This window comes from Homo sapiens, chromosome 5 (genome assembly GCF_000001405.40).
Source record: "Homo sapiens chromosome 5, GRCh38.p14 Primary Assembly".
Lineage (NCBI taxonomy): Eukaryota > Metazoa > Chordata > Mammalia > Primates > Hominidae > Homo > Homo sapiens.
The window spans coordinates 120,254,436-120,398,614 of NC_000005.10; the positions used below are offsets into that span (position 1 = coordinate 120,254,436).

The window sequence follows — 144,179 nt, forward strand, 5'->3', positions numbered from 1 at the left end:
TATAGTCAACTGCCTGCTGAAAAGAACTACAGCATATGGTACTTTAACATAGCCCAAAGTTAGGCTGAACGTGTCAATAACAAGCCAAGAAAGTAAAAAGAGACTGAGAAAAAACTCAAACATGACTCCATCACTCTGGAATGTACTCTATAATATAACACAATGTAGGCCTATTCAGGTACCTAACAGACACAGACTAAGAAAGGTTATATAAAGTGTGCAAAATTTCTTCTGTTAGGTTTAGCCCTCTCTTTAATCTTGTCTAGGATTCAGAGATTTCCCATTTCTGAGTAAGCAACAAGATGGTGAAAATTAAGGTAGTAAATATTTCCCAAGGATATACATTAATTTTTTTGTAAGGCAATAGCTTTAGGATGGTTCTCTTGGTGTTTCTATTTATCTAAGCCAGTAGGTAGACCTGAGGTTTTTCTTCAAGAAAATTATGTAGCTTATTTTATTTCTATCAAGGACATTTTTGCTTAATGAACTTCTTATCATGCATTTCTCAAGGCTTTCTATCAAGAATAGAAACTGTTTTTTCCCAATATTCAAGCAAGGTGGTCTCTAAGTGGGGTATGGGTACATATCAAGGCCCTGAAACACCAGGCTTTATTTTTTTATCATATCCCTTTTTAATATCTATTTTGGTTTATATGTTTTATAATGCACATCTTACAGAAAAAAATCAATACTGATTAGCACATAAGATATATATACCTGTGGTAAATGAAATATATTTTAAATAGTGGAGAGAAACATTATCAAGTATGTACCAAAATTGAATATGACAACAAATAAATCAAAATATACACTGTTGCATGTTGCTATCCCTGCGTATGTGCAGTGCATTTTTTCTGCACAGTGTATATTTTTAAAATTTGTTTTCTTTTCTTAGAATATATTGTTACAGAGTTAGAAAAGACCACATCCTTTCTTCACTTTTAGTGTTGAACTACTATTAATGTAATGGCTGCTCAGTGACTCAGAGGAGGCACTGAATAGCTGTGCAAGTTAGGTTCTTAGTAAGAGAAATTACAAACCTCCAAATAACATCTCTGTTTTGAATGTGGTACCAATCTAGTAATGTATGTTTAAAGCTTTGCATGCTGGGCTTGATTATTCCATTTCAATAATGAATAAGAGTATTTAGATGATATCGTGTTCCATGACTGATCTACAGTTTTATTCAGGTGAAGACAGGGCATGACTCAGAGAAATATTAACATGCTCTTATGTACCCAATGTAAACTATTAAGTCAATCCTCTTCATATGATTATAACAATCACCTCCCACCAGTATCAAAGTAAATTCTTTTAAGAATTAAACAAATGTAGGTTTAGATTAGCAATTGAATAGCTCCTTAGTCTCACATAAACATACATAAAACACAATTGGTGCTTATTTTTGCATTTGTTTAGTCACTTCAATAAGATTTCTCTTGAAGAGCTTCAATCATCATCGGCTTTGCCTAGAATTCTGGGGTTTGTGGCTTTTCCATACTCAGTTAAGCTGCATACCACTTGTTTACAGGACAGACAGCTATAGCAGACTATCTCTAAATTCCCATAGCCAGAGCTATTAAGACAGTATGCCCTATCATTCTTCTTTTGTAGGCTCTATGTAACCTAACAGAAATGACCAATGATTTTATATTAATTGACCTGCTCAAGTTTTCAATTTCTGGGGATTTTTAATTTTGACAATTTAAATTTTTATAAGGAATTATTCATTTACTTAAAGTTTTTAAATGTATTGCTATAGGGTTACAAATATTACTTTAATTTCACCTTTTCTGTGCCTACATTTCCTTTCTCTTAATTTTGTATCTCTCCCTCTCTTTTCTCTTGTTGGAATAATACAACGTTTAGCTATTTTATTTGTCATTACAGAAAAACAGCTTTTCAATTATTTCTTTCTACTAATTTTGGCTATTTACTTTCTGCTTCATTAATTTCAGCTGTTACCTTAATCATTTTTATCAAAAGTATTTCAATTTTGTTAATTTTTTCTTATGTATAATTTTCTTCATTTTTAGTCTTTTTAGTAGTAAAAGAACTAAATACTACACAATTTTTAAGCAGTTTTTACTGTGTCTCATAAGTTGTCAGTTTGAAGTATTCTCTTTTCAATAACTGTAAGGTATTGTGCAATTTTCTATTGATTTTCTTTTAGATCCATGGATTTTGTAGAGGCCTATTTCTTAATTTCTAATGAACTAAGAAGTTTGGTCACGTTTTGCTATTTATACTTGATTTTATTGGATTTAGATCAGAGGACTTAGCATGTAATTTTCCACTTTCAAATTTGTGTAGTTTCTATGTGGCCAAGAAAATAAATATTTTTTGTAAGTGTTTCATAGACATAAGACAAAAATTATACTCCATTTGAGAGATCTAAGGTTTTATACCTGTGCACATGTGTGTGTCCAAAGTTGTTAATTTTTAAAAATTCAATTTTTATATACTGTTACTGATTTTTGGCTACTAGATATGCCCAAGATAGGAAGAGAGATATTTTAGTCTCCTACTCTAATTCTAATCAATTTCTTCTTACATTTGTAATAGTTTTTGCATCACATATTTCATTTGATACACAGTTTTATGAGTGTTTTATCTTTTTTATAGATTGTGATTTTTATTATTATTCTTCAGTTTCACATTCCTCTATTCTTTGAACCTTAAATTCCACCTTGTCTGATGCTACTTTATTTCTATTTGCATTTTCTCTCTATCCCTTTGTTTTAAGTATTTTTTTAAACATCAAATAACTGTGTGGATGGGTGGATGTGTCTGTGTGTGTGGTTAAATATAATCTAATTATGTTTCTATTTTAATTGAAGAATTCAGACCTTTCAAATTTAGGATAATGCCTAATATGACTTATTATATTTTTTATTCCTTACTTTGAGTTTAATATTTATTTTGAATTGTAGTTTTTCGTTCACTTTTATCATTTTAGATTTGATTGATTGTTACATATTCAATTTTTTTCTCTTGTTGATTTTGAAGTTCTCCATAATTTTCCACACAATATTGATTCTCCTCCAGCTTCCACATCTGTTATTGTTTACAAGTTAGATCTCCTGGATTGATTCTTTCATCTGCTTATCTTTTCTCATTTTCTATATCTGAATAGTTTTCTCTTTGTTGTAAAATGATATTTTTTCATGTCATAGTCCAGATTGTCCTTCAAGTGATTATGCTGTTCTTTATTGAATTATTTGGGAACTCATGTTTTTACTTAAGATCCAGAAAGACTCTGTTTCCTGTGTGATAATGGTATACTTGATTTTGTTTAAATGCCTCTTCTCCCTTTTAAATTAAACACATTGCCTGGATTGTCCAAAAGCTATATTTTATACCATATGTTTTCTGACTGATATTCCTCTATCAAGCTGCTCAGCACCCATAGATGTACTGCTATTTTTCTTTGTTGGTTCCCTGAGGCTCAGATTCAATTGCTGGAATACTCTAAGAGGTAGCATCCTAACCAGCGACGGAAGATGAGTTTGGCATTGCAGACTGCAGTCATAGAAGCAGGCAGATTTCTAGACATTTGCTGAGGCACTTGGAAGCTTTCCTGCTATCTCGATTCATGTTCTTCCTGTACAGAGAGAAGTCAAGTCATTTTTTTCTTGGCATCTTGTGAACAATGGGAGATCAGGAACACTGGAGAGAAAGAAGAGACAGTGTTGCCTTTCCTTAAAGGATAAAACAGATCTCTGAAGAACACTGCTTTCTACTTCTTTAAGGGCTCCTCCGAGTTGATCTGACACCCAACCACTGGAATCAAGAAATGCTGTTGGGCAGGACTTTCTAAAAACTGAACTTTAAACTTCCTCTTTTGAACCTTGAGCTATGACGCAATGGGAGGAAGGTTATGTTCTCTTCCTTTCACCCCATGGAAAATTATCAGACCTACTGAATGAAATGAATTGTGCAATATTCCAAGGAAACACATTTCTGTTTCATTTTAGGCAGTATCTGTACTGTGAGCGATTTGATTTTTCCCATTGGCCTCGTGATTGCCCAGTTTTAAAGCAAGAATTCCTCCATGTTTAGCTTTATAAATAATGCTTGAATATTTCACAAGCCAATTTTAATTGTATCAGTCACTTTGGAGCAAAATCTCTACCAGTTATATCTTCATTAAATTTGATCATTTAACTTTAAAGGGAAGGTAGAATAAATTTATCCTTATGAGTTGCAAAGACCATCTAAAGTTTAGATCTAATTAGCAAGCTGAAGTTATATTTCGTAGTGTTTTATAAAGAATTGAATTCCCTTATTAGCATTCATGATTTATAATAAATAAGAGTAGAGAAGTGACTGCATAAAAATTTAATCTCTATCAGCTGAATGGTTGGACTTTTAATTATGAAGCTTTTTGCTTTATGTTGAAGAAAATGTCCTCTTTCACATTGCTAACTTGTTAATTATTACTATTAGATGCTCTTCACTTATTTCTCTTTATTTTTCTTATCAAAATTTATTATGAGAATATTCTTTGGAATATTTATGGTAATAACATTAAAATATCATTCAATAAGTTCAGATCTTTTAATAACAAGAAAGGTTAGCCATACCATTGAGAAAAAAAGTTCACTGAGGAAAAATTCAAAAACATTAATAATTATTTTCAGTAGCATGACGTATTTGTTTTCGACAGACAACTGAAAAAAATAAAATCCAATACACCAAAATCACAGAAGAAACTGCTCCTTTCATTCTTTTAAATCATTTTAAAAATCTGTTTCTTTAATAAAATGTAATTACTTTTACCCTCTCCTAGAAAATTCCTAGTTTCTCAGAAAGCGACCTCCTTTCTTCAAATCTTCATCTGATTTTTTGTGTGAGATTTCTAAATTACCTTCCACATGAAAATGATACTTTCATCAACTTCTTTGTAAAACTTTTCTACCAACCTTCAACTCACAGTAGTTTTTCAAAGTCATATAAAGATATAAAAGCATGCTTTAGGAGGATCTTAGAGTTTGTGGAAGGCCATGTCTGCATGTAGACCATGCTATATCATTCCTGAGATGTGTGCCATAATGGGAAGAGAAATGATTCCCACATTTATCTGTGCGGTATCAACTGAGGCTTTCCAACATGTCTGTAGGTAGAGTCTGTCTATGGTCAAGTTGTGAAGGAGGCAAAGTGCTTGTCCACTTGATCTTTAAGCCTATGTTTCTCTCCTTCTTCATCCATGTCTCAATGGCACCCAAAGCCTTCATGCTGTCACCTCTCTGCTTTAGGTCCTGTTGTACTGATTATGTTGTAGTGCTTCAATTCTTATAGCAGACTGCTAATCAATAACCAGCCTGTTCTCTCTAAATTTCATATCCCAGCCTCTCTTGAAGTTGGTATGAACAGGCTACTGAGTTCCAGGCAATGTAATGTGAGCAAAGTAAATTTCTTCACTTCCTGGGTGAGCTCTTACGAACCTCTCAAAGGTGGATCCTCCATGTCTCCATATTTCCTCCCACCCTTTGGTAACCTTGGTAGCTATAAGTTGAAGACAGAGAAACTGACATATGAAAGGTGCCTGAGTCCCTAATTCATCATTTATAGAAAGCTGCTTGCCAGGAAAACCCATTTGGACTATTCATAGTGATAAATAGTCTTTCGTCATAAAATATTGTATACCTAGATATTTAAGATGAATTAGAATAAATATCAGAGTTTCACAGGTGATGTTTATATTCTCCCACTGATCCTCAACTTCTGTTTTTTCCTAACAAAATTTGCCAGTTCCTAATTCTATTTTGTCCCCTGATAAACAATAGTGTCCCTGTATGACTACCTCCTACTTCTACTACCTAACACAATAAATCCTTCATCATTGCTTTTGAAGTTCTTTTGGGCCTAATTATTCCCACGCTCCAGGAAAATTATTTTAATTAAAAAAATGAAAAATTCAGGAAAACTGTCCCTTGGAGACAATTAAGTCAGTTTTCTTGGGAGAGCTCTGGAGCTCTTTGTTCTTATGGCCTGCCTCTCTTACTAGGCATAATCTCTGTCCTGCTGCTCCAAAGCTGGAGGCAGGAACAGTGGTCTGCTTCTCTTGGACTGAGGCAGTGCACTGGCGGGTAATCATTGGCCTTCCTGGCTTCCTTTCCCCAACAGGGGAACTTCTTCTGTGAGCCAGCTGGGGTAAGGGTGATCTGGTTCCTAGTATTCTTGGCTTGCCTTGCCTAGAATGGAGCCTCCATCCTATGAGTGGAGGCTGGTAGAGGAAGAAAGCCTCCAACCTCACAAGTGTACTCTCCTGGAATTTAGTCTCTTCAGTACAAAGGTGAAGGGAGGGTATGAGTATGAGACATGCTGGTGGTCTTCCTCTTCTGAGGATATATGTTGGCCCTTGACTGGGAACTGGGAGGAGGGAGAACCCTATTTTCTCAGCCACACCCATCAGAGTGGAACTTCTGTTATGAGGAGATAGAGAGAGGGGTGAAAATGCTGCTGCTCAAGTGATGCAAAATCTCCCTATTCTTAGAGAGATTAAATAGAGTTTTTGAAACACTGTTTCTTAAATTTCTGTATGCCTTAGGACAGTTACCTGGGGCTGCAAATGATTGCTTGTTTTTAAAAGTAATTTTCATCACTTGCGTTTGGGGAGAGAGTGTGCAGAGCTCCTCACTGTGGCACTCAGAAACTGTCTTATTATACTTTAATAATTTTTAGAATTGTCTTGAGTTCTATATAATTTTTATTCACTTTAATAATTTATATTCGTGTTTCTTATTGTGTTTTAAGCAATATTTATTTTCTTTTTATTCATTTAAGTTTGCCTTGTTTATATGAGTTTTGTTTTCTTCTACTTCTTGTTGGGCTTTATCAGCTCATCTTTTATTTTCTCTGTTGATTTCTCATCTCTATATGTAGAAGACTAATGCAAAATTTTCTTTAAAAAAATCATGATGAAACATGATCTCTTTATCTGTTTCCTGACTGGTTTTCTCATCAGTGTATTCTGCCACTTTTGTTGTTGTTTCTTTCCTATAATTTTTGTGTACTACAATTGTATAGATCTTATGATGGTATACTTTTTATTTCTCATTTGTGATGCAGCAAAGTTTTTTCTAAATAAATTATTTACACGTGTTCTATGTGAAGGAGAAATCAAGGTCAACGACTAGTCTAAAGGAAATTCTCCTTATAACCTAGTTTTGTGTCAGTTCATTTAGCTTTTGCTGTCTCATCAATAATATCAGAGAGCTGCAGAATTTTAAACAATGCAAAGCTTCTCTTTCTCACTATTCTGCCTCTGAATTTTTCCTGTAAGTAGCTTTTCTTGGTGATTCTCATATCCTTTGCTTCTTAGAACAAAACCTATTCTAGAGAATCTCTTATTGCTAATCTGTGTGTGCTTTTACTGCAAAAAGGATTTAAGTTTTACTCCCCAGGATATGCTTCTCACTTTTAAGAAGTATATTTTCTGTGTTTTGCTGTGATTTGGAACCATGGCTTTCTTTCTCTGCTTTCATATACCCTACTCTAATCAATCTTTACTTTTTTAGTAGCCATTATACCCATTTTCCTCTCTGTAATGTTTAGCTTTATCCTACTTTTATAAAAATGGAGAATAATTTTATATTTTTAATTATCCTCTTTGCCTTTGTATGACTTTTTAGAATAGGAGGAAAATGCTAGCATCTTCAAACATAAACTTAATAAGGGTTATTACAAAGTGATGCTTATAATGAGATTTCATAAATGTCAATCACATATGATTATATAGATATTGGAGATCACTCTTTCTACGCAAGATACCATTTTTATCTACAGAAAAAGTCAGACTGCACCAGTGACAGCTTGTTTTCAACTTCTGCCCCCAGCTTTATCTTTAGCACATAGTGCTCATATATGTAGTAATAGATAGCAATGCAGTTGAAATAATTTTTCTGCTACAACTAATCAGTAGGATTTTAATTAAAGATATAAACATGTGATCACACTGTAATACGTGGGAATATTTTCATTCATGTACTAACATGAGAACAAACAAATTTTTCACACTAGTGAGAGTTGGAGGTGGTCCATGTTTGAGTTATGCAGCTCGGCTTGATTTTAATATTTATTAAGTTCTCTCTCTCCCTCTCTATGTATTTGTGTGTGTGTGTGTGTGTGTGTGTGTGTGTGTGTGTGTATAGATATATATCCATACTTCCTTCCTTCCTTCTCCTTTAAAGATTCACCAGGGTAGCCTACTAGTTTAGAATAACGCCTGTCAAGCTATTAAATACTGTTTTAGATGGTATAACTCCTTATGGGCCACCTAATTGAGTCAGCATTAGTGAAGAATATAAATATCATCTGTGCAAATACAAAAAAATATTAGATATATAGATAGAAAAAAACAAAACTTATAAGCAAACAAACCCAGTCTGTGGAGCCTACATATCATAGGATTCAAATGATATGGCATTCTGAAACAATCAAAAGACTAGATATATTAAAATGATGAGTAATTACCAGAGATTTGGGGAGAGGGTTGAATGAGTGAAGCTTAGGCAAGTTTTTTCAGTATATGAAACTGTTTTGTATGATATTATAATAATAGATACATGATACTGTGCATTTGTTAAAACTCCTAAAACTTTACAACATAACCATAATATATGCAATTTTAAAAAATCATTTAGGAGATTGAGTGATCTTGGGAAAGAACACAGATTATGACAAGAGAACGTAACTGTGTTACAAGTATATAAAACAATCTCAATGAGGAAGATGGGGAAAAAGATGGTGACCTAAGTAACTTTGGAAATGAATGGAGCCTGTAAGATCAATGGCAAAAGAAACCATGAGTAAGCACTGTACCCTAGTTGAAAACGTTTTCCTACGGAGGTATGGTTTAATAATTCTCATACCATTATATGTGTATACTGGAATTGAACAATTAAGTAAATATTTGAGGAAAGATGGAGCCAGATTTCTTGTGTTTCTTCTTATTGGGGTGGAAAGTTACAGACAAGGGGAGGAAGTTAGAATGATCTATGTAGAAATGCATTAGAATGGAGACATTGGTATGAAGTCATGTTCAGCTTATTATAAATAAAAGTGGTCACACAGAGAGATATTAATAGATATGTGTATGTTGTATGTACATGGGTTATTACATGCACACACACACACACACACACACACACACACACACACACACACACACACACACACATATATATTCTTGCTTTGTCATCCAAAATCAGCACAAGTAAAGCCCAGATTTGGGTTTCTACCACCTTTCTCTAATACCATTTATCAGAATCCTTGAAGAAATTGCTTATTCTAAGACTAGAGAAGGAAATATACAAGATTAGTTTAGGGCATTTTATAGTGCCAGAAAGTAAGGAAATGTATAAAACCAAAGCTTTGTAAAATGTGGGAGGAATTCCATAATCATGTCTGTCAAGGACATATTTTCATTCTCAGAAGAAAAACATTATACAATCACTTAACATACACCTGTGCTCTCCTATTCCATGGCATCCCTCTTTAAAATTTTGGAAACTTATATCTCTGGGTGAAAAAAAAAATTACAGAACCCTACAATGGTTTAATATGTTGGGAATTTTTAAATTAAGACATTTTGATGTATATCTGCATTTCATTAACACTTTTCTAATTCATGTAATTTTCTTTTCAACATTTCCTCTATCTCCCTGTGGAACCATTAAAAGTATAATAGGCTCTGTTTTTTTCTTCCTGGCTACTTAGACTCAGTTACTCTGGAAAGAAGAGCTCTCTTTTACACTCATGCTGTCTAAACCAAGAAACTATAAGCTTTGGGTTTTCACTATTTTGTACTTAGTACTTAGAAGTATTTTTGGAATTTGGTATAATTGGTACACAACACATTTTTGAGAAGAGGGAAGGCAGGCAGAGAATAGGTTCGCTGTGCAGCTAACGGACTGTGTGTGCACAGCTTGGAAGACAGTGTGTTCCTGGGGGATGGGAGGAAAGTGTTTACTTCTTGACAAAATTAGAATTTTATTTAATAAGATTTACTGGTAGAGTAGCATGCCAAATTATAGAAAGAATAGGACAAAATAGTGAAGATTGTATTGTAGGATTGTAGGATCATGGTATTATATTGTGAAAGGAAAGAATAATAGGAGGTGCCAATGGAGTCATAAACCTTGACTACAGCATGGAGGAAATTTGCCTCACGGGTATTTTCCCACTCATTTATTCTATTTATTTGGTTGTGCTTCAAGGCAGGATTGTTTGTATCAGAAATACGAACTAGAAGTAATCTCAGGTGGAAATTCTGCTTTTAATTTTAAATATTCTGAAGTCTTAAAATTACATATACCCAGAGAGTATCAGCAGGATGTAGGGAAGTCAGCATAAATTAATTCTTTTACAGGAGAACTCATGGGTCAATTTAGCATTTTGTGTCCCCCACCACGACCCTGGTAAGTCAAGGAAGATGAGAGTAAATTATGCCAATACCTGCTCCAACTCCTCTAACTTTTACTGTCTTGCTGCACTCCAACCTGTCTCCAGCTGCCAGTGCCTGAATTTTTACATGAAAGATTCTCTAAGCCAGGAGCTCACAGGCACAGCCAGCCTGAAATGCCAGGGAATTACTGCTCTCCCCTCACCCCCACATCCTGAAATGATGACTGACTGGAGTCAGTATATAAGTGCCTTAGTTCCCTCGCTTCTTCAGTGGAATAAGTCTAATTTTTTTTCCAGATTTCTCCAAAAATATTAAGATCCAGTTATCCACAGGGATAACTCATTTAATAACACACACTTTGTTGATTGCATTCCCTTTCATCCTTTCCCTGTCTCGTTTTTCCTGGGGCTATGGGAGGGAAGTAAAGTGCAGCACTCCTACTGGTGTTTCCTAGACAATCATTTCTCCATCAAATCACTCCCACTCCTTCTGGAGGAAGCCGACTAAGTACAGATACATTTGACATAATTTTATGCAGAAACATAATTAATTATTTTTTATTTATAGATGTCATGGCTTTCTTAATTCTCCTGTCAGGTTATTGCTTATTCTCTCTAGAGTGTTGTGGGAGGTCAGACTATATATGTCTCAGTGTCAACCCTCCTTCTCCAATTCTCATATTTCTTTAATCCTTGGAATTTCTGAAAATGACATGATGCAAAAAGAATATTTTATAACACATCATTTTATATACAAAATTTCCCTCGGTGTCTTGTTCATAATCTAAACTCTTCGTTATTAATATCAATATGTAGGCTCTTGCTAGCCCTAAACAGCAATAGGGGAAAAAATGGTTATTTACTATTTGTTTTTAGAGACTTCTAGATTAAATTCCTCTCTAAATTTTAAAATATGTACAAGACCTATATTACTTTTTAATTTACTGTATGACATGAGTTAAGCATAGGTAATAAGATATTCCATGTGCATTTGCTTCATGTAAATTTTACACATTCTTAGTGATAGCCTGATGAAATAGAAAATATAGTTTAACAAATTCTTACAAAATGGTATTTACTCACTTGTCTGCAAAGAATTACAAGAAAAGAAAAAATGGGATCCTCTAAAAATATCTGCATTTGCATCTTTAATTAATGCAGAATATTTTCCTTATAATTCTCTTCTTAAGGAGCATGAATGTCATATTGTCTTGTATAAGGTAAAGGAGAATCTAGGATTTAAAATCTTATTCTAGAAACAACTGTATCTACTATTTATAAAAACTGGAATTTTTGGAGCAGAGTGGGTGGTAGGAGGCATACAATTTAAAAAAATTAGAGCATTCTGCAACATAACAAATATTCTGCCTATGTCTGCAGCTGGGCTGTTCTAGTCTTACCAGTCAGAAATGATAACTCTTTTAGCCAGTCTTTACATGACATTTGTGGAAATAATAAGCTTTCATTTTGTTGCTAATGATATAAACTCAATCCAAACTAGCTAAAGCAATAGAGAGGGATTACTGGTTCACACAAAGTGGAGATCCAGAAGTAGAACTGCCTCTAATAGTGTCTGAATACAGTGTTTCAAATGATGATACACAGATTATGCCTTTCAGTCTCTCAATTCTGCTTTCCCTTTTGTTGGCTTTTTACCCATTTCTGGCACTATATGTGGTTGCCAAAATAGTCAGCAACTGCCCCAGGTTTACACTGTCTTTAAAGTTTTTATGTTGGAATCCATGCCAGTCCTTTCAAAGGACTCTGTGGCTTTGATTGAGTTCCAGGTCAATCCACTGTGCCAATCTCATTGTGTCATTATGATTGCCCAAATTCAGTATCCATAAAATATTCTTAAAGAATAAAATTTCACATTTTGGGATGGGGGTACAGACACCAATATATAAACAAAATGAATCAGCAAGGTATTTTCAGATACTGAGAAGTACTGTGAAGAAAATGAATTTGGATTCTATGATGGAGAGTGACTAGAATGTCAAGTTCAGGGTGAGCAATAATGGGCCTACTGAGGATAAATATTTGGGCAAATGTATAAATGACAAGAGTTTACATTTCAGGCCAAGAACACTGCATTGCCTGGGCATGTTTGAAGAGCAAAAAGAAGGACAGTATTACCAGAGAATAGTGATTCAAGAGCCGTAATGGTAAGAGTAAGATCATGGGCATAGAAGACCACATTAAGGGGTTTACACTTTTACTAAGGTGAATGCGCAACCATTGGTTGGTGTTCAACAAGGAAAGAATAGGATATAATTCATAAGTTTTTGGAAGAAAAATATTTTGGATGTGGGTTTGTAGGAAAGTCTATAGAGAAGTAAGAAAGAAAACTGGGAGCACAGTTGAGAATCATGGTGGCATCACTGTGGCCCGTACAAGTTATTTGGGCTGAGTGGTAGAAGGAAGATGAGTAAAGTAGACTTATTTATATATTTTAAATAAAGAGATTCCTGATAAAACAGATGTGAGGAATGCAGGAGAGATGACAATCATGAATGACTCCACATGATAGAATTAAATCTTCACAGCAATCCTGTAAGGTAAGGACATTATCTGTGTTGTACAATGAAGCTTCTGAGGCTTCAAGAGGTGAGTAAATTTCCCATAGCAGTGGGGGGCAAAGTAGGACTTTAATCTCAGTTTTTATTGCTGTTGGTCTTGTTCAATCTAAAGACTTTCTACTACAGTTGTCCCTCTCTATCTGAGGAGAATTAGTTCCAGGACCCCAGGAGATACCAAAATCTGAACATATTTAAGGCTCACAGTGGATGATATGGAACCTGCAAATAGGAAAAGTTGGTCCTCCATATATGCAGAATGGCAATACTATATTTTGGTCTGTGTCTGGATGCAGATGCAGAACCTGCTGATCCGAAGGACCAACTGCATTTATTTTAAAATCTTCTTGTAAGTGAACCTATGCAGTTCCAACTTGTGTTTTTTATGGGTCAACTGTATATGGGTTGGGGTCATAACCTAAAAACCACAATCTCGAGTACTATAATCCCAAATGTTCAAATCTTGAAAGATCAGGATCCCAAAAATATATTTCTGGAAAAAATAATTTTAAAAATTCTTTAAAAGATATCTATTTACATTTTTAAAAGGGGATTTGAGATTAATAGTAATAGAGATTATACAATAAAATAGACAATAGCATACATATTTTACAAGCATAAACATTTAGGTATACTAACTAACAACAGTCATGCAGATATGACAGTTCTGAGCAGACAAAACATATTCACAAAGAAAGAGATTAAAGAGCAAAATGTATAAAGACATATTGCTACGGATGATAATTGTATACACCCAGCTTTATGACTCTGGTCACGTGAAACACCGTGATGAAAAACCTAAGTCTTTCAATGAGATTGATTACAAACCATGATGGCTCATCACCACATATGCAGTTGCCTAAGGAGTCAAAGTATCAAGAAATATTATCTTTCACAAATGTAGATGTACAAAAAAGACTTCCTTCCTTCCTTCCTTCCTGTCTTTCTTTCTTTCCCTTTTTTTTTGAGATGGAGTCTCGCTCTGTCTCCCAGGCTGGAGTGCAGCGACGTGATCTCGGCTCACTGCAAACTCCACCTCCCGGATTCAAGGGATTCCCCCACCTCAGCCTCCTGAGTAGCTGGGATTACAGATGTGCGCCCACCATGCCAAGCTAACTCTTGTATTTTTAGTAAAAACAGGGTTTCACCATGTTGGCCAGGCTGGTCTGGAACTCCTGACCTCAAGTGATCCACCCACCTCGGCCTCCCAAAGTGCTGGGATTACAGACTTGAGCCCTCAGGCCCGGCCGACATCGTTCATTTATTGAGAAAGTTTCAACATTTTCATGTACATGCACAATACTTCACAGGCAAAATCAACTTTATGATCATGCATTTTGTGAAGTAAAATTCGCAAAAAAAAAAAAAAAAGCATAAAATGAGTTAGAATTCCCTAAAGGTCTTTACACAATTTATATCTCTGGGTACTGGAAATGATATGAAGATGAAATACATAGTGTAGCAAATTGGTGCTATGTGTGGAGGGGCAGAAGTCTTATGATAGAATAATTTCCTAGAGGAGATTTCTTGTATTTTTTACCTGTGTGCTCACCCTTTCTATGATCTTCAAAACATTCCCTGCAATTGTATTTGGACAGTGGTTGTGGCCTACAAATTTTGTAAGTATATATATATATAATAATCAGACTATATATTTGACAGTGTGATTATTGCTCTGCTGTTGCAACTAAATGATTTTTTGCTTTTGCAGCACCAACAGTAATTAACTTTTAAAACTTTTATCTTTTGCCGTTAAGTAGCCTCTTACTCTTATAATAGCCTTTTTTGCCAGGGAACAATTTCACAGACCTCTTTCATTGTGTTGTAAGGAATACAGTAAAAAGGAATGATATTTGGCTTCCCCAATACCAAATCTGTGTTGATCAGGATTCTCCAGAGAACCAATAGTTTAGATGTATATGTATATGTGTGTGTGTGTGTGTATATATATATATATGTGTGTGTGTGTGTGTGTGTGTGTGTGTGTGTGTGTATGTATATCTATCTATCTATATCTCTGTCTATCTATCTATCTATCTATCTATCTATCTATCTATCTATCTATCTCTATCTATGAGGAGATTAGGGGAACTAATTTATGCAATGATGGTGGTTAGGAAGTCCTAAAAGAGGCCATCTGTGAGCTGGAGACCCTGTGAGGCCAGTAGTGTGGCTCAGTCTAAGTCCAAAGGCTGGCGAGTCTGGAGTTCTGAGGTCCAAGGCAGCAAAAGAAAAATCTGTCACAGCTATCAGAGAAAGACCAATTCACCTTCTGCATTTGTTCTCTCTGGGCCCCCCTTCTATTAGATGGTGGCTGCCCCAACACCGACAGCAGGTATTCCACACCTAGTCTACTCTGACTCACATTAATCTTCTCTGGAAACACCTTCACAGGTATACTCAAAATAGTGCTTCAGTGGGTTTCAAAGTATTCCTTAATCCAGCCAAAGTGACACCTAAAATTAAGTCCCACAAGTCCACTCCTTGGTAACTTGGCACCCATAAACACATCTCTTTAACTCGTACTTAATTTCCAAATAAAGAAAATAATAAGGTATTAGTTCCACCTAACATGAAACCACTAACATGATGCAACTCTTATACGCAACTAAAAATGCATGAATCTCTTTTCTAGAATTTGGCTTCCAGGATTTCAGCATTTGGGATTTTAATCTTTTAAGATTATAATTTTCAGCATTTTAGACATTGGAGATTTGAAACTTTAAAAATTTTGATTTTTGAAGATATTGATTTTTAGGGATTTCAACATCTGGAGTAATGGCATTCAGGATTGTGTCTTTCAGGACTATAATCAGCACCACTGCCATATCGCACTACTAACAAGAAAAATACATTTTATTAAATTCACAAAGGAAGGATAAGAACTTGACAGCAGCTTAGAACTAGCTGAAGGAAGCTTCCTTTGCTACTGAAGTCCTTGTGACTTACTTTCTCTATAATACATTAAATATCTATGATATGGAGATTTTAAGACTAATGATAAACTCTTCTTATTTATCTTCTCAATAAATATGATCCACTTATGGAATTCAAAAATCTGGTTATGTCTGTTATAGATATAAAATAAATTCCTAAAGAAAGTTTAAGCATGATGCATTTTAAGAACAAAATGGTGAGGAGATAATTACTAAATATGAGTGTTTGATTGAGGAAAATTACAAAGAAATGGTCTTTTCCACTAAAAGAAATGGAATTTAAGCCACCACTGTGTGGGACTAGGGAAATTGCTAAGCATGAAGCACAGATGAGTGACAGAACCAAAAAGACCTGTCACGAGCTATTATCCTGTGAGGAGTAACTAGAGGCAGGAATGTAGAAGAGTGTACTGAAGATTGCTTACCAAGAGGACTTGCATTATAAGAGTTTTAGAAACTGGTCTTTCAACACCTTTTAATTGCAAGGAAGATCTTTCCAGTTTTACCAGATTCAAGACTAACCGATATATTCTTATTTACATTTATTTCAGGCATAATTTTGGGGGGGATACTAATTTTTTTGAGTCCCAGCTATTTGCTCTTTTTTTTTTTTTTAAAGAACACTGGTATAACTTGACAATGGGTATTGTTAATATGGATATGAATGGTCTTTATAGATTCATTAGAAAATCCTCACATAATTAATAGTTAAGATCTCTTAAACATGTCAGTCTGTCCTAAAATTCTCTTTTAATGATCCTTGAATAATTAATTTATATGGAAGTGATTATTGCTGACAAATTTTTGGTAAAGAGTGAGTAGACATGCTATTGCAACAAACAAAATCAGAGGCCTAAGCAGCTTTCATCGTTCTCAAAGGCATAATCTCTTCTACATCTTTCTTATGTCACTGGCTTCTTACAGTATATCCCCAAGTAACAGCACATATAATCTTTATATAGTCTGTGCATTACAGCTTCCGCCTGAGGTTATTACATTTGTTTTCTGACTTTGTCTAAGTTTCTCAATAAATTCTAGTTAAATCCTCCCTTAATGCAACATTAAATTCCTTAATAAATCCTGATTAAATGCTAGAGCTGCGCTGGGATTCTTGACTTTGTTCTAATCAAAAGCTTCAGAAATAAAAATATTTCTGTCACAAGAAGAGAAAGTAAAAGCATGGAATGCAAATTTATTTAAGTTCTTCAATTTTGTGATAAAAAATAAGCTTCAATCTTGAGGAAATAGAGGTGAAAGTATCTGAATATAACACACTGACAATGCAGTCAGTTTGATGAATACATTCATGGAATTAGTCTAATTCACTTTTAACTAGTTATCTAACTTGACAACACCCTAATCATACTGTACAACCTTAATGCCCAAATTAATGCTAGACTGATATAACAGATATTGAGCTTTTGTATTTAATGAGATTAGATATGCTATGAAGGAAAAGGGCTATAACAGGTTATGCCCAAGACCTCCTGTCAGTTTCCATATTAATTTAGTCTGTGCTTCAGGTTTCAGATATGTAACACCAATTACATTCTTCACTCATTAAAAGTTATTATTTATTACAGCATGTGTATCCCAAGACTTCTTGGTTTGTGTGTAATGTTAACACTTTCCAAAAAAGCTTTATATCCTTATTATGAGTACTGACTGAATTTGAATTTTATATCATGCTATTGTCTAAGCATTAAATAATCTAAAATATATAACTACGTTCTTCTTTTACATTATTAGAAAACCACAGAGATTACTCTGTTTTTGTCACTGATTAGTATTTTTTCACAGGACCACTTTGACTTACTAGTTTTTTGGGGTTTTTACCTAATGAGATGGAAAAAAAGATTATAGTTACAATAAATATATGCAGCCATTTAATTTATTTGTATGGGTTTTAAGTAGGCCTAGTATACTTTTTGTTCAGGGTATGGATAATTATAGTACTTTTCCAGAAAACTAAGCAATATCAACATGATATGGTAGAGTTGCAATAAAATTCACAATCTTTTAAAAAGTCAGAATATTAGGGATGCTGGTTTATCACTCCAAAGGAGATAGATCCCCCGAATAAGGCTTAAGTTTGATTTTATAGGTAAAGAGAGAGAGAAAGGGATAAAGAAAGGGAAAGGAAGAAAAGAAAGAAGGAAGAAAGGGAGGGAAGAAGGAAGGAAAGGAAGGAGGAAGGCAGGGAGGGAGGGAAGGAGACATAAATCAAGAAGATAGGCTAGGGGGAATGGCATATTGTAAAGTAGACAATTTTTTTTTGGTTTATGCTATTTTATTAACTTAGAGCTGTCCAAAAATGACACAACTTTGTAATTTCTACACTGTAAATGGAAATTATCTTTTAATACTGAGACTTTTTTAAGCGAATTCATGCCTTAAAATATTTCAACACGACTGCCTAGTTCTGGATTCTGTCAGTTTCCCCATAGGTCTTCCAATTGCTTGATGTTCTTTTATTTTTTTAAATTATACTTTAAGTTCTGGATTACAGGTGCACAACATGCAGGTTTGTTACATAGGTATACATGTGCCATGGTATTTTGCAGCACCCATCAACCTGTCACCTGCATTAGGTATTTCTCCTAATGCTATCCCTCCCCTATCCCCCATGCCCCGACAGGCCCCAGTGTGTGACGATTCCATCCCTGTGTCCATGTGTTCTCATTGTTCACCTCCTACTTGTGAGTGAGAACATGTGGTGTTTGGTTTTCTGTTCCTGTGTTAGTTTGCTGAGAATGATGGTTCCCAGCTACATCCATGTCCCTGCAAAGGACATGAACTCATCCTTTTTGATGACTGCAGAGTATTCCAAGGTGTATGTGTGTCACATTTTCTTTATCCAGTCTATCATTGGTGAACATTTGGGTTGGTTCCAAGTCTTTGTTATTGTGAATAGTGCTGCAGTAAACATATGTGTGCATGTGTCTTTATAGTAGAATGATTTATAATCCTTTGGATATATACCCAGTAATGGGATTGCTGGGTCAAATGGCATTTCTAGTTCTAGATCCTTGAGAAATCGCCACACCGTCTTCCACAATGGTTGAACTAATTTACATTCCCACCAACAGTGTAAAAGCATTCCTATTTCTCCACATCCTCTCCAGCATCTGTTGTTTCCTGACTTTTTAATAAAGTTAGCTATCCTAAATATATCTGCACCCAATACAGGAGTACCCAGATTCATAAAGCAAGTTCTTAAAGAGACATAGACTCCTACACAATAATAGTGGGAGATTTTACCACCCCACTGTCAATATTAGACAGATCAATGAGAGAGAAAATTAACAAGGATATTCAGGACTTGAACTCAGCTCTGGACAAAGCAGACCTAATAGACATCTATAGAACTCTCCACCCCAAGTCAACAGAATATAACAGAATATACATTCTTCTTAGCACCACATCACACTATTTCTAAAATTGACCACATAATTGGAAGTAAAATACTCGTCAGCAAATATAAAAAACGGAAATCATAACAGTCTCTCAGACCACAGTGCAATCAAATTAGAACTCAGGATTAAGAAACTCACTCAAAACCACACAACTACATGGAAACGGAACAACCTGCTCCTGATTGACTACTGGGTAAATAATGAAATTAAGGCAGAAATAAATAAGTTCTTTGAAACCAATGAGAACAAAGACACAACATACCAGAATCTCTGGGACATAGCTAAAGCAGTCTATAGAGGGAAATTTATAGCACTAAATGCTCACAAGAGAAAGTGGGAAAGATCTAAAATTGACACCCTGACATTACAGTTAAAAGAACTAGAGAAGCAACAGCAAACAAATTCAAAATCTAGCAGAAGACAAAAAATAACTAAGATCAGAGCTGAACTGAAGGAAACAGAGGCACAAAAACCATTCAAAAAATTAATGAATCCAGGAGCTGATTTTTTGAAAACAATAACAAAATAGACCACTAGCCAGACTAATAAAGAAGAAAAGAGAGAACCATATAGACACAATAAAAAGTGATAAGGGGGATATCTCCACTTATCTCACAGAAATACAAACTACCATCAGAGAATGCTATAAACACCGCTATGCAAATAAACTAGAAAATCTAGAAAAAATGGATAAATTCCTGGACACATACACCCTCCCGAGACTAAACCAGGAAGAATTCAAATCCCTGAATAGACCAATAACAAATTCTGAAATTGAGGGAGTAATTAATAGCCTAACAACAACAACAACAACAACAATAAAAAGCCCAGGATCAGATGGATTCACAGCCAAATTCTACCAGAGGTTCAACGAGGAACTGGTACCATTCCTTCTGAAACTATTCCAAACACTAGAAAAAGAGGGACTTCTGCCTAACTGATTTTATAAGGCCAGCATCGTCCTGATACCAACACCTGGCAGAGACACAACAAAAAAAGAAAATTTCAGGCCAATATCCCTGATGAACATTGATGAGAAAATTCTCAATAAAATACTGGCAAACTGAATCTAGCAGCAATCAAAAAGCTTATCCACCATGATCAAGTCAGCTTCATCCCAGGGATGCAAGCCTGGTTCAACATATGAAAATCAATAAACATAATCCATCACATAAACAGAACCAATGACAAAAACCATGATTATCTCAATACATGCAGAAAGGACATTCAATACAATTCAACACTGCTTTATGCTAAAATCTCTCAATAAACTAGATATTGATGGAATGTATCTCAAAATAATAAGAGCTATTTATTATAGACCCACAGCCAATATCATACTGAATGGGCAAAAGCTGGAAGCATTCCCTTTGAAAAATGGTGCAAGAAAAGGATGACTTCTCTCAGCACTCCTGTTCAACATATTGTTGGATGTTCTGGCCGGGACAATCAGGCCAGAGAAAGAAATAAAGGGTATTCAAATAGGAAGAGAGGAAGTAAGATTGCCTCTGTTTGCAGATGACATGATTATATATTTAGAAAAGCCCATCGTCTCAGCCCCAAATCTCCTTAAGCTGATAAGCAACTTCAGCAAAGTCTCAGGATACTAAATCAATGTGCAAAAATCACAAGCATTCCTACACACCAATCATAGGCAAACAGAGAGCCAAACCATGAGTGAACACTCGTTCACAATTGCTACAAAGAGAATAAAATATCTAGGAATCCAACCAACAAGGGATGTAAGTTCTTAACCTCTTCAAGGAGAACTACAAGCCACTGTTCAAGGAAATCAAGAGAGGACACAAACAAATGGAAAAACATTCCATGCTCATGGACAGGAAGAATCAATATCGTGAAAATGGCCATACTACTCTAAGTAATTTTTAGATTCACTGCTATCCCCATCAAGCTACCATTTAATTTCTTCACAGAATTAGAAAAAACTACTTTAAATTTCATGTGGAACTAAAAAAAGAGCCCGTATAGCCAAGACAATCCTAAGCAGAAAGATCAAAGCTGAGGCATCACATTACCTGACTTCAAGCTATACTACAAGGCTACAGTAACCAAAACGCATGGGACTGGTACCAAAACAGATATATAGACCAATATAACAGAACAGAGGCCTCAGAAATAACACCACACATCTACAACCATCTGATCTTTGACAAACCTGACAAAAACAAGCAATAGGGAAAAGATTCTCTATTTAAGAAATGGCATTGGGAAAACTGGCTAGCCATATGCAGAAAACTGAAACTGGACCCCTTCCTTATACCTTATACCAAAATTAACTCGAGGTGGATTAAAGACTTAAACGTAAGAACTAAAACCATAAAAATCGTAGAAGAAAACCTAGGCAGTGCCATTCAGGACATAGGCATGGGCAAGGACTTCATGTCTAAAACACCAAAAGCAATGGCAACAAAAGCCAAAATAGACAAATGGGATCTAATTAAACTAAAGTAGACAATTTTTAATACACAGTTAAATATTGAGAATTCTGCTTTTCATTTTCATTGTAATTTAGTAGAATATAATCACATCAGACATTTTGATTCATAGGCTTCTAATTTCTCAATGTTATATATTTGGAGACAATTAAATTCTAGAAGTAATGCAAAGACCTCTTATAAAATATAATCAAACAGCATCACACTGTGTTATATCTTTATCTATTTTTGTATGAAAATTAACCCCAACAAACCAAAGCTACAGACAGAAGGAAATTAAAGACATGGTATAAGAACCTGACAAATTTATGGAGTGTTTAAAGTGTGGCTGTACCAAAGTGCTTAATCAATGCCTTCAAGTAGTCAAGGCACTGTTTTATTCAAATGTATTCCATTTGGTAAGCAGTGTGAATAAAAGGGAAACCATTCTTTGTTTTGACAGTGTATTTAACATTTTGTTTTAATGTTCCTTTTAAAAATAGTTGTGTTCTCCTAATGCTGTGACTGGTGAATTTTCTGTCTAGGAAGGTGCTATCATAATTGGGTGCTATATTTTGTCTCTAGGAAGGTGTGCTACCATATTTGGGAGGGAAATATGTATCTACTGGATATATTCTTATCCCCAAGGCCTATACTTCTTTTATATTGGAAACACATAAACACACACACACACACACACGCACGATAAATACACCTTCTGAATAATGAATAAAGTAATTCAGTTTTTCATTAAAAAAGAGAATTAGTAGTTACAATATTTTCTTCAATGTGTATAGGCTTCTGCAATCAAGTGACTGCAGAGGCAAAACTAGCTCTAAAGTGTATGTTCTATGACAGCAGATTCTAGGCAACATGAGGCAAAACTTCCAAATAATAAGAGCGGTGAAAGTCTGTTTTAAATATTATATTACTCCTGGGGATAGAGGTGTAGAAAGAAATGGAATGAAGACTGATAGGATAATTAAACTGTATTCACCTTGATGAGATTTTCCCAAGTCTCACTATGGACCATGACCCTCTCATTTACTTTACCAATGACAAATTCAGACTATAGATATAGACATAGTCTTCTCACAGAACTACTTGGCCTGTCTTTGAGGAAAGTGGTAACTCTCCCTCACTTAATGATTCCATAATAAATGTAATTTCAAACATCCCACATCCACGAACAAGAGAATTAGCTTTTTTGTGGTCATAATACATTTAAATTCATTGAAATATAATATACCTTCAAATTTATAAATGATAACTGTTTAGCTAATTAAGGGATATCATTACCATGTAATCCTTCACTGTTTGAAAATGGCAAACTAGCAAAGTTTAATCATAATGCAATCAGTAATGGTTGGCTTCATCCTATATTAGTGAGACATAATGCAAACCAGTGAAGATTCAAGAGAAGTTAATGAAAGAATTCCACTTAACAAGGAAAAGAAATGAAAGATTTCTTCTTAAACATTCATTACAAAGTAAGTAAGCTAAAAACTATTTTTGCTAATTTAGTTCAAATTATTTATAATAATCATTTATTTTAGATTTACATGTTAGACATAGTACAAGACAATCAATGGTATTACTACATTTAATCTTCAAAGCACTCTTATAAACTGGGTATTATTATCACCACTTACAAATGTGGAAAATAAACTTGAGGAGCTAAACTACTTGCCCAAGATCAACCAAAAATAGGTGGGAGAATGGAAAATGAAAATTAAGTCTGTGACTTTCAACAAGATACCTTGTGACCTTTCCAGTTGGCCTTCTTTCCTTTGTTCTTTTTTTTTTCAGCCATGACTCATTTTTATGTTATAGGGTCCAGAAAGTCAGCAGTGTGGAAGACCAAGCCTACATGGTATTTTCTGCTACTGCCATTGTTTATAGAATGTATTGCCTTAAAACACAGGGAGGATTACAGCCATTCATTTATTCAGCATCTGTGCATCAGTCATTTATTCTGGGTATTGTGTTTAAGTGCTGGTAATAAAATGATGAGTAAGTTATCTAATAGGAAATTATTATAACTATATTAATTTACTATTATATATATATGTTATTAAAGTAATTTTTCCTATATGCTTTACCCCAAATATCATTCCCAAATAAACATTTGTATTCAAATATGTAGACAAATCTCTTAGCTAAAAGAATTTCACTTCTATGTGTTTGCATAGCAATAATATATTCTAGCAACAATATATCACAACATAATGTCAGATCATCTCCAGTCAACATCATCATTGTGTTAAATAAATTACTGGAAAGAACGACTGAATTCCCTGATTCACCAGTATTTCTCCTTAGAATGAACTTGGTGGAAGTAATTGCCAACTGAATTTATCAAAGTAGCTCCCTCAGATCTTTTAATTTAAGAGAAAAAAATTAAAAGCACTCCATTACCCCCTGCTCTGGTATACATTCCTATCATCTGTTTTGGCTGAGCTGTCTTGAGAGGTAAGTGCAAGACAAGGGTAGAAGCCAAATGAAACACACACTTCACCCAACCAGTAGGTAGAGGATCAGCATACTAGTAGGTACTTAGACATAATAATCACATTAAAGCCTATTAAGGAATATGACACTTAAATAATTTCCTGGTTTAGAATCATTGTCCTTATTTGTGGGGACCTTCTTTTTTAAAGTAATCTCATATTGACAGGCTGTGTTCTGTCTCTTGCAAATTCACATTACGTTTTCAGGTAGGTTTGCAGGCATATTAAACCGGCTTTTGATAAGAATACAAGCTGATGTCTTTAAGTTATCATCAAATATGAGATACCATGGAATAAGTAGTGCATATTTGAATTATTTACCTATGATTAGAGAAGTATAAGATGGAAAAAGTTTTGCAACTTCTTCGAACTGAGTGATGCAGTAATTAAATGGCAAGATGCAATAATATTTGAAAAACTTTATCACTTCTTGGGTCTGTTAATCAACTTAGCTACTCTCATATTTTTGTAAGCATTTCTTTTATTTAACTTACAATCTCAGAGTAATTCTCCTACACTTTAAAAGTTATAACCTGAAGTGTACATTTATAATAGTGGTTAGATTTTTTAATTACCTCTTTAGAATTTTGTCTCAGAAGTAAATTTACATTTCTATCTTTTATCTGTATTTCATCCAGTGAAACAAAAACACACAACTTTTTATTACTTTAGATTGTCAGATGATATGTCCCAGTAGGGAGGCATATTTTACAGAAACAACTGAGTAATTTATAAAATTGGTGGAAGACAAGGAAAAAATTTTAAATATCAATAATATACAAGCTTTAAGTTTCCAATGTAGTTCTAGCCTATAAATTAAAACTTTACAATTGATAATATTACATTTTGATTTTAAAACTCTATGGATTTCCCCTTATTTACTTTAATATAAAATTTGTTCTATCCCATCCCTGATATCATAAAATCAGTCAGCTCTAAATCTTGTAAATTTCAGACTTTATAACTTAATTATTCTTCTAAATTCATATGCCTTATTTCGTTACTCTGTAATCATATTAGATTTCTATTGCTGCTGTCACAAATTGCCACAAACTTAATGGCTTAAAACAATATACATTTATTGTCTCACAATTCTGCAAGTCAAATATCAGAGTGGGCTCAGGTGTTTTCTCTGATCTGGGCCTTATAAGGCCAAAATTAAGGCATCAGTCAGCCTGGGCTCTTGTCTAGAGGAAAATTTGCTTTCAAGCTTTTTTATGTTTTTGGCAGAATTTGGTTGCATGTAGTTGAAGTAAGGAATCCCTGTTTCTTTGTGGGCTATCAGCTGGCAGCTACCCTTAGGTCCTTGAGGTGTCTCTTACCACATGGTTCTACGTGACAGCAATGGCACACTGAATTCTCATCCTTGAAATCATGTTGAAGTCTCCTGCCACATCACTTTTGTTTCCAGTCAGAGAATTTCTCTCCTTTTAAGAACTCATGTTATTCCCTAGCCTATCTGGATAATCCACAGTCATCTTAATTTAAGTTCAGTGACCTTAATTACATGTGCAAAGTCTCTTATTCCATGTTATCATAACATATTCACATTTTCTGGGGATTTGAGTATGGGCAACTATAATGGTTAATCTTTTTTTTTTTGCTTTTTTTTAATTTTAAGTTTTAGGGTACATGTGCACAATGTGCAGGTTAGTTACATATGTATACATGTGCCATGCTGGTGTGCTGCACCCATTAACTCGTCATTTAGCATTAGGTATATCTCCTAATGCTATCCCTCCCCTCTCCCCCCCAACAACAGTCCCCAGAGTGTGATGTTCCCCTTCCTGTGTCCATGTGTTCTCATTGTTCAATTCCCACCTATGAGTGAGAACATGCAGCATTTGGTTTTCTGTCCTTGTGATAGTTTACTGAGAATGATGATTTCCAATTTCATCCATGTCCCTACAAAGGACATGAACTCATCATTTTTTATGGCTGCATAGTATTCCATGGTGTATATGTGCCACATTTTCTTAATCCAGTCTATCATTGTTGGACATTTGGGTTGGTTCCAAGTCTTTGTTATTGTGAATAGTGCTGCAATAAACATACGTGTGCATGTGTCTTTATAGCAGCATGATTTATAGTCCTTTGGGTTTATACCCAGTAATGGGATGGCTGGGTCAAATGGTATTTCTAGTTCTAGATCCCTGAGGAATTGCCACACTGACTTCCACAATGGTTGAACTAGTTTACAGTCCCACCAACAGTGTAAAAGTGTTCCTATTTCTCCACATCCTCTCCAGCACCTGTTGTTTCCTGACTTTTGAATGATTGCCATTCTAACTGGTGTGAGATGATATCTCATAGTGGTTTTGATTTGCATTTCTCTGATGGCCAGTGATGATGAGCATTTTTTCATGTGTCTGTTGGCTGCATAAATGTCTTCTTTTGAGAAGTGTCTGTTCATGTCCTTCGCCCACTTTTTGATGGGGTTGTTTGTTTTTTTCTTGTAAATTTGTTTGAGTTCATTGTAGATTCTGGATATTAGCCCTTTGTCAGATGAGTATGTTGTGAAAATTTTCTCCCATTGTGTAGGTTGCCTGTTCACTCTGATGGTAGTTTCTTTTGCTGTGCAGAAGCTCTTTAGTTTAATTAGATCCCATTTGTCAATTTTGTCTTTTGTTGCCATTGCTTTTGGTGTTTTAGACATGAAGTCCTTGCCCATGCCTATGTCCTGAATGGTAATGCCTAGGTTTTCTTCTAGGGTTTTTATGGTTTTAGGTCTAACGTTTAAGTCTTTAATCCATCTTGAATTGATTTTTGTATAAGGTGTAAGGAAGGGATCCAGTTTCAGCTTTCTACATATGGCTAGCCAGTTTTCCCAGCACCATTTATTAAATAGGGAATCCTTTCCCCATTGCTTGTTTTTCTCAGGTTTGTGAAAGATCAGATAGTTGTAGATATGCGGCATTATTTCTGAGGGCTCTGTTCTGTTCCATTGATCTATATCTCTGTTTTGGTACCAGTACCATGCTGTTTTGGTTACTGTAGCCTTGTAGTGTAGTTTGAAGTCAAGTAGCGTGATGCCTCCAGCTTTGTTCTTTTGGCTTAGGATTGACTTGGCGATGTGGGCTCTTTTTTGGTTCCATATGAACTTTAAAGTAGTTTTTTCCAATTCTGTGAAGAAAGTCATTGGTAGCTTGATGGGGATGGCATTGAATCTATAAATTACCTTGGGCGGTATGGCCATTTTGACGATATTGATTCTTCCTACCCATGAGCATGGAATGTTCTTCCATTTGTTTGTATCCTCTTTTATTTCGTTGAGCAGTGGTTTGTAGTTCTCCTTGAAGAGGTCCTTCACGTCCCATGTAAGTTGGATTCCTAAGTATTTTATTCTCTTTGAAGCAATTGTGAATGGGAGTTCACTCATGATTTGGCTCTCTGTTTGTCTGTTGTTGGTGTATAAGAATGCTTGTGATTTTTGTACATTGATTTTGTATCCTGAGACTTTGCTGAAGTTGCTTATCAGCTTAAGGAGATTTGGGCTGAGACAGTGGGGTTTTCTAGATATACAATCATGTCATCTGCAAACAGGGACAATTTGACTTCCTCTTTTCCTAATTGAATACCCTTTATTTCCTTCTCCTGCCTGATTGCCCTGGCCAGAACTTCCAACACTATGTTGAATAGGAGTGGTGAGAGAGGGCATCCCTGTCTTGTGCCAGTTTTCAAAGGGAATGCTTCCAGTTTTTGCCCATTCAGTATGATATTGGTTGTGGGTTTGTCATAGATAGCTCTTATTATTTTGAGATACGTCCCATCAATACCTAAATAGTAATGGACTAAATGCTCCAGTTAAAAGACACAGACTGGCAAATTGGATAGAGTCAAGACTCATCAGTGTGCTGTATTCGGGAAACCCATCTCACGTGCAGAGACACACATAGGCTCAAAATAAAAGGATGAAGGAAGGTCTACCAAGCAAATGGAAAACAAAAAAAGGCAGGGATTGCAATCCTAGTCTCTGATAAAACAGACTTCAAACCTAGTCTCTGATAAAACAGACTTTAAACCAACAAAGATCAAAAGAGACAAAGAAGGTCATTACATAATGGTAAAGGGATCAATTCAACAAGAAGAGCTAACTATCCTAAATATATATGCACCCAATACAGGAGCACCCAGATTCATAAAGCAAGTCCTTAGTGACCTACAAAGAGACTTAGACTCCCACACAATAATAATGGGAGACTTTAACACCCCACTGTCAACATTAGACAGATCAATGAGACAGGAAGTTAACAAGGATACCCAGGAATTGAACCCAGCTCTGTACCAAGCGAACCTAATAGACATCTACAGAACTCTCCACCCCAAATCAACAGAATATACATTTTTATCAGCACCACACCACACCTATTCCAAAATTGATCACATACTTGGAAGTAAAGCTGTCCTCAGCAAATGTAAAAGAACAGAAATTATAACAAACTGTCTCTCAGACCACACTGCAATCAAACTAGAACTCAGGATTAAGAAGCTCACTCAAAACCACTCAACTACATGGAAACTGAACAACCTGCTCCTGAATGACTACTGGGTAGATAACAAAATGAAGGCAGAAACAAAGATGTTCTTTGAAACCAACAAGAACAAAGACACAACATACCAGAATCTCTGGGACACATTCAAAGCAGTGTGTAGAGGGAAATTTATAGCACTAAATGCCCACAAGAGAAAGCAGGAAAGATCCAAAATTGACACCCTAACATCACAATTAAAAGAACTAGAAAAGCAAGAGCAAACACATTCAAAAGCTAGCAGAAGGTAAGAAATAACTAAAATCAGAGCAGAACTGAAGGAAATAGAGACACAAAAAACCCTTCAAAAAATTAATGAATCCAGGAGCTGGTTTTTTGAAAGGATCAACAAAATTGATAGAACACTAGCAAGACTAATAAAGAAAAAAAGAGAGAAGAATCAAATAGACACAATAAAAAATGATAAAGGGGATATTATCACGGATCCCACAGAAATACAAACTACCATCAGAGAATACTACAAACACCTCTGTGCAAATAAACTAGAAAATCTAGAAGAAATGGATAAATTCCTCGACACATACACTGTCCCAAGACTAAACCAGGAAGAAGTAATCTCTGAATAGACCAATAACAGGATCTGAAATTGTGGCAATAATCAATAGCTTACCAACCAAAAAGAGTCCAGGACCAGATGGATTCACAGCCGAATTCTACCAGAGGTACAAGGAGGAACTGGTACCATTCCTTGTGAAAGTATTCCAGTGAATAGAAAAAGAGGGAATCCTCCCTAACTCATTTTATGAGGCCAGCATTATCCTGATACCAAAGCCGGGCAGAGACTCAACCAAAAAAGAGAATTTTAGACCAATATCCTTGATGAACATTGATGCAAAAATCCTCAATAAAATACTGGCAAACCGAATCCAGCAGCACATCAAAAAGCTTATCCACCATGATCAAGTGGGCTTCATCCCTGGGATGCAAGGCTGGTTCAGTATACGCAAATCAATAAATGTAATCCAGCATATAAACAGAACCAAAGACGAAAACCACATGATTATCTCAATAGATGCAGAAAAGGCGTTTGACAAAATTCAACAGCCCTTCATGCTAAAAACTCTCAATAAATTAGGTATTGATGGGACGTATCTCAAAATAATGGTTAATCTTATTTACCTACTTGACTGGGTTAAGAGACACCTAGATAGCTGGTGAAGTATTATTTCTGGGTGTGTCTGGGAAAGTGTTTCCCGAAGAGATCAGCATTTGAACAGATAGGCAGGGTAATGAAGATCCACCCTCACCAATGTGAGTAGGCATTATCCAGTCTGTTGAGATCTTGTTCAAGTAGAACAGAAAGGTGGAGGAAGTATGAATTCACTCTGTCTTGAGATGGAACATCCATTATCTCCTGTCCTTGAACATTACAGCTCCTGGTTCTCAGGCTTTTGGACTCCAGGGCCTAAACCAAGGCATCCCTGTTCTCTGGCCTTTGAACTTGGACTGAATTAACACCACTAGCTTTCCTGGTTCTCCACCTTGCAGACAGCATATTATGGGACTCTTTAGCCTCCACAATCTTGTGAGCCATTCCCATAATAAATCTCCTCCTATATGTATCCTATCAGTTCTGTTTCTCTGGAGAACCTTGACTCATACAGCATCTTTAAGGTTCATTAATTTGCCTATTATAACAATATACTATCTTTTTTCACAGTTTAACATCCTTGAAGTGGGATGAATTTTAAAGCCAGTGGTTTGTCACATTAGAATTGGCAACAATTTTCCCCTTGTTCTACATAATATGATGATGTATATTACCATGATATGTTAATCTATGAATAATAATTTATTATATGCTACTCTTAAATATTATGTAAACACAGAAAGAGCTATGAAAAGTCATAAAAAAGCAGTTGCTGTGGTATGAAAATAGACAGCTGACATGAACAAACAACTCACAAAATAAATCTAAATGGACAATATATACACAAAAATTTTAACTTTGCTAGAAATCAAAGAAATTACCATTAAAAGAAACTACAATATTTACTCTATCAAATTAGAAACATTTTAAATAGATGGTACCTATCCTTCATGAAAGTAGAAGGAAACAGTGTTGGAGGTAGAAACTATTTTGGAGGCTAATTTTGCAATATATTTCTTAAGACTTAAAAGTCTTCAATTACTTCAACTCTAGAAATTTTTGCCATAGAAGTATTCAAAGGCCCATGCAAAACTGTGTACATATTCCAAATATATTTTATATATCCTTTGTTGCAATTCTATGTATAATAATGAATGACTGAAAACAAACTTCCTGTTGTCAAATAATATAACATACTGGTTAAATCAATGTAATACATGTTTATGAAGAGCACTTACAGGGCCAATAAAATGATGCTATCTGAGACTCTCTAAAGAGAGGAAAATATGCATGAAACATAAGAAAAGTAGATTATATGATGGTAGGTATATAGTAATTTTGAGAAAGAAAAAATAATCAAGTATTGATATCTGTTCTTCTTGCCAGTTTAAGTGGAAGAAGTATCTTTTTTCTCTCAATGGCTCGTAACTCCAGTCATATTCTAGATACACTACCTTTCACTTCCTCAACAGCTGTTATTCCTCATTATTTTCTCTATCTTCTGTTTTACTTGGTCTCCCAAATTTTACTCCCACTGGCACTTAAAAATGCCAAAATTACTTCCATCAAGTACATGCGTACATACGTAAACAGATGGATGAAGCTATTCCCCATAGGTACTGATCATCCCTCCTTTTTGTTTCAGTGAAGCTTTTACTGTTTTTTTTTAATACACAGGTTTTCCAGTTTCTTTGATCACTGAGGTTAATACAAAACTATGCATTTATTCAACAAATAGTTATTAATACTTACTTTGTGTGAGATCCAGTTCTATGTTTGGGAGCTATGAATATAACTTGTGAATAGGGCAGTATATCTGTATGAATATTGTAGAAACAAAAAAATAAAATCAGATACTGACAAGTACAACATAAGTAATTAAAATAAGTTCATGTCTATGATGTAGGCAGAGTAGTGACTAGTAGGCTAATCATTTCAATGTTCAGGGAAGGCTTCATTTAAGCTGATATCTCAATTGTTAGAAAGTTCAGCAATATGAAATCTGTGAAAAGAGAATTTTCAGGTAGACCTTATCTCAGATTTTAAGAAGTTGGCTGTCTAGCAGAAGAGACACTACAGATTAGGGAACAGCTAGAGCAAAGGTCCTGAGTTGGGAATGATCTTGGGATGATTGGCATTGATAAATAAGGATAAAATGGGTGAAATATATTGGCCTGGAGGGAGAGTAGTAAAAGATGAGACTGTGAGAGGTCAAACCACATAGGATTTCCCATGCTAAGATATTGGTGGTGTGGAGTGGTATTTTACAGTGGGAAGAATATACTGATTATCTGATTGTTGTTTTTGAGGATTAGTCTGTTTTTAATGTGAAAACGGATTTTGATGGGGACAGGAGTGGAGGTAGGAGACTGGCTAGGAAGTTCTTTTAAGATAAGGTAGTTATTGTGGTGGTCTGAATGTTGAAGATGTAGAGAAACGTACCAACAGAAGACATAGATTTGCTTTTGCACTGAATGGGAAAGGGAGTGAATGAGAGGGTTGAGGAAATAGATAATGCTGGGGCAGCTAGAATGACAGTAGTAATCTTTCCTGGGATGTACCCGGATTCTAACTTTAATATGTTGAAATGATTCTGTTAAAGGCCGTGAGTGCTCTTTTAGTTTTAAATCCAATTGAGAATTCTGAGTCCTTTCCTCTCTGGACCTCTATGTAGTTTTGGCACACAAAGTCACTCTCTTTTTGCCTTATATCTTTACCATTTATCTCATTTTCCTCTGTGCTGCTGCTCATCCTTTAAATGTTGGGCTTCTTTCCCCCAGACTCTTTGTTTTTCATTCTACAGACTCTTGTGACTATCCATACTGACAACTTCCGATCTGTGTTCACAACACAGATATGATTCTCCTAACAGTCTAGTCAATACACAACTATATATAAACCGTGATTTCAAGTGCTAGAGGTGCCTCAATATGTCCAAACCCAAATTCTGTTTGTCTATGCTCAAATCATGCTCTTTCTTTTAATTCATTTTCTTAGGAATTCTCCCACCATTGACATGGTGCTTGTGATAAATTGAATTATTGGGCTGAGTTCTTCACCTGCCTGGAGTAGTATTATGTATACATGTGTCTGTTATGGCTTCATAGAGAGTGAACTTACCACCATTTGACTTCAGCTTTTGCCAACATTACTTGTTTTGGTTAATGCAAATGTGGTGTGTATGACACAATAAAGGCTTAAAAGGCTATTGGGCTTGTTGCTTATGCACCTTCCTTTCATGATGAGAAGAAGATGCTTCAGGCAGGTGTTAGTCAAAGAAGGCTGAGAGACATGTGAAGCACATTTGGACCAAACCTGATGCTCTGAGTCAATCCCAGTTATGCTCAAGGTACAGTAGCAGTTGTGTGAACAAGAAATAAGTCCATATTATTGTACATCATTAAGATTTTGTGATTTTTATTCAGCCAAAACTAACTCATGCAAGACCCAAGTGAGAAGCCTGGCAGCCATCCCTGACTCTCTCCTCTAATAACAGTAACATGGAATAATATCTAAACCATATTTTGTGCACAATGTATCCTGTGCCTCACTCTCTTTCTTTAACACCCCATTGCACTTACCTCTTCTTTAAGTCACTCTGTATCTTATTACTGGTTTCCTTGGCTTTAGTATGATCCTATTCCAACCCATTTTCCTTACTGATATTACAATAATCTTTCCTAAAATGCAAACTAATCAAGTCATTCTGCTGTTTATAATCCTTCAAGGACTATCCTTAACTGAATAGTCATTATAAAACCCCAATTATTTAGCACACACTGACCCTCTCCACATGGCCTCCCTCTAAGTCTGCCCTTATTTCTTACATTTGTCTTTCATCTTCACCTTGCACTCCAGCAACACCATGCTCATTCTCGTTTCATGCTTTTTCATATGTTCCTCACATATTCATAGATTTTTTATGCCTACTCTTACCCCATGAAGTCTAAGTCCATCAAACTCCAATATTATCTTCTCCAGTAAGTTGTGCCTGCGTCCTCTACCCTCCTCACCTCATCCAGCCCTACTTAGGAGCCCTAGTGTTATATGTACATTCACAGGAATCAGTGATTTCTTCTGTTGGAGCTTAGTAGAATAATTAATTAGTTTCTATTTGTGGTTCAAATTTAGTTCAGATGAACTTTCTTTTTGATTTGTTTACTTTCTTGTCTTGTAACTAGTATATACTTTTCTTGGAGTCATTATTATATCTTTTATTTCTGTATTTCCAGTGACTACTATGATGCTTGAAACTTCATAAATATAATTGTGGAGTAAGTGAGTAAAATAAAGAAGGAAGGAAAGAATTTTAGAGGAGAAAATTGAAGCCAAGACATTTTAATTAATTTTCTCATTGTTGTTCACTAAATAAGTGATTGAGATTAAGATCACTTGTGTCCTTGAGTAGTACATTTTATGTTTTACCATTTCCATTTCCCAAACATTTTTTTAAAAAGCATCATTCCCAGTGATTGCAAAATTACAAGTTATATATTACTAGGAATAAAAATTATAAGTACATTTATGAAGACTTTGTGTTTAAAAACATTATGAGATAGTCACATGTTTTTTTTGGAAACAAGTGGATATTATCCTGAAGGTCTGTATCTATTAAACTCTATGAAAATGATTCTATAACATTGACAAACATTATCAGTAAAAGCAAGTTATTATTAAACAAGCAAGGGCATATTGGTACTTAAGAGAATGCCATTGTAATGTAAGCAATTGCATCATCATTACCTTTGCATATTGGATACAATTGAGTGGTCAGACCTATGAACTTTAAAAGTACATCTCTATGCCTGTCTTTTCTCAAGTCTCCTTTCCTCACGTGAGCTTTTTCAAACCCATTCTATCTCATTTTAATCAACTGAGTAAAACTTTAATATCTGCATTCCTGATTCTTTGGCATTTTAGTATACCTTTAATATATCATCATCGATCAAATGTGTCCTTAAAACTTCTTTTTCCTGCCTTAGTTTCTGTATATGTATACATGCCTCTGTGTGTGTGTATGGCAGGGGAGGGAGGGTGATGGATCTGTGTCCTCTAATATTTTCAAATTTGTTGAAAGTAGAGTTATGTGTTCTTTTTTCTAAGTATTTTCTACATCAGGCTTCAGACATAAAGGTTTCGTCAATTAGCCATTAACTGAGACACCTTAGATACATTAAACACTGAAAATGACATAAAGGTCCCATTTTATAGATGTATCAATGGGTAAAATCAAATAACTTTATAGTGTATTGGTGGAAAACTGAAACTATAATTTTGGACTCCTATGTGACAGTGCAATTCTAATTCCCCTACATAGTCTCATCTCTTAATTAGCTTGAGAAGTAGCTACTGTACTCTCAGAAATAGCCTAGAATTGTAAAATTGTATTAGTTTGAGACTATAAGCATTACCCTTGAAGTTATTTCAAGCAAATCCCTTTGCTATAACTCATGATATGAGATCTTAGAAATGATTAAATAAGAATGTGTCTTGATGATCAAATCGTATTTCAAAAAGAATTAATGCTTTAAATTTTCCTCTGTCAAGCAGCTTAATTCTTTTTACAGTACTTTTGCGATTGCACTTCTGATTCAATAGTGAGTATACTCATAATAATGATGATCATATGGCAGCACCACATCATATCCTTTAGAGCTTTATACATTTATCAGTACCTTTTGGTTAGTGTTCTAGTCTAGTGATCTTTGCCATATTCTGAAAAATAAAGTATATATTGGTACATCAAGTTGGGATTTTAGTCACTTTTTTCTGTAATTTGGTTTGCTTCCACAAAATTAGCAATGACAAGTATTATATATTCAACTGGGTGCCAGGTTATAAAGGTAAACCAAGACATAATGCCAGATTTTAAGAATTTGGTTATATAGCAGAAGAGTAAATACTGAACAAGAAGTCAGATTTTAATGAGATGTTATTTTAGACTGAAGGGATCAGGGAAAACTTAACGGAAAAGGTAGCTTGGGAACTAGACTCTGATAATCTAAGGTGGCATAGATATGGCATAAAGATAGAGGGCTCAGACCATGGGATTCCCTTGTCACTAACTCATCTCCTGTTGCTGGTTTGCCCAGGTAATTTAATAAATATTTGTTCTAGCCACGTATCACCAAAGGTCTCATTTTTATTTGTCTTACAGAAAAGCCACTGGTTTTCTTTTCTCTGAAAGAATATTTCAGGATATTACCCATATATATATTTTTAAAATAGAAGACTGACCCTCAGGAATAATGATCTAGAATTGAATAATGTACTTTATAGGACTTGATACATCAGTCTGAAATAAGGGTTACATCATTCCACGTTCGTTTCTTTCCTGAAGTGTTATGACATCGAAAAGAGTAAAGCCCATAGGGCAGTGATATTTCTGTTCCTCTCCCTGCCTATTTGATTTTGGCCCTCCATTTCCTGCTCACTTTGCATGCATCAGACTCTTAAGAGTTTTGTCATCTCTTTCACCTGACCCCATACTCACTATAATTGCTTATTCCCTTTCAAAATACTCAAATAATTAATCAGCACCAGTAAAATGCTAGACCTGAAGATGCTAATACTTATTCATCATGTTTAGGCCCAATTGACTGTGGCTTCAGTGTGCATGTGTGTGGTGATGAGAGTATGTCTGTCTGTCTACTTGGTGTGGTTAATTGGGTGATTTCTAAGGTCTTTCTGTTTAAGGATTCTAATGTTTGAATGGGAAATACATTAAATGTTGAATACTATACACAGTTGTGATTGAAACACTGTTTATATACATTATTCGATTGCCTTATGATCCTCTGCTATCCTCAGCAAATAGTACTGGCAAATCAGGGAGAAATCTAGTTCCCTTATGGAAATGGATTATGCATCATATCAAATATTGAGAAGAGTAAGGAGTCTACTGATTTTTCTCAAGAAGATAATAGCATGGTAAAAACTGACATTTCAGATGCAAAATTTTATTTAGAAAATGGACTCCTAACCAGGCTAATCCAATCCTGACATTACTTGAAGAATGAGTGTTTTAGACTGGGCTATTTAAGAAAAAAGTTTTCACTGTGTCTATTTACTGTACTTCATTGATTTTCTGCCTTACCAAGTCATTTGGAATCTAAATATCCAGAAGATGAGTCTATTCAGTAAAAAAAAAAAAAAAACTAAAATGAAAAAGAAAAAAAATCATATCACATTCCACCTTTCACAATAATTTATTTGCTTCTAATTAGCAAGATTGAGCCTTATATGGGCACTGAAAATACAATGTCAATTTTGTTATCTAGCAGATATAGAAAGAAAACAAAATTTAAACTATTATTTTAAATGTGCGGTTCGGCATTCCTTAAAACAACATATGTTCTGCAATTCCATTTGAAAAACAAATAGGAATTAGCGATGATTTGGCACCATGATCTGAAATAATGATCTTGATTACGATATCAGTATTTTTATTTAGCCAGTTAAAAAGCTAATGTTTTAGCGTGTTACTGTGATTGAAACTTACAGTCTACTGATGATGAAAAATAACTTTAGCGCCTGATAAACTTGGACTCAAATACTGGCTCTTTTACTTATTTTTTTCTGAAATCTTAGTCAAGGTATCTAAACTATTTGGTTCTTGATTTATTTGCACAAAAAAGAAGATACCTGTCCCTAATTCACAAATTTTCTTCTCTGGAGCTATGATTTCAATATTCGGGCCTTGTGACAATTATTTTCTATTTTTCTGGTTTCTTAACTATACTTTAGAAGTGTAATTCTCTGAATTCTCTAGGGAAAACTCACATTAAGATTTTATATCCATGTTTCAGAAGGAAGATAAGCTTACATTTCATTTTACATTTTTAAATGAACTATTTTTACATTTTTAAATATACTACTTTCAACTATGTCTTCTTGAGAGTTCCTCATCTGTGCCCTTCTGAAATCCTACAATCGGTGCACCCATCCTCCAGGTGCTGGGGGCACTTGGGGCTAACTGTTCACAGTCCTTCCCCTCCTGACAAACCACAGTCAAGGATTAACTGGCATGGGGATACAAATAGCTCTCTTGCCTCAAGGTGGATCCAACTCTGGCTTAATTCATACTCCAGAACTGCCCATGGGATCAGATTGCAGGTAGAGAGCCTAGCTGTGAAGACATCCTTACCTAGTTCCTTCACTTGCCTCATCCTTTCCCCCTTTGATCTTTTTCTACTGAAGGCATCCCCTCAATAAATCCACTCAGTCAAATCACTGTCTCAGGCTCTGCTAAAGGCATACCTCATTAAGACTGATTTTAAAACCTGAGGTTGTGTGAGCCAGGTGCTTCACTGGAAAATAAGCCAGATCTGGCTTTGAATTTTAGTTTTGTGACTTGGAATATAATCTTGAGTAGACATTTTAGTCTCTTTGAGTCTCAGTTTATTTATCTTAAAGGAGGTGAAATATAGCCTACTGGACTATTATGAAGTTAAACGAGATCATATAGATATGCTTTGTGTATATATTTATGTATACATACATGTGTACATATATTATTTATATACACATATATAAACATACCAAGCACCCAGCACTGATTCTGGAAACATAAGACTCAACAAATGTAAATCATTTTCTTTTTGTGTCTACTGCTTTCTATTCCTTCTGCCCCTATTTCTCTCCTCCAGGTTGCATTGGCACTTATAAATTTTTGTTCCTACCTCTTTTTTTTTTATACTTTAAGTTTTAGGGTACATGTACACAACGTGCAGGTTTGTTACATATGTATACATGTGCCATGTTGGTGTGCTGCACCCATTAACTCGTTATTTAGCATTAGGTATATCTCCTAATGCTATCCCTCCCCCCTCCCCCCACACCACAACAGGCCCCAGGGTGTGATGTTCCCCTTCCTGTGTCCAAGTGTTCTCATTGTTCAATTCCCACCTATGAGTGAGAACATGCGTTGTTTGGTTTTTTGTCCTTGCAATAGTTTGCTGAGAATGATGGTTTCCAGCTTTTGTTCCTATCTCTTCAGATTTTTTTTTGGATACCTTTTCCTGCTTAAGAGGCCAGGAAGTCTGCCATGGGAGCTGATTATGGGAATATCTTCTGTTTCAGATTTGTCTATAATAAGAGACTAAGAAACGTGGACTGATAAAAGTTAAGGGTATCAGAAAAGTAGACATTATTGGATTATGTAAAATAAAGCCAATGATACAAAATATAGAGCCATAAAATTGAGATTAAGAAACTTTGGGTCTAGCAGGGAATTGGGGAACATTTAAATCAAAGACCAGGTGAAGGGCTTTTGCTCTCTACTGGGCTCCACTTGGTCTGGAAGGCAAGGAACTTGCACAGGGGCCTGGGGTCTTTTCAAATGTTCAGAGATATAAGGGAAACTAAATCTTTTAGTGGTGAGAGGTAGAGAAAGTAATTGCCTGGAGGCAAATTTCATTGGCACTCAGGAAGGGTAAAATTGACCCAGTAAAAGGTTAGTATGGAAGAAGAGAATGCAGAGGAATGAAACAAACAGCAAACAGAGGCACAGGCCTTTCCAGAGGTATCAAAAATAGCAATAGCAGTGAAATACTTTTGGGAATGAACGAATGGCAAAATTCTTGGAAGCCAGAGCCACTGCATGTAAATTCTCGGGGGAAAGAGCATGCTGTAGTTAGCCATGAGCTAGACTTGAGTTCATCATTAGTCATTTCTCTAACAAACCACAAGAGAATGCATGATTAATTAGAAATGTGAGCAATTTTTTAAAATCAGTGAATATAGTTTGTTCCATATGAGGCGTTCTAAAAGTCACAGTAACCTCCTCTAGTGGATATAATTTTAATTTTTAGTATTTTTCTCTAGAAATGTTGATAGATAACTTCAAGGAAACTTGGGACCAAATTCTGCCTCGACATACAGTACTGCCTTTTGAGAACTGCCTGTCTCAGTTTTGTGATCAAACTCTAATAAAATTTTCTTATATAACCTGAGTACTGTGCCAAGAGATTTATGTTCATTATCTTACAAAAGCTCAAATACATGAGTTGAGATTCCTCTCCTGCCCACTGTTAAATGAAGAATCTGCAACTCAGAAAGTTTTCAGTACTTTGTCCAATATTGTAAAACCAATAGGTAACTGTTTCAAATATAAATCATACTAATTCCAAATCTTAAGGGAATGATGGTACACAAAGTAGTGATTTGAGGATTCTTCATCTTCTTCTTCTTTTTTTTTTTTTTCTTTTGGGTCACAGTCTCACTCTGTTGCCCAAGCTGGAGTGCAGTGGCACAATCAAACTCCTGGGCTCAAGTGATCCTCCCACCTCAGCCTCCTGAGCAGCTGGTACTACCCATGCATGTCACCATGCCCAGGTAATTATTTGTAGATACAGGGTCTCTATATTTTGCCTAGGCTGGTCTTGAACTCAAGAGCTCCTCGCATCTCAGGCCTCCCAAAGTGCTGGGATTACAGGCATGAACCACCATGCCCAGCCTTGAGGAATTTTTTTTAACAACCTTCCTCCACAAAGTCAGATTCCTCCACAAAGTCAGGTTAATTGAGGTTTTCTCAATCTTATATAAAATATGAATAAAAGAAATATAAACCTTTCGTTTTTATAGATCTGGTAGCATATAATCTAAATTTTTAAAAAAGGAGCTTGTTCTTAAAAATGCCTCTTCAAAACAGGTCCAATAGCCTTCCCTCTAATCACCAAATTATCCCCTCTGAGCTCTACTTACTCAAAAACTTAGAAGTCACCATTCAACCCTGCTTTTTAGCCATGGAGTAAACAAAGAGAAACCTGCCAATACTGAAAAACTTGAAAATGTGTGATTACCACTCTTCACTTGGTCACTTTCATTATTTGGAATGATATTTCCTTTTTGAGAATTATGTCCTCTCTGGATCTGACACAGTCATAATGTCTTCTGGGCTGACCCCTGATTTTTTCCTATTTTATACAAAAACATCAATTCTAGTGTTCCTAAGTGTCATGCATTAAAATTCTTCATCTCTAAAAAAGGACTAGTGAATATGCAAGTTAGATCAATTTTAGAAGTGGTTTGAAGTAATTGGTAAAATATTTAAAGTTACAAACCAAATCAGAAGAAAGTTCTTAATCTCTGTTCCATCCCTAGGAGATGTTACTGCACCTCATGAATATTTAAAATCAGGTCCACAAATTCAACTACCTAAAAAGGCCAGTAGGTATAAAGGAATGAACTGGGCTCTACGTAGGAACAAAAATTGGAGTCCTAAGCCTATGTAAGGAAGACACATATTGTTAATCATTATCATCTGATTATTGCCCCGAAAAAGCCAAGACTAGCATTGTCAGATTAAATATTTCAAGAGAAACTGTAAATTCAAATTTTCTTAAGTAATGTTTCTGATTTGTAAAGATTTTCAACTAATTTTAAAAAGTTTAAAACAGTGTGGACCAAACAAAACACATTTTTAGCCAATTTAGTCTATATTCTACCAAATTTCAAACTCTGTTATATTCAGTATTTTCAGTAGTGAGTCCCAAGGTTATTCATGCTAATGACCTGTTGACCTACAGCTCTTGGCTCAGGCTTATGTGTGACCATGATTTATATAGAACTAGGGGCATGAAAACTTTTTCTACCAAAGGTCACTAACTCAGCATCTCTCCTGCAATATTGAGAAGTAACAAGAAACCTAATTATTTATCCTATAGGATTTTGGAGAGTGAATAACATAAAGTGGACCACAAAATTATTTAATTGATATGATAAAATATATTTTAGTTCCCAGTAATAACCTATTAGTGTTAGCAAAGAAAGTTGGAAAATAATCAAGATAAAAGGGATAGAGAAAAAAAGAAGGGCATTAGGAGATAATGGTAGGTGGACAACAGAATGCAGGGAAATGAAAAGGGGTAGACAACCATAAGTTGAATACTCTAATAAAAGTATTAGAAGTAAACTTTTTTTTTTGCTACATGATACATTAGAGAAAAGGTCTTTGTCATAGTTAAGACCCAACTCCTGGCTCTAATGATCAGCCCTCTGACTTAAACCTCTCTAAATCTATTTCCTCATCAGTAAAATGGGGATAATATTATCTACTTATGGTATTAATTAAATAAATAAACCAGTTAAATATATGTAAAGTGGCTAGAACAATGGCTATTTCTTAAGCATAAACAAATCTTAATTATCTTTCTTATTATATTATTTTAAATTTAAGCTTTAATTTTCAGTAAAAATTCTTTTTTTCCATTGGTAAATATTTTTATGATGTTTTCATTTTCAAATTTTATTTTTCAAATATAGGCTTTTCTCATGCCTTCGTGAAGATTTCTGGGGTTGACAAAAGGATAATTTGTGTGTGTATGTGTGTGTGTGTGTGTGTTCTTAATTATATCTATCCTAAGTCAGAGTTGCAGGAGCTTATGTCACTCTGCTTAGAGACTTGGTCTTTATGCAAATTCAACTTATATATTTAATTTTCCGTCCATTTAAAAAATTATTTTGGGCAGAGATTAGTTTGGTTTATTTTGGGCTTTGGTTTTTAAAGAGCCCCAAACTGACTGAACTTGATGTATTTATATCATGTAGATATCAGGTGTCATTTTATTTTTTCTTTTGCAGTTTTTATACATTTTCTTTTATTTAAACACTCCATTTTTTTCTGTTTATTATTAACATTTTGCACATAGTTCATAACACAGGACCCAAGGGACTGTAAGATGAAGTCTTTGTTTTATAATATTACTTTTCCTACTAGATACTATGTTGTGTAGTTTATGCACCAGCATTCAATGTAGAACAATTAGTTCAATGGTTAATTACAAGTCTGTCTTGGGTGGACTATTTTTTCTGATATTTACTGATCCTGGAAAGGTTCATATCACTGCTGGATGTCAGCAGAGGTTGAGCCTCTAAGTGGCATTTGTAACAGTAATCAGAGAGATGTCATAAACTGTTCAAGAGTAATATTTGAGTGAATTTGTCCTCTTGATGCCTTAGCTAAATTTCTTAATTAATGTCTGTTTAGATAATATATATGAGCTCACCAGGAAGACCCTACCATTATCTAATTCCTGAACAAAAACAAAATTACCAGTACTATCAGTTCTTCTTTCAGAAATACTTATTTTATCATCCTTTCATATCTTAATATTTGCTTTTAAAACATAGTTGAATTTTTCTAAATAATTATAAAGGGTTTTCTTGCAGTTGAACAGAAATTATGCCTTTCTTCTTCCACATTTATTTTCTCACTACAGTGCTAAAAGAATTCACTTCTACAACCCACCCAAATCAATGACTAAGCTGGTGGTTTGTATTTCATAAACAAGGCATTATTCCTTTTAATTTCATCCCCTATATTAGGATCTTCTTTCTTGCTTCTTTCTTTTTTATTTTTTAGTTCTTGCCAAGTGATTTTATTAGGCTCACAGCTCTGTGGTCCAGCTTCTAAAATTGTCAGCTTAAGTTAGAAATATGTGTCATTACAGTCATTCCGAAGTATTAAGAAAAGCAGAAATCTGGTGACATGAGAACTTGAAGAAAAAGAAAGTTGGCAAAGACTGACAATGGTTAGATTGGTTCTTGGCAGTGCTAGAGATATGAATTTTGTCATCTTTATTATCATTTTTTCCATTCCTGGAAGTAAAGTAATTTTGGAGGTAATTATAACTTCATATATTTAGCACTTATTTTGCCATTTTCTCACAAACATGTATATTTTTAAGTAAACTAAAAAGTTTTATTTAATTAATAGAATTTTAAAAGAAAAATTATTTAATTGTTGCCTACTATATCCATATAGCAGCTTTCAAATGCATGCTTTCATTCTCTGTCAACACTCACACACATACAGTATTACATAATATACATATGTGTGTGTATACACACACGCATACACACAGTCCATTTTTGTTATTTGTGGATTTCATTTTTGTGAATTGGCCTACTTGCTAAAATTTATTTGTGACTCCCAGACCAATATGGGTGGTGCTTTTCTGGTCATTCATGGACATGTGTATGCACAGAGTGGGAAAAAATGTGAGTTGGTCCCAGGCACACATTCCCCCAGCTCAGGTCAAAGTGTGGCATCACCTTCTTGTTGCAGATCTCCTACTGTTAATAAGTGTTTTTATTCACAGTCTGGTGAATTTTTCACATTTTTGTGCTTTTTGTTGATTATTTCTCTATTTAAAATGGCCTCCAAGTATGTGCTGAAATGCTATCTAGTATTGCTAGACACAAGAGTGCTGTGATGTACCTTAGGAAGGACGTATGTTTGTTAGATATGCTTCATTTAGATATAGTCAGTCAGTGCTGCTGACTGTGAATTCAATGTCATTGAGTAAACAATGTATACTAAATAAGGTGTGTTGAAACAGAAACACACATAAAACAAGGTTATATATTGATGTGATGACCAGAGGCTCCCTGAAACCTAACCCTGTGTTTCCTCTAGGAGTGATAATTCAGTATTCATAGATACAGCATTTATGGTGACTTTATAGAATGTTACTACCATAAATAATATGAATACACTCTATATAACTTATTAAGTTTTAAATTTATACTATTCACATATATATATATAATCACATATGCACCTATTCACACACGTAAGTACACATTTATTTTTAACTAGCTCTCTAGTTACACTACCAAAGTTTGAGGAACACTGGTTTACTAGGATATGAAGTTGAAGGGCATAAGAATTTACAGTTTAGATTCAATTGGCTAACAAAGGTGCCTAGAATTGTTTCTGTTTTTCTTGTGAAATAGCCATTGCAACAATTGGATCAGTCTATTATTTTAGTAATAACTCATTTTCTGGGAGTTAAACAGACTCCAGACACTTTCCATCATAAATCTATGGTTTCTGGTTCCTGCTTATTGCTGTCATCTTCTCTGCCAGCTCACATTTCGCTCTCTCTTCCTGAGAAATTATTAAGCAGAAAGAGAGTGGAGTGAAATATTTAAGGTTTTGAAAGGAAGTAGAGGTAGAGAAACTAGGTGCTTTCTCCCTAAGATTGGGAGCCAAGGATGTCTCCATTTACCAGTCCTTTTAAACATCATACTAGATGTTCTAAGTAATACAATAAGTTCAATAAATAAAAGTGTGTATGTTGATTTAGAAGAAGTTTATCCTCAGAATACATGACTTCCTAATTAGAAAAATCCAAATAATTGACAAAAAACTTCTGCAATGAAGAAAAATCTATAGTGTGGTTGCAGGATATAAAGTTAATATATAAAAGTCAATTGTTTCCTATATACTAGCAATGTAGAATTGAAATTTGTTTTTTGTTCTTTTTTTGGGGGGGGTTTGTTTTGTTTTGTTTTGCTTTGTTTTTTTGAGAGGAAGTCTCGCTCTGTCACCCAGGCTGGAGTGCAGTGGCATGATCTCGGCTCAATGCAGCCTCCACTGCCCAGATTCAAGCGATTCTCCTGCCTCAGCCTCCCGAGTAGCTGGACTACAGGCATGCGTCGCCATGCCCAGCTAAGTTTTGTATATTTAGTAGAGACAAGGTTTCACCATGTTGGCCAGGATGGTCTTCATCTCCTGACCTCATGATCCACCCGCCTCGGCCTCCCAAAGTGCTGGAATTACAGGTGTGAGCCATCCCGCCCAGCCTGAAATTTGTTTTTAAGATATCACTATGTTGATCAGGCTGATCTCAAACTCCTGAGCTCAAGATACGATCCCACCATAGCCTCCCAAGTATCTGAGATTACAAGTGACTGTTACTGTACTCAGCTCAACTGGAATTGGAAATTAAAAGTATAATGCCATTTACCTTAATAACAAAAGATTAAGTGTTCAATTATTAATCTAACAAAATGTGTACAAGATCTATTTGAGGGAAACAACAAAATTCTGATGAAAGAAATCAAAGAAGATCTAAATTAATTAAGAGATATTCTATGTTTCTGGATAGTAATATTCTATATTGTTAAGATATTATTTCTTCCCAAATCGAAGTACTGATGCAATGTAATCTCAATCAAAATACTAGCATAATTTGTCATGATTGCCAAAAACCAGAAGAAATCAACATGCCCTTCATTAGTTAATGGATAAACAAGCTGCAGCATGCAAGAGAACACTATTCATCAATAAAGAAGTGAAGACCCTAAGCCACAAAAAGACATGGAGGAAAGTTGAGTGTATATTGCTACATAAAAAAAGTAAATTTGAAAAGCTATGTACTATATGATTCTAAATATATAACATTCTAGAAAAGACACAACTATAGAGACAGTAAGAACAGTGAATACCAGAGGTTTGAGGAGGTGGAATGGGGATGGAGCACAGGGGATTTAATAAGTCTACTCTTATTAAGTAAGGGAGAGTAGTAAGTCTGCTCTCCATGATAGCACAATGGTGGCTGTATGGCATTATGGAGTCATCAAAACCCTAGAACTGCAAAATATTGATAGAGAATCCTAATGTAAACTGTGGACTTTAGTTAATAATAATATATCAGTTTATTAGGCAACAAATGTGCCACACTCATGTAAGATGTTAATAATAAGGGAAACCATGAGCAGTAAGAGGTGATTCATGGGAACTTTCTGTACTATCTGCTCAATTTGTTGTAAACCTAAAACTCATCTAAAACATAAAGTCTGTTAATTTTTTAAAGTTTATATTAGATATTTAATTTGTAAAAGATTATTTTATCCCATCTTTTACTTTCTTGTGTCAAATAATGAAAACTAGTTTTAAAAATGATCATTACGAGTCATTATAGAAATACTGAGAAGACTTGTACATGTGTGTAAAATAATTGATTGTGATAAAAATTGACTACAGTGATGCTTAAGTTGCTAGAAGGTATTTTAAGTCGTGGAGAGGAAGAGAGAGGTAGTGATTCCAGCAGGGAAAACAGCATGTGTTGACTCAAGAAGACAGAGTAACGATGTTGTGAGACAATGAAGTGGGAGGCAGTGGCATATGATAGAGGTTATTTAGAAAAGTAGGTTAGATTAAAGTTATGAAGAAGTTTTGATGCCAGGGGAGGTGTTTATCCAAACCTGTAGACATAACAGTAACATGAACAAAGTAGTGTTTTAAGGATTAAATAATGTCCATGGGAATATACTTAGTCCAATGTCTGGAATATTGAAGGGACTCTATAAATGTTAAATTTCTTGTCTTTTCAGATAATTATTTTCATGGTTAAATCAACTCTCAAGCAATATTAAGTGGGTGAGTCATAATAACCAACCACTTGGGACAAAATATAATTAGTACCCTAAATTAAAATTACGTTAAAATACATTTTCCTCCTTCAGTCACAATGCTAATTGATTAACGTATATGTCATATTTTTATTTAGATTGCAAGCTTCTAAAGGGCAGAGCATTAAAATTTTATCATTAGAAACAGAACTTTCTATATAGAGTGGTTATTAATCAAATATTGCTTAGGTATTAAATGAATCATTAGGATGCAATTGATAAGATATGATTAGAACTCAGACTGATTAAAATGCTCTGTAATTTGGATGATCCGTGCTGCTCTTCACTATTCAAGCACAAAATAACTAAATTCTTCTCTTTCTCTGATAGGCTAAGGGTATGATGATTCTTAAGTGTCCATTACTTGAAAAAAATTATTTAACAGACATATGTAGACAATTTTCTTATATAAACTAAAGTGTTCTCAGTTGATTCTCTACTTAAGACAATTTAATTTCCACAGATCTTGGTGACATTATTTGAGCATTTAATGAATATTAATACTTATTCACCAAAAAATCTAGTCCAAGTGATTTACAGTCACTCAGAACCTTAGAGATGAGGAAATGAGGAGGTATCACATAATGAGGCAAGGACCCTACAATGGCCAAAGAGTTTCATGATGAGGGGAATGTAATTAGTGAAAGAACAAAGCTTCTGTATCTGACTGCTAATTAACCTATTCACAGTTAAATCAAGAAGAAAAAAAAGCTTTGGGGAAAAAAGGTCATCCTATCTTCAAGCAGACTTTTGAGACTGCTATTTCTCTTTTTCATTTCTGTGAGATTTCATTGTTTAGTCTAAAATCTGAAATGACAACTTTTGATGTATAAAATCTAATATTAAAACCTTGAATTTCTAAACTTCAAGATTGTTCAGCATGATTTTTTTCAGTACATCAAGATTTCAGCTTGTTTTTTTTCAGTACATTGTGTTTTCTACTTTAAAAATACATATTTCAGAAGGCACTACTCATCATCCCCCAGTACTCTTAACTATCATCATTAGATTCAATTGATTAGATTTAATTCATTAGATATTTAATATTTTAAAACTCAGTAGACATATATCACTTAAAATAACTATGGTTAACATCTATTAAAGATATTTGTTTATTGCAAAAATTTTCTCCCATTCTGTTGGTTGCCTGTTCACTCTGATGGTAGTTTCTTTTGCTGTGCAGAAGCTCTTTAGTTTAATTAGATCCCGTCTGTCAATTTTGGCTTTTGTTGCCATTGCTTTTGGTGTTTTAGACATGAAGTCCTTGCCCATGCCTATGTCCTGAATGGTATTGCCTAGGTTTTCTTCTAGGGTTTTTATGGTTTTAGGTCTAACATTTAAGTCCTTAATCCATCTTGAATTAATTTTTGTATAAGGTATAAGGAAGGGATCCAGTTTCAGCTTTCTACATATGGCTAGCCAGTTTTCCCAGCACTATTTATTAAATAGGGAATCCTTTCCCCATTTCTTGTTTTTCTCAGGTTTGTCAAAGATCAGATAGTTGTAGATATGCGGCATTATTTCTGAGGGCTCTGTTCTGTCATCTGAGAAAGGGCTAATATCCAGAATCTACAATGAACTCAAATTTACAAGAAAAAAACAACCCCATCAAAAAGTGGGCAAAGGATATGAACAGACAATTCTCAAAAGAAGACATTTATGCAGCCAAAAGACACATGAAAAAATGCTCATCATCACTGGCCATCAGAGAAACGCAAATCAAAAACACAATGAGATGGTATCTCATTGTGCCATTCTAACACCAGTTAGAATGGCAATCATTAAAAGGTCAGGAAAAAACAGGTGCTGGAGAGGATGTGGAGAAATAGGTACACTTTTACACTGTTGGTGGGACTGTAAACTAGTTCAACCATTGTGGAAGTCAGTGTGGCGATTCTTCAGGGATCTAGAACTAGAAATACCTTTTGACCCAGCCATCCCATTACTGGGTATATACCCAAAGGACTATAAAACATGCCGCCATAAAGACACATGCACATGTATGTTTATTGAGGCACTATTCACAATAGCAAAGACTTGGAACCAACCCAAATGTCTGACAATGATAGACTGGATTAAGAAAATGTGGCACATATACACCATGGAATACTATGCAGCCATAAAAAATGATGAGTTCATGTCCTTTGTAGGGACACGGATGAAGCTGGAAACCATCATTTGCAGCAAACTATCACAAGGACAAAAAACCAAACACCGCATGTTCTCACTCATAAGTGGGAATTGAACAATGAGGACACATGGACACAGGAAGGGGAACATCACATACCGGGGCCCGTTGTGGGGTGGGGGGAGGGGGAAGGGATAGCATTAGAAGGTATACCTAATGTTAAATGAAGAGTTTATGGGTGCAGCACACCAACATGGCACATGTATACATATGTAACAAACCTGCACGTTGTGCACATGTACCCTAAAACTTAAAGTATAATAAAAAATAAAAAAAGCTATTTGTTTATGTAAGTTACAAATATTATTTTTAAAAATCAGCTTATGTTCTTACACCTTGACTAGGTCGTTGACCATGTTCAAGGTGATCTGCCTTTTTGTTTCTGTCTCTATCATCAGTGTTGTAGTGGTGGCCCCATCATCATATTGATGACTCAGCCTATGATTATATATGCAGGACAAAAGGGGAAACAACTTCACATAATCTGCATGAATCAAAGTGCTAAAATAGTTTTAGTTCAGTCCCCTAGATCCAGACTCCAGAAGAGTTGGGGACAGCAAAAATACACTACAGATTTACAGTTTTTGTCCATAACATTGTAAACTAAAGAAAGCTAATTCTCCACTTATTAGTTCTCATCAGCATAAGGGGCTGGCCTCATATTTACTCTAAAAGATTTGAAAGGGGTTGCAGTTTAACTTAAGAAAATAGTCTCATACAAATTCACAGTCTCATAAAATGGAGAAAGCATTCCAATAAATGTATTACCCGATTTGAACATTGCATTTCATTGATAGAGTGTTGGGTTTCATGGTACTGGTAACTGATGGAAGTTGAAGAACAAGGTTCTGGAAAGCAATTTTAGTTGGCATAGTTCAGAGAAAGAAGTTCTTTCATATTCCCCCCAAAGTATTTTACAGAGTATATTATTAAAATTCTTTACTTCAGAAGATTTTATTTACTAAACAGCCTAAAAACAGTGAGCCTCCCTTTAAGATCTTGCTTACACTGTAGAAGATAGGGAGAACAGAATGAATCAACCAGATTCCCAGAAAACGTTTGTAGGTGAATAGCAAAGTGAGTGTATAGTTGGCTGAGTCATGAGATGTCATAAAGATTTGTAGCTGGCTGGTCCCTGAGGTATTTTTCAGAATGATTTGAACACATTTAGAGAGTTCTTGAGGAAGTTGTTTCTTCAAGGCATTTGTGTGTGCATGTGTGTGTGTGTGAGAGAGAGAGAAACCAGAATGTACTTCAGCACACAGTCTATTGCAGAGCAGTTCTGAAACTTAAGCATGCAGTATCAGTTGAACGTCTTGTGAAAACACAGGTTGCTTGGCTTCAATCTCAGAATATTTTATCCACTGAGCCTAGGATGGGACCTAAAAATTTGCATTTCCAACATGTCCTCAGATGATGCTGATGCTGCTGGTCTGGGGACCCCATTTGGGGAATTCTAACTGCTCTGGAGCAGATTCAGTCCACCGTATAGCCATAGATTAACTAAATAACTTGGAAGTCAACGAATTCCACCTTCTAGATCCTGTTTTAGCAATATCTTTCTAAGAACTTTTTGAATTTGAAGCCAGCTGTCTGGCTTCTGTCTGTGTCCCCTTGGAGTACAAATCCAAATAACATGTTGCTAAATTTCGTTTCCTTTTCATCATGTCCTGTTTTTCCCTGGGTTGATAAATCTTTGAAATTGTTCAGAAATGTTCAATAATTTGGTTCAGTGCTCTTGGTCCCAAAATAAATGAGATACTATGAGAAATTATAGGCTTTTTAAATAAAGACAAATAAAGGTAATACTTTTAAAATTAAATTTTAGATAACTACCACTTGCATACCTTGAACTAACAGTATTTGAAACTTATGCATGAAATGTATTCCAAATGAAAATATCATCTCTGTGTTTATGCCTGTTTCACATTCACAGTTTTTTTGAAACTTAAGAATTGGACTGGATTATGCTAACATTTCTGAAAAATAACTGCAACTTACCTCCTCCAAATACCTGAGGAAATAGAACAAAAACACTAGTAATTCCCCTAATACTCCTTCAAAACTCTATATTAGTATACACTTTTTTCAAATGCATGGATTGAGTTAATTATTTACTTTAAGGTATACGCAGGTACTATATGTAGAAATTAAAACTTATCTTGAAAACATTTTGTTATCTCTACTTTCTACTTCTCAACTGTTTGCCAAGCATACACTATACATTTTTCCCCTTTGTCCTTTTATTTTTCCTTATCTTATTTCTAACCATACAATCTTGAAAAAAAGGATATTTGAGTATATTTTTGATGAATGTTTTATGGATATGTCATAATCTGTCTCATCTATTTTTAGAGGTAAAAATCCCTGATGGGAAAGACATTGTCTTTCAATGCAACATGTACCGCACGACTCGTATAATTTTTTGGGTATTTAATAACTTTTACATCACCATCATTGATATTATTATCATCAATCATAGACGCTGTTCTCAGCTCTGATTCAATTAGATGTAGAGAAAAAAGACGTCTCTTATGTTTCTGATTGCTGTTCAGCATAACAGCTCCCCTTTTTAAAAACACATCTGCTCTCTTTCAAGTAATTTTTGTGTGCCTCTCAGATCTGTAATGGTGGTACCTTCAAATTAGTGTCAGAGAAGTTAATTGAAATGAGCTAGCAGTTACTGATGAAAGTAAGTGCTGGGTTCAGCATGACAGTACTAACCTGTTTCCACGTGGCTAACCAGTATTGCACAAAAGTAAATCATTGAAATGTAGTCATTCTCTTAATCATCTAATGGTTTTATTACTTACGTATAGACAAATGCACACAGGGCACCCTGTTGTCTTCAGTAAGGTCATTGAGTAATCATTAGGGTCGAGTAAACAAGGGTTATACTGCCCTTCTCAACATTGTAAACTTACCTGCTTATATACATCCTATAATTATGGAGCAGAAATATAAAATATAAAATGAGTTTCACTGATACATAGGTTTACAGAGCCTGTAACCAGAGACACCATTTGTCCCTTCGAAAAGCTAAAATATTTTAGAACCTGAAAGATGTGTTGAATTAATTTTCATCTATGGAGTGCTTTGTTCAAATGTAATTTTATTTGGTAGCATTTTATGTGAAAGAGATAAAAGCATAAGTTGTGAATGAAGTCAAATTGGGAGGTCAGCTGGTTGAACTGCTTTTCACACCAGCAGTTCCCAAGAAGCCTCCACAGTAAGACAAGGGATGTCAAAGCAGCATAAAAACTTCACTATTTGAAAGTTAATCAGTGGTCAGTTTTTTCTCCAAAGCGTTTATCACAATATAACATACCATGCACAGCATTTTATTTTCTTACTTATTAATTACTTTAATTGCGATCTAAGTTCTATGGAGGGAGGGCCTTTTTTTTGTTTGTTTGCTACATCATAGGTATTCAAAAGTATTTGATGAATGAATGAATGCATGGATGAATATGTTTACTAATTAGCACAGTGAAAGAACAAAATTAGATTTCCAGAATCAAAGAAAAAGTGAGACACAGTCACTGACCCAAAAGAACACACGGAGAATTTGGAGCAGATTAAATGTCCAAAAGAAACAACTAATAATATAAAGCCAGTACATACTAGATAGCTTTCCAATGGTAGAGGAACAGTGTACTAACATAATTCGGAAGAGAGGAAACTGGGTCAAGAAGATCAGGAAAAAATCAATAGGGGAAATGAAGAAAGAAAGTAGCTAACTAAATGTGTGGCCTTAAATAATGTGCTTAAACTGTCTAGGTCTCACTGTCCTCATATAAAATGTTTTTTAGCTAAGTAACCAGCAAGAACCCCAGGAGTTTTAGACACAAAAAGGATTCTTTGAATGGATGGTAAAAACCTAAACTAGATTGGAGACAATTTGTCTGCAAATTTGCCTTGGGAACTAAGTAAGGTTTAGTGCAGTATAGAGTTCATAAGAGTCTAAACTAAAATTTTCTTTAAAAACTGCAGTATACTGACTTCCTGTGCAATAGATTAGTTTTGCTCCTTTTGGAACTTCCTATAAGTAGAATCTTATGTGATGGACTACTTTCTTGCTTCTTTCACTTAACATTGTGTTTATGACATTTATAAACTTATAACTTTAATGACTAATATATTTTTAAATATTACTTTTTTGTGTCACCATCACCTGAATACTGTTCATTATACCCATTAAGAAATTACTCACCCCGGCTGGGCACAGTGGCTCATGCCTGTAATCCCAGCACTTTGGGAGGCCGAGGCAGGTGGATCACTTGAGGTCAGGAGTTCGAGACCAGCCTGGCCAACATTGTGAAACCCCATCTCTACTAAAAAATACAAAAATTAGCCAGGCATGGCTATAACCATGGCACAGGAGGCTGAGTTCAATCACTTGAACCCGGGAGGTGGAGGTTGCAGTGAGCCGAGATCGCGCCACTGTACTCTGACCTGGCAACCTGGGTGATGGAGTGATACCCTGCCTCAAAAAAAAAAAAAAAATTACTCATCCCTCATCCCCATCCCATCCCTTCCAAGTCTCCAGTGTCTATTATTCCACACTCTATGTCCATGTGTACAAATTTAGCTCCCACTTATAAGTGAGAACATACAGTATTTGACTTTCTGTTTCTACTTTTTGAAAATCAATTATTGTTCTTTTTTCCTCAATATTACCTGCTTATTAATTATTTAAAATTATTCTGTTATTCCTCTTTATTATTTTTAGTTCTCTTTTACATTCACTTAGTAATTTTATGCTAAATATTAGAAAAAGTCTTAAAGATGTCCCAGGATCTCTTTAAAATTTCGCAAATTATTGGGAATCCCAAAGATTTTTTGATAATGCAGGCTACATATATTGATATTTACCATATTAGACATTAAAACTGAAAAAGTGTTAAAACAAAGAATACACAACTACCTGTTACATTAGTCATTAGAGCAAGGATAATGCCACATGTTATGTTACCTTTGGAAAACTTCACTATGTAATAAGAGAGTGAAAGCAAAAAAGCAAGTAATATTTAGTATTATTATGAAAATAATTGTCACTGCACACATTCCCTGAAATTTTCTTTTTTGGAACTTGCTATCCTGGAGATTCAACATGAATACTTAATTTATCAGACTCTACTGTAGATTCATATTTTTTGTGTAATTTCTGCCCCTTGATTGTGGTGTGAATAAAGTGACTCACTTCTAAGGAATAGAATGAAGCAAAAGTGGTGGGGTGCAGATTCCATGATTAAGTTTCAAAAAAGATTTTGGCACGTGTGCATTCTTACTCCCTCTGGATTCACAGAGAATCTGGGAGAAGCCAGATGCCATTTTACAAAGGCTTTGTGGAAAGGACCACATGAAGAGCCTCTGAGGAAATACTTCCCTAATCAAGCCTTGAGATGAATGCAGGCCCGGCCCAACCTTGATTGCAGCCTCATGAGAGATCCTAATACCCAACCATCCAGTGAAGGACTCCCAGATTCCTAATCCGCAGAGGCCGTGAGATAATAAATGTTTATTGTTTCAAGCTGCTAAATTTCAGGGTTGTTATACAACAGTATATAACCTGGTATACCTGGTGCATGATTTCCATGCTTTACTTTCACATTTCCATACTTTTATATCTAAATGCTTTTTTTTTTAATTCTGTAGAAGACTTTAGGGAATTATTTGTATTATTTGTTCGATTTGCATATTTATTTGTAAATTTAAGTTCATATCTACTATTTTTACTCTTTTGAATTTAACACAATTATGTTACATTATTTTATATTTCCTTATTCTCTTATTTTGGATACTCAATTTTTAAATTATATTCATATCTCTGTGTTAATGTGTTATTTATTATTTTTTCCCTATTTTCTTTGTGGTTATCCTGGCAATTATGACATACATAATTATTTAAGTCAATTAAAAAATCTAACTTTTTCACCTTCTCTTAGTAATTCTGAAACCACACAAAAAATCAACTTAGCTGACTTCTTTCTACACATGTGCCTATGTTTTAGTTCCATATGTATTTAAAATCTCATAAGACATTAGAATAATTATTCTGTATAATCAGTATTGTGTTTACTTACATGGTTACTCTTTTGTGTGTTCTTTATTCCATCAAGTATTTTCTAACTTCCAGAGTAATCATTTTATTCTGCCTGAAAAATTATCTTTGCTATTTATTTTAGAGTAGGCTTCCATGTAACGAATATTTCACTTTTTGTTGTTTAAAAATGACCCTCATATTTTGCCCTCATATTTGAATAATATTTTCCCTGGGAATAGAAATTTTGTTTGACATTTATTCTATGTTAGCATATTAAGGATGTCATACCAGTAGACAATAGAATGTCTACTGGTTTCTATAATTTCTTTTTTTAAATTATTATTATTATACTTTAAGTTTTAGGGTACATGTGCACAATGTGCAGGTTAGTTACATATGTATACATGTGCCATGCTGGTGCGCTGCACCCACAAACTCGTCATCTAGCATCAGGTATTTCTCCCAATGCTATCCCTCCCCCCTCCCCACACCCCACAACAGTCCCCAGAGTGTGATGTTCCCCTTCCTGTGTCCATGTGTTCTCATTGTTCAATTCCCACCTATGAGTGAGAATATGCAGTGTTTGGTTTTTTGTTCTTGTGATAGTTTACTGAGAATGATGATTTCCAATTTCATCCATGTCCCTACAAAGGACATGAAGTCATCATTTTTATGGCTGCATAGTATTCCATGGTGTATATGTGCCACATTTTCTTTATCCAGTCTATCATTGTTGGACATTTGGCTTGGTTCCAAGTCTTTGCTATTGTGAATAGTGCTGCAATAAACATACGTGTGCATGTGTCTTTATAGCAGCATGATTTATAGTCCTTTGGGTATATACCTAGTAATGGCATGGCTGGGTCAAATGGTAGTTCTAGTTCTAGATCTCTGAAGAATTGCCACACTGACTTCCGCAGTGGTTGAACTAGTTTACAGTTCCAACAACAGTGTAAAAGCGTTCCTATTTCTCCACATCCTCTCCAGCACCTGTTGTTTCCTGACTTTTTAATGATTGCCATTCTAACTGGTGTGAGACGGTATCTCATTGTGGTTTTGATTTGCATTTCTCTGATGGCCAGTGATGGTGAGCATTTTTTCATGTGTTTTTTGGCTGCATAAATGTCTTCTTTTGAGAAGTGTCTGTTCATGTCCTTCGTCCACTTTTTGATGGGGTTGTTTGTTTTTTTCTTGTAAATTTGTTTGAGTTCATTGTAGATTCTGGATATTAGCCCTTTGTCAGATGAGTAGGTTGTAAAAATTTTCTTCCATTGTGTAGGTTGCCTGTTCACTCTGATGGTAGTTTCTTTTGCCGTGCAGAAGCTCTTTAGTTTAATTAGATCCCATTTGTCAATTTTGTCTTTTGTTGCCATTGCTTTTGGTGTTTTAGACATGAAGTCCTTGCCCATGCCTATGTCCTGAATGGTAATGCCTAGGTTTTCTTCTGGGGTTTTTATGGTTTTAGGTCTAACATTGAAGTCTTTAATCCATCTTGAATTGATTTTTGTATAAGGTGTAAGGAAGGGATCCAGTTTCAGCTTTCTACATATGGCTAGCCAGTTTTCCCAGCACCATTTATTAAATAGGGAATCCTTTCCCCATTGCTTGTTTTTCTCAGGTTTGTCAAAGATCAGAGAGTTGTAGATATGCGGCATCATTTCTGAGGGCTCTGTTCTGTTCCATTGATCTATATCTCTGTTTTGGTACCAGTACCATGCTGTTTTGGTTACTGTAGCCTTGTAGTATAGTTTGAAGTCAGGTAGTGTGATGCCTCCAGCTTTGTTCTTTTGGCTTAGGATTGACTTGGCGATGCGGGCTCTTTTTTGGTTCCATATGAACTTTAAGGTAGTTTTTTCCAATTCTGTGAAGAAAGTCATTGGTAGCTTGATGGGGATGGCATTGAATCTGTAAATTACCTTGGGCAGTATGGCCATTTTCACGATATTGATTCTTCCTACCCATGAGCATGGAATGTTCTTCCATTTGTTTGTATCCTCTTTTATTTCCTTGAGCAGTGGTTTGTAGTTCTCCTTGAAGAGGTCCTTCACATCCCTTGTAAGTTGGATTCCTAGGTATTTTATTCTCTTTGAAGCAATTGTGAATGGGAGTTCACTCATGATTTGGCTCTCTGTTTGTCTGTTGTTGGTGTATAAGAATGCTTGTGATTTTTGTACATTGATTTTGTATCCTGAGACTTTGCTGAAGTTGCTTATCAGCTTAAGGAGATTTTGGGCTGAGACAGTGGGGTTTTCTAGATATACAATCATGTCATCTGCAAATAGGGACAATTTGACTTCCTCTTTTCCTAATTGAATACCCTTTATTTCCTTCTCCTGCCTGATTGCCCTGGCCAGAACTTCCAACACTATGTTGAATAGGAGTGGTGAGAGAGGGCATCCATGTCTTGTGCCAGTTTTCAAAGGGAATGCTTCCAGTTTTTGCCCATTCAGTATGATATTGGCTGTGGGTTTGTCATAGATAGCTCTTATTATTTTGAGATACATCCAATCAATACCGAATTTATTGAGAGTTTTTAGCATGAAGCGTTGTTGAATTTTGTCAAAGGCCTTTTCTGCATCTATTGAGATAATCATGTGGTTTTTGTCTTTGGTTCTGTTTATATGCTGCATTACATTTATTGACTTGCGAATGTTGAACCAGCCTTGCATCCCAGGGATGAAGCCCACTTGATCATGGTGGATAAGCTTTTTGATGTGCTGCTGGATTCGGTTTGCCAGTATTTTATTGAGGATTTTTGCATCAATGTTCATCAAGGATATTGGTCTAAAATTCTCTTTTTTGGTTGAGTCTCTGCCAGGCTTTGGTATCAGGATGATGCTGGCCTCATAAAATGAGTTAGGGAGGATTCCCTCTTTTTCTATTGATTGGAATAGTTTCAGAAGGAATGGTACCAGTTCCTCCTTGTACCTCTTGTAGAATTCAGCTGTGAATCCATCTGGTCCTGGACTTTTTTTGGTTGGTAAGCTATTGATTATTGCCACAATTTCAGATCCTGATATTGGTCTATTCAGAGATTCAACTTCTTCCTGGTTTAGTCTTGGGAGAGTGTATGTGTCGAGGAATTTATCCATTTCTTCTAGATTTTCTAGTTTATTTGTGTAGAGGTGTTTGTAGTATTCTCTGATGGTAGTTTGTATTTCTGTGGGATCGGTGGTGATATCCCGTTTATCATTTTTTATTGTGTCTATTTGATTCTTCTCTCTTTTTTTCTTTATTAGTCTTGATAGCGGTCTATCTATTTTGTTGATCCTTTCAAAAAACCAGCTCCTGGATTCATTAATTTTTTGAAGGGTTTTTTGTGTCTCTGTTTCTTTCAGTTCTGCTCTGATTTTAGTTATTTCTTGCCTTCTGCTAGCTTTTGAATGTGTTTGCTCTTGCTTTTCTAGTTCAATTTCTGTTGTGCATTTAACTCAGTATTACTGCATTTCCTTCCTTCACTGCATCTTAGCCTGAAGTTTTGGGTGGATGTGTCCTAATGCTTTCAAATAGCAAGTTTAGAAACAAATTTAGCCTCTTTTTATAGTTGTTCTAAGACAGAGGGATGATCACTTATTACTTATTAAAATGGCCCAAAGCAGAAGTCTAGGTGGTCATTCTTAAGTAAGGATTAATTCTCTAATTTTGCTAGACATTTTATTTGTTAGGGTGGAGGACTTTGTCTTTTGTAGAATAAAAAAAATAACTTAGTTGCAGCCTTTTCATAATTTTAACATTGTGATTGAACAATAAAATTGCCTTTGATATTATTTTTATTACACTTTGTATAGGAAGAACATTAAAGTCAAAGATGGTAAGGACAACAGAGATAGACTCATTCATTATGCCTTATGGCTGCTATATACAATATATCAGTTTGGGAAAGAATGAGACATAGGGAGAATTGAGTCTAAAAAGAAATAAGTTGATGTAAATCTTTAGGGAAAACTGACAGCCCTTTCTTGTAGATAGAATTTTATTCCACAGAAAAACGAGGGGTTACATGAATCATATTAGTTATAGCAAGATCACAAACCATAATCACATTGTGGTTTAGAAGGACACAGCTTTTATAAAACACAAAGAAAAGGAGAGTAATATTAAAATTGGTGAAGTTATTGAATAGGCTATTAAAACTGTTGAAGTAAGTGAAAGTTGATTTAGTGCTGAGAAGTATCACTAGATATAGAAAAGATGAAATGGAGTTACATGATATTTCAGGGAAGTAGGCATTGGGCTTGATTACGAATTGGACATGGAAAGGAAAGATACAAAATGAGTAGGGCACTAAATTAGTTAAGTGTTTATTAAATAAAAATAAATTACTTAGATAGAAATTGTGTTTTTAGAAATTTACATATCAAGAACATTGATCAAAGCTAATTCTGAAGCTCTCTTAGCACTCATGAAAGTAATCACTATTGAAGAAGGTTGGATTCATGATATGGCATTAGAGGAGAAGGGAGGGTTCTTTCACAGAAGAAACACATATTTGTATAACAAAATGATGTCTTTGTATTGGACAATGGGTAATGCAGGAGACCCAGGGGAGAAGCACTATGGGCACAGTGGGAACCTGAAGTACTTTCTCTTGGACTCTGGTGGAAGTTATTCTTCACTTCTCTATTTAATGACTCAGCCTCTGATACAAAGCCAGCTAGCACTGAAGATTCATTGGCTAGTAAGAATGGCAAAGAATAAGACACATAAAAAATAATAAAAGAGAAATTATGAAATCTCTGCCTTTCATCTGTGTTCACTATGTTAATTAATGTGGTAATTCTTGACAAAGGAACTAACATACCAAACTGGACCTGGGGAAGGAGTGAATGTTTTATAACTGTTGGATGTTTGATGAAAGGGCACAGTAATTGTTAAAGAGTACTAAAAAACTTACAGTATATAAGCAACTAAATAGTGATGTTGCTGGTATTAAAATTAATAGTTATTTTGTGGGAAACTTGGAAAATTTTTGTAAGAAGAAAATAGAACAAAAACGTTATTATCTTGGCATACAGAGATAATGACTGATAATAGTTTAGAAATAAGCTTTCATATTTTTCCCTAAATTTATCCCAAATAGGCTCAAATCTGTTTAGGAATAGAGGCATAATTCTAGGAACAATATATAGTTTTCATAAAATAAGAAAGTAGTCACTTATTTAGCCATGGAAATAAATGCAATAAAAATACTCTAATTTGAAAACTTCCCTTTTGTTACTTTAATTCGATTAAGTAAAAACCATATATCTTTATAATAAGAAAACATAATATAAATGTTATTTGAAAATTGGAAGCAGACATTCCTTACTCTAAGTTGGAAGATGAATCTTTCATCATCATTAAATCTGTACAAAATTTTGAGAACTATTTTCCACATAATATTAAATATAGTAACTGTTTTAAAAATCCATGATTGCCTGTATGACTATTGGAAACCAAGAAAAGACTCCTTGGTAATGGCAAAATCCAGAGGAATTAGGAGCCCCTATGCCTAAAACAGTAGTCCCTTTCCTGGAGTCATTTCCATTTTCCAGGAATGCTTCCCCATTCACTAACCAGTAATGAGTCATCTCAAATATGGAGGCAAATACACAAGCAAGACTCATTTAACATTTTAGGAATGCAACACCATAAAATGGAGGTACCACACTCAACAAACAGAAAACCTGAAACCCAAGGAGAGAGATTTATAACACACTAAGAAGAAAAAATTGAAATAAATATAATTTATCTTCTCAGAGATATTTGAAAGATGATGACATTCAAAAGAAGAAATTGGTGGGGAATTATAAAATTAAAAATTTGATTTTTGAAATAAAAATCTCAATTAATTTGAATAAGAATGATTATGGCTGAAGAGAAAATTAGTAGGCTAAAAATAATTAAGCTAAGAGAATCTTTCAAAATGTAGCTGAAGAAGATAAAAAGAAAGTTAAATAAAAAGTAACTCTGAGCATTCAATTTCCACATAGCAAGTGATAAATAAGAAAAAACAAGTGATTTACAAATAAAAGTATAGAAAGCCATCATAGAAAAAGAAAATACAGATCTGAACTAAGTTTTTATTTTCCATACTGAAAGGACAATTTAGTAAACAGAATGAATAAGAAAAGCTGCATCTAGATTATATTAGTCTATTTTCATGCTCCTGAAAAAGACATGCAATTTACAAAAGAAAGAGGTCTAATGGACTTACAGTTCCACTTGGCTGGGGAGGCCTCACAATCATGGCAGAAGGCAAGGAGGAGCAAGTCACATTTTACATGGATGGCAGCAGGCAAAGAGAGAGCTTGTGCAGGGAAATTCACATTTTTAAAGCATCAGATTTCATGAGAGTTATTCGCTATCATGAGAACAGCACAGGAAAGATTGGCCCCCATGATTCAATTATCTCCCACCAGATCCCTCCCACAACACCTGGGAATTATGGGAGCTACAAGATGAAATTTGGGTGGGGACACAGAGCCAAACCATGTCACAGATACATACAATAAAATATTAAAATTCTTTGATAAAATGAAAAGTAAGTGATTCTAGACAAGAAATCTGAAAAGAAGTGAGGATTTGATTAATATGCTTCTGCTTGGTTAAAAGGGGGACAAGGAAACAATAAAATCTGTAAAGATCTGAGGAAAATAGTGTTGATCTAAGAATTATTCATAGAATTATATAATCATATGTAAAAGGAAATATTGCCAATTTTAATATTTGCAAATGCTCAGAAATTTTACCACCCATAAAGAGTCACAGAAACAATTACAGAAAGATACAGTCTAGCAAAACTGAAAACAAACCAAAAACCTGTGGAACCCAAGAAGTGATGGCAGGATACAAAACCAGTAAATCTTTTCAATTATAAATGTTTACTGAAAAAAGGCATGTTTATTTGTGTGTTCATAATAACACAATGGAACTAAAACAATATTGGTTGAAAGTATGAGAAGAAATAATATAACCAGTAGAAAACTGGCAATGTATTAGACAAATCAATAGACTAGGGTAGAATAGTTTATAAATAGAAACATGTAGATACATAAATTTGCCACATAATAAAGTTAGCTTTTCAAATGGGGGGAGACGTGTATCCAATAACTGGCTATACATTTGGATTTATATATCTACATACTTTCTTCCCATGGTCAATACTAATAAATGATGTGGAAACAAATAGCTATGCATTTGAAGTTATGTATCTTCAATACATAATTCCCCAAATATATTCCATATGAATTTTAGGCCTTTTGGAAATAAAGGTATTCAAAAGAAACTTTGGGAGAATATGTATACAACTTTGGTTTGGGAAGGCTTTTTATTTAAATATTCAACAAACCATAGCCATAAAATAATTGCTAATAAATTGACTACTTATAAATGTAAGCTTTAAAATAATGAAAGTTATCAAAACAAAGTTAAAAATAGTTTATAAAATGGGAAGAGTATTTAAACATTTATAATAAATTATTATATTTGAAATAAACATATCCTACAAATTATTTAAAAAGCAAAAACATACAATCTAATAGAAAAAGAAGCAAAATAAATGAACAGTTAACAAAAGATAAAATACAAAAGGTCAACAATCATAAAGGAAATCATTCAACCTCACTGGTAATCTCGGAAAATCAAAATCAAAATACAATTAGATACATCAAACATTTTATTAATAATTTCACAGTTTGACAGTATCAATTGAGGTGAGGGCACAGGAGAAGGTACTCTCATGGATGAGGGTGATTGGTGGTAGTATTAAATGGTATAAGCACATTGGAAGACAATTTTGGAGAATTGATTTAGACTGCAGCTCTGATCTACCAATTCCACTTCTTAGTATTCACTTAAGAGAATTATTCAATATATGACTGGAGTAGCATGTGCAGATGTTTTTACTAAAATATTATTTAGGAAAATGAAAAGATGTGGATTACAATTTTTCTTCAGTAGAGACGTAAGTAACATGGACAAATCTCAAAAACAATTTAAATAAAAAGAGTAAGTTGTAAAATGATACATTTCTATCATTTACATGAAAACTAAAACAAAAAGTGTATACGTGTATATATGTGTGTACAAATGTCTGTAATTGTAGAAATGTATTAATCAGTAAACTATTGATCATAGATGGTTACTTCTCACAAGTAAACTTAAATTGGAAATAGTAAAAACAAAAAGCATAAACATTTTTTGTTGTCTAATATTTTATAATGATAATGTATATTTATGTAACTTGTATAATTATACATAAAATTTAAAATTTTATGTAGTTTTGATATATTCAAAATAGTTTGTAATTAAGCAGCTTGCATGTAACTAGAATGCTGTCATTGTAAATGAATTAGGAAGATTAATACTTGAGAAATAATGAGTTATATTGTCTTAGAAGTTGAATATAATTTTTTCAGAAATGATGGAATGGAATTATGTCTGTTGTCGTATTGTTTTTTTTGAGAAATTTAACATGATAATATCTTGAATATAACACCTGATTATAGATTAGTAACAGGAAAAAATACAAATATCCGTGTGTGAATAAGTAACAATAATTGGAAAACCTTTTTGTCATTTTCAATTTAACTGATTAAACCTATCTCTTTGATTCCTTTTTCAGCTTTATTGAGGTATAATTGACAAGTAAAAATTGTTTATATTGTACAATTTGATGTTTTGATATACATTGTGAAGTGATCACAATAAGGACAAAAAGCTAATTAACATATCCATCCCCTCACACAGCTACCATATCCTCTTTTCTCTACTTTTTCTTCCTTTTTTCTCTTTTTCTTCTTTCCTTCTTTCTCTTTGTTTCTGTGGTGAGAACATTTAAGATCTACTCTTTCAGCAAATTTCAAGTTTTTGGTAGAGTATTATTAACTATAGTCAACATGTTGTACATTAGCTCTCCAGAATTTATTCATTTTGTATTAACGAAAACTTTGTGCCCTTTGGTCAACATCTTTCCTTTTCTCCCTCCCCCAGTTCCTGGCAACCACCATTCTAACTCTCTGTTTCTATGAGTTTGACTTTTTAGGTTCCACATATAAATGAGATTATGTTTGTCTTTCTGAGGCTGGCTTATGTCACTTTGTATAATGTCCTCCAGATTCAGCTATGTTATCAAAAACAGCAGAGCTTTCTTTTTTCAAGGGCTGAATAATATTCTATTATATATATGTATGCATATATGTTTTCATACATATGTATGCATGTATATCACATTTTGTTTATCGGTTCATCCATTGATGGACATTTAGTTGATTCCATCCCTCTCTTGGCTATTGTGAGTAATACTGCAATGAACATGGAAGTACAGATCCTGATTTCATTTTCTTTGGCTATATATTCACAAGCAGGATTGATGGACCACATAGTAGTTCTATTTTTAAGTTTTCGAGGAATCTTCATATTGCTTTTTGTAATGGTTATACTAAGTTACATTTCCACCAGTGTAAATTAGTGTACAAAGTACACTACAAAGTGTATACTGTACAAGGGTTCCCTTTTTTTCCACATTCTTGCTAACCTTGTTACCTTTCATCTTTTTTATAGTAGCCATCCTAATAAGTGTGAGGTGAAATCTCATAATGGTTTTGATTTACATTTCCCTGATGATTAGTTATGTTGAGCACCTTTTCATATAGCCAATGGCCATGTATATATGTCTTCTGTTAAAAGATGTCTATTCAGGTTCTTTGCCCATCTCCTTGACTCTTTCTCTTTCTTTCCTCATTCAGATTCATATATGCTCACATCTTAAAGTGTGTAGATTGACATCTCAGCTTTAGACACTAATATTTTAGCAAATAAAAACAAGAAATCTAAAGGCTAAAATAATAAGTAAAGAGCTTGTTATTCTCTAAAATTACCATTTTACTTGAAACACAATTTTTATTTTAAATATGCCATGACTTATTATCCAATATTGATTGTTGTAATATATCTTGATTTTTTTAATGTTTATTTTTCCTTTGCTATTTTATTTTATTTTTGCTTTGGAAAGTTAAAGCAGATATTATGGTATATGAGAAATATATTTTATATTCATCTTTAAGAAATGATCACATCTGATGTTATCTTATTCTAAGATGTAAGGTTCTTGCCACTAAAGCCAGGTAAAGAGTTAAAGCAATGATCCGTGTAATTGAAGGAAGAGTAGATTTAGTTTGACGACTAACCTGAGTCAAGGTTTTGCCACTGGAATTACTTAGGTTTACTTTCTAAGTCCCCAGAATGTCTCTTGTATTCTGGGTGATTGATTAAAGAATTACAGCAGTAAGCACAACAGAGCCACTATTATCCAATTCAAGGACATAGTATGTATGTGTGAGTCACCATAAAAATGAATTGATATGTGCACGGGATGCCAAAAAAATGTGTAGTAGTTACCAATTTTTGCATGTATTGGAGCTATTGCAAGATTGCTATTTCTCTTCCAAACACATCCATAGAAAGAACATGCTTGTTTTGCTCTCTGTTGCCTCTCTAGTGCCTGGCACAGACTAGGCCCTCAATAAATACTTGTTGAATTAATGAAATAAAGAGCTTAAAATTGTGGCATCAATTTGGTGATCATTAAAATGCAAAATAATTTCCTGGCCAAACCCCAGGATGCTTTATCACTCTTATTTTGTTTTATTTTTATTAGAATTTGACACTTGTTATATTATCAATCTGTTTATTGTCTGTTTCCCAGCCAGAATTATGATTGTCAGGGATAATCATATGAAGACAAATATTATAAACCCAGAGATTATTTCTTTTTATTTTCTACTGTATCCCAGCCAAAATATTCTGGCATGAAAATATATTCTGAACAAATGAGTAGATGAGTAGTTGAAGACATCTCAAACACAGTAGGGCACAAATAAGTTTGATTCATATAAGCACTCCATCTCTAGTTTGTTTGCTAACCAAAAATTAGTGAGTAGACACAATTGAAAGTGATCATTAATTCTTCTAACACTTATTGATGAGTTGATGGATTTACTCTTTCATCATTCAATATAGGACCTAGAAGTAGAATTTAGGACACAGTTCCTCATTTAGGACATGGTTCCTCATTTCCTAGAAGGACTCTGTTAAATATTCAAGTTTAAGAAAGAATTCTTCAGAAATTAGGACCCCTGAACAAACTGATACAGTTCAGCTACAAAATAAATTAATCAGATGGCTTAATGGTTTAATGTTTTTCTTCTGGAGCAAAAGAATATTTTGACTACAGTTTTATTTGAACCAGCTAGGTATTACAGGGAGTATGATAAGAATAAATGATATTTAATTTCACTTCTCTTTATGTAACACATGTAAAACCAAAACTGATCAATTATGGTTTAAATAGTTCAAAAATTGGTTTTCCTTTTTGTTATCCTGTTCCTGAGTATTCATACACACAATTACCCAGTTTCTTTAGGAAACTGAGCCATCATGTAAGCTAGAATAAATCTGTTCTGAGCTAAACTTCATGTATTTTAAAATTAATTCTATTCATGCAAACACTTATAAAAACAATATTTTAACAAGTGCAATGCCATTTAAGTAGAAGTATGTAAAGAATTGAAGGTAGAGTTTTTAAAAAATATTTTAAAAAGTGATTTAATAAAATGTACCAAAGTACATAGAAATAACCACCTATAAAGCAGACACTGTGAAAGAAGCTTGGGAATAAGAAAAGTTACATTAATTATAGTATTTTAGTACATGGGTGAAAACAAAATGATAGCGTCATTTTAGAATTACACATCACTATGGAAAATGATGTTGAAGAGGACTTTTCCTTTTACCAAAATTCGTAGGTATTATCCAAAGTTGAGGATGAAATATCAAGTACCTCACATTCTAGAGAGAAATAAACTCAATTGGAACCCCACCAGTTCTTCTACACCCCAGCATCATTTTAGCCCTCACCCGCTCAGCCCTCCCCTGTGTGACAGGAAATGAAGGAGTAGAGAAGGAATGGGATAAACAATCAGCCATTACTGTCATGGGACTTGGACTTGGATGTAAAAAGTCTATAGTTTTTGCTTTTTCATTCCTTCTCCAGGAAGAATGGGTGTCTTGTGGCTCCAAGAGAATTACGCATGGAGTTTAGGCATGAAACTGCCTTTCCACTCTGTATTTGCTATGTGTGACATTGCTGAGCGGCTCTCCATGCCTTTTGGAGAAGAGAGGAGAAAGAGTCAGATATGGCAGAGTGGAAAGAAGATACCAGGGATGCAGTCTGAATTTTCATATTTAATGTGTAATAACATGTGGGTTTACTCTGGTTTACGTGGTTAACACTGAAGATAGCCAAACCTAAATCAGTGGTGTTTTAGGGAGGGACATCACAGCAGCAAAAACTGTTATAACAAAAACCTAAGAAAAGATAAATGAAATCAGTGCACTTACAGCTGCATTCACCATCATGTCAATTTAATGTGGTAATTCCAACAAAGCAGCTAATACATCAAACTTGACTGGTGGAAGGGAGTGACTGTTTTATAACTGTTTCATGGCTTATAAAAGAGCATTGTAATTGCGAAGTACTTCTAAAATCTTACAGTTTATGGAGAAGCAGTTGCATGATAATTCTGCTTGTATTAAAAGTAACACATTGTATTGCCTCCAATTTCCTACTAGGCTAGCTTGGCTTCTTTAGATGGTGGTCTCAAATAGCATTCCAAGAAAACAATAGGAATACTACAAAGTTTCTTAAGTCCTAGCAATTAGAAGTATTATGACACCCCTTCTGCTTTATTCTACTGGACAACTGCCAGCCCAGATTCAAAGAGAGGAGGAAATAGACTCCATTTCTTATAGGAATGACAAAAATCACATTGCATAGTGGGTACACACTGGATTGGGAGACATCTGTGGCCACATTTTGAAATCTACCGCAGGTAACAAAACAATTAGCTGAGAACAACTAACATGGGGATACTTTTCATCAACACTCTGAAAGAAACACAAAGTAGAGCATGGGTATTGATTTCCAGTTCCTTTTCACTAAAAGCCTGCTAAAATTGCTTGACCAACTGTGACTAAAGACAGTATCTTTGTAATAATGGAGTTTGTATTTCTCTTTTTGCATTGTCCAGGTTCTGTTCATTGTCTATGTCCTTAAAATGTGTCATTTTCCATTATAAGCTTTACACTTTATCCTTAGGACAACAAAAAATAGTTATTATTACTTCCTTTTAAAAGATAAGAAAACAAAGATTTAAAAAGGCTAAGTAATTTGCTAAGCCATATAGCTGGTGAGCGGTGGAGCTGGAATCCAAACCCAGATAATCTGCCCCAAGTCTGTGCTCTTAACCACCATGGTTACTGCCTATTTGATTAATTTGGGGTTCTATTTTCACTGTCTTGTAGATTAGAGTATAGCTTGCTTATATCAGGGATTTTATTTTTGGCCTCTGCTAATGCACTTGTTCAAAATTCATACTTAAAATAACATCTTAATCAGTGTGAAGTAGTCAATGTCTGGCATAATTAATCTGCTTCAGCCATTAGTGGGATTTGTCTGGTCTGTGTTGTATAGACTGGATAGTGAGTTATCCAGACCAAAATGTCTGAAACAGTCATCCACCCGGGCCATCAATTCAGGCAGTGTGAGATGGAAAAAAGCATTAGTTTCATAGTGGAAGAAGACACAGGTTGGGACCAGACTCCAGGGTTTCAAATTCTAGCTCTGCTACCTACTAGCTGGGATACTTCAGGCATGATACTTAATCACTGGGGATAATAATATATTCTATATATTCTACTTGATAGTATAATTATGAAGATTAATGAGTTCATATTTGTAGAAATGCTTGGAACTCTATCTTTGTGCCTTTTAAACAGTTTTTTAAAAATGTATTTACTTCAAACCACATAGCCAGGAGAAGTGATGTGTCTGGGCACTCAGTACATCTGAAGTGTCTGGGGTGGTCAGATGTTAATCCAAACATAGGTTTTATTTATCCCATTATCCAATTTGTTCAACCTAGTGAAAATACTGATCTTCCATTTGAGAGTTGTCTTTGGTTCAGCTGAACTATATATGGGATTGGGGGATGATTGTGTCCTGCATTTTACCTCCCAAAGAGTAGAAAAGGTATTTTTTGTCCTCATCCATACCCAGTATTAACCACAGTGGGTTTCAGAAATTAAAAGGGAAAACTTTCCTCACCTAGCCCCAGCCTGGTCCCTGAGTGACCTGGGTGACAGCAGCCCCTTGACCTATCACATCTCATCAGCATCTCATACTTACAAAGTTCTACCCATGGATGACAGATCATCAACCCAGTGGTCATGGTAGTCTGATCAGTGTCCCTTTTCTGCACCTCTGGACCTTTTCACAATGAGCACTAGGCTGAGGTAGTTCAAGTGATCTGAACTTCATTAGAAAACATGGGGCCAGGCGTGGTGGCTCACGCCTGTAATCCCAGCACTGGGAGGCCGAGGCGGGCAGATTTCTTGAGGTCAGGAGTTTGAGACCAGCCTGGCCAACATGGTGAAACCCATCTCCACTAAAAATACAAAAAATTAGCTAGGTGTGGTGGCATGCACCTGTAATCCCAGCTACTGGGGAGGCTAAGGCAGGACAATCGCTGGAACCTGGGAGGCAGAGGTTGCAGTGAGCCAGGATGACACCACTGCACTCCAGTCTTGGTGACAGAGCAAGCTCCATCTCAAAAAAAAAAAAAAAAAAAAAAGAAAATGTGGTTCTCTGGCATTCACTGGCTTTTAAAATTGGAAGTTATTTTATCTTACTAAATATCTTTCCTCAACTGTACAACAGGGATGATAATAAAACAGTACCTAATCTCAGTACCTAGTGTATCGTTAGCTCTCATTAAATGGTAGCTATTCTCATTTATTGGATATAGTACATGCTTCAGTTATTTCTCTAAAGCTCAAAGGGCCTAGTTCTCATGGGATGTATGCCTATTACTTGGAAAATGTATCCATGTATAAACCATAAAATATTGTGTTTTGGAAAAGTACATGAGAAAAGTAAAATTTATACCCAATTGAACTTTAGGAAAATATAATGTTTCATATAGAAAAAATTTAGATCATTTATAATTAGGAGGGCTACTAATTTTAAATTTTATATTTCAAAGCTCATATATTAACCATAAAATATATATCATAGTGTAAGTTAAATGTACCATTCTAAAGCCTCTATTTTAACACATAAAGTTCAATTTTTATTGCTGCCTTTTGATTTATTAAAAAGGTGGTTGCTTTATTTACCCAGTATTGATCTAATATAAACTTCCTAAGCTTCATTCTCTTATCAACCAAAAAGTTCTGACTTATGGAATGTTAAGATAATCCATTAAAAAATAAAAATGCAATGCATGAATGGACAAAAGAAATGTATATATACACAATGGAATACTATTCAGCCATAAAAAATAAAATTCTCTAATTTATAGCAACATGGATGAGCCAGTAGGATATTATGTTAAGTGAGATAAACCAGACACAGAAAGACAAATACCATAGGATCTCACTCATGTGTAATCTAAAATAGTTGATCTCATAAAAGTAGTGTATAAAACAATGGTTACCACAGACTGGGAAGGGAAGGAAAGAGGAGTAAAGCAGAAACGTTGGTTAATGTGTAATACAAAGTTACAGTTGGAAAGGAAGAATAAATTCTGGTGTTTTGTTGCACAGTAGGGTGACCATAGTTAACAATAATGCCTTGTGTGTGTTTGAAGACAGCTAGAAGAGAAGATTTTGAATGTTGCCACCACAAATAAATGATAAATATTTGTGGTGTTGGATATACTAACTGCCCTGATTTGATCATCACACAACATATATGTCTATCAAAACATCACAATGTACCTCATAAATATGTACAATTATTGAGTTAATTAAAAAGAAAAATAATTTTAAAATAAAAAAGCCTGAGATTTGAGCTGCTTACAAATAAATGTTATAACACTACATTTTCATTATCACATTTTGACTCTAATACAAAACTGTCAATTCCACAGCATTTAAGAGCATTTGTTTAATGTCAATAGCAGAATTCACAAAACTGACAATTTGTCTCACTCTCTTGCTCTCTTTATGTTAAATAGATCAAAATCATGACCAAGAGTCTGAGAAAATGTGTTGTTTATATTTAATAGAGTCCAGTACAACTATAATTTATTCTTAGAAAAATTCAAATTCTTCAGAAAATTTGAAATGTCAACTCTAGATCCTAAGATAAAAATTCATACTAACTTTGAATTTGGTTCAAAAATAAAAATATATACCTGTTAGAATTATTCATTAATTGCTTGGAGAGATTTCAAATATTTGACAGTAGGATTAGACAATCCGTCATTTTAGAACTGGTGTAAGTCTTCGCATTTTAGCTAAAATATTCATGGTTTTAGAAAGATTTAGCATTGTCTTAGTTAATATTACCTTCAGAATACATAATTAGCATTGAGTTTAAATATTTATTACAAATGGGATAAGAGTTCAATATCACTCCTTGGTCAAATAATACAAAAATTAATGTATCCATGTCATCACACTGCCAGCTGCTATTGTTTGAGCGTTCCCTCCAAAACTCATGTTGGAAACTTAATTCCTAGTGTGGCAAATTTGGGAAGTAGAACCCTTACAAAGTGAGGTCTAGTGGGAGGTGTTTGGATTAGGGGGCTCTGCTTTCCTGGGCTGCTTGGTATCATTCTTATAGTAGTGGGTTCTCCCTCTCACAAGATTGGATTAGTTTTCGTGGGAATCTATTAGTTCCTATGAGAGTGGGTTGTAATAAAGCAAGGACACTCCTCGTGTTTTGTCTCTTTGCACTTGTCTGCTTCCCGTTTGACCTTCTGGGATGGCAGCAGAAAGACCTTCACCAGAAGCCAAGCAGATGCTGGTGCCATGCTTTTGGACTTTCCAGACACCAGAATCACAAGCTAAACAAACCTCTTTTCTTCACAAATTATTCAGCATCAGGTATTTTGTTATACCAACACAAAACAGACAAGACAAAGACACCACCTACAGAAAACAGTATATAAATGAAATCAAGTCTCACAATGTTCAAGTTAGCTTATAACATCTGGCTTTGATTTATTCATGAAATAAATATTTATAGAGAACCTTCTGTGTGAAGCTTAGAGGAACACTTGATCTTCTCCATTTCTGTTTACTTGAATTTTGTGGACAGAATATTACTGTTAACAGCTGTTCAGAGAAAACAAGATTAAGAGTCAAAATGTTAGAGAATCTTAGATTTGAAAAAGCAACAAGATTTGTTTATGGCAAAATTTCTTGTTCTTTTATAAAATTCTTTAAGAAGGGGATTCAAGGTGTTATAAAATTTCCCTAATATAAATGGCCATGGGCCCCTTACCTCCTATCCTAGTAATATTTATTAATATATTAATCAACATTATAGTGTTGTGAAATTTGTTCCTGAAAAGTCATCTTTTCCAATCTACTTTTCTCGTGGAGTGGGTGACTGCAGACCATTAAATTTAAGTTTTTCTCAAGGACAGTATTAGATTTATTTTGGAATTGAACATAGATTTTTTCCACTTCAAACAGATTTTTTCTACTAAATGTTATTTTTTCCATCCAAGTGCAGTCTTTTTCTAGGATCCTGCCATCTAGAGGATCTTGAAATGAATAACTTGATATTATCTAATTAGATTTAATTTGCTTTTACTGCTTAAATATGTTATATTTTTCTAAACTCTCAAAGAGTTAGATAAATTCCTTTAATAAAAGCTCAACGATCTCCTTATGTAAAAATTCTTTATAAAATGTCATGAATAACTAGTACTAAGTATAATCTATTATATTCATAAGCATATATATACATACGTATATATTTACTTCAGATGGTCAGGAAGTCTTCTGTATTTGTGGATTTGTAGTTTATGGTTTCAAAAATTTATATCAGGGTCTGCTCACCCTTATTCTTTTTCTTATTGTTTTTGTTTTTATTGATATTATGCTCCTCTCTTGCCATAATGTGATAACTTTTGAAGTGTTTATTATTTATTCGTACTATCAATCATGTAACTAAAACTTAATGCTAAGTATATGTAGTTGAGAGGGAGAAATATTTTCATAGTGAGGACAGAACAGTATTTAAAATTACATTATGAGAAAGGCTCCTAAATCGTCTTCTATGTGAACAAAAGTACAGAAAATTAAATAAACAGGAAGTGTCAGTTTCATTAGAATTCCTCTCCTTTGTATGTAAGTCAAAGTTTTGTTTCAATATAATGAAATTACTATGACAAATTCTTTATCATGAAATATAGGTTCATCTTATCTTCTACATTTTTTACCTAACAAATTAAAACTTTTTATTTAAGTGAGTGTGAATTATGAAGTTACCTTGATATTAGTTAGCTTTATTTAATGAGTGGTGGTAAGAAATGAGTTCTTATTAAAATGGAAGAAACTGTGATTCATAAGTAATAAAAGAATGCCTGGAAATTGACAGTTTGAAACAGGAAAGTATGTAATGATCCAGTCTAGATTATTTTAATTGGCTAGACCTTTGTTACTCTAGTCAATCCCAATAAAGAGTTGATAAGTTACAACAATATGAAACTCTATACAATATCCACATCATCACAGGGGGATTGAGGTTTGGTGGAATCAGAAGCTTATACAATTTGGAGGAGTAATTTTTAATAAAATCTTAAAAATACAATAGTTCAAAATTGCTAGACATTTCTTACCAGTTGCCTATTCCAGTGAGAGGTCTTGCAGTTTAAGTTTCAACAGGTTTATAATAAATAAGCCTTTCTATATTATTCAGATGTTAAGAATATCTGCTGAAAAGGTATCACAATCAAGGACAAGAGAGCTTTGCCATTTCTGAGATGAATCGTTCTGGATTTTGATTTCATTACAACATAGGCAAGTGTGCATTACATAAAATTATCTTTAAGATTTCTTTTGATTGAAGAATTTCTATTTTTAAGTGGAAAATTTATTACTTCTGGAGCAAGGCATTCTCCAGGCTAATGTGGAAAAGCGAGTGAATCTTGTTAATTTATTTTGGTACCCTAATTTACATGATTATTTCCTGCCCTCTAAGTTATATTTGTTTTCACAGAGCAAAATACATGTTTACTGTTCTCAGAGGCTTCAACTGGTTAAAATATGTTGTTCTTGTTTTACAGTAATAGTCATTATATTTTCTAAGTCAGGGTCCTGAGTACTAACTAGCTCCAGATCACTAGGGGGAGGTGGGGATCTCATAGCAGAGAAGAGAAAAAAGGAAGAATAGGAACCCATTCCCATTATCTGCCTTCTCTTCAGCAAATCTTAGAATTGCAAGCTTGACCTACTAACTGAGACATTAATATCATATCTTTGAAAGTTGAAATGATAAGTTCTTATCATTTAGCTTCCACTTATAAGTGAGAACATGCAGTATTTGGTTTAGTTTGCTAAGGATAATGGCCTCCAGCTCCATCCATATTCTTGCAAAAGACACGATCTTGTTCTTTTTTATGGCTACATAGTATTCCATGGTGTATATGTACCACAATTTCTTTATCCAGTCTGTCACCGATGGACATTTAGGTTGATTCTATGTCTTTGCTATTGTGAATAATGGTGTAATGAACATTCATGTGCATGTATCTTCATGGTAGAATGATTTATATTCTTCTGGGTATATACCCAGTAATGAGTTTGATGAGTCCAATGGTAGTTCTGCTTTTAGCTGTTTGAGAAATCACCATACTGCTTTCCACAATGCAGATGCTAGGGTCTACTTGAGGAGGGAGTTGGGAGAAGGGAGAGGAGCAGAAAAGATAACTATTGGGTACTGGACTTAATACCTGGGTGATGAAATAATATGTACAACAAACCCCCATGAGACATGTCTACCTGTGTAATAAAGCTTCACAAGTACCCCCAAGCCTAAAACAAAAGTTAAGTAAGAAAGAAAGCTGAAACGATAATTAAGTTGTGTGGGTAAGCAGAGTTTTGTTTTTTTTAGCACCAGATCAGTTAATATAGAATTGATATGAATATCATTGACATGTGAACATCGTTACAGGACTATTTTCCCACAATCGATAAAAAGAGAGAGTCTCTTTCCTTTCATTTTCTATTTATATATGAAAATATATAGAGAAAAATTATTCAGAGATGGAACAAAATTTTATCTTTGTGTGCTGCCTATTTGTAATCATTGTAAACAACTTAAAAACTGTAAGACTTTTTATTTTTGAAAGTCTTCATTGAAAATAGTATGCTAATCATAATAGATTAGGAGTTCAATGGAGAGAAAAAGTGTGTGTGTTCTTAAAACCTACACAAGTGATTAATATCAAGTAGCCATATTAATTAAATTTTTATTGAAAAAAATGATTTCAAATTTACAGAGCATTATCACTGCTCAAAATGTATATTGGCAGCAGTAAGCCTATGTTTTCTTCTGTGATTAAAATACAAAATAAAATAAATGTGATAACATTAACCATGGCTTATATGTAAAAAGGGAACTATTATTCATACTTCTACCACCTATTTCAGCCCTAACCATTAACATTTATGCTTCAATTAATTTGTCAAAAGTGGGTCACCCCATATATATATGCATTTGTGTGTCCAAAATTTTATATACTACATGTAAATGTAGATCTTTTAAAAGTTTCCTAAAATAGGAAAAAGAAGAAATAAAATATCGTTAATCTCCAGCAGCTCTCCATTTTGTGAACAGAAGAGTTAATATATAGGATTAGCAATAGCCAAACACTGTCTTTTATATACACAAGTATATAAAGCAAAGTACTCTTAAAGAAAAATCAAGCATTGCACTGAAATAGCCTTCCAGTTTTACTACAATGCATTTTTTTTTTTGTGGGATAGATTGGACTATTTCACATAGATTAAATTTGACAGGATACCAGACTACTGCCATGTTTTTACTTTTAATTCAGTACCCTTTTTGATAAATGTGAGGCAGAAAATATATATTTTTAGGTTTTTTTCTGATGGGGAAAGCCAATTGAATAATATTTCAAAACTCTGCCATGACTGTGTATCTGGCTTACATTATTTTATAGATAGCTGGAGGGTATTTTAGCCTTGACATTTCACTTGTCCTGAAAATAGTGATGATACATGGACCAGCACTACATAGAGATCCCATTTTTCTTTCCGAAAGTGCAGTGTGATTAGCCTTTTTATCCTCCCAAGACTGCTACCCAGGGAGGCTTTCATGTCAAAGCCAAAGCAGGTTTGATGAAGCAGCATCTCAAGATACTATGGTTTAAATTCAGGGCAGCAGTTGGGAATGGATTGTTTACTGGTCTTATTGTTCACTCAGATTTGTCCTTGTCTCATATAGGGATTGCAAAGGATATTTTTATTTATTTATTTTTTTTTTGAGATGGAGTCTCGCTCTGTCGCCCAGGCTGGAGTGCAGTGGCGCGATCTCGGCTCACTGCAAGCTCCGCCTCCCGGGTTCACGCCATTCTCCTGCCTCAGCCTCCCAAGTAGCTGGGACTACAGGCGCCCGCCACTACGCCCGGCTAATTTTTTGTATTTTTAGTAGAGACGGGGTTTCACCGTTTTAGCCGGGATGGTCTCGATCTCCTGACCTCGTGATCCGCCCGCCTCTGCCTCCCAGAGTGCTGGGATTACAGGCGTGAGCCACCGCGCCCGGCCTTTTTTTTTTTTTTTTTTTTTTGAGACGGAGTTTTGCTCTTGATTGCCCAGGCTGGAGTGCAGTGGTGCGATCTTGGCTCACTGCAACCTCCCCCTCCGGGGTTCAAGCAATTCTCCTGTCTCGGCCTCCCGAGCAGCTGGGATTATAGGCACCTGCCACCACGCCTGGCTAATTTTTGTATTTTTGATAGTGACAGGGTTTCACCATGTTGGCCAGGCTGGTCTCGAACTCCTGACCTCAAGTGATCTGCCCGCCTTGGCCTCCCAAAGTGCTGGGATTATAGGAATGAGCTGTGGCATCTGGCCAAGAAGGATCTTTTAGCTGAACTCTGCATACTGTTTATGGCCTTTGGAGACAGATGAAATCCAAAGAGGATACATTCGGGGCAAGGGGAATGAAGGGAGCTGGGAAAGACGCAACAGTTTGTTTCTACCCTGGCATCAGGGAAGTTCCCGGGCACATATTCCACTTTGTCAAGGTGAAAATATAGTTATTCCTGCAAACATTGAGAAAGATTTCAAAATAAAACTCTCAGATATGCAAAACTTTAAAAGGACAGAGTCAACCAAATAGGTCTGAGAATAAGCAGAATTAATGTCACTTAAGACCATTTCCCTCTGAATAACGGTGAGAGCACTTGGTGGAGAAGTCTAGGTATAACTGACTCTCAGCATTTGTATCCAAATATCATTATTGATTTATAACTTTCCCTGGGCTATCTGAGTCCTACAGTCTGCCTATGTTAGTAATCCCTGCCTAAACTGGCACAGCTCACTCTGGCCCATGGCAGCATGGCACATTCACCTTTGGGGCCCAATCTGTTCTGAAGATAACAGAAGGTACCCCACTACACTTCAACAGATTACTCAAAGGGATTCTATCCCCGTGAGCTTCTTCACATCAAAAAATGAGATAATGGCAATTCATCTAACAGGAACACAATTCTTTGGACCTGCAGGCAGCAAAATAATCACAAAAATCAATGAGAAGGAAGCTAAGAATCCACTGGACCCAATAGGTAAAACAGAAGAAGTCTCATTATGTTCATGAAACATTAATTTGTATCTGTTTTTTTCATTTGCGTCATATCTGGAGAAAGGTAAGTAATCCACACATTATGTTAATTTTAATTTTATTTGTTTTTAGATAGGGCTGTGCTCTGTCACCCAGGCTGGAGTGCAGTTGCATGATCATGGGTCACTGCAGCCTCAACTTCCTAGCCTCAAGCAATCCCCCTGCCTCAGCCTCTCAAGTAGCTGAGACCACAGGTACATGTGCCACCACACCCAGCTAATATTTTTCTTTCTTTTATTTTTTGTTGTAAAGATAGGGTCTCACTATGTTACCGAGGCTGATCTTGAACTTCTGGGCTCAAGCAATCCTCCTGCTTTGCTCTCCCCAAGTACTGAGATTGCAGGCATGAGATATCATGCCCAGCCTCTTATTTTTAATTTTTAAAAATCTCATCAAACAGGAGCTGAGATCTGCTTCTATGAAATGGAAGAGTGGTGGTCAAAGAAGCAGTCATTGTACTAAGAAATGGCTTGAAAGGATTTCGCTTTTCTGTCATCTCCATTAACCCTCCCCACCCACCATTAAACGAAACAAATCAAAAACAAAAGCAAACAAATGAAAATCAACCCTCAGTAAATTTTCCATTTAGGTTAAATTTTGCCATGCAGTGTTTTAAAACACACATTTTAGTCTCTCATATAACTCCCTGATACACACACACACACACACACACACACACACACACACACACACACACACCTCTCCTACCAAGAAAAATGGAGGCAGCAGGACTGGAAGAAGAGACAGGACTTCACTTACCTTGGTGGCTACTGCATCCAATCTTCCTGGCTCCTTCTTCCTCCTTTTTATTGTTGGCATTTGTAAATTAAGGCATGCAGAAGACATCTGGTATGATTACCCTAGGATTCCTTGTATTATCACAAAATTCACTTTCAGGTTTCCAAGGGATGATCCAGTTTGCATATTAACCATGCTCATACAAATAAATAGAACACACTGTGAAACAATTTGAGTAATTGCTCAGAATGAACAATATCCTTTACTCAGTAGGTGACGTGTATTGGTTGAAGTTACATAACAAATATTTTAATAAGAGAGTGCTTTTTCCCACCCCACCCTTCATCGCACATAGTTTCTTTCTGCTGCTAACTCCTCTCAGCAGTGGCTAGTTGTAAACTGAAGGCTAAGATGTCTGCAAGAAGCTGAGATTCTTAGCACTGTGGAAGGTAGGCTGTGGGGTGAATGGCAAGATAGATGTAACAAAGTATAGAGAAGCAGGGAGAATTTCTCTGCCCGGCTAGGACATATCATATATTTAATGGAGAAAGCAGTCCACATAAAAAACACGTCTACACATAAGGTGTGATTTAAATGGCTAAGTTTAAATGAAGACAGTCTATGCCTCATATTGATTTTTAAGTTATTCTTTGTCCTGTTAATTGAAATATTATTATTTGGATATATAATTCTCTTATTAACAGCAGCTATGAGAAAAATTTTAGCGTGAGTTGTTCATGTGGTGTGCATATATGAAGGAATTTTTAAATTGTCACTGGTTTTGTCATATTTCAGAAAAAAAGTAGCAAATCGCTCCTTCAAAGAAGAAACTTGACATTATCAAGGATCTTGTTCCCATGGCATCATTGACTTTATCCAATGGCAGCAGCTTAAAATTTCCATAGAAACTGGATCTGACAATGACTGCTAAAAGTGCAGTCCCCCATAGCAATATCAGTTGAATTGAAAAGGAAGCGTAAATTGTCTTATCAAAATCTTTTCCCACACAGTCCATATTCTCACATTGTCCTCTGCTATTTTAGTAAATATTGACTTGCTGCCCAAAGGAGTGGCTTTGTAAGAAGGCTTGAGAGATGTAATAGTAATACCAATGATTTAGGTGGAAAATAAAAAAAAATTATAGTGCTTATTTCATTGGTTAGAGATAAATGTATGTAAATCTTCCAGCAGAGAAGTTTCCAAAAACCTTATTTTTTCCTTCCTTCTTTACTTCTTTTTCTTCATTATTTTTTTCTCCCTTCATTCCTTCTATCCTTCATTCTTTTTTCTTTCCTTTCTTTCTTTTCTTCCTTTCTCCTTGTCTCTCTCTTCCCCCCCTTCCTAGCTTTTTTTCTTTCTATACATCCATCTTTCCTCTCTTCCTTAGATATCTGTTTCCCTTTCCATATTTTAAAAGCATCCAGGATTAAGTCCTGTACTAACTAAAGAACCAACAATTTCTGTATCTTCTTCTTTCATTTCTTAATTTGGTCTAGTTTATACCTATCTAGTAATGAGTAATCTGTGGCTACAAGAAAAATAACAAGTTCAAATCCCTTGTAAGGTAACTGAAAGACCCCTGTGTGCGCACCTATAAAGACACAGTCCTCTGCCATGTTCCTCAACTTTGTACCATTCAACAGAAAACTCCCAGGAAGAACAGCAGCTCAGAATTTTTCTAGTAAGCTCTTTGATAGGAAAGCCAAGATGTCCTTTTCCTCTTTTCATAACGGGCTATTGTTTCTGCCTTTCCTTTAAGGGTGTCAGGCAGGGAGATAAAACTCTGGAGGGAAGACTGGATGCAGGCTTTTCACTAATAACTTGAGTCAGAAATAGGAAAAAAAATAGTTCCTTATTTTATTTCCATCTGCCTGACCTCATTTATTTATTATCCATTCATATAATAGATATTAACTGAGTCCCCACTATTTCCTCACATCTCTACATAATGCCACTTATCTGTTACTTTGCATTCTTGATTAATATCATGCTTCACTTGGATTTCTCTGATAGCCCTTACTTGCTGTCTTTTTCTCATCATCAACCCTTTTCTTCAACCCACCCTACAAATCTGTAGCCAGGTCAAGCTTGCTACAGGGCTGTTTGGATGCTATTATTTCCATTCTCATGAACTTCCAGAATCTTCCCAGTTTTATGGAATAAAATTCAAACCTTTTAGCCTTCAGTTCAGGGTCTTATAATCTGGGTCCAACAATTCTACTTTTGTAATACCTTATACGTAAGGAAGACCAAGCTATGTGTTTGTTCTCCTTGTCCTCTTTTTCTCTTCCTGTCCGCATGCTATGCTCTCTAAGTGCTGATTGACTCACTGATCCTTTTGGCCTTCTTCCTTTACTCAACTGTCAAGCCTCCCTTCATCTTCCCTTTTCTGCTCTCCAGCAGGAATTCACTTCTAGCTCTTCTACAACCCATGGAATTTTATCTCTTCTGTAACCTTTTGCATTTTTAAGTTTATAGTTATGAGTATTTGCATACATCACTTATTTGCCGTTTTAGAATGTATGCTCCTTGAGAGCAGAGCGCACCATTGAATACGCTCTATAGCTCAACAGCATGCTTCATAGTCTTCAACTGAGTAAATGGATGTATGTGCTGCAACGCCACTCTCTATCAGTTTTAGAAAGACATGCTTAATAATAAGCCTATTGCTAATTTCAGCTATAATGGGTGATATTATGGTTCAGTAAGAGCCTTTTGTATCAAGACTTTAAAAATTTTTCTTGCTATTTAGACAGTGGCTGTTCCATCAGTCCCAGCAAGATAAGAACCTCTGGAGAATCATAACCTTCCTTTGGTACACAAACTCTTGTCCATTAGCATCTTACTGCCTGTAATGATGCTTACCAATCAGATTAAGAAATGTACTCCTAACCCAAGACAAGGATACCTTTTACTCCTTATTCCTAACAGTCTTCTTTGAATGTGTTTTTAAAAATTCACAAGTTTCCAAAATCAAAGTGTATTAAAAAGTATATAATGCAAAGTCTCCTTGCCACTCTGTTTGTCATGTGCCCAGTTGCCAGTACACTACTAAATAGATATTCCTGTGTTAGATTCTTGGGGATCTTCCTATAGAGCTTTTTAATGTAAATGTTATTATGTATATTTAAGATATATAGCATGATGTTGTGGGATACATATAGATAGTAAAATGATTAATGCAACAAATTAAAATATCTGTCATTTCATATAGCTGCTCGATTGTGTATGTGTGTGGCAAGGGCAGCTAATATCTACTCATTTAGCAAAACTCCTAAATACAAGGCAATATTATTTATTTATTTATTTATTTTTATTTTTATTTTTTGAGATGGAATTTTGCTGTTATGCCCAGGCTGGAATGAAGTGGTGTGATCTTGGCTCACTGCAACGTCCACCCCCCAGGTTCAAGTGATTCTCCTGCCTCAGCCTCCCGAGTAACTGGGATTACAGGTGCACGGCACCATGCCCGGCCAGTTTTTGTATTTTTAGTAGAGATGGGGTTTTGCCATGTTGGCCAGGCTGGTCTCGAACTCCTGACCTCAAATGATCCACCTGCCTCGGCCTCCCAAAGTGCTAATATTACCGGCGTGAGCCACTGGCAATATTGTTAACTTGGGTGTGAGGCCCAAGGCAATATTATTAACTGTAGTCCTCATGTTGTACATTGCTATCTAGACCTGTTCATCTTACTTGTCTGCTACTTTGTATTATTTAAACTACATCTCCCGCATTTTCTCCCCAGGACTCCCTTCTGGAAACCACTGTTTTCTTCTCTACTTTTAGGGAGATTTTTATGTACATAAAAGCAAATATAAATAAATGTTTTTCTCATGTTTTATACCAATCGTATCATACTGTACACATTTTATGTATTTGTGTTTTTTTCCTTTAAAATGTTTCTCAAGATCTTCCTAGATCATATTGTGTCATGTTCAATTGTATTATAGTGTTTCATATTCAGTTCTGGGGATATAACATATTTAAAGAGTTACTAGTTGACAGATAATGAAGTTTGTTTCTAAACATTATTACAGCCTATACCACAATGAATAACCTTGTACATACCTTATTTTCTGTGTATGGGAACTTACCTGTATGATACTTTCCTAGAATTGGTTGCTGAAAGTGTATATAATATTGGATAGATACCTTGTAATCTTGGACAGATACTTCAAAATTATCCTCCATTTAGATTGTACCAACTTGGACTTTTATCAGCAATGAATGAGAGTTTCTATCTCCACAGACTTGCCAGTTGTGTTTTAAAACTTTGATTTTTGCCAAGTTGATGCTGAAAAAATAGTCGCTTTAAAAAATATGAAATGTTTCATGAATTTGCACATCCTCTTTGTTCAGAGTTCCTGCTAATCTCTGAATGGCATCAATTTTTGGTATATGTGTTGCTGAAGTAAGCACTCTGTTTACCTTTTATTTGCCTCTCTATGATTGTGAGGTCAATGTGTTTTCAGGTATTTGAGATATTTGCAGATTTTTAATTTCAAGATGAATTTAATACAAATTTCTTTAACATTAATTTTGAATTTAATATGAGACTTTCTTTTTAAATTACCAATGTATTGAAAATTTTTATATATTTCAGATCTAAACTATGATGTGGCTTGCATATATTTTTTTCAGTTTATCGTTTGTCCTTGTTCAATATGACGACTTTTGCCATATAAAAGTGTTTTGTTGTTTTGTTATTTTTTTTTATGAATTCTGAATTTTGAGTCCAAGAAAGGCCTTTTTGTACATCGAGATTATGAAACAATTCTCTTGTCTCCCCACCCCACACAGTCTCACCCTCTGTAGCTTTTGTGGACTCATTTCCTTGCATGTAAATTTTTGAATCATTTGAAATTGATTCTGGTATGGATCTGACACTATTTTTGCACCAATACCATTTATTTAATGTCATTTTATCCATACTGGTATGAAGTGACTTTATAACATACTAGCTTTAACATACCACCTTTAAATAAGTTTGAGATCAATTTTTGAAAATTCTATTCATTTCTCTTGAATTCATATTCATGTGCCAATACCACAATATCTTAATTACTGAGACTTATAATATGTTTTCCTATTTAAGGGTGCTAATTACAAAATATTCCTCTTCTTTTTCATAAATTTTATGGCTCTTTTTACTTTTAAATTTTCCAATATGCAATTTAAAGTCAGCAATGTAGTTTAAGAAACAGTTAATTTTGTATCAGGAGCATATTAAATTTATAAATTAATGGGGAAAACTGATTTCTTTTTATGCTAAATCTTCCTATCAAACAATTCTGTAAGCTATTACCTCAAGCTGTCTTTTGTCAGAAGTATATTAAAATTTTACTAATTTTTTGTTAAGTTTATTGCTAAGTACTTTTCTTGCTTTTAGAAATTTTATTTTTCATTTTGTCATACTTTCTAACAAGTTGTATACATGAAATCATTTGCTTTAATTATAATAATTATTTTCTATGGCTTACTTGCCAAATTCTCTTATTTATTGTAGTGATTTTTGTTAATTACACTTAATTTACCTCCAAAATAGCAATCCCCAGTCATATAATTTGCAAATAGATATGTAAAACTGTCTTCAAAGCTTATAACTCATTTTTCCTCTATACTCTAATTGTGTAGGTTATAAAATTATTAAATAACAATGATTGTGGACTTCCTTTTTGTTTTATCCTCCGCAACAGCTTAAATGGAATTGGGATTATCCTTTCTTTTGGGTTTTGTAGAAAATTCCTCCAAAAAATAATCTTTAGTAGTTTTTGGTGATAGGTACTTAACAAAATTTTTCATTTCTTTTATGTAAATTGGTCTTTTAAAATGCTGGTGTGTTTTTTTCAAAAACAGGTTTCTGTAAATTATGTTGTTCTAGGAAATTGCTTAATTTTTTAAGTTTTACACAGAGGTAAGCACAATTATTTCTTATGACTCTAAATTTTTTCCTTTTGTATTTTGGGTTAACTAGCTACTTAATATTTCTGACTTTTGGTAATTATGCTTTCCTCTCTTTTTCCTAGATTTGTTTCATTAGCTCTGTTTTACTGTTTTGTTCCTTCCTTCCTTCCTTCTTTCCTTTCCTTCTTTTTTTTTTTTTTTTTTTTTTTTTTTTTTGACGGAGTCTCACTCTGTCGCCCAGGCTGGAGTGCAGTGGCGCGACCTCGGCTCACTGCAAGCTCCGCCTCCCGGGTTCACGCCATTCTCCTGCCTCAGCCTCCCGAGTAGCTGGGACTACAGGTGCCCGCCACCGCGCCCGGCTAATTTTTTTTTCGTATTTTTAGTAGAGACAGGGTTTCACTGTGTTAGCCAGGATGGTTGCTATCTCCTGACCTCGTGATCCGCCCACCTCAGCCTCCCAGAGTGCTGGGATTACAGGCGTGAGCCACCGCACCTGGCCTATTTTACTGTTTTCTTCTGGTACTTCTTGGCTTCTCTTGCATTCTTCTAGTTTTTCTCTTATGTTTCTGGTCATTGTTTATCAAATTTCTTTGCCAGTTTGTTTTAGATATCTAAATTGTAAGTATTACAGGTTAAAGGTTTAACTAGCCTTCTTTCTCAACATATTCTTTTTCTGTATAGGCTCTCATCGATAACGTGGTTTAAATGGTTGTCCACATGCTGACGACTCCCTAAAATATATTACTCATTGAAATTCCACCTCTTAGTTATAGGCGCACATTATTCCTTCAGTCATTCATAGACTAATAAAATTACATATATCTAAAACTTGGTTCTCTTCCTTCAGTGTTTCTTATCACAGTGAATGCCACCAGCATCTGCCTAGTCTCAATCCCAGAATCCTAAAGGGATTCTCTCATACGTTTGTCCTCTTATTGTCTATTCCCTCTAAATTAATGGATCCCTTTAATTTTCCCACTTAAGTGTCTCTTTAACATATCTTCTCTCTTTACTGTCATGACCCTATTCTAAGCCATCATTATCTTTTGCCTACCAGGGGGATGGCCTCCTGCCCAGTCTCACTATATCCACTCTTGTTTCTTCCCAATTCATTCTTCATATTAAAGCCAGGTTAATTCCATAATCCCTCTCTCTTGCTTAAGTTTACTCATAATTTGTTATTATTGTTCAGGGAAAACATTAGATATACTTATATGGTTTTTAAGGTTCTAAATGATGTAAGCCCTAGACACCAGTCTCAGCTCGAGCCACTCTACCCTTTGCTTTCTCCAGTCCAGACAAACCAGTTGCTTTTTCATTTTCCAAATGTATTATTCTTCTTGTATCATCTTATGATATTTGCACATTTGCAGTCACTGTTTCTTGAGAAATTCATTCTATTCCATTTATCTAATTCGTTATCTTTAGACTTGGTCTTCAAGATATGTTTCTCAGATTTTTTTTCTCCTTTTTTATTTTTAATTTTTGTGGGCACATTGTAGGTGTATATCTCAGATAAGATTCCTCATATGCATCTTTTCTAGATCCTTTGGTTAGCTCTCTTTCCTCCACATGCCAGTTGAGTTTTCAAGTACATAACAAATTACATAATTATTTGTTTAGCGCTGATTTTTCACACACATGTAGCCTCAGTGTGGATATTTCTTTGGTACATGACTTAATCCCCAGTAACTAGTAAGATGACTATCCACTAAAGAGTTCAAAACATTGAAAGAAAAAATGTTATCAAGAAAAAAATAATAAAAGTTTAGAAAATATATTATTCTTTTCTAAAAATTGAAAGAGAAGATCTGTATTAGCATGATATTAAAAATCAAGAAGGACAAATAGTTCAAAAGAGAATTATAAATTTAACATTTCATCTTGGCAAAGAAATAAATGATTAGTTAATGATCAGTATTATTGTAATTGTCTAACCATCTGGAATCATAAACAGTGTGAGATGCCCAGGTTATACCAAATAAACTCTACATGAATATATATGCAAATTTATATGTAAAGATTTATATGTAAAATGATATAATTTTATTAAATTATGGGAAGTAAATATGCATAAATATTTATACAATCTTGGTCTGAATACAACCTATAAAATTTGAGGGCAAAGGCATATATGACACAAGAAATGTATAGTGATTGAAACCAAATAAAAATTGAAATATTGGCCAGGCACAGTGGCTCACGCATGTAATCCCAGCACTTTGGGAGGCCGAGGAAGGTGGATCACCTGAGGTCAGGAGTTTGAGACTAGTCTGGCCAACATGGTGAAACCCCATCTCTACTAAAAACACAAAAAATTAGCTGGGCATGATGGTGTGTGCCTATAATCCCAGCTACTTGGGAGGCTGAGGCAGGGGAATTGCTTGAACCAGGGAGGTGCAGGTTGCAGTGACCTGAGATGGTGCCACTACACTCCAGTCTGGGTGACAGAGTGAGACTCCATCTCAAAAAAAAAAAAAAAAGAAAAAGAAAAAGAAGAAATACTGTTAGTAGAAAAAAATTCATAAAAAGAAGTATTCACAACAGGAGGGTAAAAGTTGTTTAATATATGTGATGGAAAATAAATTATTGTCCTTATATGTTAAAGTCTTTGTGATTATTTAAGAGATAATCACCAAGAAAATGACAAATGTCTAAGTTAAAGAAAAAAATAATGATTTTAAAAAGGCAATTCATACAATATTAAATGCCGAATTACATGGTAATTTCGACTGCATTAATAGCCATGGGAATGAAAATAGAAATGGTATATTATTTAATTAGGATGGCAATGATTAAAAGAATGATAATATAAGAAATAAATTAAAGAATATATTAACATAATTAAGGAATGATCAGAAGAACTAGCTAACATGGAAAAAACAGACATTGTTATACAAAGCTGGCAAGATTATAAATTGAAATTACCTTCACAGAGGACAAACTGGCATTATGAGTCAAAAATGTTTAGAATGGTCACACTCACTCATTCCTCTCTGAAAAACAACCTAAGAAAATATTCAATTGAACACAAATGGACATGTCTTACTTGTCATTTAGTGTCCTATTTGCAAAAGTGAATAGGACTTTATGGCATAATTATTTATATTACCCATGTTTGCAGGTACACCTAATTTCCTTCCCCTTGCTATTAAAAATTTTGTTTTTTACAATTAGCATTGTACTAATTTAAAAACAGACATATGTTCAAATGGAGCAGGTCAGAGAGCCCAGAGATAAATCCAGTATTTCCAACTAACTGATTTTCGACAAAGGTACCAAGAACATTGATTGGGAAAAGGACAGTCTCTTCGATAAATGGTGCTGGGAAAACTGGACATCTGCAAGCAGAAAAAATGAAACTATATCCCTATCTCTCACCATATATAAAAGTCAAATCAAAATTGTTTAAAGACTTACAAATGCAAGACCTGAACCTGTGAAACTACTAGAAGAAAACATTAGGGAAATGCTTTAGAACATTAATCTGGGCAAAGATTTTGGGGCAAGATCTCAAAAACACAGGCAACAAAAGCAAAATAGACAAATTAGATAACATCAAGCTAAAACGCTTATGCACAGCAAAGAAAACAATTAACATAGTGAAGAGACAATATATAGAATGAGAGAAAATATTTCAAAATCATATTAATTAAAAGTTTGTTGTTAGTACTGAAAAAGACAGTAGTTAGACCAATAGAGCAGGAGACAGCACAGAAAAAGTCCTGAGCACAAATGTGAAATCATATATGACAGAGGCAGCATCTGGAGAAAAAAATAACTATTCAATGCATGTTAACAAGACAAGAGACTATTCATAGGAGGGAAAATTTTCAGATTCCCATTATAGTCATGCAGAAAAATAAATCCTCAATGGATTAAAGACCTAAATGTGCAAAGCAAAATTATAAAGACCTATGAAGAAAATAAACAAGCATATGTTTATACCTTAGGATTCGTAAGGATTTCTTGCAAAGATACAAGATATAAAAAATTATTGGTAGAGTTGATAACAATAAAATTAATAAACTATAAAAAAAGTTAAATTACAAACTAAACCAGAAGTTATTTGCACTGCATTGTCTGGCAAAGGATTATATCTAGAATATATGAGGATATTGTACAAATCACTAAGTAAAACAATTTAATGGGTAAAATTATCCAAGAATGTAAATAAAAGCTAATAAACATAAGGAAATATTCTGAAATATTCTTTCTTGAATAAAAGAACTGCCATTCTCATATTAATATCCTTCTTATTAGATTATGTTATCAAACATTTTAAAATCTGACAATTCGAATGTTTTTTTGTGGATGTAGGACACAATGTATATTTCTGGTGGTAGTGTAAATTGGTACTACTTTGCATAATGAAAGTGGAAATACCTAGTAAAATCAAATATGCCCCCCCCACACACACACAGACACACGCACACTACAACCCATAATGTTCACCTCTAGATAGGTTTTCTATAAACCAGAGGAAACCTATCATATCTGTAATAGGATATATACAAGAAAATCTGCTGAAGGTTTTTATAATAGAAAAATATTGAAATTATTGTTACTGCCTATATACAGAAGAAGATTAAAAATCTAAGATATTAGGCAATGCTATTCATTTAGGACAGGCACAGGAAAAGATTTCTTGATGAAGACGCCAACAGCAATTGCAACAAAAGCGAAAATTGACAAATGGGATCTAATTAAACTAAAGAGATTGTTCACAGCAAAAGAAACCATCAACTGAGGAAACAGAATATCTACAGAATGGGAGAAAGTTTTTGCCAGTTGTGCATCTGACAAAGGTCTAATATCCAGCATCTAAAGGAACTTGAACAAATTTATAAGAAAAAAAAACCTGGACAAGTACATGAACAGACACTTTTCAAAAAAAAGAGGCATACATGCAGCCAAAAATCATATGACAAAAAGCTCAGTATCACTGATGATTACAGAAATGCCAATCAAAACCACAATGAGATACCATCTCACACCAGTAAGAATGGCTATTATTAAAAAGTCAAAAAATAACAGATGCTGGCAAGGTTGTGGAGAAAAAAAACCCTTATACACTGTTGATGGGTGCATAAATTCGTTTAGCCATTATGGAAGACAGTGTGGCGATTCCTCCAAGGCCTAAAGACAGAAATACCATTTGACCCAGCAGTCCCGTTACTGGGTATAAACCCAAAGGAATGTAAATCATTCTGTTATAAAGACACATGCACGTGTATGTTCACTGCAGCACTATTCACAATAGCAAAAACATGGAATCATCCTAAATGCCTCAGTGATAGACTGGATGAGGAAAATGTGGTAAATATAAACCATGGAATGCTATGTAGCCATAAAAAGAACAAGATCATGTCCTTTGCCAAGAGGTGGAAGAAGTTAGAGGCCAATATCCTTAGAGAACTAACACAGGAACAGAAAACCAAAAACTGCATGTTCTTACTTATAAGTAGGTGCTAAATGATGAGAACACATGGACACATAGAGGGGAACAACACACACTGGGACATATTGGAGAGTGGAGGATGGGAGAAGGGAGAGGATCAGGAGAAAAACTAATGGGTACTAGGCTTAATACCTGGGTGATGAAATAATCAGTACAACAAACCCCTATGACTCACGTTTACCTATGTAACAACCTGCACATATACCCCTGAACTTAAAATAAAAGTTAAAAAAAAATCTAAGGTATATCACTGTGTTGGAAAGCTACTTAGTAGTGAATTAATGAAATAGAACCACATGAATCCATGTAGATAGATCTTAAAAAAATACGAAATGTGTGAAAAACCAAGCTGTGGAAGTATGCCACCTGTTATGGTAAATACTAAAAGCATCCAAATCGATATCATATATTGATGAAAACTGTAGAACACCATCCTCACTCCAGTGATTTTACTGTGCTGGCTCACAATTTAGAAAGGGAGGTCTAAGTCATCGAATATTAGCAATTGCAATATCTTCAATCAAAATATGTGCATCTTTGGTCAATACCTGAGTGACAAAAGAGAGAGAAGAGATTTTCTGTAGCCTGCTTTCTCTCTCTTCTTTTGTAGTTTTGTTTAGAATGGCGTTCTAGTTGGCCATGAGAAGTAGAGAGCAAGCCACTTGAAAGGTAATCTCTCAGCAGGAATGTTCACTGCTTAGTCTAGCAGTTTCCTTTGAGCTACTCTGTGTGAAGACACTTTCCTGACTGCTGGTAGAGTGGCAGAGCTACAAGTACTTTTTGAGAGTAAAAGGGATGACACTTTGGGCTCTAGATCAGTTAGAGGGCTGCCATATGACAGAGGCTATTACCACTGTGGAAAACTGTACATGTTTATTTACCTTTTTTTTTCTGGTAAAAATCCCTAGAGCACTGGGTTCCTGCCCCAAATCTGACTCCATGTTAGGAACCAGCTGCAACAATGGTCCCACTTTGCTAAGGGGAGGACTGATACTCAGAGTGATCCAAGACCTCCATGTCAGTAACTGAAACATTTAAATACTTTCATCTTGACTGCTGTATCTCTGACCTTCACACAGACCAGCAAGCAAAAGGTTAATGCACTTCTTCAAGATGTATCTGTTTTTACTGGTATTTGAGCTTTTCAAAATTCTAATATTTTATTATCACCTTGGCTTGGAGACCAGTTATATAAATAAAAGTTTAGAGGGATGATTTTTATGCTTTTCTGCCACACACACACACACACACACACACACACACACACACACACACACAGATTTACATAAAAAAATTAATGTGGAACAGATTAACATATAGAGTATATTGTGCATTATTTATATTAAGGGATGTCTTTGGGATGAACGCCTATGATTGTGAGGTAAAGGGAGCTAGATTTGGCAGAGAGAGAAGTTGAGGTACAATGTAAGTCAACAACAGTCTGAGCTGACTCCACAGGGAGCTGTGGAGCTCATATGACCCATTGTAGGTACACCTCATTGAGACAAAATGGCTAAGTCTTTATAATCTCCATCAGTCAGTGGATTCTGCTGACTCACGTAGGGCGTGACCTTAGGTGATGTTGCTCTACAGCTCAGGCCTTCTCCAAGTCACTGGCACCTGAAAGGTCTCTGTTGACAGGAATTCCATCAGCAGAGGAAACAAGTCCTTCCTTGAAGAGAAATCTAGGTGGTACATCTCCACGTTCATCATAAATCAGCACCATGGTTTTATTATAGCACTGAAAAAAAGATAAATGCACTTTAAGATAGGTTTGGCTTTAAAACCTGAATATAAATCAAGTTTTTTAAACTGTATGTTTTAGTACATGCACAATATTTTAAATTTGGACTTCCACAGATACTACCCATTAATGTATGTGAGATTAAATATCTTCCTGTAGTCTAAAAATGTTAAATCAGTTTCACCATTTCTCTTATTACCTCTTTTAATTTTGCCCCTCTGTTTCTTCTTCATTTTATCTACTTTCTTTATAAAATACTTCTCCTTCATATAAATCATAAATAAACTCAGGAGAATAATAATGTCAGGGTCAGATTAATGTAGAATATACTAGAAGAGTGACATTACAGATATTAGAAACCACTTACAGATTCTTTTACTATTAATAGGCTCACACATTTGTAGCAACTTCAAGTTTGATGTACCATATGACTCAATTCCCTCTACTTACACTACTATAATTTTCCTCAAATTTTCTTGTAGACCAGAAGAAAATTTGGAAGATTCTAAGCATTACCATCTGTCTGAGCCAGTCTACATTAGAGAACAGAGCCTGAGGTGACACTTACGTGCTATACTTTATTAGGCATGCAACACCAGGGGAGCAAGAATGAAAAGACCCCTGGAGCCAGCGAGAGAGAGCATAATGGTTAATTTTATGTGTTATCTCGATTGGGCCAAGGGATGTCCAGATAGCTGGTTAAACTTTATTTCTGGGTGTGTCTGTGAGGAGGTTTCAGGGAGAGATTAAGGTTTGAATTGGTAGACTGAGTAAAACAGATGGCCCTCCCCAGTGCAGATGGTCCTCATCCAATCAACTGAGGGCCTGAATAGAACAAAAAGAGGGAGGAAGACTGAATTAACTGCCTGACTGTTGTGCTGGAACATCAATCTTCCCTTGCTCTTGCACTCCTGATTTTCAGGTAGACCTGAACTAGAATTTAGATCCTTGGCTCTCTAGCTCTCAGGCCTTCAGATTATACCACCATTGTTCCTAGGTCTCCTGGACAGCAGATAATGGGACTTCTCAACCTCTATAAATATGTGAGCCAATACCCTATAGCAAATATCTTCATGGATAGACAGATGTAGATAGATGTCCTATTGCTTCTGTTTTTCTGGAGAACCCTGACTAACATAGAAAGTGAATAAAAGGTGACTGCTGAAGATATCTTCACAAGAAAGTACAACTGTTTCCTTAGTCACTATGGATGGTGCTTAGAAACTGTCAGAGGGGAAGAAGGACAAATAATTTATCTTCTTGTTCCTTCCAGTATATTTTTTCTTACTGTTCAAAGGTTGGTCCAGAGGCATTAATTCCTTGACAATTTCATGGTATACTTTATACAGCCCCACCAGGCAATCACTGGAAAAGCCAGATTGTTCTTCCCTCGTCATGGAACCTCACCAGAGTGTGGACATTGTGAATGAAACCAGAGTCTCCATAGATCTAGCAACATTAGGATGAAAGCCATGCACAATGCTGGCCTTCTTATCTGGGGATACTAAGTTGTCAGGAAACAAAGCTAAGGACATAGATTGGGATTGCATGCACAGGCAAGCTACACTAATACTGATTGAGCTGGCTCAGGGGTTTCCCTACTAACCCAAGGATAGAGAAACTGGAGAAGCTCAGGTGAGTCTGAATCTGGCTATACAACCAGGCCTGAGTGAAATGAAATGAAAACCTAAGAATTTTTGCCTTCCCAAGAGGTTTTGCCTTTCCCAAGGTTTCAATCAGTTAATGACCATGCTGATCTGGATGGACCTTTTGGCTCTATCTCCCTTTCACTCCTGCTACTATGTGTTATTTTCATTTCTGAAAAAGTAAAGAATGAACAGAAATTAATAGAAAGCATGTATCTCAGTTGCACATTCACAGAAGTCAAAATTTATAAACTCATTCTATCATTAAATCTCATATTGTATGGAGAGAAAGACTAGGTAAGAAAAATAATTTTGTACACCCTGGAAAGTGACTTTTAGAACTTGAAAGTAATATGTAGATAGCTATGGTATTTCTTTAACCATGCCCTTTTTTTTCTCAAAGTTATGGTGAGAAATAAGATGTTATTCCTGGCCTAAATATAAATAACTAGAAATTATCTAGTTATCTAGCAAACTTGTTAATTTTTACTCCACATCTGTCGTTACAAAACAACTTTTAAAGTCATCTTCATTATTTAATATAGACTTTGATTTTTTTAATATTCAATAATAATTTGGATTTCAAAGGGCATTTCAGCAATCTCCCTAAAGATACAAATCCAGTATTTTCAGAATAGATGTCTTATTAGAGAAAACCTGGGGACTGACAAGGATTTTTTGTGATTTGGGGTCAGTTCTTGGGTTATATTTTCTTTCAGAATGAAGTTCTTCTCTGCTCATTACATGCTGTGTTCCTTTTATTCACTTTATTATTATTTTTGCTATATTAACTTTGCCTAAATTCTGACTTTTGTCCTTCATTTTGCTCTTTTGTGTAGATTGGCAGCTCTATTTAGACCCTTTATTTTATACTGAAATAGAGTAAGTTTTTCTTGATTACTGTGTATCTGAAGCCTCTCTCTCCTCTGAGCCTTTTGTTGAAGACTGGATTTTTGTAGCACATGGACTGGGGGTTGTAGGAGGCTGCAGAACCGGAATGGTTCAGTAGGACTATGTGGTCTCTACATCCATTTTTGTCCAAGTTTCGTTAAGTACTCCACACCTGTGTTCATTCCACTGTGTCGGGGTTGCATCCCTGCCCAGTGCAGATATGACCTTTGACTTCAGATAATTCCCATAACCCAATTTGGAGACACTGACACATTCACTATGATTAGTTCAGTTGTTATCTCATCTTTTCTCTTATATCCACTTCCTAACAATAGAGGAGAAAAACATATGCATAATGTGGTTTTGGCATTTACTTTCTAAAATTATTTTTTAAATTTTTTGTGGGCACCTAGTAGGTATATATATTTATGGAGTACATGAGATGTTTTGATACAGGCATGCAATGTGAAATAAGCACATCATAGAAAATGGGGTATCCATCTTCTCAATCCTTTGAGTTACAAACAATTCAATTACATTCTTTATTTTAAAATATACAACTAAGTTTTTAATGACTATAGTCACCCCAATGTGCTATCAAATAGTAAGCCTTATTTATTCTTTTTACATATTATTTTTTACCCATTAACCATACTTACTCTTCCCCCCAATCCTCTACTACCCTTTCCAGCCTCTGGTAATCATTCTTCCTTCTACTCTCTATGTCCATGAGTTAAACTGATTTAATTTTTAGATAAAAAATATTGTGGTGGGGGAAGCAGCTGAGGATCTCCATAGGCAATGTCTTCCTCCCACTTGCTCCCAACTTCTTGCTTATTTATTTTATCTTTTATCTTCTGCTTGATTAAATTGCAGTTCGCTACTGGAAATAATTAGCACTGAGCATTTATGGGACTGTTTAGCTTTTCCTTTACGGCTTTGTGCCCATTAGGGAATCACCAAAATGGTGAAGTATAGTCATTTTCCCAGCCCCTTACAGTGACTCAGAAGAGGTCAGGTGGGGACTTCTAATCTTGTGGAAATGTCTACTTCCTCCCCCAGACTCCCAAAACTCATCTGCCTTCCATTATTCTCTTGAGTGGAGCTATGGGTGATACTTTTCAGGACATTGGTTTCTCATCTAATCCCCAAGCCCCTCCTCAACACACAGTGAGCAAAATTTGGCACTGCTTCTACTGGCCCAAGCCAAAACATGTCAATATTTTGAGCACAGTACTACCCATTTCTTTTGCTATCCTGCAATCATTTTCTTTCTTTTTTTTTTTTTCTTTTTCTTTTTGGAGACAGAGTCTTACTCTGTCACCCAGGATGGAGTGCAGTGGTGCAATCTCGGCTCACTGCAACCTCTGCCCCCTGGGTTCAAGCAATTCTCCTGCCTCAGCCTCCCGAGTGGCTGAGACTACAGGTGCCTGCCACCACGCCTGGCTAATTTTCATGCTTTTTGTAGAGATGGGGTTTCACCATGTTGGCCAGGATGGTCTCAATCTCTTGACCTCGTGATCAGCCTGCCTTGGCCTCCCAAAGTGCTGGGATTACAGGCGTGAGCCACCATGCCCAGCCAATCATTTTCTTTTATCATATATTTGATTTGCATAGTTTTGTTGTGTTTTGTTTAACTTTTTGATTCTCCCCATTGCTTGATTTTCTCATAAACAGCTTTTACTATTTTAACGTAAGTTAACTAGCTTAGAATTAATGTCTAGAAAAGATAACCTTCTAAATGACTAAAATATGAATGTATTTACAGAAGGACTGCTGTGATCAGTGTTAATGGACAAAATATATGAAAAGAGTAAAGGGGTCATTGATTCTTTCTCCATGTTTTTTTTCTCATTGCATGTTTATATTTATTTCCTTGATATAGTGTTCTCGCCTGGAAGAGTCTGTCTTCTCTTTCATTGTGTACTTTGAGTATTCACAGCATATTATACCAGTGTTCTTAGGAGGCACTTGAATCTCCGTATTCTCATTACTCACAGAGAAGAAAGAACAAGAAGGTGTGGTTGAATTCTGACAAGGGACTTTCTCCTTCCTCCATTTCTCAGCTCATTACACACACACATACACACACACACACACACACACTCTCTCTCTCTCTCTCTCTCTCTCTCACTCTCTCTCTCCAATGTGTGTGGTCATCATAGAATGTTGGGAGCAGGCCCTCAAATCTGGCTATAAACTGGCCCCAAAACCGGCCATAAACAAAATCTCTGCAGCACTGTGACATGCTCGTGATGACCTTGGCGCCCATGCTGGAAGGTTGGCAGTTTACTGGAATAAGGGCAAGGAACACCTGGCCCATCCAGGGCAGAAAACCACTTAAGGCGTCTTAAACCACAAACTATAGCATAAGCAATCTGTGCCTTAAGGACATGTTCATGCTGCAGATAACTAGCCAGACCCATCCCTTTGTTTCGTCCCATCCCTTTATTTCCCATAAGCAATACTTTTAGTAAACCTTATTACTGGCTTGCTGTCAATAGATATGTGGGTAAATCTCTGTTCTGGGCTCTCAGCTCTGAAGGCTGTGAGACCCCTGATTTCCCACTCCACACTCTATGTTTCTATGTGTGTGTGTCTTTAATTCCTCTAGCACCGCTGGGTTAGGGTCTCCACAACTGAGCTGGTCTCGGCAATAGACTACAATTTTCTCTTAGCTGTGAAATCAGAAATACAGTGTTCAGAGATTTCCTTTGTGGCTCAACTTTCCCCACTGAAGTCATGTGATATGAGTCCTTATTAAGATCCTCCTCTGGAAAAGGTAATGGCCACTATCAAGAAAGTTGATGGGTTTCACTGAAGACAGCACCTACTGCTAGCGAGAAGTAAAATTAGAAAGCAGATGGTTACCTGCAAAGAAAAGGCCTAATTCAGGAAGTTAGCCAAGGCTGCTGTGCTGGTGATGTTGCCAAGACTCCCCAGTATTCTTCACAGCTGCAGGGTTCCATTAAGTTAATAGGAGACTCCTACAATGGCCAGAAATTAATTCAGTCTTTTTGTTTAGCATTGAAAGTTATACTGACTTTATCAAAGTCAAGATGCCAAGCATTAATTGAATACAATTGCCCTAGTAATGTCATAATTTCAGGATTCTGCAGTGTACCTCCACAGAGGATATGACACCTTTAAAAATATTTGGAAAAACTGTGCACACATGTGCCTACACACACACACACACACACTTAGAAGATACACATATAGGAGAGTATATATACATATATCAAGTAGGATATATATATAAATTTTTTTATATGTTTATATTTATATATTGTATATATTGTATATTTATGTATGTATGGAAAGTGCCCAAAAGAAATCATTTGATTTATGATTGTGAAGCTGACAATCAATTTATATTCTGACAAAGTGGCCATTATATTAAAATGTATCCTATATTTGTTGAATGAATGATACTAGAAGATAATGGTTTTATTATAATTTGTGCTACTATAAACAAATATAAATTGTCAATAGTTTATAACTAATTAAGCAACTAGTTAGTCTAAACAGAATGAGTATGAGCTAGAAATTATTACCACAAAGGAAAACAAAACAATAAAATGTAATTTATATAAAAGAGCTAGCCCAGAGTCACTATTTAATAAATGGTAGCTTTTGTGATAATAATGATTCTAAAGTATTTTCTTTTCAACTATTGTTTCTGTATAATACTAACTTCCGAAAAATACACTAAAGCAGTATGTACTAGAAAAACATTCTTAAGGAACTTAGTAACTACTTAATAAAAGCTGAAACAGAGTGAGAGAGTTATGTTACAAAGGATTAGAGGTAAACTGGGATAGGGAATCATCCAGGAAATGATGAACTAAGGGAATCCATTGCAACTGAGCACAAAACTTATCTCTGAATATAAGTCAAGGAAAGAAGAAAAACATAATGAGACATAGCTTTAATAACTGAAAAACAAAGAATCATACCAATTTTCCAGAAGAGACAAATACTCCCGTATCTATGCAATCCATCAGAAATTTATCTCGTATTTCTATAAATAGAACGTGCTACTTCCAGTTTGCTAGGGGCTGTTCCAATATAAAGCCTGTAATTATCTATGTAAAACTTTCTTTTTTTGTGTGTGTGTTCTCACTCATAGGTGGGAATTGGAAGGGGAACATCACACACCGGGGCCTGTTGTGGGGTGGGGGTGGGGGAAGGGGGAAGGATAGCATTAGGAGATATACCTAATGTAAATGATGAGTTAATAGGTGCAGCACACCAACATGGCACATGTATACATATGTAATAAACCTGCACGTCGTGCCCATGTACCCTAGAACTTAAAGTAAATAAAAATATATATATTATATATAAAAATCTATGTAAAACTTCCACTCAAAAATGTTAATGTTTACAAAATAAATTACATGGTCATCCTCTTTAATAGCAGAAAAGGTACGGAAACACATGGATTAATCTAGTTTTAATGAGGCCTGAAATATATTGGAGGCCTTTTTAAAGAAACAGAATATACAATTATATATACAATATTAGAAAATATTTATTTTGTGAAAAAATAAATCTCACAAATTGATACTTGAAAACTTGACAAAAAAACTAACAGTCTGCAGTAACTCAATATTTTTGCCTATGTTTGTTGACTGTATTCTCTAGGAACACCTCTTCCTAGGACAACAATTTTATTGTATTATCTATAAAGAGAATAGCACAATTAAATGTTTTTATTATTACTGATAGTTGTAAGAAGTTTATTAGAGCTTCATCATTTGTAATGCCACATAAATTTTTAGTATTGTTGTCAAATTTGGGAAAATTTCAATCAAGTTCCTTTTATATATGAGCTGTAAGAATTCAGGAAATTTATATTTTAAGTTCTCTTGGAATGACTAATTTTAAGTATTTCTTAAACTGACAGCATACGTCAAGCCAATACGGTATCAATGCTTTGGTTCCTGTAATGTATGAGTCTTGTTGTCTCTATTAATGTCAGCAATTCCTGTCAAATTGAAGTTGAATCAGCAAGAAATGTAAACACTTTCTATGTATTCACATAATGAATTCCTCTTCATTTACTGGATTATCAAACAATCCAGAAGTCTATTTGTTACTTCTATAAGAAATTTATCTTTCTTCTTCAGGATTTTACTGTTTTAAGTATGATCTAGTTAGTATTTTATCTGAAAGATCAAGAGTTCAGCAAGAGAAGAGCTGTTGGATAAAAAGATACGATCTGAAACACTGGAATGCATAAAACATGCAACTTCACACACACTTACTTGCTGTTTATAGTACTTCTACAGGTTTGTGTCTTACAAAGACAGGAATTCTGATAGATCTTTTTCTCTATATTCCCATGGGGGAAAAATGTCCTGCGGTTGTTTAAATTATTTATGCTATGTTAAGTTTATTCCTGGCAGGGAGAAATTTCTATATTCACTTCGCATCAATGGGAACAGAATTGTCTGCTAACCATTTTGCATGTTTTATAGTTAGAAGAGACTGCCATCACACAATACAACCCATTATATTTCAAATAAAGGTTTGACCAACCCAAATTCCTCCTAGATACCTAACATTTCTGGGGCCACACTAACTTCACCAGACAAGGAAAGAATTGTGTCAAAGGAGAAGGTGGAATGAACTCAGGCAGTGGTTTTAATAAGTTGTTGAGAAAATATTTTATTTCTGGAAATTTTATGAAATTTTCTACTTTATGAACCCAGTGTAAGGGCCCCTCTCAGAGCTGAGGAAGGTACCTATGGGAGTAACAAGCCCTGAAGGCATAACTTCATTGTCTCCATGGTAAATCTGACTGGGCAGATGTGATACACGGGGACTTCCATTAATGCAGATCTCAGTAAAGTCCTAGGGCCACGAGTTAAGTAGGAGTCAACCCTACGAAGTCTTGAAATACAGCTTTGTAGGTTGTTTTACTATAAGGAATCTAGAAAAATTAATGTTTAGAATATCCTAGTTTAATATCAATACTCTAAGCAAAATTTTTTTATGAAACAATTTAAAATTGAGATAGGTAGGGAAGGAATTCTGTATCACCAATCTGAAAGATATCTACATGTCTGAACATGTAATATGATATATTCAGACTTTAATTTTACTAGTATCATCTTCCATAAGGGCGGCCCTGGTATTTTCCAATCTGATCTCCAGAATATTGACTTTGCTGGGCAGAGGCTAATAACGAATATATTTATATATCAAAACATATGTCTTTTATTCGGGATTTTATGAAGTTATCTGGAGTTATAGAACATGACTGAGCCTACTCTACTCCTCTGCATAAGGACTACAGATATCAACATTGACAATTAGTTAAGAAAAATAATTTCCTATGTCAAAGTATGTGACATTGCCAGTTTTATAAAATGCCTGCATAGGAAGAAATTATTTGCAGTGGATCTTGAGAAAGTAATTGGCTCAAAGGAAAGACACTTTAAATAGGAGAAAACAACTTGACAAAAATTGTGAAGATAGGACATGTTTTCTTAAAACAATACACTTTTTGAAAGCAGTAACACTTTCTCTATTAAAAATGAATTTCAGTAGTCTTAAAGTCCCTAATCATTCCCATTATAATAGTTTTCTCTCAAAATTACTGAGAAAAATAAACAAAAGGAAAAAGCAAATGGCTTATTTCATGAATTATTTACATCTTTACTAAGAAAACAAAGGAGTTGAGAAGAGAAAAGGCTTGGCTTCAAGACTTTGATCTTTCTGGCTAGCATGGAGAGCTCCATGCATGAGAGGACAAGGAAACCCAAGAGGTTCTCTGGGGCTTGTGAAAAGAAAAAGGGACAATTGGGGCCTCTTTTTGAGGAAGCACAGAAAAAACAATCCTTTTGTTTCCCGTCTTGAGGGGAAACATGGTGTGGGCCTCACTCAATGATTTTATCTTCTCAATCATCAGTATTATGCTGATGATTGAGATCATAAGGCCTGATATTCAAGGCTTGGAATAGTAGTCTCGCGTTTCATTTTCTCCTGTCCTTCTGAATATCTTCTTGGTCTATTTTCTCCTTATCCCATGTATTCTGAGTTGTGATGTTATCATTCATTAAATTATGTTTAACTTTTCTAGCATCCTTCAGGATGCTAGACAATTAGCAAACGTGTATGATATGTTTTCGTAGACAAACATACATCTATATCTGACTAATGCAAGAATTTGTACTTTGTAATTTCTGTGCACAGTCTTGCCCCAGCCCTGAAGAAGTAGAGAAACATCATTACAAAATATTGTAGGTAATTAAAGTATTGTAATTGAGGATTATTCTCCCAAAACATACCTACAATACTTGTATTTTCTATTTTTAAACCAAAGACTCACTTTCTCTTCTATAGTCAATAATAGAGGAAATACATTTTTAACATTATTGCCATCTTTATATAACATTGGAATGAATTTCTTCCTCCAAATCTAATTTTTAAAAATAAATTGCATAATATGTTTTCAAGTATAGTGTGAGTCTATATTCCATTATTTCAATTGGGAAAAGTCATAATATATTCCTTGCCTAATGAAAAGTCTCAACCACAAATACTATGAAAACTTTCTCGGACATCTAAATATCACATAAGGTAAACTGTTTACAACACCAATTAAGTAATTAATATCTAGCTAGCTTGTTAGTGGCATGTATGTATTCTAAATGCAATGATAACATATAGAATCAGATACAAACTATATTGCAATAACACATATTGAAATATTAATAAAATTGAAAACATGATTTAGATAGGTAAGAAATGCACACAACAATTAGCAGAATAAAATACAACAAAGCCATTATAAGACTGGTTTAAATATTGAAATATGTTCTACTAAAATATTTTCTTATATGGGATATAAAAATTTACAATCACAACAAACATTTTCAAAATGAGAGTTTGGAGTTAAAAAGCTTCATTTTTACACATTTTAAGCAAAAGGGAAAGAATGATTTCAGTTCAGATTTTTTTTAAAGAAAATATCTCTAAAAGCATTTCTAAATGTATTGTGAGTGACTGAGTAAAACCTAGCTAATAACTTCAGTTTAGAAATGCAAATTATATTTTACATTATTCACTTTCAATAAGCCATCAGTGAAAGGTGATGCCACTGATAATAATTTTTCTTTACCATTAAAAGTAACCAAAAGTTCCTTTCAACACATTTTTATTTCTGCTGTCTATAAAACAGTTCTTAAATCTGTGACAATTATATTTTTAAAGTTAAAAACTATTTTTTCACAAAAAGCAATGGATTTTTTTAAAAAAAGGAAATATAAGAAAATCCACCAGTACTATATATATATAATGACAAAAAAATGGGTCATACTTTTCACATCTTTTTATGATCCCAAGTTATTCTAAAATATGGTTAGATTCTCTTTCTTAGTGAGATTTAGAATTGGAAATGATCTTGTCAAGCTATCATGTAAAACCTTAGAACATATTTTGCCTAGTAGTGCTTTTCCCAAAGATTAAAAAAGGATTAATTTTTTATGCTTTAAAAAAATCATTAGTTCAGATTTTGTTAATTTGAAATTGTTGTCATTTCAACCAGTACTGGACTGAGGTTTGCCTCTTTTAAATAATATTTATTGAAGCATAACCTACATAAGGAATATGCACAAATTATATGTTACAGTTTGATGAATTTTCACAAACTGAACACACCCAGCTAGATCAAGAAACAGTATTTCACCAGCCTCCTAGAAGCACTCTCTTGTGACCTCTTCCAGTGAGTACTAACCCCTTGGTCTAAGATTATTCCTGACTTCTAACACCGTAGATTAAGTTGGCCTGTTTTTAACTTTACATACAAATCATACAATATGTAGTCACTTTTGTCTGGATTATTTCACTAAGGATTCTCATTGTGAGATTGATCTATATTATTGAGAGTAGTTGCCACATTTTTTATTATCATTGCTGTGTAGTATTTCATTGTATGAATGTATCAAAATTCATCTATTCAGTCTTCTGTCATTGGACATTTGCGTAGTTTCTAATATGGGACTATCATGAATAGTGCTGTGATAAACATTTTATATGTCTTTTGGTGAACCCATGTACACATTGCTGTCCAAATAGAAATTGCTGGGTCAAAAGATATGGATATATTCGTGGTTAGTGGATAGTACCAACTAATTTTCCAGAGAGTTTTTCAGTGATTGCATCAAGCTATATCTCCCACCAAGAGTGTACGTGACTTTTGGTTTCTCCACATTCTCACCCATATTTAGCACTGTCTTTCATTTTCATTTTAATCATTCTGGTGAGGAAATTTGCCATTTTTATCTGTAAAATCCTTTTCTAAGCAAAGTAGTAATGGAAGTAATGATTAATCATAGCATTGTCTATATTTCCTTGCGCAGTTGTGACTGTTTCACCATTTGAAATGGCACACTTTCAGTGTCAAGTGTAGCAATCAATAGATGCTGTTGTATATAATATAGTTATGCGTACCCTTTTTCATTATTTTTTATTCAAAACACTCAATTTTAGATAGAACACTAGACTCTTCCCTATTTGAGAAGAGTAACCTAAAAAATCATAATAGAAATCTGTTAAATCTTCTTAATGCATTATCTATCCAGGATTCTTCACTTCTCTGTAACTATTTTACAGTCATGAGTTGCTTAAGAACAGGGATACCTTCTGAGAAATGCATATGTAGGCAATGCCTTTTCTTTGGGTGAACATCATAGACTATATTTATTTTTTATTTTTTATTTTTTTGAGATGGAGTCTCACTGTGTTGCTCAGGATGGAGCGCAGTGGCATGATCTTGGCTCACTGCAACTTCTGCCACTCAGGTTTGAGCGATTCTTCTGCCTCAACCTCCCTAGTAGCTGGGATTACAGGTGCCTGCCACCACGCCTGGCTAATTTTTGTAGTTTTAGTAGAGACCAAGTTTCATCATCTTGGCCAGGCTGGTCTTGAACTCCTGACCTCATGATCCACCCGCATCAGCCCCAGAAAGTGCTGGGATTACAGATGTGAGCCACTGTGCCCAGCCCATAGACTATATTTAAACAAATCTAGATGGTAGAGCCTACTAAGCACCTAGGCTATATGCAATGGCCCATTGCTCCTAGGCTAAAAACCTGCACAACACATTACTGGACTAAATTTTGTAAGCAATTATAACACAATGCTAATATTTGTGTATCTAAACACAGAAAAAGAACAGTCAAAATACAGTATAGAAGCTAAAAAGTGGCCCAACTATACGAGGCTTTTATCACAAATGAAGCCGGAAGTTGCCCCAGTGAGTCAGGGAGTACGTGATGAGTGACTGAAGTCTTAGGACATAACTGTTACACTACTGTAAACTTGATAAGCACTGTACATTTAGGCTACACTAAATTTGGAAAAACATATTTTTTATTCTTCAATAATAAATTAACTTTCACTTACTATAACTTTTTTACTTTATAACCTTTTCAATTCCTTAACTTTTAACACTTAGTTTAAAATACAAATGCATTGTACAGCTATACAAAAATATTTTGTCTATATACTTATTCTTTAAGATTTTTTATTTTCAAAATTAAAAAAATTTAATTTTAAAGCTTTTCAAATTAAAAACTGAAACACAAATACACACATTAGCCTAAGGCACATAGGGTCAGGATCAGCAATATCATCATCTTCCATCTCTATATCTTGTCCCACTGGAAGTCTTCATCTCCTATAAGAAGAATGCCTTCTGGAATACTTCCTGAAAGACCTGCGCGAGGCTTTAATAGTCAATTTTTTTAATAAGTAGTTTTTTAAATAATAAGTTTATATAATAATATGTTTATATGATATATAGTAACATACATTTTTTAAATAAGTAGTCTTAGTTTTTAAAAATAACAATAAAATGTAGAATATATATTAAATACATAAACCAGTTAACATAGTCATTTATTATCAAGTATTATGTACTGTACATAATTGTATGTGCTATACTTTTCTATGACTGGCAATTCAGTATGTTTGTTTACACCAGCATCACCCCAAACACATAAGTGATGTGCTTCACTATGACTTTCATGTCACTACGTGATAGGAAGTTTTCAGCTCCAATGTAATTTTATGGGACTACTGTCATCTATGCAATCTGTTATTGATCAAAATGTTATGTGGTACATGACTGTATTTTAAAAATTGAATACATTTAGAAATAAGTGAGGAAAATGTTTAGATCCTTCTAATAGATATCATGTGGTACCTTTTAAATAGGGTGACCTAAATTTCAGGTTGCCTGGGATAGTCCTCCAGGTTTGCAGCTCTTGCCCTGGAGGAGTGCCCCTTTGACTTACAAAGGTATCCTAGTTTGGATAATATATTTATGAACACCCTACTCATACGAAAAACAAGCTCATCTCCTAACATTCTGATTAGTTTAAGTAAGAAACAGATCCTGTCTTTGAGTGGCTTATAGCCTAGAGTAATTTTCTACTTCAGGTTTGTCTGACTCAGCTCACATTTGATGAACTTTATTTGGGAAAAAAATGTTTCATGTTGACTTAATACTGTATGATTTCAAAGTTAGTTGCATAAAATAAATTTGAGATTTCATATTTGTCCTTTTTGCTGGTTTGAGATCTTAAGCAACACTTTTCAGTGTTTCAGAATGGAATTATGTTGCCTTACCATTACCCTTATTTCTAAATGTGAATTCATTTATTGAACTGGAACATTTTCTCTCAATAATATTTTTAAAAATGTTTTCTTTCATTGCTTGATTTCCTTTATTTGTTAAATTTTCTCTCAAAGCAGCACAAACATTGTGTATTTTTTTAAATGACGCTTTGTATTCATTTGAATGTTCTTTTAAGAGAAATGACAGCACATATTAAATGCTTTGTGATAATGCAATGTAGCATAAGCTGGAGACAAAATAAGAGTATATGAGTGCATATAAAGGATGTAAGTATTGAAATTCCTTTTGCAGCCTGAATATATTAGAACATACTATTTTATATACCAAATCCTTGGATTTATGTGGATTACATTATGATATGAGAAGTTTGCCCTGAGTAGTTCTGGCTGTTTTAACTTAATAAAATGGGTATTTGGAGCTTAAAACACTGACCAGGGATGAAGTGTATCTCAAAGGCAGACTCAGAATTAGCTTCCTTGTAAGAAATATGAATTTGATATTTAAGGGACCAATCTGTGCTTATTAATCATAATGAAAATACGGATACAATGTAATCTGGTGGGTGGTTTTGCATCCACGACCAGTAAGTTTGTAGTCTTCCAGCCACCATATCTTAATAAACAGTATCTCAGGATCCTTTCTCTTACACAATCTCCATCGGGTCGAACTATTTGCAACTAGAAATATATACTTTCATGTCCACAATTTGGATTACAGCTGTTCGTAATAATGGTCATGTTACATCTTTGCTCACCCATAACCATGATCTCATTATACTACACTCCTAAGACACAGAATGATCCTAACCTACAAACCAATGATAGTGGAAGTGCTCAGCAGGGAGGAACTTCAGAAATGAGCAGTGGAAATTATGGGGAGTGATCATTAATAGGAACATTATCAGATATCAAGTAAGTGATGATAAAACAAAAAACCATGCAGACAAATCATTGTTTTAAAACCACGAAATAGTTGCCTGGAACTGTCTTCATTCAAAATGCTATGGAGTAAATATACCCATGTATTGCTCTTTATATAGTCTATTGTCCTTTGTGCAGCATGATCTTTTGGTGAATGGTGGGGATCTGAAATCAGCCAGAACTGATTTCGAATCTCTGAGGCTTTAGATAGGTTGCTATTTCTCTAACTCTCACTAGTTTCACATGTAATCTGGAGGTGATAATAATAACAATTTTCTTATGATGTTATGCATATTTATTGAAATGATGTATACAAAGCACTTATCACAGTCATGGCACTTAGTAAATATTCTATAAATGATAGTTATAATTTATTATTTTAGTCTTGTGCTCATGCTAAGACAGCATTGCAGAATAATCAAAGTTGCTCAAAAAATCCCTAGGAAATCTAGAAAATTATTTAAAAATACTGTTATCAAATTTTGAATACTTTTATTCAGGCCTTTCTGAGGGCAAAAAAAAAAAATAATCACAAACAAATAAACCCCAACTTGGGGATATACTGAACAAAAATATATCCACTAATTAATGTTAATAAACACTGTGGGCATGGCATTCCTATTACTCCTCCTCCTACCCGGGAGATTGTAGAAATGCTTTGTCTGGCATGACTAAGGATCTTGCTCAGATCCAGTTGTTCTCTGTCGATTCATTTGCTAGCTCTTTTCCATATGCTACACTATGGGGTTCCAGATTAAAGTCCTGAACTTACTGCTTCCTAGATTGTGATTTTGAGCAAGATAACTACTTTTTTACACCTTTTTTTTCTTCTAACATGGAGGTCAATATAAAGCACAACTGTGTGACATTATCGTGAAGGATAAATAAGGTAAGGCCTAACATATTGTAAAGAGCAAGTAGAAGTTAGCTAACTACTTGTGCTTTAATAGTCACTAACTCTGGAATAGGTTTACCACCAGCTTCAGTTCATTTTTAGTGTCTCTGAAATTGCTGAAGGTTCAGACATGAGGTAATCATTTTAATTAATTATTTCCATGAATCTATGGAGTGCTAGAATTTTAGGAGGCTTGCTTGCTTTTCAAATGCTGCCTGAAGCTGCTTATTAGGAGGAATGTCCTCTGCGCCCTGCATTCGCTTGCTCATTCTCTCTGTTCTCTGTGCTCTCTGATCTGTGTCGCGTCTCTCTCTGAACTGTGCTGCCAAAGTGGGAGATTTTTGTTTTTCAGCTCGAGCTTTAAGTAGGAAAAGAGTTGCTTCTAGGTCATATATGATCTCAGAATGATTCCTTGGCTGTACACAGAAATTCTGGACTGTAAGTTACTTTCTACAGCTACAATTTTGAAGAACCACCCTAGTGGCAGCGACTTAGGAATTTGCTATCTATTTCAATTCACCATTATAACGAATTATCATGTAGACTATTTATCTACATTGAAGTAACACATGGGCTTCAATAACAATATATCATACCTTATGATTTCAAATTATATTATGAATTTTCTAGTTTGTAAGATTCATTTATTCATTTCACTCATTCAACAAATATTTATTAAGCACCTTCCATGTGCTACATACTATTTTAGGTATTAGAGGTTCATTAGGGAACATAGGTGGAGTATGTTAAGTGCAGAAGTTTTAATTTTGAATATTGGCTCAGAGATAACATTTGAGTAAAGGTAAAATAGCAAGCCAGTTGATATTTGGGGAAAGAGTATTTCAGACAGAGGAAAAACAAGCACAAAGACCTGGAAATAGAAGTGTGTCTGAAGTCTTCATGCAGCTGCAGGCTGAGCAAGAAGACGAGTAGAAGATATAAGACCAGAGAAATATGTAGGGATGAGGACAAAATGGGCTTATGCCCCTAAGTCATTGAAAGAATTTTGGCTTTTACTTTGGGTTAGTGTTTACAAACTCAGATTATCTCTGCAAGATAGAGATAAGGAGTACACATATGGGAAGGCTGTCCAGCTATGCAGATACCTGAATGCATTGTTGAGAGTAACTAACTGGAAAAGGAAGTTGTAGGTGGCTCTATCAGTAGGTAGATTAAAGATTCAACCAAGTACAGAAATGTGGTTCGACCTCTATCTCTTCAAAGTGTATGCTACTCAATCTTACACCAGTTATCACAAGACTGAAATTCCATCCTCTTTGATTATTCTTTCTGCTTCAAAATATATTTCTTCAAAAGTACTATTATGAAAAGCAGATATGGTTGAGAACAATAGTACATTTAGCAATGACCAGATCTCTGAGATCAAGGATCTTTGACAGTAGTAAACTCTGTGATAGCTAAAGTAACACCTGTAATTTGGTAAGTACAGTCATGCTCTGTATAAGGACATTTCAGACAACGAATTACTTATATGATGATGGTACCATAAGATTATAATGGAGCTGAAAAATTCCTATCACCTGGTGATGTTGCAGCCATTGAAAAGTCATGGTGCAACATATTACTTACGTTTTTGTGGTGATGCTGGTGTAAACAAGCCTGCTGTGCTGCCAGTCATATACAATTATAGTTCATACAATTAAGTACAGTACATAATACTTGCTAATGATAATAAGTGGCTGTATTATCAATTTATGTATTTACTATACTATACATTTTTTATTTTTTTGAGTTGGAGTCTCGCTCGCTGTGAGGCCCAGGCTGGAGTGCAATGGTGCAATCTCAGCTCACTGCAGCCTCTGCCTCCTGGGTTCAAGCGATTCTGCTGCCCCAGCCTCTCGAGTAGCTGGGACTATAGGCATGTGCCACCATACCCAGCTATTTTTTTTCTTTTTTTTTTTTTTTTTTGTATTTTTAGTAGAGACGAGGTTTCACCATATTGGTCAGGCTGGCCTCGAACTCCTGACCTCAAGTGATCTGCCCACCTTGGCCTCCCAAAGTGCTGGGATTACAGGCATGAGCCACCGTGCGTGGCCTATACTATACATTTTTGGTTTTTTTAAAGATGGGGTCTTCCTATGTTGCTGAGTCTGGACTCAAACTTCTGGACTCAAACAATCCTCCCACCTCAGCTGAGACTATAGGCACACACCACAGGGCCTGGCTTTCTTACTACGCATTTTATCATTACTTTAGAGTATACTTCTTCTACTTATTAAAAAAAAATGTAAAACCTCAGGCAGGTTCTCCAGGAGCTATTCCAGAAGACGGCGTTGTTATTATAGGAGAAAAGAGCTCCATACATGTCATTGTCTCTGAAGACCTTCCAACTGGACAAGATATGGAAATGAAAGATAGTGGTGATTGATGATCCTGACCCAGTGTAGGCCTAGGCTAATGTGTGCGTTTATGTTTTAGTTTTTAACAAAAAAGATTAAAAATTTAAAATAAAAAATAGAAAATTTTAAAAATAGAAAAAAGCTTATAGAATAATGATAAAGAAAATGTTTTTGTATAGTTGTACAATGTGTGTTATATTATTACAAGAGTCAAGATGTTATAAAAATTTAAAAAGTTTATAAAGTTAAAAAGTTACCATAATGTTAAGTTAATTTACTATTGAAGAAAGAAAAATACTTTTTACGAATTTAGTGTAGCCTGTGTACAATGCTTGTAAAGTCTAGAGTAGTGTACAGTAATGTCCTAGGCCTTCACATTCACTCAGCCCTCATCCAGTGACTCACCTGGAGTAACTTCCAGTCCTGTAAGCTCCATTTATGGTAAGAGCCCTACATAGTTGGACCGTTTTTCATCTTTCTTATTGTATTTAGACTGTACTTCTTTTATGTTTAGGTACACAAATACCTACCATTGTGTTACACTTGTATACAGTATTCAATATGGTACACTTGTATACTGTATACAGTAACATGCTGAACAGGTTTGTAGCCTAGAAACGGTAGGCTATACCATATAACCTAGATGTAAGTACATCTGTAATGCTCATACAATGATCTAGGTTTGTGTACATTTACTCTATAATGATTGTACAATGAAGAAATTGCCTAAGAACACATTTCTTAGAATGTCATTAAGTGACGCATAACTGTACTTAACTATCAAGCAATCAGGTGTCAAGGTGGTCAATGACAATGGCCTTAATAGTGGTCAAGGACTATGAGCCAAACTGAAAGTAACAAGCCCTTTTTCACTTAATTGTCACAATACAAGCAAGAGGCAAAAAGTGATGCTAGTTTGCTCATATTCCATTTTCATAAACAGTACCAGCCAACGGTCAGATGGATGCAGCAAAAATGGGAGAAAATCTCTTACTGCCAGGAAGTCCAGAACTTCTGTATCTTTATGGACCTATAAGTGGGAGACAGAGAGGTGGTGGGACTAGGAATGAGTGAGTTAAAGTGGAAAAAGTGCATGAGCCAAGGCTTCTTATGAAGGGATCTTAGTGGAAACCCCTGGGAAATGCCTCTGTTACCAAACACCACGGCTTAATTCTAGGTCCTGCTGCTTGCCACCCAATCACTGAGATGATGAGTATTGCCAAGGAAGAAGGCTTTAATCAGGTGTGGCAGCTGAGGAGATGGGAGCTCAGTCTGAAATCCACCTCCCCGCTGACTAAAACTAGGGATTTCTATAGCAAGGAGGAAATGTAACAATGTGTAAGGAAACAGGAACTAGGAAAAGGCAAGGAAACAATCATGATGAATGAGCGGTCCTGCATCTCATCGTCTGGATGTGGTGATCTCTATGGGACTATTGGATCAGTTTCACTTACACCAAGACTTTGGATAAACAGGCCTCCAAATGGAGGTGTCTGGACTAGAAATGCCTATATGCGTGTGAGCATGACTCACACAGAAGAGTCCTGAGTCCTTGACTGCAGCTCCCTCCAGAAAACTGCAATGTGCTCTCTGTACAATCAGTCTGGTGGCAAAGCCTGCTAACTGCCTGTGGTCCGCCTCAAAATATCAAATGCAGGATTTTGGCCTAGAGACAGTCTCCTCATTAACAGATATTGTTGAATGAATAAATAACCAGTAACATCTAGCTGAATGATAACAGCTATATCCTTTCTAATGGTCATAATGTAAGAGAGAGAAGAAAAATAGCAAATAGTGAAGTTTGTTCACTATGAACAAACTTCTTTATACTCTTTCCTACAGATGATCCTGAGTTGATTTTACTAGGGCCAGTTTAGATGTCCTAATTAGCTGAAAGAAAATTGTGTCAGCACACAATAGCAGTAAAGTTATATAAAAGACTGTCAATCTATATTTTGATATTTTCTTCCACATAACTGGAACAAATGAAGATGAATCCTTTAAATGAAAGTTGCCCTACGGGAAGAAATTCAAACAGTATAATGTGTCTCTAGAGGCATAATTTCTTTTTAAAAATATACTAGAATTGGATTTAATTTTTTATGTCGTTATTGGTGAGACTTTAACTATTATATCTATAATCTATGCTTGGTAGACCTGTTTGATAAATAAATGATGGTTGCTTTAAAATAAAAGGAACATTTTCCTTGATTTCATCATCTTCTCTATTCTATTAGTAACTATGAGATATTGAGACAGATGGAATTTAAAATTAAAAATAAGTAAAAATAATATTGAAATTACTTAGTTTAAAGTAACACAGTCAGATATCAAGCTGTCCCCCGAATACTGACACATTAGCATAATCTGATATACCTCAAAGCATTTGTTTGAGAATTCAAATAGCAACAAGACTGTTAATTAATTTGCATTTTACAAATGTAATCACTCTAGCAAATTTTAGCGAAGTGTGAGGTGCCCGAAAAGGCTAAGACTTGGTTCCAAAGTTCTTTAGTAACAGAATATAGATTACTTACACGAGAAAAATACACAATGGTTGAGAGAATTAAATATTAAAAGCCATAATTGTATACTCATCTTTGTATGTGGATTGAAATACTTAAACATATAAATTTCTGAGGGAATATAGTCATTGGAAATAATAAATATAAATCATCAGTAACAATCTTAAATTGTTTAATGTTTCCTGAATCTTGAATACATGTATAATATGTTAATATATTTAGAACATTCTGTCATAAGGGCTTTGGGTTCTTCTAGGAAGCTAAGGAAATATTGTTTTAGTGTTATCTTTCCTCCATATCCATATTCTTTCCTTCAATTTGCTTTTAATTATTTTTAATTATATTTAATTTTGTGAAAATCTATTTAGAATCTAAATGCATGTGTGTATGTGTTGTACATATGTATTCAATAAGGATAGCTTATCTAAAACTTGTTCTGCCATTTTTCTTCCCTAACAGCTTTCCTTCTGTTTTGTTTTGCTCTCTGGTTAAGAAAGATGACTTGCGTCTAAGTATCCACGATTGGTGTTATCACCAAAAAATTGTATTATTATGTACTCGGATGTCCATATTTTAAATAGGATTTAACATGTACATTAATTTGTATTACTTAAAAACCCTACAATGAGTATATTTTTTCTATTCATGTAACAAAAGTTATTTCTAAAGAATTTTTAAAATAAATAACAAATGCAGAAAAAATTATATATTTTTTCCGTCATAATGATGGCAGCCGTGGCTTGTCTGGAGTGGCCACTGTGAGGACACCAGCTGCAGTGGGGGAGGTGCAGCCAGGGCTGCGCAATCTATGGAGACAGTGGGGACCAGGAACAGGTGATCCCAGTGGCAGCCCTGCACCCTACTGAGTTGGCGGAGTGGGAGCCTGTGCTCCCAGGCACAGCTGCAGCCTCACAGCTGTGACTCCAGACCTGGGCATCCCTGTGCTCTCTGGGCCCGGGAGATCCCTGCCCCTGCAGGCTCAGAAGTGCCTCCTCCTACTTCCTGGCCTCTCCCCACTCTTGGCACATGCTCCAGTGCAGAGCAAAGTTGTAGACAAGTCTGGGCACTGTTGTGACCCAGCTAGGTGTGCGTGTGCTCAGGGCAGCGCTGACATGACAGCCAGTCCCCACCATCGCCTTGGCTTCCTCTGAAACACTGGATGCTGATGAGCTCAGGGAGGGAGGCTGGGGTAGGGGTGGTGAGGGCAGGCCTGTGTGCGCCCCTCAGCACAGACAGCCTGGGCACCGCGGATAGCATATTGATGGCAGCAGGAGGCAGACAGGTTCCTAGGTGGGGAAGGGAAGGTCCCTGGTGAAACCCCACATTCAAGCCAGGGACAGCCTGAAGCCTGGGGGCCAGGCTGCCAGTTTCAGGTGGAGTCCATGACCCGGCGTGAGAACTACGTTGACACCTTTTAGGCAACGGGATGATGCTTTTTCCAGGCCCACCTATGGCTACCCATGGACCAATCAGCATGGACTTCCTCCATTCTGAGCACATAAAAATCCCTGACTTAGCCAGACTGACACACTCGTGGGGGCAACCTGCCTGCAGAAAGAAGCTATCCACTTCAGTTCTCCTGAGAGCTGTTCTGTTGCTCAATAAAGCTCCGCTCCACCTTGCTCACCCTTCAGTTGTCAGTAACATCATTCTTCCTGGACGTGGGACAAGATCAAACAGTAGGAGCAAAAGGAGCTGTAACACGTTTCTGGCAGGCTCACTGAGCTACAGGCAGTGACACACTCCTGGACTGTGGGAGTGAAGAATGGCAACCCTTCTGGGGGCCCAGACTTTGGGGTTCCCCAAGCCAGAACTGCTGTAACATTATAGCACTCTCGCCCTCTGTTGGCACTGGGTGGCTGCTCCACGTAATGGACTGAGCCAGCCCATGTAGTGGTGGGACTGGGCTAGCCCAGGTGCTGCTGGCCAGAGCAGGGTGGCAGGACTGAAGGAGCTGCAACACAAACGGGCTGAAATAAGCCCACTTGTGCTCTACACTGTGGGTGGCGAGAAGGAGAGAAGAGCTGTGGCCCTTTTGCAGGTCCAGACCTTGGGTTTCCTGAGTCTGGGCTGTGACACACTGTAACACCCTCTTTGGGGTTCTGTGGTTCCTGGCATCTCCAAGTTTTGGGCACCACCTCATTCCCCAGTGCCCTCAGCGGAAGCCACTTGTGGTACACCTGGTTCAACTGCAGCCTTGCACAGAGGCAGCACCTGTGTCAGCACCTGGAGCTGCCTGCTCTGCTGCAGCTGGCATGCCTGGCTGTGCACAGTGGCTGGACCTTGCACTTGCTTACTCACACACCCGTTGCTGCTCCACACCTGGCTCACCCTTGGCAGTCATGGGATCCATGCCAGTAGTGCTAGCTGAGTGCAACCTGCTGGGCTGAGTGAAAAGAATGAGCCCAGCAGGCATGAGCAAAACTCAAGCAGAGGAGCCGCTGGCCACAGAGGTTTCCAGATAGTGAAGCAACACCCTAAGGATCCTGTGACAATAATGGTATTTGATGGAAACTTTTGTTTGATAAACTTAGTGTGAAGTTTTGTGATTAAAAGTTATTGTTTAAAGTCACTGCTAACTCTACTTTCCTCTGTGATTTTGGTGGAATAAAAATAAATAAGGACAGAAAAATAAAGCTTTATTTTTAACAAAACTGTGGAACAGTCACTGCCAAATAGAATAAAATATACATGAAATTGAGGGAAGATACTTAGGAGTTAAACCATTACAGATGCTTGTAAGTTTGTGGCCTTTCCCCTCTAAGTTTTGTATTATGTTGCATTGGCCTGTGTGTCTGTTTTTGTACCAGTGCCATGTTGTTTTGGTTGCTGTAGCCTTATATTATAGTTTGAAGTCTGGTAATGTGATGATTGCAGCTTTGTTCTCTTTGCTTAGGATTGTTTTGATTATTTGGACTACTTTTTGGTTCCATATGAATTTTAGAAAAGGTTTTTCTAATTCTTTGAAGAATGGCATTGGTAGTTTGATAGAAACAGCATTGAATCTGTAGATTGCTTTGGGCAGCATGACTATTTTAATGATATTGATCCTGTAATCCATAAGCATGGAATGTTTTTTCATTTATTTTTGTCACCTCTGATTTCTTTCAGCAGTGTTTTATAGTTCTCCTATAGAGGACTTTCACCATCTTGGTTAGCTGTATTCCTAAGTATCTCATTTTCTTTGTGGCTATTGCAAATGGGATTGTGTTCTGGATTTGACTGTTAACCGGGATATTATTGCTGTATAGAAATACTACTGATTTTTGTACATTGATTTTATATCCTGAAATGTTACTGAAGTCATTTATCAGTTCTAGTAGCCTTTAGGCAGAGTCTTTAGGGTTTTCTGGGTATGGAATCATATCATCAGTGAAGAGAGATAGTTTGACTTCTTCTTTTCCTATTTGTATGACTCTTATTTCTTTCTCTTGCCTGATGGCTCTGGCTAGGGCTTCTAGCACTATTTTTAATAGGAGTGGTGATAATGGGCATCACTGGCAAAAACAGGACTAGGATCAAGGATTTTTGATTCTCTGGTCATGCATCTCTCCTATGCTTTAGGAACCCGCTAATTTTAATAGGTAAGATTCAGAGCTGAAAATGAAAATTTATACACAGAATATATGCTGCTTTGTTTTTTCAAGTGCTACCCTGGACCATTCTTCTAAGTGAGTTTAATGGTAGATACAAAATATAGAGCTCCACATTTTTAGTTTTTTTAGTTAGTTTTGGTGTAAATGACTTTAATAAATCAAATGTTGCATCAAGGTAACTTATAAAATCAAAGGATTTTGTTTCTCTCTTGCACTATAATCACAAGGATAATCTGATGATCAGAGTTTTTTAAAAAATGATGCCCAATACCCTACAGAGAACATGCATTAGATATGCTATGTGACTCAATGCATAGCCTCATGTAAAGATAAACAGAAGTTTCAGAGGCATTACAATTCAGGCAGATATGTTGTCCGGACCACTGTGTTTATTTATTTAATCAGCAAGTGGCTCCATTCACTTAGATCAAAAGACAGGTTGGCATCATTTGGACTATACTATTAGTAGGGATTATATTTGACAACATGCTGATGAGCATTTTGATTTTATTGTAAAATGAGAGGAAGGAGGTTACATACATATTTTATATAAAATATAATTAATAGGTCAATCAATCCAGAGGTCATTTATTGCTTTTATGTTATTAAATAAGTATGTTTTATAGTTAACTTGCACTTAAATATTCCATTTTAAAGTTTTTCTTGATGGAAATTCAGATACATTTATTTCCTGTTCTTATTTTTGTTTTCTTAGTAAATTAAGTAGCTGCTCATTGAATTTGATTCTAACTTTCTATTAGAAACTTGTTCGATGCCTGTAATCCTAGCACTTTGGGAGGAAGAGGCGGGTGGATCACCTGAGGTCAGGTGTTTGACACCAGCCTGTCTAACATGGTGAAACCCTGTCTGTACTAAAAATACAAAAGAAAAAAAAATAGCTGAATGTGGTAGCAGGGCCTGTAATCCCAGCTACTCAGGAGGCTGAGGCGGGAAAGTTGCTTGGACCCAGGAGGTGGTGGTTGCAGTGAGCCAAGATCATGCCACTGTTCTCCAGCCTGGGTGACAGAGTGAGATTCTGTGTAAAAAAAAAAAAAAAAAAAAAAGAAAGAAAAAAGAAAGAAAGAAACCTGTTCTTCTGTTCTTTCCCATAGCTAAGAGTTCTTTCTAATATTACTTAGCCCACCTCAAGTTTTGATTCTACTGTTTTATCACATTTAAATCCATGTAAGTATTTGCACATATAGAATGCAGATTGTACTCCAATCTCTACTGTGCACCACATATATTTCACTTTGTAGGCATGTTCTTAACATAGGAAAGTGCTAACCCCAGGAACATGACATTTAGAAAAATCAAGGCAGCCACTAGAGAATTTTCTTAAAGCTGTTCATTACAAATCTAAGCATACCCAGGGATCCTCTATCATTCCACAGAGACAGGGCCATTTTATACTAATAGTAGACAGGCGTTTCGCTCACTTTTAAATAGTTGTTTTGCAGCCTGCATTACAGAATTTCTGTAAAACCTAAGAATTATAGGTAGTTTTGAAAAAAACACCAAATCTTGAGTTATGAATTAGGATTTCCTATGTAGGTATTAAATACTAAACTATGAGCTAATAGTTTTGTTCACTGGCCAAAAAAAATATTTTGCCTATTACACAAGGAATATACTTAGCAAGTTTAATAGCACAAGAATATAAATATACCCACAAAGATATAGATATATGGAGTAAAATGAAATAGAGTCCAATTCAATTTTCAGTCTCTGGAAATTAAGCCACAATTCGGCCATCAATTTACCTCATGAGAAAATTTGTACTTCTACATTTTATCTTTGAATAATTATGTTGAACAACCATATACTATTGAAAACCAATATTTGGATCCTACTTGAAATGAATTGTAAAATATAATTTCCCAAAATATCAGATTTTGAAGAATTATTTTGGAAGTCTGTAGTTATTTATAAGACAAAGGGTTGAGTAGGTCAAATGTTTTCTTTCATAAGAAATTAAGACAGAATAGAGCAATAAATTTTGTTTGAATGAGAAAGGGACAGAAGGCAAGAATTCTTATAAATAAAATGTATGTATTTGTATGAATTCATTAATAGAAGGAACATAATAGGCAACAAGGGGCAGATAGGTGATGGTGTGCAGATTTAGAGACACATGAGATCTATCATCTGCATGACAGAGTTTCCTGGTAGCTAGATTGGAATGACGCAGCGTGGGAAGGAAGAGGCCTATGGAGCCTTCCCAGCAGTGGTCAGAGACAGAGAATCAGCTGGAACCACAGGACACTATTTCCAAGTAAGCTGCTAACGTCTGGTCATTATTTGGGTGAATAATTGGTGCTGGGATTGGAGAGGAAGAAATGATGTGTTCCAGCTGGTTAGTGGAGCTGACCAAAGAGGCATCTGGATGAATTATCTTTAGAAATCCATGATGGACCTCAGCTTCTGTGATGTGTCACCAATGAAGATGAAGTCTAAACAAAAGACAGAAGTTAAGGGTTGACTCCGGTCCTCAGAAATGCACACTTTCAGTTGACGAGAGGCCTCATCCCCAGACAAATAGAGAAAAACCAGGCAGACTGCTATAGCAAGCCCTGCGATATTGGTGGGTATCAAATAAAAAGTTCACTTTTCTCACTAAGGCATTGAGCCAATGGATATTAGAAAAGGGCTATTAAACTTTGGAGAGGCCTGGAGTTCATTTGAGAATGGGAACAGCATTGGGAATTCACATGGAGATTAATGTCAGCATCAAGCGATCATTTACATGGTCAAAGTTGCATGGCAGAGTGAGTTGGGTATTCTGCATCCTTGGTCTACTTATGAGTGTATGTCCAAGACCACTGGATGAGTGGAGAAGGAGAGGGGGTACCAGAGCTCTCCAACCACCTCAGTCAATTAGTCTAGGGTGGAACTGAGCCTTCATAGGTATCATAATAATGTAAAGTCTAGAACATAAGTTCCTGGAGATCCAGCATCTTCTCTATTATTCACCACTCAATATCAGTACGTCCCTCAGTGCCTAGCACATTTCAGGCACTAAGCAAACATTTGTTGAATGAATGAATGAAGGAAAAATAAGAGAAAGAGACAGGAGAAATTATGACTCATGCAAATACATAAATTCAGGGGGAAATGTCTATGCAAAATAAAATTGTAAAAATCTGGCCATGTGAGAAATGAAGTATTTTACACGAAACATTTGAATATGTCTTAGGAGGTCTTTCCATATAAGCACAATGAAAGCATCTCATTCCATGTTTTAAATGTACCAATATTTATGCAGTTACCTATTTAGTTGTTTCTTTTTCTGCTTTGTTATTTATAAAGCAAACACTTCTATAAGAAAAAATAAGTCATATAGAGCTTTTAATATCTTCAAAAATCTACTTAAATAATTTGACACTTTATGTACACTTAAAATGATCTTGTTTGCAGTGGGAATTTTGCAGGCACACAGAGAGAATATTGTGTAATTCACTGAAGCAAAATATTAGTAAAATTTAAAAACTGGAAGTTGAATAAATAGAACATTAACATTAACTTGGCAGAGGTAGGATATTGTTTTGGATCAAAATTATGATTAGCTTAACTCTAAAAGGAGAAATTGCAAAGAACACCTTTTTTAAAACACTAAATTCTCATTTTTTCTAAACACAAGTCAATGTTTGTGAAACTATAATGGAAGTGAATTCCCAAAATACCTGAATTTGCAGCAATACCATAAACACCATTCTGTGTGAACCATATATAAAACATGTTAGACAAATAATGAATATGTCGGGTTCAGCTCCCACTCAATTCAGTAGGAAAAAATGACCAATATTTAGATGGCATACTTGCCTGCTGAATTTATTCCAGATGTCATCCTCATAAGATTTCTATAAGGAATTTCTATTAGTTAATAATTTACTTAGGGAGAACGTTTTCCATCTTTTTACAAAGAAAGACATGAGGTCAGAATAATATGATAAAGGCTTTTGTTCTATCTTCTTGATATAATTTTAATAATAACACAATGGAATGTATATAGGCTACCCTATCAAATTAGTTCGTTTTCATTTCTTTATTGCCCAAGGAAAAACAAGATTTATATTTGATTTTATTTGTTTGCATGTCTATGAGTTACTATCTTTTTGCAGTAGATGCAACATAGGGTATTAAACTTATTTGACTGCTCCATTCCACCTTAAGAGCCAAGGGAAAAACTATCACATTAAAGCAGTGAAAGGAGTCTGTCACTCTGTAGTGGACTTGCTTGCAGTAGATCATTGTGTAGCATTATGTAACCTCTTTCAGTCCCTTTCTTTTAACTTGTTTTTCTCATCCCAAACAAATCATTAATAATGTTAGTATTCTCCTTTTTTAAAAGAAAGTTATGTTTTTGTTTTATGTCATATCTAAAATAGGTTCAATGAGCTATATGCCTTAGATGTATGAGTAATAGCCAATATGTACAGTAATTGTAAGTTATGGTTGCTGCTTCTCCTGGACAGACAGTTGCCTGAATCTTTATTCATGAGTAAAACTTTTTCTTAAACCAAAATACAAATCATTAGACTCTTTTATTCTGGAAAATGTTTCACGTTGACAATAATAAATTAAGGAGATTATGCAAGCCTCAGGAGCTGAAGACTCATTACATTTTATCTGGGTTGGCTCTCAGTAACTATCAGTTCATGGAAAAAATGAAGCAAGAAGGATGAGCAAAAACAAAAGAAGCCAAATAGAGAAATAAATTAACAAAGAACCAAAAACATGTCAGATACAAGATTGAATATTTTCAGCATATTGCCCTTTATGTAAATTATTCTCTGAAATAACATGCATTGCTATAACCTTACCAGAGTGATGGAGACAAATAGCATACAATATGAAAAAGCTGTATCTTATTAAAAGCATGCCATTTTCTTTGATATTTGCTCAAAATATTAATTTCTTAATTAAAAAATATAATTCATTTGTTATAAATTTAAAAATCAAAATAGTAGACCAAAAATAAAGGGAAATTTAATGTTTGAGTGGAGGGATTTCTTTGTCAAAGCATAGTTTACTTAATTTGAGATGGTTCTTTAGGTAGCCTGCTATATCTAAGTACAAAAACCTGATTCAAGCCAGGAGCATCTAGGTTACTTATGCTCAGTTTCAATACCAACCATTAGGACTTAGGATCACAGAAACAGTATTTTAAAAACCAGCAAAGCTATCTTTAGCATTTTAGAAAGATTGTCATGTAGCAATCTCTAGAGTTCTATATCAGCCACCAAAAGCTAGAAAATATTTAGTAATAATTAGCCTGCAATGAAATATATTTTTTTTTAAATGGAAAGGAGAAAATCAGGATCAGGAGCAAATTGGTTAAAACAGGAAAAGGATCAGAATAAGCATAAGCACAGACTTCCAAGTACTATAAACAATCTGGTAAGGAAAGAGATGAAAACTATAACAAAGAATCAAGTTAAGAATACAAAAAAGAAAATTAGAATCAATTACAGAGGAATATATGTGTTTATATATATATATATATGTATAAAATAGACAATTTTTATTTAATGTATTTATACGTTGCTGTAACTAGCTTTTTGTTTTTTTCTCACTAACTTTATTGTTCCGAATATGTATTATATATTTAATTGTAGAAAGTTAAGAATTCAAGCAAGTAGAAATAAGAATCAAAACATTCCTAAAGACAAACTGTAAAAAAAAAGCGCTTAATTTTTTTTCCACAAAAATAATGATAGGGTTTACTAACACTTTCAGGCAGACAATGCCATAATTGACTACATGTATTATTTAGTTCATACAAAAGCCCTAAGTAATAGGAACTCTTATAATTTCACTGCTCTTAAAATTTAGAGTTGTTTTGGTCAGATAATCAATAAGTAACAAAACCTCTTTTTGGAGAAGCATGTTCACTGTAATCTTAAAATTCTCTCAGCCTTTTGATTTTGATAATACATTGGGAATTACTATATGATCTTTTGATACATCAAGCATCTTCATTATATGTTGGGTATGTCAAGGCCTATGGCCATTTTTACACAATGTTGACAGTATCTGTATGGAAACATTGCAAAACAGAAAAAAGAATAAAGTATAATATCTGGATTCATCAAATAGTCAATAGATAATGTATTAGTTTGCTGTGGCTTCCAGACCATATTCCACCAACTTGGTGTCTTAAGCAATAGAAATTTATTTTCTCACAATTTACAGAAACTGGAAATCTTAGATCAAGGTGTCAGCAGATTTGATTTCTTTTGAGACTTCTCTTCTTGGCTTGTAGATGGCTATCTTCTCCTTGTTTCTTCACATGATCTTCTCTCTGTGCCTGTCTGTGTCCTAGTCTTCTCTTCTAACAAGGGCACCATTCAAATTGGATTAGGGCCTACCCTAATAATACCATTTTAACTTCATTACTTCCTTAAAGTCCCTAACTTCAAAAAGTCACATTCTGAGGTTCTGGGAATTAGGACTTCAACATACGAATTTTGGGTGACACTACTCAGCCAATAGCCAATCCAATTATATATTTTACATAAAATAATTTAAAATATGTGTGGAGATTGTTTAGGGTATTACATATTAAGTTATAAAGGTGACATGGTTTTGCTGTGTCCCCACCCAAAGCTCATCTTGAATTGTAGCTCCTACAATTCCCACGTGTTGTGGGAGGAAACTGGTGGGAGGTAATTGCATCATCTGGGCAATTTCACCCATACTGTTCTCATGATAGTAAATAAGTCTCACAAGATCTGATGGTTTTATAAGTGGAGTTTCCCTGCAAAAGATTTTTCTTTGCTTGCTACCATCTATGTAAGACATGACTTTGGTCCTCCTTGTCTTCCAACATGATTGTGAGGCTTCACCAGGCATGTGGAACTGTGAGTCAATTAAATCTCTTTCCTTTCTAAATTATCCAGTCTCAGATATGTCTTTTTCAGCAGTGTGAAAACGGACTGATACAGTAACTTGGTATTGGTAGAGTGGGGCACTTCTGTAAAAATACTTGAAAATGTGGAAGTGACTTTGGAACTGGGTAAGAGGCAGGGGATAGAACATTTTGGAGGGCTAAGAAGAAGACAGGAAAATGTGGGAAAGGTTAGAACTTCCTAGAGACTTGTTGAATGAATTTACTCAAAATGCTTATAGCAATATGGACAATAAAGTCCGGGCTGAGGTGAACTCAGATGGAAATGAGGAACTCGTTGGGAACTGGAGCAAAGGTGACTCTTGTTAGTTGTAGCAAAGAGACTGGCAGCATTTTGTCCCTGCCATAGAGATTTGTGGAACTTTAAACTTGAGAGAGATGATTTGGGGTATCTAGCAGAAATTTCTAAGCAGCAAAGCAAACAAGAGGTTACTTGGGTGCTGTTAAAGGCATTCAGTTTTATAAGGGAGCATAAAAGTTTGAAAAATATGCAGCCTGACAATGTGATAGGAAAGAAAATATCATTTTTCTGAGGAGAAATTCAAGCCAGCTGCAGAAATTTGCATAAGTAAACATGAACTGAATGTTAATCACCAAGACAATGGGGAAAATGTCTCCAGGGCATATCAGAGGTCTTCACAGCAGCCCCTCCCATCAAAGGTTCTGATGCCTAGGAGGAAAAAATGGTTTCCTGGGCCTGGGCCCAGGGTCCTCTGGCTGTGTGAAGCCTAGGGACTTGGTGCCCTGCATCCCAGCTGCTCAAGCCATGGCTGAAAGAAGTCAATGTAGAACTTAGGTCGTGGCTTCAGAGGATGCAAGCCCCAAGCCTTGGCAGCTTCCATGTGGTGTTGAGCCTGTGAGTGCACCGAAGTCAAGAATTGGGGTTTGGGAACCTCTGCCTAGACTTCAGATGACGTATGGAAATACCTGGATGCCCAGCCAGAAGTTTGCTGCAGGGGCAGGGCCCTCATGGAGAACCTCTGCTAGGGCAGTGCAGAAGTGAATAGTGGGGTTGGAGCCCCCACACAGAGTCCCTACTGGGGCACTGCCTAGTGGAGCTATGAGAAGAAGGCCATCATCCTCCAGGCCCCAGAATGGTATATCCACTGACATCTTGCATCGTGCACCTGGAAAAGCCACAGACACTCAATACCAGCCCATGAAAGTAGCCAAGAGGGAGGCTGTACCCTGCAAAGCCACAGGGGTGAAGCTGCCCAACATCATGGGAACCCACCTCTTGTATCAGCGTGACCTGGATGTGAGACATGGAGTCAAAGGAGACCATTTTGTTAAGATTTGACTTACCCTGTCAAATCTTCGGTAAGATTTGACTTACCCTGTCAAATCTTCGGTAAGATTTGACTTACCCTGTCAAATCTTCGGTAAGATTTGACTTACCCTGTCAAATCTTCGGTAAGATTTGACTTACCCTGTCAAATCTTCGGTAAGATTTGACTTACCCTGTCAAATCTTCGGTAAGATTTGACTTACCCTGTCAAATCTTCGGTAAGATTTGACTTACCCTGTAAGATTTGGTTGCCCTGCTGGATTTCAGACTTGTAGGGGGCCTGTACCCTCTTTGTTTTGGCCAATTTCCCCCATTTGGCATGGGTGTATTTACCCAATGCCTGCACCTCCATTGTATCTTGGAAGTAACTAATTTGCTTTTGATTTTACAGGCTCATAGGTGGAAGGGACTTGCCTTGTCTCAGATGAGATGTTGGACTGTGAACTTTTGAGTTAATGCTGAAATGACTAATTGAGTCATGACTTTTGAGTTAATGCTGAAATGACTTAAGACTTTGAGGGACTGTTGGGAAGGCATGGTTGGTTTTGAAATGTGAAGACATGAGATTTGGGAGGGGACAGGGGCAAAATGATATGCTTTAGCTCTTTCCACACTCAAATGTCATCTTGAATCGCAGCTCCCACAATTCCCACGTGTTGTGGGAGGAATCTGGTGGGAAGTAATTGAATCATGGAGGCAGGGCTTTCCAGTGCTGTTCTCATGATTGTGAATAAGTGTCATGAGATCTGATGGTTCTATAAGGGGGAGTTTCCCTGTACAAGCTCTCTCTTTGCCTGCTGCCATCCATGTAAGATGTGACTTTGCTCCCCCTTGCCTCCTGCCATGATTGTGAGGCCACCCCAGTCATATTGAACTGTGAGTCAATTAAACCTCTCTCCTTTCTAAATTACCCAGTCTCAGGTATATCTTTATCAGCAGTGTGAAAATGGACTAATACAACAGGCATACCTCAAAGATACTGCACGTTTGTTTCCAGAACACAGTAATAAAGCAAACGTTGTAATAAAGCAAGATGCACAAACTTTTTGGCTTCTCATTGCATATAAATTTATGTTTACATTACACTGCAGTCTATTAAAAGTCATAGCACTACATCTTAAAAAACATATATACCTTAATTTAAAAATACTTTAATGTGGCTAGGCGTGGTGGCTCAAGCCCGTAATCCCAGCACTTTGGGAGGCCGAGGTGGACAGATCACGAGGTCAGGAGATTGAGACCATTCTGGCTAACACGGTGAAACCTGGTCTTTAATTTTTTGTACTAAAAATACAAAAAATTAGCCAGGCGTGGTGGCAGGCGCCTGTAGTCCCAGTTACTCAGGAGGCTGAGGCAGGAGAATGGCGTGAACCCGGGAGGCAGAGCTTGCAGTGAGCCGAGATTGTGCCACTGCACTCCAGCCTGGGCGACAGAGCGAGACTCCATCTCAAAAAAAAAAAAATACTTTAATGCTAAAACATCATAACAATCATCTGCGCCTTCAGGGATCCATAATCTCTTTGCTGGTGGAGAGTCTTGCCTTCGTATTGATGGCTGCTGACTAACAATGGTGATGGTTGCTGAATGTTGGGGTGGCTGTGGCAATTTCTTAAAATATAACAACAATTAATTTGGTACATTAATAGACTCTTCCTTTCCTGAAAGATTTGTCTATAGTATATGATGCTGTTTGATAGCATTTTACTCACAGTAGAAATTCTTTCGAAATTGGAGTCAATCCTCTTAACCACTCCTGCTTCTTTATCAAATAAGTTTCCAAAATATTCTAAATTATTTGTTGTCATATCAGCAATATTCACAGTACCTTCACCAAGAGCAGGTTTAATCTCAAAAAACCATTTTTTTTCTCATTGAAAAGAAGCAATTCTTGAGCCATTCAAGTTTGACTGTGAGATTGTAGCAATTAAGTCACATATTCAAGCTCCACTTACAATTCTACTTTTCTTGCTGTTTCCATCACATCTGCCATTACTTCCTTCAGTGAAGTCTTGAACTCCTCAAAATCATCCATGAGGGTTGGAATCAACTTCTTCCAAATGCCTTTTAATGCTGACATGTTACCATCCTCCCATGAATTACAAATATTCTTAATGGCATCTAGAATGGTGAATTATTTCCAGAAGGTTTTCAACTTACTTTGCCAGGATCCATCAGAGTAACCACTGTCTACAGCAGCTAGAGCCTTATGAAATGTATTTCCTGGAAAATAAGACTTGAAAGTCAAAATTACAACTTGATTTTTGGGCTGCAGAGTAGATATTGTGTTAACAGCCATGAAAACAACATTAATCTTGTATATCTTCATCAATGTTCTTGAGTGACCAGGTGCATTGTCAATGAACAGTAATATTTTGAAATAAATCTTTTATTCTGAACAGTAGATCTCAACATGGGCTTAAAATATTCAGTGAACCATGCTGTAAATAGATGTGCTGTCATCCTGGCTTTGTTATTCTCTTTCTGGGGGCACAGGCAGAGTAAATTTAGCAAAATCCTTAAGTCCCCTAGGATGTCCAGAATAGTAAATAAGCATTGGCTTCAATTAAAGTAATCAGCTGCATTAGCCCCTAACAAGAGGGTTAGCCTGTTTTTTGAAGCATTGAAGTTAGGCATTGACTTTTCTTTCACTATGAAAGTCCTTGATGACATCTCTCATTACAAGGCTTTGTCTACATTGACAATCTGTTATTTAGTGCAGCTACCTTCATCAATTATCTCAGTTAAATCTTCTGGATAACTTGCAGCAGCTTCTACATCAGCACTTGCTGCTTCACCTTGCACTTTTATGTTATAGAGATGGCTCCTTTCTTTAAACCTCATGAACCAGCATCTGTTAGCTTCCAACTTTTCTTCTGCAGCTTCCTCATAGAATTGAAGGGATTTAGGGCTTTACCCTGGATTAAGCTTTGTCTAAAGGGAATGTTGTGGCTGGTCTGATCTTTTATTCAGACCACTCAGACTTTCTTCATATCGGCAATAAGGCTGTTTTGCTTTATTGTCATTCAGGTCTTCACTGGAATAGTACTTTTAATTTCCTTCAAGAACTTTTACTTTGAATTCACAGCTTTGTTGTTTGACACAAGAGGGCTAGCTTTTGGCCCAACTTTATTTTTGAAATGCCTTCCTCACTAAGTTTAATAATTTTTAGCTTTTCATTTAAAGTGAGAGATACGAAAAACTTCCTTTACATGAATACTTACAAGTCATGGTAGGGAGTTTAATCAGCCTAATTTTAATACTGTTTTCTCAGGGAATAGAGATGCTTCAGGAGAGAGAGAAAGATGGAGAAGGACCAGTCAGTGGAACAGTCAGAACACACACAACATTTATCAGTTAAGGTTGTGGTCTTATATAAGTGTCATTTGTGGTGCCTCAAAACCATTAGAATAGCAACATTAAAATAATCATTGATCACAAGTCACCATCAACAGATATAATAATAATAATTATATATAGTTGAAGTTTAAATATTGTGAGAATTCCCAAAATATGACACAGAGGCACAATGTGAGTACTTGGTGTTGGAAAATGTTTCTGATGAACTTGCTCAATGCAGGATTGTCACAAACCATCAATTTGTAAAAACAAACAAACAAAAATCTCAATGCAACAACATATGCCTGTATTAAAAGCCCTAGCATTTGAGATTTCTTAGAATATGTGCTTTATCTTAAAGACACTATTTTCCAAATACATTGGCTTATATGCTGGTTAGGGATTGAATTAGAAATCATATAAATAATAAATTTATTTTTCAGATACAAAATTCAGTTAACTATAGACAGCTTCCAACTTACCTACGGCTCATCTTATGATTTTTCAACATTGCAATGGTGTGAAAATGATACACATTCAGTAGAAGCCATACTTTGAATTTTGAATTTTGATCTTTTATAGTACTAGTGGTATGTGGCAGAATACTCTTTTGAAATTCTGGGCAGTAGCAGCAAACCACAGCTCCCAGTCAGCCACAGGATCACAAGGCTCAACAATGATATTCAAAAATGTACTGGGTTGCCCAAGATATTTGAATATTGTGTTTAAATGTTCATCATGTCTACAAAATGCCCATTCATCATGTCTACAAAATGCCTATTTTTGACTTACGATATTTTCAACTTACACTATGTGTATGGGGACATAACCCCACTGTAAGCTGAGGAGCATTTGTATTTAGAAGACAGTGAAATGTCATGTATTTATCTTCTGTTTTAAAATATTATATCTTGTTATATTTACCTACTCCTGTGAGCAAAATTGACTTAGCGTAGGGTTCTATAAAATTAATATATGAGTACATGTATATTACAACAAGATCAAAACCTCAGTTTCCAGATAAGTAAAGTTATCTTAATGCTGGGTACCAGAGTTAACTATCACATTGAGTTTTATTTTTCCAGCTGTGTAAAGTCTGGTTTTAGAACGCAAGTTAATGAACATTTCTGCCTTCACATTAAAAAAAGTGTGTTAGCCAATAGTTAAATTCTGTAATACTGTTATTAAGACCCCTTCTCTATACTTCTAAATTAAAGAAAAAAATGCTAAATGGAAATTATTACAATAAATGGTTAGATTTTAATTATGTAAATAATTTGTCTTCGCTGTTAGAATTTTATATTAATATTGTCAAAAAAATGAAATCAGAGAAAATGATAAACAATTATGTTTTCAACCTTCCAAATTCTTTATTTGTAAATTATACATCCTTTGATATAGATAACAATGTGACAGTATCTATATAATATTGGAATATCCAGGTGAAAATTTAAAATTGTAGATATGATAGACATATTATTTTTAATCTAACATTGTAATATATAATACATTATATTATACTTTATATATCTTATATATAGTATATAATGTATAATATAATATTATATATACCATTTTGCTTCCTGCTTATTGATTTTATCTGATGTGTACAGACTCATGTGCCATACATTTACTTTTGATCTTATTTCATATTCCACATTCCATCTTGACAGAATATCATCGTATAATATTCAGTAATTTTGTATGCATCCCCCATTGCTTTTAGTGTAAGTTGTTTTTATTATTTTATGATATACACTAATGCATTGAGAGTTCCAAAGAACTTGTCTGATTATTTTTTAAGATCAATATCTAGAATTAGAATTTGTAGAATGAAAAGAATGCACATATTTAAAGCTTTAGAATCATGGGTCAAGGTCGTCTTCAGAAAAACTGAATAGTTTATACACAATTCACAAAAATATTTGAGGATACTCAATTTCCTACATGCCTATAAATTCTACTGACATTGTTTTCAACCAAGTAATTGAATAATGATATATCTTGCCTATAATTTATATCCTCTGCTTCACATTTATTAACAACTATTGCAGTTCTTTAGGAGATTTCTTCTTCATATTTTTTGCCCATTTTTTTCATTAATGTGTCCTAAATAGTTACAATATTAATAAAAATTCATAGCTACCAATTATTGGGTACTTTACATTACAGGTACTTTCTAAGTACTTTATGTGTACCTAATCATCACACTCTCAAAACTTTCCTAATATGAAAATAGTATTAAATTTATCCCCACTTGACAAATAGGTGGAAGATTCAAGGTTTGAAGCCAAGAAGTTTGGCTTCAGCGTCTACCTTTATATCCCTCATATAATGTTGTCCACCTTTATTTTTGTGTTTATGCCTCTTTATACAAGAAAGGTATTAATACTTTAGGTATGGAGCAGATAATTTTTTCTCAGTTAATTATATTCTTTGAATTATGTTTCTGATCCTTTAATAAAAACACATTTAGTCCTTCTTAAGTTCTATCTCTCTCTCTCTCTCTCTCTCTCTCTCTCTCTAATCTTGGTTTTCTGCTTAGAATGGCTCTCCCAGGTTACATTCCCCAGGTTACATTGTACATACACACATGCATTATAGAAATACATGTAGTATTTTTATTTTTACTCATTTTTTTCTCGAGTTTTTAATTCAGCTTCTCATTTCTCTCTCTTTTCTTTTTTGGAGATGAACTCTCGCTCTGTGGCCAAGGCTGGAGTTCAGTGGCACAATTTCAGCTCACTGCAACCTCCATTTCCCGGGTTCAAATGATTCTCCTGCCTCAGCCTCCCAAGCAGCTGGGATTACAGGCACCTGCCAACATGCCCAGATACTTTTTTTTATTTTTTATTTTTTGTATTTCTAGGAGAGACGGAGTTTTACCGTGTTGGCCAGGCTGGTCTCAAACTCCTGACCTCAGATGATCTGCCTGCCTCGTCCTCCCAAAGTGCTGGGATTACAGGTGTGAGCCACCATGCCCAGCCAGCAGGTGATAGATTTCAACAAATTTTTTGTTAAATGGAAAGTGGATGATGACTTTTGAAATGAGGATGACTCAACCTGGAGCCAAATCTGCATGTTTCATTGTGGTTATTTACAGATATGATATCAAGGCTAATAAATCAAGAAATAGGGATGTAAGTAAATTGTAGTTATGAAGTTAATCAGCAGGAGAATTAAAATAGGAAAATATAAAAGTAAGTCTCTGTGAGGAGTGGGAAAAATATGGCTAAAAACTGTTGCTTTTTATTATAATCCAGAATTACTTTATATTTTATCATGTGCATGTACCACTTCCATACAACTTTTTAAAACTTAAACTTGGGTAACAGAATTTCATTTTAGCATAAAGATGAGGCACAAACATTTCCTTTATAAAGAAATGATTATTTTTTTAAATCCATTCTTTCTATATCAAACTGAAATGTCAACCTTATTTATATCGTTTATGGACTAATTTTTGATTTTTTAAATCAGATCATTGTACCTATTATTAATGCACAATGCCATTTTATATTCTATAAACAATTCTTTTTTTATGGAATTCTTCTCAACAATTTTGATATTTTTATTTGTTTAATTCCCTAGAAACCAAGTATCAAAAAAGAAAGCAAGAAATGTGAGTAATGACAGAGGAAAACTGTAGCTCATATTGGCTTAGGGAAAAACACACACATGTAATTCATTGAACAGAAGTGCCTATTTTCAAAACACTGGTTGTCCAGGGTTAAAGTTTGTCATTGTTTCTGCAGAGAAACTGACCTCCAGAGCCCATCAGACATTATCTTTGTTCTTGGCCTTTCTTGGTTAATTTTTTTTAAAAGGGCTCAGTAGTTTCTTCTATATATTTCAAATATTTAGTCATAATATATAACCAAGACTTTAAAGTGTAGATCTTCAGATTACTAAGATTGATCTGTGTGCCTTTGTATCTGTGTGACATTTACTCATATGTGTTTACATGTGCTTATAAGTAAATCTAATGAACTATGATATTATTATTATTATTATTATTTTTGAGACGGAGTTTCACTCTTGTTGCCCAGGCTGGAGTGCAATGGCATGATCTCGGCTCACCGCAACCCCCGCCTCCCAGGTTCAAGTGATTCTCCTGCCTCAGCCTCCCTAGTAGCTGGGATTATAGGCATGTGCCACCACGCCTCGCTAATTTTGTATTTTTAGTAGAGATGGTGTTTCTCCATGTTGGTCAGGCTGGTCTCGAACTCCCGACCTCAGGTGATCCACCCGCCTTGGCCTCCCAAAGTGCTGGGATTACAGGCGTGAGCCACCGCGCCCGGCTATGATTATAAGTTGTTATTTTTTTCATAATCACCATTATGTTCTGTTTTGAAATGTTAGAAATTAGAATAAGAAACATTAAAATATCAAAAACATGTCTATCCCAGTTTTGCTACATCTGTGAAAATCTGTGGCTCTTATCTCCAACTGCAGGCAGAACTGAGAGGTGCTCCATGCTGCTGCCTCACTGGATCATCTGGCAGGTACTGCTGAGGCCTACTCAGTGAGTGACCACACTCAATGAGCCATCATGATGGAGGTATGGCTCAGTTTATTTGGGCTGCTGTAGCAGAATTCCATAAACTGGGTAGCTTACAAAGAACAAAAATATATTTCTCACAGTTCTGAAAGCTGAGAAGTTCAAGATGAAGGTGCTGCAGATCTTGTAAAGACCCACTTTTAGGTTCATAGAATGGCACCTCCTCACTGTATGCTCATGTGATGGAAGGAGGGAGGGTTCTTTCTGGATCCCTTTTATAAGGTTAAGAATCCCATTCACAAGGTCTCTGCCCCAAGACTGAATCACCTCCCAAAGGCCCCACCTCTTAATAACATCACTTTGGGGGATAGAATTTCAACATATGAATTTTGTTTGGGGCACAAACATTCAGACTGCAGCAAAGAGTAAAGAATGGAAAAATATGAAGATTAGTGTCTGTGGAGGGCTCACTTTCTGATTCATATTTGGCATCTTCTACCTGTGTCCTCACATGGTGGAAGGGAAGAATTCTGATCTCTTCAGACTCTTATAAAGTCACTAATACCATTTTTGAGTGCCCTGCCCTCATAACCTAATCACCTCCCAAAGACCCCTCTTGGGGATTAGGCTTTAACATACAAGTTTTGGGGAGATACAAACATTCAGTTTACAACAGGTATGAGTGTAAGGCCTCCTTCCCCAACTGGCCTGACCCAACTGGCTCAGAACTGATCTGCAGTGTGAAATCCTCCCTACCCCATCATCTTTCCTTCCCCTTCTACTTCTACAGGCTTAGATCTGCATCTTGGTTTGGAGGTTCTTTTCACCTTCTCCAACTCTCTTGCCTTTATCCTTAGCAGATGTTTTCCCAGTAAATGTTTTTCATGTCTAATCCCATCTTGGCATTTGTTTCTCAGATAACCTTAATTTACATAACCTAAAATAAATAAATCTGAAGAGATATAGTTCTATTTAATTCCCAATTCTTTTTATCTCTATTATTCATAGATGTTTTCACATTAATTGAATATTCACTCAAATCAATTTAAATCTCAGTTCTCTAGCTTAGCTTTTCCTTTCAAAATAAAGCCTTGAGGCTTTAAATTAGAATTGGTGTTTTTGCTGGGGAAATAATTCATAAGTACCTTAGACTAAGAGTATTTGTGATGACAAAGTGGAAGAGCTAGAAAAATACAATTAAAATAAACATTTTAAAATCACTTTCAGAAGTTCAATTGATACGTTTCCTAAAATTATCACAGTAGCAGCAGGTTTTCACAGATGTCAAAGTCTCAGGTCTTTGTTCCTATATGCAGTATAAAGGGTTTCAGGATTCTTCTGCCTCTTTGGTGGGGATGCTGACCATTCATTCATTAATTAGTTCACTTATTCATTAAGCAGATGTGTGTGGAATATTTTACCAGTGGGCAGGCTCTATGGTGAGTGTATTTCTCAAGTATTTATTAGATCCTAAAAACAGCTAACCTTTGCCTTCTGTTGAATTTGACAGCTGGAACACAAATTTAAGTAAATGCCAGAGTTTCACTCTAAAGATGAAGCAATTTCCTCTATTTGAAACTGTTTGTCCTTTTTGGTTCTGCACAGCTCAGTCAAAAGACATTTATACAAACTTCTAGTGGCTGATTCCCATAACCAAATTAACCACAAAATTCTACAAGAACAGGATATGATTCATACTTTGCTCAATGTCTTTATTTCTGTCAGTTTGTAAAATTTTTTTTTTCTTTTACTAGTGTTGGATGCACTAGCTCTAATGTCAGCAACAACATTTTATATGTATGCACACCTTTCTTCCTACATCTGCTCCTATGCCTGCCATGTGAAAGCCTCTGCTGTGCTCTGTAACAGTCTTCTCTGGCCAGCACTGGCACCACTTTTTTCAGTGTCCCCCAGTCTTTTTTGCATGCCTCTTCTCCTTTCCTGGCTGTCCTTTGACAATCACTATTTTTTTGGTACCTCTCCTCATCCTAAATTTTGTTTCACTGCCCAGAGATGCAAAACTTCCAGATGCTAAAGGAAAACTCCTTTAATCAAGGGACCATAACTTTCCTTCCCAGTTATCTCATGGATAGATCTCTTTCCAATAAAATTATTACTTTTTATGTTTTTGAATTTTCATTTATAATGATTTCTACTGTTGCTCTGAGAAATTGGTTAAAAATTTTGCAATAGCCGGGCATAGTGGCTCATGCCTGTAATCCCAGCACTTTGGGAGGTCAAGGTGGGCAGATCACCTGAGTTCGAGATCAGCCTGACCAACACGGTGAAATCCCATCTCTACTAAATATACAAAATTAGCCGGGTGCAGTGGCGCATTCCTGTAATCCCACTATTCAGGAGGCTGAGGCAGGAGAATTTCTTGAACACGGGAGGTGGAGGTTGCAGTGAGCTGAGATTGTGCCACTGCACTCCAGCCTGGGCAACAGGAGCGAGGCTCCATCTCAAAAAAAAAAAAAATTGCAATAACTAATTTCAGAAGACATTTTAGATACTTGAAGCCTATTTTTAGAAACATAATGTAATTTTATATTTAATTATGTATTCATATTTTAAAGAAGTATGATAGGGTGTTTAATAGAAACATTCAAGCATAAATATATACTAGGATAAACATTTCTATGGCAAATTGGATGAAAATATAATTTCATTGAGAAAAAATAATGAGCCTTTTTAATATTAAAAATAATTTGTTCATATACTGAATGATAGGTTAATCACATAATTACTATTATATTTATAATCCTTTTGGCTGTCTTTTAAAAAATAACAGTTGTATTTAAAATGGAAATAATATCCTTTTTAGCTATTGAAATATATGATACAAATTTTACATTCTAACTTTTAAAATGTATAAGAAAATACCTAGTTTTGAAAATCACCTTAGGAAGTGTCATTGTCTGTTCAGATGCTATCATAAAACCCCTTAGACTGGGTGGCTTATAAACAACAGAAATTTATTTCTCACAGATCCAGAAGCCGGGATGTCCAAGATCAATGTAGTGCAGATCTTGTAAAGACTCACTTTCAGGTTCATAGACCAGCACCTCCTCACTGTCTCTTCATGTGATGGAAGGAGGGAGGGATCTCTCTTGGGCCTCTTTTATAAAGGCACAACTTCATTGATGAGGGCTGTGCTGCAGAACTAATAACTTCCCAAAGGCCCAACTTGTTAAATACCATCACCTTGGGGGTTAGGATTTCAACATATGAATTTTGGGGTGATGCAAACATTCAGATCACAGCAGGTAGTAAAGGACTGAAAAAGGTGAAGATCTGCAAGTCTCAAATCACAGTTACTAACGCTTATGAGTATCATAGTTTTACTGTATTTTGCCTGTTTATTTTATTTTATTTTTGATAAGAGCTTCCTTCCTCCCTCCTAACAAAGTAATTTTTCTTTACCCAAGACTCTAACAACCATTCTACCATTCTTGGGAAAATATTTTTCCATTTTTTCTTAAAGACAGACTCATCACCCAATGGCGAATTTGGTTTTGTGTTTGTTTGTTTATTTTTAATGTTTGTGGGTACATAGTAGGTATATATATTTATGGTGTACATGAGATGTTTTGAAGCAGGCATACAATGTGAAATAAGCACATCATGGTACATGGGGTATCCACCCCTCAAGTAAGATCTTCACCCTTGCATGGGTAGTACTCTTGTTCCACATGCTCGTTTCTTCACGTCAGGATAATTCCTTCAAATTTTCCCCTGCCAACCCCAGTAGTTTGAGGTCACTTCATTGCTTTGAACAGCACGTAGGAGGTATACAGGTTTCCAAACTAGTTGAGAAGGAACTCCAATCTCACTTGTAGGGAGCCAGAGGATTTCATCAAAGGGAAGCTGTGACCTACAGATGAGCCACTTTCTGGGGATAGGGAAGAAACCCTCCTCATCACTCTAAAATTCTAACCTTATTTGAGCTTCCCAACACACAACTTTCCTGAAAAATCTTCTGTCAAGTGTTGCCAATCACTTATTAAGTATTAAATTTAAAGAATACACTTTGAATGTGTATCTCATTTGAACTCTCTACAGTATTTGACAAGCATGACAATTTCTTCTTTGAAATCCTGGCTTCCATCACACCTCTGTCTTAGGGTACCTGCTACTTTTCCCACTACTTTCTCTCAAGCTCCTTCATGTGCAGCTCCTTCTCTGTCTGCTCCAAAACTCTGTTTTTCTTACTCTGAACACTGTCTTTGATAATCACACTCATTGTCAGGCCTTCAGTTACCAATAGGATGTTAACAAAGCTTACATCTATGTTGTCAGCTTAGGTCTTTCAGCTGAGCTTCATTTGAATCTTACAACCTACACTCAATAGTGCTCTTTGTGTTGATGTCAATTAATGTTTTTATTAAATGTGAGTAAAATTGTTACTCCAGAAAGATATATGGTATATATCTCATGACTTCCCTATACTCTGACACAAAATCTCAAAACCTGTAGGCACATACATCTTTTTAACTAAGCATAGGAAATCTAGCCACAGTCAAGTTATTCACTCCTCAGCATTAGAACACTTCTTTAGCCCGTTGGGCTGCTTTTCTTTTCCATATAGCTATTCTCCATCTCTTTTCTAAGCCTCTGCTAGTCAGTCTCCCCACCTAAGATGCTATTCTTTCTGTACTTATATTCAAATGATCCCCCTTCTTTTGGGCTTGACTCAGTCTTTACACACACAGTGTAGTCTTTCTTAATTATTCTAATGCCCATTTATCTTACCCGTCTAGAACTCAAATAGAATGTATTAGGCAAACAAATTCATTTAGACATTAAGTCAAATACAGTCTCAAACTTATATATAACAACTTCAAGCATATTTTTTTTGATTTTGCAACTACAATACAATTATAGGCTGAATGTTTGCGTCCCTTACATTTTATGTGCTGAAACCCTACTCTCAATGTGATGTATTAGAAGGTAGGGCCTTCAGAAGGTGATTTGGTCATGGGAGTAGAGCCCTCATGAATGGGATTAGTGCCCTTTTAAGCATCCCAAGAGAGCTTGCTTCACTTTGCTCTCTGTCATATAAGGATACAACAAGAAGTCGGTATTCTGTAACCTGAAAGAGGACCCTCACTGGAACCCAACCATGCTAGCACCCTGATCTCAGACCTCCAGTATACTGATTGTGAGAAATATATCTCAGTTGTTTATAAGCTGCCCAGTCTATAGTAATTTGGTGTAGCAGCCTGAACTAACAAGACAAATACCTAAGCTTTTATGGTATGGAATTCTTTATTGGCTAACTTTTAATGCCTAGAACAATGTTATGAACATAGTAATATTTAACAAGTATTTGTTAAATAAATAGTTTTAAAAAGGCACTCATTTTCAAAGTCAGGGTATATCAAATATTGTTGGAATGACAATTGATAATGGCTAAAATGCTGAGGAAATAGGAGATTTATTTTAACTTAAGAGTCTCAGAGCCACTGTTATACTTTTCAGGAACAAGCATTCACCTGTGAGGTAGAATTTGAAAAATATTTTCTTGTCCAAATATATATGCCTTAAAGCTTCTGTTTGTGTGCTTATAGTTATCATATTAGCTATTCCTTGGAGTTAACAAAGCCCAAATAAAAATTTGGAAGAACATTTTGGATTAAATTTCTTTATCAGGTTAGTCAGACTCAAGAGGATGTTGGAATGGACAGAGATGAGGAAAATAAGTCGAGGGAAAAGTTTAGAGCCTGAAGCTATGGGGAAGGCAATGTCAGGGGAAATATTTGGGGCATCAAGGATGTATGATAAAATTGCTGAATATTTGACCACAATCAAAGTGTGGGCTGCCAAAAGCAGTAGGTACAGAAAGCAGCTCATATCTCTACTAGAAGGATGAGCTTTGTGCAAGGTAACTTTTGTAGCTTAAATATTGAGTAGGGGCTTACACTTAGTAAAAATATCTTCAGTTGTAGAATAAAGTTGTCACCTTGAGTGAAATGTTCTATCAAGTATCTAAGTGCCTTGTGTAGTTAGTTACTTCACCAAAACTATATTTCTTTGGGTATTTTAACTTTTGTTTAATTATTGTTTATGTAAAAATGAAAGAAGTTCGATTAAGAAGAGGTCAAAAAATGTAACAAAGTAAAAGGAGAATAGGAATGTGTATATGGTGAGCATTTGTGTGACTGGTGCAACGTAGGTCTGGAAATGCTTATTTTATATATTTTCATAATAAGAGAGTTATAAGTACCCTCATTTCTCCAAAAAGAAACTGAAATTCAGCAAAATTATGTAAATAGTCCTGTGTCACTTGGTTATTAAGAGCAAAACCTGGTATTTGACCTGAGATGTCTATAACACCAATGCTCATGCTATTTTACGAAATTCTAAATGAGCAAAGAAAAAAATACCATGAGGGCTTAGATTATTTTTCATCATGTGAATAGACATTTTTACATGATGTGGGATTCTCGAATACAGCAGGATAGGTTTAGGAGCTGTAAGTAACAGAAATTAAGTTTAGATTTAGTATCTTAGTTTGGATCCCAGAATCACACTTTGAGGCAGGATTTATATGCAAATAATTCATCTGGGATGTGGTCCCATAAACATAAGTAGAGGAGTGGTGAAGCGATAAAGAAAAGGGAAGGAAGCCAATAAAAGTGCATCATCAAACAGATTACTATAGCGGGCAACTATAGCTTAGTCCCACAAGCGTATTACCCCTGAGGGGAGAGAATTGCATCGTATGAACCAAATCTTGGCAGCTAATGATTAAAAGCCACTCCTGTGGAACATTGATTCCCCAGCATTTCCAGCCTGCTTTATGCACAGGTGGAGTGGGCTCCTGCAGCCAGAGCAAGCCCTCAGGCAAAGAGAAGTTGATGATATTTGGAAGTCTGTTGGCAGGTATTAAAAGGCAAGGGGTATGTGGATAAAGAACTCACCTGCTACATTTAAAAAATAAGATGTTAAAACTATGTTAGGCACCTTTGACAAAATATATTCTCTAACAAATTGTGTTGGGATAACTGGATAGCCACATGTAATAAAATAAAATCTGACCCCTATTTATACACAAAAATAAATCCATCAAAATGGTTTAAAAATGTAAATGTAAGAATTGAAACCGTTAAACTCCTAGAAGAAAATGGGAGAAAAGCTTCATGACATTGGATTTGGCAACGATTTCTTGGATATGACACCAAAAGCATAAGAAACAGAAGCAAAAATAGACAAATGAGATGACATCAAATAATAAGCTTCTATATAGTACAGGATGCAATCAAGAGTGAAAAGATAACCTATGGAATGGGAGAAATATTTGCAAACCATATATCTAATAAGGGGTTTATATCAAAAGTGTATAAGGAACTCCTACAACTCAATAGCGAAGAAATGAATAACCTTATTTTAAAATGGGCAAAGGACTTGCATAGACATGTATCCTCCTGAGAAGACATATAAATAGCCTATAGGTATATGAAAAGATGCTCAACATCATTAATAATCAGAACAAAAGCAAATCAAAACAATGAGATATTACTTCATACCTATTAGAATGGCTGTTATTAAAAAGCAAGATAAGTATTGGCAAAAGTGTGAAGAAATTGGAACCTTGTACCCTACTGGTAGGAATGTTAAGTGGTGCAGCTGCTGTAAAAAGCAATAGGAGACATGGTGTTTCCTAACATATTAAAGAAGGAACTACCATATGATCCAGCAATCTCACTTCTGGGTATATATCACAAAGAATTGAAATCAGGATCTTAAAGATACATCTGTAATCCCATGTTCATTGTGGCATTACTCACAATAGCCAAGGTATTGAAATATTTATGTATGTTATCATCAATTTATATATAAATAGATAAGGAAAATGTGCCATATACACAGGACGGAATATTAGTCAGCCTTAAAAAATAAGGAAATCCTGCCATATGCTACAAGAAGGATAAATCTGGAGAACATTACACTAAGTGAAGAAAACTAGTCACAGAAATAAACTAGTCACAGAAATACTGCATAATTCCAACTATATGATGTACCTAAAATAATCTAACTTATAGAAACAAGAGAATAGAATGGTGGTTTCCAGGAACTGGAAGGAGGTAGAGGGTAGTTGCAGTTCAATGAGTATAAAGTATAGTTATGCAAGATGAGTAACTTTTAAAGATCTGCTGTATTCACTGTACCTATAGTTAACTATATATTGTACACTTAAAATTTTGTTAAGAGAGTATAACTCAGGTTAAGTGTTTTTACCACTACACACACAAACACACATACTGGGTTAGTCTGTTCTCATTGCTGTTACTAAAGACATACCAAAGACTGGGTAATTTATAAAGGAAAGATGTTTAATGGACTCAGTTCCTTGTGGCTGGGGAGGCCTCACAATAATGGTGGAAGGCAAAGGAGAAGAAAAGTCATGTCTTACAGGGTGGCAGGCAAGGTAGCTTGTGCAGGAGAACTCCCCTTTACAAAACCATCAGATATTATGAGACTTATTCACTACCACAAGAACAGCATGAGAAAGCCCTGCCTCCATGATTCAATTATCTTCCACTGGGTCCCTTCCATGACACATGGGAATTTGGGGAGCTACAATTCAATATGAGATTTGGGTGGGGACACAGCCAAACCATATCACACACATATTAGCTTGTGCGTGGAATCATCATAATGCCAGGAGAAACAGACTCCAAGTTATATAGCCTAGAAAATTTCTCCAAACTCCTTTATGAAGGCATTTTGTGATGCATAATGGCCAACTCCCACAAAGCAGTAAAAGCTCCAACTTGCACCTCAGCGCAGTTAACCCTGAGCATATGACATTCACATTAGCATTCCTGTTCTGTCTGCTCTTGGCATTTAATCTTGTTTTAATTTTCCCCTTTACCAGAGAGTTTCTTCAGTCCATCATGTTCAAAAATCCCTGTGTATTGGTTGGTTTCATCTGATTTGCAAAACCTAGTGGATTTGCCTGAATCCTAGCTGCAAGGGTGTATAAGTAACTTTAGCTTCTATGATGAAAAGCACACTCTTTCCAGTCAAACTCATCAAAACTCACAAGGTTGTGGGAGGTAGGTCTATAAGCATAGGAAGTTAAGATACTGATTCTCCATAAAGAAATAATAAATATCCATGATATATAGTTAATATATTTTAATCCACAATTTAATTTTTTGTTAAATAAGTTCCCAGAAATAAACTGGGCTCAAGGCTTTCAATCAGAAAGTATAAAAGCAGTGTTTGGTTGAAGGTTTCAGCTTTAGTTGAGGAAGTACAGTGATTCCTTCATTCTTGGTCTTATCTCCATTTTTCTTTAATTTTCAGTGCCATTGTTATTTTTCTGGGTCAAATTTTTTAACTCCCCTGGCTTTTTTCTTTACTTTTCTTTTCTTTTCCTGTGTAAGAAACTTTGCTGTAAGAAGTCTTTCTCCAAATGCATCCCTAGGGCACTATTAAAAGCTGAGAGAGGTAGGCTCCTCTCCTCTCTGTTCAATCTGTGAGTCACTCACTCACTCATTATATGCATCATAAGCCTAAGCCTACCCATAACTCTGTGAAGGCAATTCATTTTGACAGTGCTATACTATGCACCAGGAATTATTTGAGGCAAAGAAAGAGGTGAAATATGAAGATAAGAAGAAACTGGCCTCAAGGGAGTTTATAATCTCATAGAGTGCATAAACTAGACAAGTATATAAACAACTGTATTACAAGGATATAAGCAAGGAAAAAGATGATTACTATGGCAATATGGAGAGAGGCAAATGAATCTCCATTTAGGACTGGGTCAGGGGAAGGTTAGGGCATTTGAAAAGCTATTTCTTGATGTTTGGAAAGGATTTGGACAAATGGAGTTAAGATGTGACAGGAATATCTTCTGAAGAAACCAAATAAGGAAAATATGGATTATATGTGATGATTATTAAATAGCCTAATTTGCTCAGAATAAACACTGTCTATAGAATAATAGGAGGAGACACAGACAAGTAGCATGTGAATAGTCAGGTGAAAAGTCTGAATCATGGATATCTCAAAAGAGGAAATGGGACCCTAGTTGAGTATTAAGATTTGTGTTTCTTCTCATGTTGAACAAAGTACCTACTCTTTGACCTTCTACTGGCATTTAACTCATTACATTTTAATAAGAAATTTATTATTAGAAATCATTCTCTTTAGACCAGTTTCACATTCAGAGATTAAAAAGTGTATGCATCTACCAAATGTAGAATAGACATTATTTTACTGAACTGAGAAACTCATCTTTCTTTATACTCTAGTTTAACATCTTTCTGAATATCCTGGTTTTATAGTGACAAGCACCTTGGATATAACGAGCCAGACAGAACTATTCTGAAAGGCACAGAATAACAAAGCTTCAAGACTGTCTCTAACCCTCTTTCTCTTTTGATTTCTGCCAAAACTAGTGGTTAAAGTAATGCCATTATACCAGTTTCCAATAAGCATGACCAATTGTTCTAATGAAGCCATTTAAAACAACAATTTTATTCCAAACATATGTGCAACCAAATGTGTTTTTAAATTATTTTTCCCTTGCTCCTTTGTGCAAATTAGAGTTTTCATAATTGTAAATGTGTAAAATGAAAATATTAGAAGCCACAATTTCTGACAACATAAATTCTTGACTTATTAAATTTTACACCAGTATTACATGTTAAAAAAAAGGACTTAACTTCTGAAACAACGAAAACCTTAACTAATTTATGAATGTTAAAAAACAAAAATATGATATTATAAAAGCAGAAGTATAAGAATGATCTTGATAGCACATCTGTGCTTTAGAAAACATTAGATTAATTTGAGAGTATTTTTCCTTCAAATGGAGTTTAAAAGGTTTTTCATTCTTCATTCACCTTATCACACATTTAAACATGCATGTGTAAGCATAGTTTCATTGCTTTAGTGCTATACAATTATTTTCACAAACTTAAAAATGTTCCTTTTTTTAATCACTTATGATTATGTCCATATGCCATAAAGGTCTAAACTCAGAATAATTTGGGAATAAGTACTTTCTAAAAATTATGAATTTTGCAATGGCATAAAGAACAACATTTGAAGAATTTGGTTTATACCACCTCATAGTTAGTAGCAATGCAAACAAAGCCAGAGCTATAGTTTTATTTATGTTTTACAGTTCATTTTGTCTGGAATGCCACTGCTATCAACTTATGCCAGAATCTCTCTCTTGAACTATTACTATGACCTGCTGAAGTATCTTCCTGACAGTCGTTACTTTCTCACTTCAATCTGTTTTCACAAGGTAGTCTGAGTTACCTTTTAAACTCGAATATCTGGTAATATCATTTCAGTTATTTAAACTTTCAATGGCTTCTTATTGCTCTTGGAATAAGTAGAAAATTATTAACATGGTCTAGAAGGATCTGCATAATGTGAACCATGTCCAAACCTCTATCCTTTACCCAAATCTCACTAAAAATAACTGTTTTGGTGGAATATTTATTCCTCAGTTTTTCAAATATGCTCTTCTTTTTATAGAATGCTTTCCTTCTTCTCCATTTTATAATGATTAAATAGCTTTCAAGTTACAGAACTGATACAGTTTGCCTGTATTCCCATGCAAAGCTCATCTTGAACTTGTAGTTCACATAATCCCCACATGTTGTGGAAGGAACCCAGTGAAAGGTAATTGAATCATGGGGGTTGTTACCTTCATGCTGTTCTTGTGATGGTGAGCGAATTCTCACAAGATGTGATGGTTTTTAAGGGGCTTTTCC

General features: G+C 35.3%; 1 pseudogene, besides 1 other annotated feature; it reads right to left on the bottom strand.

The window, feature by feature from the left end:
• RNU6-718P (RNA, U6 small nuclear 718, pseudogene) lies at nucleotides 83,114–83,218 on the bottom strand (annotated as a pseudogene).
• Nucleotides 114,536–115,036: an enhancer, noted in NCBI's record as "H3K4me1 hESC enhancer chr5:119704666-119705166 (GRCh37/hg19 assembly coordinates)". NCBI's record gives its function as "activates a minimal SCP1, AML or CMV promoter by ChIP-STARR-seq in primed H9 embryonic stem cells {active_cell/tissue: H9 hESC(primed)}" and the evidence as "EXISTENCE:reporter gene assay evidence [ECO:0000049][PMID:30033119]".